The sequence below is a fragment of the Cavia porcellus genome, unplaced genomic scaffold (genome assembly GCF_034190915.1).
Source record: "Cavia porcellus strain 051 isolate PalLab524CR breed Dunkin Hartley unplaced genomic scaffold, mCavPor4.1 scaffold_1, whole genome shotgun sequence".
NCBI lineage: Eukaryota > Metazoa > Chordata > Mammalia > Rodentia > Caviidae > Cavia > Cavia porcellus.
The window spans coordinates 176,861,221-177,005,399 of record NW_026947484.1 but is presented as its reverse complement, the minus strand read 5'-3'; the positions used below and the strand labels follow the sequence as shown (position 1 = coordinate 177,005,399).

The 144,179-nt window shown below is 36.0% G+C and overlaps 3 protein-coding genes and 1 pseudogene across 3 annotated transcripts in view; 3 read left to right on the top strand and 1 right to left on the bottom strand.

Moving 5' to 3' along the window:
* Dnajc25 (DnaJ heat shock protein family (Hsp40) member C25) overlaps nt 1-19,723 on the top strand; it is a 20,155-nt gene extending 432 nt beyond the window's left edge. The window contains exons 1-4 of the mRNA XM_003463787.5: nt 1-8; nt 14,127-14,279; nt 16,019-16,489; nt 18,512-19,723. The exon at nt 1-8 is cut by the window's left edge and continues 432 nt beyond it. Of these exons, the coding sequence (XP_003463835.1) occupies nt 1-8; nt 14,127-14,279; nt 16,019-16,489; nt 18,512-18,634 (755 nt within the window). The 3' untranslated portion in view covers nt 18,635-19,723. The remainder of the gene's footprint in view (nt 9-14,126; nt 14,280-16,018; nt 16,490-18,511) is intronic.
* Nucleotides 19,724-26,315: 6,592 nt separating this feature from the next.
* On the top strand, nt 26,316-32,905 carry Gng10 (G protein subunit gamma 10). Its single transcript, XM_063260846.1, has 3 exons — nt 26,316-26,473; nt 30,732-30,862; nt 31,954-32,905. Exons 1-2 carry the CDS (start codon nt 26,393-26,395, stop codon nt 30,855-30,857), a joined length of 207 nt encoding a protein of 68 aa, XP_063116916.1. The 5' UTR covers nt 26,316-26,392; the 3' UTR covers nt 30,858-30,862; nt 31,954-32,905.
* A 6,996-nt stretch (nt 32,906-39,901) lies between these two features.
* Nucleotides 39,902-124,954, bottom strand: Shoc1 (shortage in chiasmata 1). Its single transcript, XM_063254241.1, has 27 exons — nt 124,910-124,954; nt 120,938-121,058; nt 111,639-111,730; nt 106,700-106,877; nt 103,636-103,768; nt 103,299-103,515; nt 101,782-101,905; nt 92,176-92,277; nt 90,231-90,282; nt 85,848-85,942; nt 81,580-81,822; nt 77,592-78,008; nt 73,745-73,858; nt 72,659-72,835; nt 72,459-72,563; nt 68,208-68,386; nt 67,001-67,073; nt 63,204-63,273; nt 62,432-62,610; nt 61,374-61,491; nt 60,176-60,287; nt 58,651-58,772; nt 52,710-52,803; nt 49,617-49,748; nt 48,965-49,114; nt 44,138-45,098; nt 39,902-40,057 (listed from the first exon to the last, which is right to left on the bottom strand). The coding sequence occupies exons 1-27, from the start codon at nt 124,952-124,954 to the stop codon at nt 39,957-39,959; spliced, it is 4,506 nt and encodes a 1,501-aa protein (XP_063110311.1). The 3' UTR covers nt 39,902-39,956.
* LOC100716423 (eukaryotic initiation factor 4A-I-like) lies at nt 116,044-120,635 on the top strand (annotated as a pseudogene).
* Nucleotides 124,955-144,179: the final 19,225 nt, after the last annotated feature.

Sequence of the window (144,179 nt, the reverse complement as noted above, 5' to 3'; positions counted from 1 at the left end):
CACTCAAGGTATGGGCTGCGGGGAGGAGCCACCGCGGGAAGCGGGTGGCGTGGCGCCTGGGACCTGGCCCGCGCCGCTAGGGCGTCTGGGACCCGGGTAGTGCGGCCGTCGCCTTGACCTGTGGGAACCTCTCCCGCGTGGCCCTGTGACCAGGGTGGGAAATGAGAACCTTTTTGGTACTTGGGGCAGGGGGACTGCAAGCCCCCTCCTCTTTTCTCGATAGTCATTGTGTTTGTAACGCTTTGGGTATTTTATGATTTTGTGAAAGCATTCTGATAACGTGTCGTTCACATTCGGAAAGCGGGCTAATTGTTATTTATTATTAGGATCTTGGGCAGAACCCAGAAAAGATCTCGAATATTGAGCAAATGTCCATTTGACGTAACAGAAATTTGGATTCTAGGGAGAGTTTTAACAAAGACACTTAGATTAGGTTTTGAGGAATTGTCGTTAGACCCCACGTTTGCCTATTGGCTCTGACACTCTCTAGTGACCTTGGATACTGTTTCTTCATATGTATAATTAAGAAAGTGATACCTCCTCACAACGTCATTATGAGGATTTAATGATAACAGTAAGAAACTATATAAAACCCGTAATTAATATTAGACTTGGGGAACGAGACTCTTGAGAATTTCTGATACAAAATATTTTTCGGTCATATGTTTAATCATTTGTCAGATAGTTTTATTGTGGTCTGTGGGGTCGAAGATGGAGACATGGAGCATGATGCTATTTTTGATTACTGCAAAAATTGAACCATATAAGAACTCACCAAATATGAGTCCTGCCTAGACGTATTACTGCTTCAAGGGACTCAGCATGGTAATGCAGCAGCTGTTGTAGTTGTAGGGTATTTCTTTACTAGTCTTTTTTTCAACCCCCGAGGTAAAGTTTTTCATGTAGCTATACCCTATAACCTGCTTTTAATGACTTTGTGTGGATGTACTATAATTTAAGTATGTATGGGTTGTTGCTCCAGATTGGTTTAGTGGAGCTGAAAATGCTGCATGTTGCACCAAAGAGTTAGAGATTCTTAATGGTTTTTAGAGCAGTTTACGTAATTTGGAGTCATAAAATGAGTGTTGTTGGTTCGCTAAATTCTCACCAGCTTTAGTAAGATTGTAATTGTTATTGGCAGTTAGCTGAGGTTTAGGGAAGGAGCTGGCAAAGTGCTGAGCCTAGGGAGAGCTCAGTTGCCCATTGCTCTTGGTGGAGGGATGAGAACAGACTTGTGAAAAACAGAAAGAACTCTCTCCAGCTAGGATTGTCCAGAGTGTGAAGCCCAGTCTGTTGTTGTGCAGAGCAAAACAGGGTCTAGGCTATTGGTTTTTCTCACAGTAGCTTGCTCTGGTCCTGTAGAGAGTACTTATTTTCCTATTTTTACTTGGCCTAAATGCACTCTGCAGAGCCTGTTTCTTTCCCTATTTGGGCCAAACTTACTCAGCAGAACCTATTTCTTTTCCTACCCTTGAATAAATGTGAAATCCTCCTGGCAGTTTTTTGGTTTTGTTTTTTTAAAGGTAGGGTCCAGGCAGGTAGTGCTCCAAAGCCCTGGTGCTACAAAAGGGAGCTCTGGACAGGCAGAATTTCCACAAGGCAGGGCAGCAGAAATGCTGGCCTGTTACCTTTTTCTGGGTTCTGCTAATAGAGGATAGAGGCAGGTTTGGGATGAGAATGGTGAGCATCTTAGTAAGAACTTTGAAAATATGGTCTATAGTTACAGATTAGAAATTCTTCCTGGGAGACCTCCTGGGACTCTGGACATCTTAGGACTGATCTGGTGGATCTGTGTGGTAGCCTCTAATGGTTTCTGCCCCACTGATTGATTATTGACTTGTCTATCGGTTAATACAAAGCTAGTTTGTACACTGAAAAGGAAGGAACTTTTAGGTAGTTAAAAACTTGGATGTTGGTAGAAAGTAATTGTTTTACTGAATTCTGACATGATGTTTATAGTAGCTACAAATACTTCCAAATAGAGAACTAAAAATGGAGATGAACTAATAAAGGAGGGAGCCTAGGGAATGGTTTGTAGCTCCTCAGCCTACCCCAGGAGGATGGAAATTATGTATGAGACAAAAGAGATATTTGGAGATAGTTTGAACCTTTGCAAATCAGACCTAGCAGAATTCTGTAAAAATTGCTGTGTAAATTAAGGCAATGCAGCTGTAGTTAGCATATTTGATTACTGGGGATTCAAGAAATTCATGGACTTTGGAAGTCAGTAAACAGACTCTCACTGGTTATATCAACATTGGATCTGATGAGGTGGAACACTCTGGTCCTGCTTAGGTTTTCATACGTGGCTATAGCACTTATCACACTGCCCTGTAAGTATTGAGCAGCCCTTCCTCTTTCTCCAAACCATGCTCCTTATTTTTTGTGTGTATATTCATAGCACCTAGCACAGTGTCTGGTACATCAGATAATGAATGTTATTTAAACTCACATTGGAGACAGATTCAAGTAGCATGGAAATTGAATTTCTGGTGTTTTACATTGTTACATGGAGCATATTTTTCTATTTTACCCAAATTAATTGTAATTTTAAAGAGTAGTGTAGATATATAAATTGGGTGGTTGTGAATGAAAACTTTTGCATGAGAAAAACTTCTTTTAATGTTCTGGGTTTTAAAAAAGTGATAATTTTTGAATAGATAAAAATTGAATGAAATATGAGAAATGATATAGAAATAAAACTATGATTGGTAGGAAATGGGAAAGTAGTAGGATTTGACAACATTTTACAAGATCGCAAGAGAAGAACATAGGGAGTATTGGTGGTGTGGAGATTATCTGGTAAGTTGAAAGGATGTGTAAAGCATGAACTTTCTACATTTTCTCAATATATTCTTCTACTTAACCTTTCCTCAACTGGTGCTAGGGAGGAGACCATGACAATGGACTTTAAGCTTTTAATATAACGAGGGAGACAGGAACTTATTATTTAGTTATTGTTTACTTATGTTATCTGGTAAAACATGGGAGACATACTTATTTGGTTATTATTTATGTTGCATAATAAAAGTTTATACTGTAGCATGGAGAGGGAAGTAATTATTCCTCTTGGGAGATTAGAGAAGACTGTCTTCTTCAAGGTAGATGTGAAAAAAAGTCACTCAGTAGTGAAATGATATTTCTTTTTTTTTGGTCTTTTTATCGGTACCGGGGCTCGAACTCATGACTGCCTGCTTGTAAGGCAGGCGCTTATGCCACTGAGCTAAATCCCCAGCCCCGAAATGACATTTCTGGTGGATGGAAAACTTAATTAAACTTAACAGAAATACAGAGTCATGAGTATTCAACACTTATTTTAGGACTGAGACATACATAATTTGGGAGGTGTAGCTATAAATATTTACATAGACTACCCAAAATATTCCATCAAAAGACTAGAACTGTAACAAATTCAGCAAGGTAGCAGAATACAAATCAACACACAAGAATCAATAACATTCTGTACACCAATAATCTTTTTTCGTTTCGTTTTTATCGGTACCAGGGATCGAACTCATGACTGCCTGCTTGCAAGGCAGGCGCTTATGCCACTGAGCTAAATCCCCAGCCCCTGTACACCAATAATCCATCAAGAAAGAATTTAGGAAATTAATATCATTCACAGTAACTTCAAGAAAAATTAAATAGTTAGGAATTAACCTCTATGATGAAATCTAGTGCTCTGACAAAGATCAAAGAGGACATCAGAAAGTTGAGATCTTCCACTTTGTGGTTAGGCAGAACGAATACCGTGACAGTGGCCGTACTTCCAAAACTGATGTACAGATTTAATGTAATCCCAGTCAGAATTACCTAAAGCATTCCTCACAGAATTAGAGAAAACAGTCCTAAAATTCATATGGAACCTGAAGAGATCCAGTATAGCAAAAGCAATTCTGGGCATGAAAATTTCAGATTTCAAGTTATATTATAAAGATACAGTGATTAAAAACAGCATGGTAGAGGGGACCACAAACATATGTTGGAGCAGAGATAGGCTTTTTAACAAAAGTGCTAGAAAACTGGCCATGCACATGTAGAAGACTGAATCTTAGACCCATATCTCCCAGTGTACTAAACTAAAACCAAAATGGTTCACAGATTCTTTTTTTTTTTTTAAAGGCAAGGTCTTGCTATGTAAGTGAGGCCAGACTTGAACTCACTCTGTAGCCCAGGCTGTCCTGAAACAGTCGTTGATGATCCCCTTGCCTCAGCTTCCTGAGTGCTAGGATTACAGGCATGCACCATTACACCTGGCTAAAGATATTAAGATAGAAACAATCTTCAAGGTAAAACTCTTGAAGACATAGATTTAGGGTAGGGACTGTCAGAACTCCATTTGCATGAGAAATAACATCAGGAATCAACAAATGAGATATTAAATAAAAAGCTTCTTCATAGCAAAGAAAACAAATATCAGAGTGAAGAGAACCTACAGAATGGGTAAAAACTTCTTGCCAGTTTTTCTGTCTTAATTACTTTCCCTTTGCTGGGACAAAATACTGACAAGTTAACCGAGGATTTGATTTTGGCTCACAGTCTGTGGAGGTTTCAGCCTGTACTTGGCTGGTTCCCATGCAGGCAGCGGGGCATGGCAGAGGAGAAGTAGCTCCATGGCAGGGCAGGCAGGAGACAGCTAAGCAGCCAGCTTAGCTTCCCTTCCCTTTTATTCCATCCAGGCTATAAGCCTTTGGAGTGTTGCCTCCCACACCCAGTGAGTGGTAAACCAGTGAGTGGACTAATTTAGTTATTATACACCCATAATCCATAGTCACAGACCCTAAATCCAGCAACCCCTGGAAATCCCCACCTATGAGCACATGCGACTTTGAGGGGTCACCTAGATAAACATCCTTTGATGAAAGACTCATACACAGAGAACTCAAAAAATTAGATTTCCAAATATAAAAGACATAATGGAAAAACTGGCCAACTGGAGAAGCACAAATGGCCAATAAGTATGTGAAAGTGTTTTAACACCTCTGGCTATTAGAGAGATGCAAATTAAAACCACACTGATATTCCATCTTACTCCAGAAAGAATGACTGCCATCAAAAAGACAAATAATAACAAATGTCATCAGACTAGGAAACAAAGAAACCTTTTCTGCCTTTTCAGTGGGAATGTAAACTAGTAGGACTGTGGAAATCAGTATGGAAGTTTCTCAAGAAACTAAAACTAGAAATTCCATTTGACCCAGCTGTTCCTCCCTTAGGTATCTTCCCAAAAGAGTTGAAGATACCATACCACAGTAATACATACATACCCACGTTTATAGCAGCACAACTCATAGTAGCTGTATCTTGAAAGTGGCCTGTAATGCCCACCAACATATAATGGTATTTATACACAAATGTAATATTACTCTGCTGTAAAGAATAAATTTGAGTTATTTGTAGGAAACTGGTTGCACCTTAAGCATAATTTTAAGTGAAATAAATCAGACACACAAGCTTACCCATCGCATGGTTTCTCTTACATAAGAAGTCCAAAGTATAAATAAAGAGCAAAATAAAAGGTACACAGTAGGAAATAGTAAGAAAGTGTTTTACAATTGAGAAAGGAACTGAGAGATGGAGGGGAGAGGAAGGGCACAGAAAAAAATTAACATATGTTCTGTGTACATACCAGCTTCCCACAATGTACAGGGAATTATTATGTGCTGCAGACATGCACTAATAAAAAGTATATATAAGGGAGAATGTGATTAGGTTACATACAAAAATTATGCTATTTTATATGAGGGACTTGAGCATCTGAGAATTAAGTCTCTACAGTGATCCTGGAACTCATCTCCCATGAATACTGAAGAGTGACTGTATTTGTGAAGTATTATATTAAAGTTCTATTACAGTTATGATTCCAGTAAACAACCAAATTAAGTAAATATATAGATTATAGACCACAGATAATTTTCATTTCACATGCCTACTCTGATTGGTCCTGATCACCTAGAATACTTTTACGGGTTTTAAGATCTTTCTGTGGTTCAGTAGGAAGGAGTGCCACATTTGATAGTGATTCCTTCCATGAGCCTATAAAGGGTATCGTGATATATGTGCCATGTTTATTGTTTATGCTCTGAAACCGTATTACTTATTTTATACCGATTCTTTTTTGAGACAGGGTCTCGCTATGCAGTGATTCAGGCTGGTCTTGCACTCACTTTGTAGCCCAGGCTGGTCTCGAACTCGCAGTGACCCTCCCACCTCAGCCTCCTGAGTGCTGGGATTACAGGTGTGAGCCACCACGCCCAGCTATACTGATTCTTTAATTTCAACCCTTTCCCTCTACTTATGGTGGAGGTTGATTATATACCAGACATGTTTAATTCTGGTGCTTGATTACCTGACACATGGTGTCATCAGCAGCCTATCAGAGTTCTTGATCAACCCCAAAACTATTGAGTTGATATAATTCAAGCCAGAAACCAGCAGTCAACATTTTTATTTAGCTTTGTGCAGATTTACATAGGTAAATGGAGTATTCTGAAATAAACACAAAGACTTTTCTTATGTTTTCTATAGACTTCATAGATCTGCACTTCTAGGTTGGAAGCCTGTGAAATACATGGAAGGGAGAACAGAGTTTTGAATACTTACCAGAAGTTTTTGAAGTAGAGGAACAAGAACATCTGCTTGCTTCTGGAAGAAAACTCTGGGAGCAGATATTAAGAATGAGTTGGGGAGTGCAAGATACTCTTGACTGAACTCATTTTCAGAGTCATTTTTTGTGATCTCATCATTCCTCTTGTAACTTGAGACTCTGTTGGTTAATTTCTTGCTCCCTTGGCTTCATTGTGCTTCCTTTAAAGCTTACATTTTCTTCACTGTTTCCTATATGTGCTTCCTTTTCTCTATCATCTGAAGCTACTATAGACTGATGTGTGAACCTACATGTGCACAGAACTGTCCTGGTTAATAGTGAACGGTGGTACTTACCCACTGCCAAATCTGGTGGTTCTTCCTTTCTTTTCTTACTGGAACTCGCATTTGGAACTGTTGGCCATTACATTCTTCAAAGAATCTTGCTTTGACTTCCTTGATGTACTTCATTCCTGTTTTTCCTATTCTTCTAGCTATTTCTTTTCAGTGTTTACTTATGTTTTAATTTATTAGTTTTTTTCAAGGTGCCAAGGATTACACGGAGGGCCTTGGTCATGCAAAGCAAGCACTGTACCACTGAGCTAACCCTCCTGCCCTCTTTTCAGTCTTCAGAGTCTTCCTTTCTTCTTCATATGCCTTAAACATTGCTTTTTCTTACAGTTCTGTCTTTTTTGTCTTTTCTGTTTTCTAAGCACTTACTGACAAAACTGTATCTCTGACTTTTGCCACTGCTTTTAAGCTGACAACTCTAGAATCTGTATGCTTCACAGGTTCATGTTTTCAACTGTTTCATATGTAGCACTGGAATCCACAGTTAAACATGTCTGAAGTCATTATCATTTTAATTTTTTTTCAATGCTAGGCATGAAATCCAGCGCCATGTTCATGTTAGGCAAATAATCCCACTTAGCTATATCCACAGCTCAATCTTTCTTTGTTAATTCATAAATTTTAAAAGAGAAATATAGTCATGCTTACACAAATTTGAGATGAACATGAATGCATCAGAGACTTTCTCTAACTTACTCATTAGTGACGGAAACAGTAAATACAAAGTTAGTACAGAAGAAAAATATCATGTTGGTAGAGAAGGAATACAAAAATATCAGTAAAAGCCAGTGAACCAGATAAGCTGGGGACATTCATAATCCTAACTGCTGAGGTAAGTCAGTGACTTCAGGTCAACTTGGGCAACATAGCAAGATTGTATCTGAAAAATAAATTTAAAAGTATCAATTAATTAATTAATTTAAAGGGCTGGTGTTGTAGCCCAGTAGTAGAGTGCTTGTCTAGCATGTTCAACACCCTAAGATCGATCCCCAGGACTGGGTAGGGGAAATAAACCTAATAGTTACAAGGCAGTCATCAGTTGCATTGCACTGAATACAGTTTGCCTTTCTGTGAACAGAAATTTTTTGCATTATTTCCAGTTTTCTACAATTTGCTTCTGTCTTAATTAATGTAGATTAGTCAAAGACAAAGAAGGGTGTACTTCCATAGAAACAGGTAATTCCTAGAGGCCCCAGAGCTTGAAAAGGTATCTAGTAGTTTTTTTTTTTTTTTTGTCTTTTTCCTTTTTATCGGTACCGGGGATCAAACTCACGACTGCCTGCCTTCAAGGCAGGCGCTTATGCCGCTGAGCTAAATCCCCAGCCCCCGGTATCTAGTAGTTTTTATATTCTCCCACTTCAAAATCCTACATAGTTTCCCCTTGTGTATTCTCTACACGTGCTGTCCTCTTCTTCCATCCTTGACGTTAGTGAATAACATGGTTCACATGGTACCTATTAAAGATCAGTGTCATGCTTAACATCTCTGATCAGTGTGTGGCCCTTTAACTATCAAGTCTTGTTCTATTTGTTAGACACTAAAATTGCTTTTCCTCATCCTATTTTTAATACTATAGTTTTTAAAAAATGTATTATTTATATTCATACATTATGAGTATAATGCAAATGTTTTCATATTTTTAAACATTTCATCTTAAAAAATCACAATACCGTTACTCTGTGGCATAGTTTATTAAGTTTCTCCACGGTTTTTATTCAGACTTACCTTCCTGGATTTGTTTTTGTTTTTTTGTTGTTTTAAAAACAGGGTCTTGTTATATGATTAGTTATATGATTCAGACCAGCCTTGAACTCACTATGTAACCAAGGCAGGCCTGAAACTTCTGGCACTCTTCCTGCCTCAGCCTCTTAGAGTTGGGATCACCAAGTTTACTGGCTTGTTTTTGTTTTGTTGTTGTTGTTACTGTTTTTGTTTTTTTCCTAGGTGTATTTATTGCTCCTTTGTAAATTCCCCCAATGCTCAAGCTTCACTAAATCAATTGTTCTTTGATGCTTCTCTATCTTATACAGTACTTGCTATTTCCTTAGCTTGGTTTCACCACACATTTCCTTGCTTTAAAAGATACATTTCTCTTTTCATCTCTCTGAGTCCCATTGCCAGTGGTCTCAGGTAGTTAGTCCTTTGCTCCTTTGCACATCAAATTATGCTTTTATTGCTTGCCAGATTCTTTCCCTAGAAAGGGAGGGTTCTTGAGGCTCCTTTGTATTTAACACAAGGCTGCTGTGGGTCATTACTTGCTGAATCTGAAGTAGTAAAGTTTTTTTAAAGTTCAAGTGATCAAGTAGATGGTGTTGGTATTAACTGAGACACAGATAATTTTGGTTTTGAGTCTATTGAAATGGAGATATTAATGTTACATTTAGAAAATGTTTAAGACATAGTTGAAAGTAGGAGAAAGCAGGAAAAACAGATTTGTCACCAATAGATGACAGCCCAAATCATAGTTTTTGAAATGACATGTAAAATGAAAAGATAGTTGTACCTAGTAACTGGCAGATGGGGAACAACAAAAGAGATGAAAATGAGAGTAATTTTTTTTTTCTTCTTCTTATGGCCTGGAAAAAAATTTAAGGGGACAGAAGCTACATTTTTCCCCCAGAAGTTATATTTTGAAGCATTGTATGAGTGTGATTCCTTTTAAAATATGATTGTATTTTCATATACTATCGATTCCTGGCCTTTTACCCTCTAAAAGTGGCTTCTACATTTTGTGCAGTAGGAAGTTTTAATGAAAACTGGCTGCAATATTACATTATTGCAATTTATGGTTATTGTTATCAGATAATTCATTATTACTTTCAAGGGGTAAGAACATTATGTTTTTTGCCTCCGGGGAGGGGGAATGATCATTTTCTTAAGAGAAGGAAGAATTCAGTGCTTTCTTTGCTTGTGGGTTTCCTCTTGTTTACTTTTGATCTAGATATTGGTGGTTATGTTCCAGTCCTCCTGCATATGCCCAAGAGGATTGGGAATGGATGGACAACAGCAGAAGCACCATTTATTCCTGTAGAGATTAGAAACAAGTTTATTGCCCTGCTTGTCAAGGCTCAGGACAGAGAGGAGGAAGATACAAGTAAAAAGGTTTTGGTTTTGGAAAGAAGTTGGAATCTCCTGACCCTGGGACATTAAGATCCACAAAATTGCTGAAAGAAAAAAGTACTACCTTATTGAAAGGTAAGATATTAAACTGTTTAAAGGTTTAAGCTATTTTAGCCACATAAGCATATTTTCAAACTGAATTCAGTCTTTTCTGCCAGCCCCAAATTTTTATGACATAATCACCAATCCAGCCTTGCTGGTGAAAAAGAGACCTATGTGGCTGGAGTGCTGTGTATAGTGAGGGAAAGCTTTACATGTCACTCAGTTGAAATGACATTTACTGAATACCAGGCACTGTGCTAGGCTTTCGATATGAAGAGATGAATGTGTTACCCTGTGTACCTTCTAGAAATGCTCCTTTAAGAAAAAAACTGATGATCACAATGTGATAAGTGCTATAATAATAGATGTTAAGCATAATGAGTGGGCCGGGGTCTGAGGTGGAGCTCAGTGGTAGAGTGTTTACCTAGCTTGTGTGAGGCTCTGGGCTAGATTCCCCAGCACCCAAAACAAACAGATGAACAGACAAACACACAGAAATGAGTAGTCCAACTCTGTCTGAGGCCGTAACACCCTTACCTTTAGAAGTCCATGAGGTTGGAAGAAAGGGAAGGACTTCAATTTGGGAGAATAACACATCCAAAGACACAGGTGTGAGAAAGTGTGATGTATTGGAAGGGTTCCTCAAAGGCATGATTTGTTATCCAAATGCTTGTGGTGGTAGAAGGAGGAAGTGTGGTATGAGTTGTTGTTAGGTAGCTGGGCTGGGCCAGTATGGACTTTGGTGTATGCCTAAGAAATTTTAATTTTGGCCTTGGGGAAACGTTGAAGATAAAAACAGGAACTGTGGGACTGCCTTAGTTCTGAGAAGGGTAGGAGAAAAGGCAGATATGGTGTTAGTGTACAGATAACCTTTTTTCTCTGATAGGGTCTCAAAAAAATAGTCCTCCTTATTCTTTTTTGCTCATATTTCTGGTATCCTTATGTTCTAAATATTGTAGGGTACTAAAGAGTAGAATTTTGACATAGAATGTTGAAAACTCCTAACTTTTACTAATTTTGCACCAACTTGGAATACTTTCTGAATTATAAGCACACCTCAGCCTAAACATCTTTTCTTCATTCTGAATAGAAAACTGTAAGGCCTACAGTGAAAATTGGTCAAATTAAATACTACAAGAGGAATTCATCAGCATTCTAGTATCTAATAATTACCACAACAGGATCATAAATTTATGGTGACCTTAGGAAAATAAGCTGCGAAGACAAGTCTGGCTTGACCCTGAGGCCTTTTGTAGGAAGAGCTTTTGTACTTTGAGAACTCATTAGGGCACCTTGAATAGAGCCCCACAGTTCTGCCTGCAGTAGAGAACACACACAAGGGATGGATTCTGGAGCTGGTGGTGGAGGAGCATTAGCTTACTATTCTGTTAGAGGAGTTCAGTGAAGTCACGAATCAAGAAACAGTGGGAAGATGATGAGCCTGGGGGTGAAATGCTTAAGGAGGATGATACTCCTCTTCTATGGAAAGAAGAAAGGATGGCCGTGGGGCACATGGTGTCCACATACCAGGTTTCAGTGGATGCAAAGGCCTAACTGCTCTTCACTGGGAAGGTGCAGCCAGCCAAGATGGGCAAAGGGCTGTGCAGCAGGGATCTAATCTCAGTGTGGCATTTAGTTTCAAAATGACATGTAATCTAGTTGGAGCAAGACTAAGTAGCATTTAGTTTCAAAATTATATATAATTTAGTTGAGCAACAACTGTATTTCAGAAAACATCTGCCAAGATTGGAAGGCTGAGTTAAGAATCAGTGGTTTCGGACCAAAAGCAGGGTATTTATATGTAATGAAACCCCAGAAAAGCAAAAAAAAAAAAAAAAAAAAAAAGAGAGAGAGAGAAAATAGAATCATGCTGAAGAGACAGCCTGAAATATTCAAAATGAGACACACGAAGAGATGTGGACGCTCGCCCTCAGGACTATCTGTTGTGACCTTACCCGTCTAGGCTAGAAGCTCTGGAATACAGTGTCGCTTTAATGAAGGAATGGATTGATAGTTGAGGCATATGGCAAAGGTTACAGGAAAATCCTTCCTAGTGGAAGAGAACATACAAAGGGTGAATTGGAAAACAGTATCAATCTGAACTGCTTCTCACACTACAGCCAGACAGCAGGCAGTTTGTCCTCAGTATAGTGTCATAACATGATATATATATATGTTTTTTTTTAATTTTATTTTTTTGTGGTACTTAGGAATTGAACCCAGAGCCCTTGCACTAAGTTATATCCCCATCCACATTTGTGTTTTTTTATTTTGAGAACATGCTCTTGCCATGTGCAAAGTTCCTAGGCTGGGCTTGAACTTCTAGTTCTCTTGGCTTAGCCTCCCAGAACACTGGGATTATAGGTATGAGCCTGTAAGTCCACCTAAATTCAGAAATTTTAATAGAAAATACATGATAACTTTAATTAGCACAGGGAAGATTTTGTCACTTACTTTAAATCTGTGAAACTACATATTGAAGGACTAAGAAGTCTCTGAATAGACTCTAGAGCTCCTGTGTGCATGAGAAGGTCCTTGGTTTGAAGTGCTCTTAGCGTAGAACATACTTTGTGAATACTGAGTGGTTTAACCTAGAAGGAAATTCTCTAGATAAAAAAAAAATTTTTGCATGATAAATGTTACTATTATATACTGAAAACATGCAAAAAGTTTTTGTTCTGTGAGAGTTTCTACTGCACTCACAGATAAAGAATGCATTTTGTTTTAGTCTTTAACTTTAAACAGGGTCTCATGTAGTTTAGGCTGGCCTTGAATTCACTATGTAGTTTAGGCTGACCTCAAACTCATGGTGATCCTCAGCCTCCCAAGTACTGGATTATAGGTGTTTACCACCACAGCTGGTGTTGTCTTGAATGAAAAATAGATTTCCTGTAGGAGAAGAAATAAATTGTAATCTAGATTGCTAGTTCCTCAACCTAGGTAACTCAATAAAACATTGCATTTATTGACTAAAAATTGATAAGAATTAGAGAAGATTTTAAGGAAAACTTTGTGACTATTCAGAGCAGGGTGTCAGAATGCTGTAATTTTTTCAATGAATTTATATGCTTAAAGGTCAGTTATTTGTAGACTGGGCTGTGCAATGTACGATGCTTCATATTTGTACTACTTATTTGTAACATGGTTTTTTTTGTGTGTGTGGTACTGGGGATCAAACTCAGGGCCTTGTGCATGAAAGCAAGAGCTCTACCACTGGGCCACACCCTCAGCCCCTGTAACAGGCTTTTATACAATGAATGTTATTGAATATTCAAAACAAAGTTTAAGATGTTAGGATAGGGAGTACTATCTCTTTTTAAAAATGAAGAAGAGTGAAGCTTATAGAAGTTCAGTATTTTGTTGAGGTCACAGAATTATTAGACTTTGCCCATTATACTGTGCTGATGTCACAGTTTCTGTGGAATTATCATAATTCAGTTTGAAGGCACAGACTGGTTTCAGATTCCACTTTCAATAGAAAAATTTCTACACAAAGTTGAAATATAATGTATATATATGTATGAGATAAACATTTTTTTTAATCAACAGTTCTTGAGTAGGTATTATCTTTGTTTTAAGTTATAGGAATGTGGTACTGTTATTCGCACCAAAACATTTGCTAAAAAGGCATGGTTAATTGTTAAAAGAATTATATTTTTCCATGAAGATCAATAATAAGAATTTGGGGAATGTTTTTATTATGCCTTTATAATGAATATGAAATTTCTAGAAGTGGGGCTGGGTATTTAGCTCAGCGGCATAAGCGCCTCCCTTGCAAGCAGGCAGTCGTGAGTTCGATCCCTGGTACCGATAAAAAGGAAAAAGACAAAAAAAAAAAAAAAAGAAAGAAATTTCTAGAAGTAAATTTGTATATGGATACCTTTGATTAATGGGAAATATTTTTAACAATTTTTAAAAGTCAGAATAATCTTAAATGATTATAAAATTATAGATTTAACTGTACCAGTTATAAACTAAGACTATTTAACAAACTGTCCTTTAAAATTGGCTGCCTTGTCATTTAACAGGATGAAGAAACTCGGAAAGATTATGACTATATGCTGGATCATCCAGAAGAGTACTACAGCCATTACTACCACTACTACAGCAGGCGTCTAGCTCCTAAAGTGGATGTTAAGGTAGTGATCTTGGTCAGCGTGTGTGCCATTTCAGTGTTTCAGGTGTGTATCAATTTATATGTGTATTTTTGTATGCCTGTGAACGAGTGTGTCACTTACTGCCAGTCACCAGAACTGCATTCAAAATACCTTTATGTAAAATTTTGCTTTCAACTGAGATTAATTTTTTATACTAGAAAATTACTCATTTATTTTAGCAACTGAGGGTGTTGTGATTTCTGTCAATTATGTAAACTACATCCTCCCCGCTCCCACCACTGCAAAAACCAGGTCTTTTCTCATGCTTCCTGCAGAGTATCTTGTATTATGGCCAAATCATGTCGTTTAATTTTATAGGACTTTTCAGTGATTTCTCATACACTTGGGAAAAGTAAGAAATCCTTAATGGGTGCCTAACATGTCCTGGCTCCCATCCGCAATGCCAGAGTCCTTGTCCTCCCTGTAGCCATCAGAAGTGCCCCGCACTTTTCCACATGCCTCCCAAAGTGCGAGTCCTCTGGCTGAAAACCACTGAACCAGATGAAGGGAAATACAATAACCTTTTATGTTGTTTTAAACTATCTCAAAATTTAAGTTTTTCCATCCATCATGTGCTTCTTTTGAGGAAAAGAACAAATCAGGTGACTAGACTAAAACAACTTACTGGTCTGAAAATTACTTCTCCAGGTTAATTTCCAGAAATGATAGTCAATTTACATAATAAAACATTCCTATAAAGAGTAAGGTGGAATATTTTAAATGTGTCTGCTTTTCTGGAAGTATTACCCTTTCAAAGGGGATAAACAAGGATAATTTTCCTTTTTTTAAGAAGATAAAACCCTTTGTGATTTAATATTTATGAAGTAATAATTTCCTCTCCCAGTGAACAGTTCAAACATATTTGAATTTTGCAGTTCATAATAGGATGTATGTTACTGTAGTATCTGTAGATGACTTAGGAAAGAGATAGAAGTAATACAGTTGCCGTAATCTCTACCAGTGATGGCAGACCTTTTAGAGACCGAGTGCCCAAACTGCAGCCCCAAACGCACTTATGTATTGCAGAGTGCCAACATTGCAGTTAAACTTGGATATCCAGTACTTGGCTGCTGGGAAGATGCTGCTCTGCGTGCCTGCTGTAGCACGTGTGCCATAGGTTTGCCACCACTGATGTATACCCTGTGAATTTTTACAATAAATTTCCTACCAGCTAGCTTTTGTTATTTAACTCTTCTTTTAGTAAGTAGATTACAGTTAAGGAAAAGGAAACAGTTTTTAATAGTGATCTAAGGAAGAGGCAATATGGTAGGGTGGTGAGATGACAGGTTTAGTGTGATTCCATTGATCTGTCCTCTGATCTGGGCTGTTCACTGTCTGAATCAATGACGTTTTGGTTCAGTTGAGTTAATCCTACTTATTCAGCCTTGAGATCCCACATACCTAAATAGCTTTGTTCAGGTGTATTATTTACTTTCAAGATCTTTGAGGTCCATATAGATGTACTTTATTGGTTTTTGTTTTGTTTTCTTTTTTCTATTTTAGATAGGATCTCACTTTGTAGCTCACACTGGCTGTGAACTTGCTTTGTAGCCCACTCAGTCTTTGAACTCACAGTGATCTTCCTGCCTCAGTTTCCCAAGTGGTGGGATTATAGGCATGTGCCACTACACCCATCTGAGATCCCATTATTTTTAAATGAGTTTCTTAGGTGATGATTTTTAGACATGACCCTTTACTGTTGATTTATTTTAGATGAATTGTGGGAATGAAAGTGACTCATCTTTCTTTGTTAAATATTCTAGTTTTTCAGCTGGTGGAATAGCTACAATAAGGCAATTAGCTACCTAGCCACAGTGCCCAAGTACCGTATCCAAGCAACAGAGATTGCCATACAGCAGGGACTGCTCAAGAAAGCCAAAGAAAAAGGCAGAAACAAAAAGTTCAAAGAAGAAATTCGTGACAAGGAAGAGAACATCATAAAGAACATTATAAAAAGTAAAATAGACATAAAGGGAGGCTACCAGAAACCTCAAATCCGTGATCTTCTCCTGTTCCAAATTCTCTTGGCTCCTTTTCACCTGTGCTCATATATACTGTGGTATTGCCGCTGGATTTACAATTTTAACATCAAAGGCAAAGAATATGGGGAAGAAGAGAGACTCTATCTCATACGTAAATCTATGAAGATGTCAAAGTCTCAGTTTGATAGTCTAGAAGATCATCAGAAAGAAACTTTCCTTAAACGTGAGCTCTGGATAAAGGAGAATTATGAGGTGAGTAGCAGCTCCACTCCGATTTTAACATCATCCCGCCTACCAGCTCACTCTTTCCTGTATGAGAAGGGACCAATGAAATGTGCTTAAGTTTCCAAAATCTGAGGTTAAATCATGAATGATATCTTACTTATACTGAAAGTGTGACTATTATTTTGTAATAGGGGGACTGGGTTTTTAATCTGTAATTTATCTTTTTAAAAGTATACTAAATTCAGGTACTTTAATCAGATAATTGTGAAAAAAATTTTAAAATGATCTAATATGTTAAACTGCACTGGAATGATGTATGTATTTGCAAGGATGTTACAACAATTTTCTGTTAATTTTGTTAATTACAAATTAGTCTTTCCCAAGCTTTCTTCTCATCATTAAAACCTAACCACAGAGATTTTTTTAAAAGCATAACAGAGTGAGAAAGAGAGAGAGCAAACAAGCTAGCAAGAGAGATTGGGAGAGAATGAATTAGAAATAAAAGTTTTGTTGAAAGAACAGTTTCAAAATAATTGAGCACAGAATCTTCTGCCTAATAATATATATGGAAAATTTTATTTTACTTTCAAGCATTTTTTATTAGCACCTTTTTAAAGCTAGTACATGTTTTAGTACATAATCATTACATCCATTAGGGGAGTCAGTTGTTCTGACGTCCCCTTCCTCCACCTCCCTGTTCCCTTCCTCCATCTAGTGGTCTTCACATTTGCAAAAGATGTATCTCCCTTTTCCCCATTATTTACCTTTTACTTTGTTCTTTTTTTTTTTTTTTTTATCAGTACTGGGGATCGAACTCATGACCGCCTGCTAGCAAGGCAGGTGCTTATGCTGCTAAGCTAAGTTCTCAGCCCCTTTACTTTGTTCTTTATATTTTAGTTTTAAATTAAAATCAACCTACTGTCATACCTTTAGATTTTGGGCCTTTTGGACGGGGGATATAGCTTAGTGGTAGATAGAGTGCCTAGCATGGTGAAGCCTTAGGTTCAATCCCTGGTAGTGTACTTTTGGGCCTTTTATTAAATATTTTTAAGTAATTTTTTAAAAAATAATTGTCAGCCATAAAAATTACTTTGAGGGATCAGTTGTTTGCCTACAGTGTTAAAGAGACTTGTGGTTTCATTAACAACTTACTGTAAGTTGGTGGGTGTTTTGGTGGGTAAATACATTCAGTCTGTTAACATAATAATAGAAATTAACATATTTTTTAGCTGTTAACTATTTGAGAAATTTCTCTCTTAGACAAAAAACTGTCTTAGATGATCATACTAGGCTGAAGTATCATAGATTATTATATGAGGTTATCCTAGTCATTACTTCCTAGTATTTGGAAGTAATATTTCTTTCTAAAATTTGATAATGGATATGAAACTGTTTATAGCATGACATCTTTTCCATTTAGTTTCAGTTGATGTCCACTAAAAGTTAAAAACAGATGTACTTCTTTCTTAACCTATGTAGCTTATCTAACACTTCGTGGACTTAATAAAAGTTATTTTTGAAAATTCAATCTTCAGTTCAGTTGGAAAATAGACATCTGTTTAAGGTCATTTTGTTCCTTGATTAAAATGAACAAATATGAAAGTTAAATTTTCAGTTGGGAGATCTGTTTAAGGTCATTTTGTTCCTTGATTAAAATTAACAAATATGAAAGTTAAAATTTTCAGTGTACCATGTTTAAAAAAATAAAGCATTGTTTCTTTAATATTGGATGTTAGTTGTATAGGGAAAATATTAAGCTGTTTAAACTCAATTTATGTAGGATTTCAACGAGTAAAAAATGCATTCTTAAGTTGCAGAATTTGTGATAAAAAACGTTATCACTAGTTCTTTTACAAGATTTGCTTCACACCAAATGTTCAAATGGTTACTTATCGTGTATTTTTAGACGAATAGTCTTCATAAGACAAATCAACATATTCACTGAAACTTATCTAAACTTATATTTGAAAAATACACAAATACCATAAAGTTAACAGCTAATGTTTCTCTTTTCTTTGTAAAGTTATTTAGTATTATTTATACCTACAGGTTTACAAACAAGAACAAGAGGAAGAATTAAAGAAAAAATTGGCAAATGACCCTAGATGGAAGAGATACAGGAGATGGATGAAGAATGAGGGGCCTGGACGGTTAACATTTGTGGATGATTGAAGATTGATGGAATGCTACTGTGCCAAACCTTGATTTGATACTGTTTTTCATAACTGAATTGTTTTAGAAATGTATGAACTACTTCTCTGCAGTAACTTAAAATTCCAGAAGTATTCGATTAAAGAGAATAATGTAGAAATTTCAACTTTCCCTTAAAACTTTATACACAAAACATTTATGATTTTTCAATTTTTATAATCTATTTGTGGGTTTTGTTAAAAGATTTAACATGAAAATTTAGTTGTCATTTAAAAATTTTATAGTTCGCTTACAAAATTTGACATGAAAATTTATACCACTTGAAATTTTGGTGTGTTAAGTTTTGTTCTTCAAGAGTGTTTCCTTGTTCTTTATCATAGTGCTACATTTTTCTGCTTTCATGGCCTATATATTTTCACATACTGTAAGAAAATGTTAACATTTGATTATATTATTGTGTCTTTCTGGACACAAATTTCTTCAGCAAAATGATTCAATTATCAGGTTGTCTTCATTGTAGCCATAAGATTGAAATATGTTCAAAATAATCTCTCTAGGAGAGTCTTCTAGAATGTCTTTAATCCTCACTCTTCTTCATTATAATACTCTTAATAAGATCAGAAACTCTCCAAGAGAGTGTGGGTCTATCCTCATGTCCTTGTAGGATGGTCTTGATTACAGTCTCATTATAGGACTATAACTGTGTTCTCAAACAGTTCTGCAGAAGAGGACTTCGTAAAAGGATCTTTTTTACATTAGTACTTTTTCAGTGGGGGAGGGGTCCTCTCCAATTAAAGAAAATGGCAAGAAAGAGTGCTGAAAAATTGTTTCTATATATAAAGTCCTTGAGTGGTGAAAAATCCATTGTACATGAGAGTACTTACATGCATTTAAACAAGAAAGAAAATATGCATGGTTGTGTACTGTTCTTTCAGCTACTGAAACATAAGTGTTTTTATATATGTGGAAATGAAAGTAAGTGACACATAATTTGAGTAAATTAAAAGCATGACACTACACCAAAGTACCAGTACACATTCATGGCAGTGAATCAGTACCCTGTAAAGGATTTATCGTATTGCTTCCTATTAATAAAATAATTACAACATATCATGTTTGTTGGTATGACATTTTAAACTAAAGATTATATTGCTTTTTATATGACATTTTTAAAAATTAGTGTAGCATAGTAGATACACAAAATCTCTTTAATCCTAAAGTCCTTTTATAAAGTCACAACATATAAAGGGTTCTGTCCTCGCTAATTTACAGAAAGATTTGAGGCCAGTTACATAATCTGTGAATGATTGCTTCAGTTGCCTCAGTTACAAGTTTGGGAAAGAATTTGACTAGACTATTTTTAGGGCTCTTTTGTAGCTCTAAAATTATATAGTTATCTTTTTATAAAATTTTATTAAAAATTACACAGTTACCTTTTTATAAACTCTAGCTAAAAGTATCTTATGGATCCATTCACTTTTGGAAGCATGAATAAGGTATAGAGGAAGATTATAGTAGCTATATTGTGGACCTGTGCCCAGTTCTTAACCAGAGATGCCTTTCAAAGGTGTGCTGGTTGTCTGTGGAATCAGTGGTCCTGTCTTAGCAAACACATTATCATTCAGCTATAACCCACTGGCATCAACCATGTCCGAACAGAAGTATGTGCTGTATATTATGGAGGCTAAAAAGTATAGGTATTTATTTTCATAATTTTCAAAGAAATTTATGATTGTATTTTTTATCTTATGGTAAGGAAAGAAAGTGAGTAAGAGACAGTAGCATTCATAATGATTGATGTAGACAGTGTATCTTTATGGACATATTGTCTGCAAGATCACTGTATTTCTTCCAGTCTTTCCAGAAATCTCATTTCTAAAATTATCCCCAGGATCCTGCACACTAGGTAATGCTTGATCTGTCCTTTAGAGCCATAGTCATGTGGATTAAGATGAATGAACTGTTGTTAACAGGACTGTTAGTGCTTTAAAATCCTAGAGTGAAGGAAGAGTCATTAGTTATCACAGATGTCATTTAAATACTCAGTGTTTTTACTGTCACCATATTTTGCCCTCAAAAAAAAAAGAGAAGCCTCTCCATTTGGAAAACTTGTGGAGAAGAACTCTCTTTAGAGAACCCCACAGGTCCCCTAGTTGTGGGTTTCCTGTAGAAATGTAGCTGCTGCTGTACATTTTAAGATACCCTTTCCTTTTCAGTCGGAATTCAGGAGCTGACACAGCATAGTTGTCCTTTGCTACCTGTTCATTCATTGCCATATAGTTGAGGTCTGTAGAAGTTATGCTTGAACTTACTTTCATGTCTAATAGCTCCATAACAAGGTTCTAGTACTAACCCAGTCTTTTTTCTTAATTCTTCAAGTTTTACAAATCATAGGTTGCAGTTTCATAACTATCTTCTATTAGATACCATATCTGGAGTCTTAAACACTATAGTTGGTATATGGGATTTCAAGAATGCACATCTGTAATCCCAGAACTCTGGGAGCCCGAGGCTGGAGGATTGTAAATTCAAGCCCGGTGTGGGCAACTTAATGAATTAGTGAGGCTCTGTCTCAAAAGACCTGTAGATGTAAACCAGTGGGGGAGGCTCTGAGTTCCATCCCTCATTCTGCCAAGAAGAAGTTACATGAAAAAATATTTAGAGCATAAACTAGTACTATTGGGTTTATGTTTAGAAAGCCTTGCTTCCTTTAACAGTGGAAAGGAGTGAAAAGAAGGCACTAAACACTTAACAACATCCAAACTTGGTAGGTGGAAGCCAAAATGTCTTAATACTCAGCTAGTTTTATGAGCCAGATTTCTGGCCACAAAGTTCTGTGGAAGTTAGAAATGGCTCTTATTAGATATTGGCTACTGTATTTATGTAGTGAAATCAAACATCATCTCATAATTGCATGTTGAGGTAGATAAATGTTGGTATATTGATATAAACCAGTTATACTTGAATGAACTACCATTGATCTTACAATGTGTTACATTGAAATATGGGCTAAATCTAGAACCTAATAATAACAATCTTTTCAGTTTTCTTGTCTGAAATGAGATATTTAGGTATTCAGAATTTGGAAGTCTGTAAACCTGTGACATTTGCATAGGCCTGATGTAGCTAGATTGCCTAAAATTGACAAATTCTATGTTTTAAAAGCCTATGTAATTAGTTACAAACTTTATAATCAATTTAATGTTTAAGAAGCATAGGCTGTCTTCACCAATTGTGTATGAATCACGTGGTTTTAGGTCAGTGGCACATGAGTGTCTTACAGGTTCCTTTTCCCTGTTTGATCAGAAAATACTAACGTCCCGTCTTTCAGGAGGTCTCGTAACCTTAACGAGAGTGAGCAGTAAATCGCAGTGGGATGATTCTGGCTTTGTAACCAGACAGCACGAGGTCTACTTTGAATGGGTTTCTCTGACTTGTCAGCCTTGTTTTCTTCAGTATGTTGGTACTTACTACACAGCTTTCCCGCCCTGGTACTGAGAATTGAACCCAGTTCCTTTGCACTGGACTACAGGGAATTAAACAGCAACAAGAGGAAAGTGCCTGACTTATATTAAGTGCTTAATAAATGAGTTCCTAAACAGGGAAGAAGTTGTTAAAATTTACAGTAACAAGAGTGCTTTAGTGATGACTGCAAGCCCATTTCCTTTAGTAGGTATGTGAATCCCTTGCCTTGCACAAGGTGCGGTACTACAGTGGAAAAGCGATGCTCCTCAGGGCTGGAATTGTGTTTTAAAAGCAGTCGCCTGCTCTGGTTGCTGTTGGATTGTGGGGTGAGGCAGCTGAGATGGCAACTCAGGAAAGGAGGGAAATTTTTGAACGACACATTGAGTTTACTGAATTTACCTAAATATACTGAAGGTGGAGAGAGAGTAGCACACATACGTGTGGAACAGTTGCTCAGAAAAAGACAGCTAGCAATACTTGGTGCTACCAGGGCTGGGGATTTAGCCCAGCAGCATAAGCGCCTGCCTTGCAAGCAGGCAGTCGTGAGTTCTATCCCGGTACTGAGAAAAAGGAAAAAGACAAAAAAACAAAAAACATACTTGGTGCTACCACTTCTTGAGTGTGAAAACTGCCTGTGGACATCTCTCTGTTAAATGCTGTAAAGGTAAAAGAAAGTGAAAGTTTTACTGGTCCTGTGTCACAGGTTATATTTTATTATTTTGGTTTGGGGAGGATTTGTTTTTGAGATGAGGTCTATGTTATTAACACTGACTTTGGACTTCTGGGCCCAAGTGATCCTCCTGATTCAGCCTTCTACATAGCTGAGATCACAGGTGTGTACTGCGGTACTCAGCTCAATATAGTTGTTAATGTCGCATTTCCTAATCATTTTAGAACGCTACAGGAAGTATTACTGTCATGATACAGCACTGACAGAAAGCGGTACCTCTTTGTTGTATTATTTTAGTGGAGATGAGTGATGCATAGCTCCCTTTCTGGGAAAATAGGCCACTCTTGGGGAAAAGGTGCCAGAATACAAGTCAGGAGTGAAATACTGTCGTACAGAGCATAATTGGGAACAAATGAAACATTTGCTTTATCGGGATATTGACATGTCTGAGGTGTACTGAAGTTTTTGAAATGGGACTGAAAGGTTTTTAGCTTAACCAAGGGAAAATGAGTAATAAAATTCTAAAAATAATGTAATGGTGAGCTTCGCATTTGGGCCACCATGAAGTGTTTCCCAAGGCCTCACCTTTCAGAGCTCTGGAAATCATGCCCTCCACGTTCAGAAGAGTGATGACTTTCCTTGAAGAGGAATTTTCTTGTTCTCAGTCCCACTGGGTCACTTTGCTTTCCCTAATGAGTATCACTTTCCTTATCCCTAAACTAGGCAATGGACCACATTATCTGATGGTACCTTTTGACTCTGAACTGATGCAAACCGTCAAAGATGGTTGGCCTTCCTCAAGTAGAGATGACACCCAGGCTGCATGTCCTTGAGCCACTGCAGGGGCTGTATGCCCCTGACAGAAAAACAGGTGGACCATGGGCAGTGGATAGGTGTGGACATGAAGGAGACAGCCCCCAACACCCAGCACTTTTTGCTGCCTCATGGCTGACACACAAGTCACATTATGTGTCTGTTGTAGTCAGGGCTTGCAAGGGAATAGATTTAATACCAGAGACAGTTACAGAATTATTTGATAATATTCACTCAGAAAGTCAAATGTAGAAGCGAGCAAGAGCTCTGTCTATGTACTAGAGACCTAAAGGATCCAGCTCAGGGTCTGGATCCCATGGCAATGTCCTAGCTGAGAGCAGGCTGAAGGATCTGTATTGGAGCCAGGAAGCAACTCTCACAGCAAGGACCAGAACTCCCCCGAAAAGAGCCACAGTCATCCCCAGCAACCTGGAGGACCGAGCTCCTCTGATGACAGCTGAGTTCTCCTGTCAGGAAACTAGCATGACAAGCTCTCCAGGATAATCAACAGCACACTGTCTTCCCCTCCAGTTCTTTTACACTGTTGGCGACAGTCCTCAGGTGGGCCAGAATCACGCTGATTCAGTTCAGCTGGGTGTTACAAGTTGCTGCCCTTCCCTTTAGTTAATCCAGTACACTGTCCCTTTGGGCAGCTCTAAAGCTCTATTTCTGTTTATTTTGAGATAATCTCATTACTATATTTGTCATTGATGTGCGGTAGTTTCTAACATTAACATCTTGGTTTCTACACATTTTCAGGACTCTTAGCCAGGCTGGCCTCAAACTTCTGCTCCTGCCTCAGCTTCTAGTATTTTTTTTTTTTAAACACACAACCATTCTGTCCCATTCAGTGATCCAGTAATGTTTCCAACATACCTTTTTAACCCTCTAATGTGTAGTTTCATCTTTTTACTGGAATAGTTGTTAAATTCTTTGCGGTGAGAAACTTGTTACTAGAGTGGGCTTTCAAATACGCAAAACTGCTCCTGTCAGTAGGTAGGGTTTAATCATTCCAAAGATTATGAACACATAGTTCACAAAATGAATTAGAGCAAATTTTCAACCTCAATAGTTAAGGCATTTAACTATATACCATGTCTGGGAAATAGGGGGAAGACGTCCTTTTTTTTTTTAAAGACAGGGTCTCTCTATGTAGCCCAGGCTGGCCTGGAAGTTGCAGGTCTCCCGCTTCAGCCCTCCCACGTGCTGGGATTACAGCTGTGCCCACAATGTCAGGTGCAGGAAAAAAGATTTAAATACTGATATTCTTTGACTCATCAGCTCTACACTCAGCCAAGAATCCTAAGGGAATATAACACATTCAGAAAACTTTATGGAGGTCACTGTGTTAAATAATAGGGAAGTAAGAGATTATGATCCAATGGTACAGGGGAAATCCATGCGTTTCCTTTTCTGTTGTCAGTATCCTGATGGTCCTTTTGGACCCTCCACCCCCATCCAGTCCAGCTGTCTGGATGTCTTAGTTTGGGTTCCTCAAAGAAACAGACCCTGAGGTGAAGATTTCTTGCTGACACTTTACAGGGAATTATCCTTAAAATCACTATGTGCTCGGAGTCCAGGAAGTGGGCACTGAGCAGAGGAAGAGGCTGACTAGTGATGTGGTTGCTGTGAAGAATTCAGTGATCCCAGCAGGAGCTCCAGAGTTGGAATGATTAAAACTTTCTGCCTCAACATGAGGCCAGGGTTGGGGTCCAATACACAGCGGTCATTAGATGAAGGCTGACACTGGGCAGGCAGTGACTGTGGTAAGGGTGGCTCTCTGGCTAAGTGCACTTCACAGGGACCCCTCGGGGCCGAGCGTGATGAGTGCCACACTCCCACCAGGAAGCAGGGTTCAAGGGTAAAACTCGGACAAGCCAGTGAGATCCATTATGGAGATTTTGGGTGGAGCAGTTAAGAAAAGAAATACTCTCTTGACTGCGTTTGGGAGGCCAGGACAGTGAGCTGTCTGCCACAGCACCGAGTCTGTCTGCTCCCGAGGAAAAGGCCGATGTCCAGAGAAAGCAGAGTGGAGCGGCGAGCAGGCGGGCCATGCAGGCAAACCTATCATTAGAGTCCTGGACTTTTCATTTACACAGCCAGGATCCTACCTCTGCATTATTCAATCTACGTGGGTCTGACATACACCAAGGCGTCCGAGAATGGGACGTACGTATTCATGATACATTACAGGGAGCCCCCACAAATGTTGACATAAAGACCCCAGGTTCCTAAAGCATGCGCACGATGGGAGAAGCCATGATCGTAGTTAAATGGTGAGATGCGGAGGGCTGTTGCATTCTATTCTATGCTTCACACAGACCTTAGGCTCCGGGATTTTAATCTCATTTACCCTTCCCTAGTCCACCAACTGGTGGGATGTGCACGAAACAGTGAAGGCTGTGAGGAGCCTCACCGTTTCACGGAAATCCTACCGATCTGCTCCACGCCCCTCGGGCTGCAGTCCTCGCGTGGCCCATTTCTGCAGCTCGTGCACACCTTGGCTCCAGCCTCGGGAATCGTCGTCCTCTGGTTTAACCCGGGGCGCATCCGCTGCTGCCCAGGCCACTGCTCCCCGCGCAGCCGGCCCTCGCCCGGCCTCGTGCCTCCGGAGAGGGGCGCCGCGCCCCGGTTCCACCGCAGACAGCGCCGAGGCCTGGCGGGGCAGCGCGGACCCCGACGGCCCCGGACTCGCGGGGCGGCCGCAGAGGGCGAGGCCGGGCGCAGGGCGGGGCGCACGCAGCTGCTTCCCCGCCCCGGGGCGGCGCCGGCCCTGCCCGGCCGCGCAGCCCACCCCGGCCCAGCAGCCCGGAGCCGCGGCCGCCGTCGCCATGTCTTCCGGGGCCAGCGTGAGCGCCCTGCAGCGCCTGGTGGAGCAGCTCAAGCTCGAGGCCAGCGTGGAGAGGATCAAGGTGAGGCTCGCGGCCCCGGCCCCGGCGGAACCGCGGCGACCCGGGGCCCAGGCGGGCCGGGCCGGGCGGCGGGAGGCCCCCGGAGCGCGCGCGGGACGGAACCGGGCCCGGGCGTCCGAGGACCAGGCCGGCCCCGCCGGTCCCGCGACGTGGCCTGGTCCCACCCGGCCGCCACCTCCCAGAGACTCCCCTGGTGGTGGCTGTGTGGACAGTGACGCGCAGGGGACCAGTGATGCAAGCGACACGCTGGCGGCCTGGGCGCCACTGATGCAGGAGGACGGAGTCCAGGGATGGAGGAGCCGTCGACGGGCAGGACCTGGCGGTGGACGAGTAGGAAGGAGAGAGAGGGAGGAGGAAGGATGCTCAGGTTTCTGGTGCATGCGGTGGCAGGGTGGTTGGATGGATTGCAGGGGACGGGCCTGGAGGACACGAGCCCGTTTTGCATCCACACCCAGAAGATAGTCTGCTGCGTGGACCAAAGCGCAGGGCACAGGGCTGCACAAGGAAAGGTTTGGCAGTAACAGTGTTATAGGAAGAGCAGAGACGAGAGCCTGTGACAGGGACCAGTCAAAGCGATCACCCGGAGAAGAGGAAGCAAGAGAAGGCAAGGAAGGGGAACTCTCAGCTATCTGGGGCTGGTCAGCAAGTCTGCCGTTCGTCTGATGGCTAAGAAGGGCCGGTTGTGTAAGTGATTTGGTAACCTGAGTGGAGGCCTGCTAGCGGCCAGCCTTGTGCTAGACCCCGGAATCCTTACACCTCGCACTGGTGTAGGCAGTAGGGTGATTCCGATGGGGGAAGAGAAACAATAAAAAGTTCACCAATAAATAAAATGACTCCCCATAATACAGGAAGATTATGAAACAAGATACAGGGCTGGGGATAGAGCACAGAGAGGCTGTAGTGATGTGTAGAAGTGAAAGCAAAGTCTGGATTGTAGTAAGACAGCAGACTTTGTTGTAAAGATACCAATTTGAGGCTTTCTTTCTGACCTTTCTGCTTTTGAACCAGAGTCTCACTTTGTGGTCTGGGCGGGCCTGAAATTTGCTATGTAGCCTAGGGTGGGCACAAATTCCTAGGTATGGGGATTGCCGGTGTGCTATTATACCTGGCTCAGAAATCTAGTTTTAAAGAGAAAATACCTTTTAAAAAACTTGGGAAAGGAAGCCTGTATTTTGAGATTGAGGGAAAGAAACATACTGTATTTTTAGGTCAATGTGTCAAAACAGGCAGAGAAGGAGAATGGAGTGCTTGGAGGATCCTTTTCTGAGTCGGGAAGGCAACTGTGTAAAAACAGATGTTTCTAGACAGGGACTAAAGAACTTGCATGATGACATTTTTCTGTGTGACATAAGAAGCCAAGTTTTCTTCTGGGGGAGGGGAAGGGAACTGGCCGGGAATCCCAGAGTGCAGGAGCATCCCGGGCTGTAAACTTCTGGGAGAGGGCCGCATGCAGGTCACGCTGTGGCCCTGGGCACTGAGGATAAGGTTGTTTGAGGAGAGGAAATCGAAAACCGAAACTTGTTGAAAAAAGTTCAAGATCTGAAATGGAAAGGAAAACTGTGACAAATGCCTTCTCCCCCTGTGAAATGCGAGGGAAGATAACCCAGGTTGACATTTTAAAAAATAATCATAAGTGATGATGGAACAGACTCGGAGAACTGGAGTGAGTCAGTACCAGCAATAAGATAAAAAGTGTCCTTAAGGGTGTGCTTGTGCCAGCCTAGTCTGACCGTGTGCACTTGGCTGGGCTTCTGTCAGGCAGCACCTTGGGGAGGTGACAGTGTTTATCCCAGAGTCCAGGCAGCCTCATTTCTAGGGTCAGTGTTGAATTCTTAGCTCGCCCAGGCATGTCTTCTGTTTGGCAAACTAGCTCTCTGACAAACAAATGAGGCACCGCTTCCCTATCGTATAAGGAGCAACAGCTTCCTAGTGACTAGAATCCTTGCTGTCCCTCTGAGGACCCCTCCTTTGGAGTAGTCTCTTAGGAGGTGCTGGGTGAGCCTGGCCTAAGCCAAAGAGAGTCCCATAATCACCCAGTGGGACCTCTCATCTCCATGGCAGGACAGCTTGTAGACGTCTGGACTTGCCTTCCTTGTCCACAGCCTCTCCCCTTGCTGCTAGAGACACTGACCACTCTTACCCTCCTTGGGTTTCCTGTCATGTTCTCTAGGCTGGAATCCAGTTAATTCTGTTTCTCCCAGGTTCCAGGCAACAGCCTTCTTCCTGTTCTGTGCAGAGCTTACCCGTTCCCTGATACAAATCGTCAACATGGGCATAATTAAATTGCTACAGCACTTCAGGAACGAAGTAGTAACTATAACAGAGATGGTTGTATTAGTCTGTTTTCTGTTGCTGATAATGGAATGCATCCCACACACTGGGTAAACTGCCAGGAAAAGTTTCTTGTTGCTCAAGGTTCTCTGTGTCCAAGGTTGAGGGGCCGCATCTGTTGATAGCTGTCCTGCTGGCGGCTCCCAAGGCAGCACCGGAAGTCACACAGCAAGCGGCAGGGAGTGTGTGTTGCATGTGTCTTTCTTCTGGTCTCTCTCCCTTCTTAGGAAGGCCCCAGTAGTTCAGTCTTGGGGGACCTTCGCTGATGGCTTTATCTAATCCTAACCAGCTGCCACAGGCCCCACCTGGAAATACCATAGTCAGATTCTGTTTCTGCCCTCCATATATATCACAGTGAGAATTCGATTTCCATCCTGGGGGACACATTCAAACCGTATCTAAACCGTAGCTGCAATAAATTAATCCAAGCTAATAGGAATGCCTGAACAGGAGTTAGGACCATTTTTATACAGTATGAGTAAGTTTTCACGGGAAATCTCTTTTTACTATCAAGAAAAATACGAAGTGAGAAAAATTTCCAAGGAGAAATATACATCAAATGGAGAATAAGAAGAAAAGTCATGATACTATGTCAGTTTTTGGTGCCTCATAAACTACAGAAAAACCTAGTGGCTTAAAACATTTAACTCGGGGGGGGGGGGAGCCTGGGGATTTAGCTCAGCGGCATAAGCACCTGCCTTGCAAGCAGGCAGTCGTGAGTTCGATTCCCGAGTACCGATAAAAATGAAAAAGACAAAAAAAAAAAACAAAAAAAAAAAAAAAACATTTAACTCACAGTTCTTAGGGTGACAGTTGGAGCCAAGGTCGGCAGAACTGTCCTCCTCACCTTGCTGGGCTCTCCAAGGTTGCTGTCAGATGGAGGCTTAGCTCATTCATGTGTCCAGAGGTTGGCAGCTGCCTGCCAGCTGGTCGGTACAGTAGGCTTGGGTTCCAGCTGCCACAAGTAAGGTAACTGCAAAGATTCCCAGAGTCTTGACTTGGAATGTGCCCACTATACCTGCCATATTTTATGAACCAGATTTATCAGGTGGGTAAGTAGATGCTATCTCTTGATGGCAAGAACTGCGAAGTATTGTGATTGTGATTGCCGTTTGCTGCAAATTATTGTAATTATGCGTTGGTGCTGTGCTAAGTGCTTCATGTGTGTTAATTCAATCCTCACATCAACAGTTAAGTGAGGTACTGTTACTTGGTACACTTTACAGAAGAGAAAATAGACACTGGGAAGTTAAGGAATTTGCCCCAAAGTCACTTGGATAGGGATGGAGCTGAATTTGGGTCCAGGTAGCACCTTTATGGAACTACACTTTTTTTTTGGTCTTTTTGACACAGTTTCACTATGCAGTTCAGGCTGGCCTCAAACCCACAGTATGTATTCCTCCTGACTCAGCCTCCCCCAAGTGCTGGAATTGCAGGCGTGTGCCACCACGCCTGGCTAGAACTACATCTTTATTATTATTGTTTTTACTACTGGGGACGGAACCAGGACCCAAGTCCCAACCTTAAAAACAAAAAGGCAGTTTGCTCACATGGCAAACCTGACTTTTAATAAACATGACTTTTATCAGTACACGTTTTACATAATGAAAATTTGTACAGGGAACACCGGCCTGAGATACTTCCTTACCCATGAAGTCTCACAAGTAGGATCTAAATGAGTCAAACATGCAGCTTTTTTTGACTTCTGTTGACTAAGTGACTAAGCCAAAAACACCCTAAATTGAAGCTCACAGAAACTGTAATCTTTCCTCTGGAATTCAGTTACTAGAATCAGCAGAAGAGACTTGGAGGTTGCAGAAAGCGTGACCTCTGTCGGGTCGCATGGTCGTTTTCAGGGTATCAGATGTCTGCCGCTGGGTGGATCTGGCTGTGAGCCGCTCGGCGTGTGGCTGCGTCTTTGTTTCAGGTTTCCCAGGCGGCCGCGGAGCTGCAGCAGTACTGCATCCAGAACGCCTGCAAGGACGCCCTGCTGGTTGGTGTTCCGGCTGGCAGCAACCCCTTCCGGGAGCCCAGGTCCTGTGCTTTACTCTGAAGACGGTGAGTATCGATACCCTGTGCATCCTGGGGCCAAGGCATTGTCACAGAGCTCCCAAAGGCTTTGGGGAACTGAGGTGAGAATATCTGCGAATCTTGGGGGAATTAAGATAAAAACCAGCAAAATGCACACCTTTCCCCGAGGGGCTGCTCTAGTGTGTAGCGACCCAGCCTGTAGCATACACCTAATTAGAAGAGTCTCAGCTCTCTTTGGTGCTAAGTCATAAGATACTAGTATTTTAATGTAGTTGAGCCTTTTACGTGGGTTGACTGGTAGTAATTTCTTGACGTTAATCTTACCTTGGAAGAAGTAATGTAGCTACAGTACTTGGGGAATGTGTGAATAAGATTAGAAGAACTTTAAAAACTGGTAACAAATGAAAATACCTCTCACGTGGCATATTAGAAATTCCGTAAGTTTCAGTATTTTGTCTTGAAATGTTACTCACATTTTCACTATTATTTTTCAAGAGGAAAAGGGCATAGATTATTTGTTTTTCAGAACCAGTGTATTTCAAATTGTGTGCTCTAAGTGGTGGTTAAACAGGAAGTAATCTGTTTAGGTTCTTTTTCACATACTTACAAAAAGAAATTGTTCCTATTTAAAGGAAAAGAAGTAGCCGGTTGTGGTGGCACACTTGAGAGGCTGAGGCAGGAAGATTGCTACGAGTTTAAGGCCAATTTGGACAACATGGTGAATTCAAAACCAGACTGTCGGGCCAGAGATGTAGCTCAGCAGCACAATGTCTGCCTGGCAAAACCAGCCTAAACTATATAGTGAGACCCTGCCTCAGAAAATCAAAATTTAAAAAAAAGAAAAAAAGTAACTCTACTATTAGGTACAATAGTACCTATTAATGAAAAAAATGTACATTTAGGATATTAAAGTAATTGTTTTATGTTAGCATAGTGATTTTCTTTTTACAAAGGATTTCCAAGGGTGTGGTGTACATCCAGTGGTGAAGCTTGGATGTTTTATTGAATTAAACTTCTTAATTTCTACTCTGTGAACACTAAAATGCCCGTGAAATGACGACTAGTTAATTTTATGAATAACTTTTATAAGATGAAAACCAACCAAACTCTCTTTCCAGTAAGGAAGAAGTTCGTTGTGGAATCCCTTCAAGCACAGAGTGATGAATGAGTCCCTCCAAGCCTCAAGAGAACGCTTTTCTTTCGCCAAAAGACTTTTAAACATTTCACACCTCTCCCGTGGCCAGGTCCTATAGCCAAATGTCTGCAAAAATTAGTGGTTTTCTACTCAAATAAGGAAAACGAGTGAGGAATCGAGTTTTAAGTACTAGTGGCCTGGTTCTTCTACCGAAGTGCTTTATTTTAGGATAAACAAAAACCTTAGCAGTAACACAGCTCTTTCATAAGTGAACTATTGATGTTGTTATTTCTGGAACACCATGCATGTTTTATTTACTGAATGTTTACATTTTAGGAAGCAAAGTATTTTTGTCTATTAAAAAACTGTAATTTGTTGTTCCTAAGGTTTTTATACTGTAATAAAATTTGTTCTTTTCTCATGAATTTACTATTACCAAATAAATGAAGATTAAAAATGCTAACTGGGAGAAAAATAGACCTTTACTCGTCAAATGGTGTCTTGATTTTTTGAGATTGGAAGATTTATATTTAACACTAACCTAGGAGATGTTCATTCCTTAGCCAACTTGTTTGGAAAGATTAATGTTAATGTTGTGTATTAAGTTGCCCCCTCTTGTGTATTAAGCACATTTGATCCTTTCTTCTTAAATTTTTCTACTTTATAGTTGTAGTTGCACTTTTAAAGAATATATCATTTCATGTCTTTAAACATCGTTTAAAATGCAGATGACATATAGAAGAGTACAAATAGTTCAAACTAATATGAAAATATTATAACCTAAAGAATCGATGTCACAAGTGTTTTATTTGGATGGTGTGCCTTTGGTTTTATTTGAGACACTTTTAGAGAGACATTTTATTTGTCTTTGTAATAATCTTTGAGGAGCTTGGGAATAAAGTCTCTGCTTAATTCATCATTTTCTATGACAGTAACTTTTGTGTCTGATTTGGTTATTTAAGGTGTCATGGATTTCTGTTCACTTGTGAGGTTGAGTGCTGGAAGTAGGAGGTGAAATTTTAGTTAAGTCCTTGTAGAATTTTATTAAATGTCATGCAAAGTAGATACATGTATAACTTGAAAATATCTCAATTGCTGGCAACATTTGAAGTAGAAAACCCTATATAAACAGATAGAAATATCTTTGAGTATGCACAGTATTATAACGGAAAAAAGAAGCAATTAGAATTTCTAGCCACTAAACTTCCAGATCTAAGTGATCTAGAAGCCTTTCATTGGATCATAATTTATGTATCACTTTTATAACTTTTCCATTCTGTAGATATTTTGTCTTCTTTTTCTTTCTCTTTTTTTTTTTTATCGGCACCGAGGATCGAACTCACGTGCCTGCTTGCAAGGCAGGCGCTTATGCCACTGAGCTAAATCCCCAGCCCCTTTGTCTTCTTTATAATTTTTCCCATCAGTTATCCTTTTTCTCATTTATCTTCATCTAGTTTGTCTTTTCTTTCAGTATTTAAACAATTCGATTCTCCATCTTAACAATAAGCATTTTTCAAAATCCCCATTAAAAACAAAACTTCCCATTGATGCTACTTTGTCTTTCCACAAAAATCTGATCAGATGGTTCAGGAAGACAATCTGCCTTATGATTATAGATGTAAATATCCTAAATAGAAGCAAATTGAATTCAGTAGTATATTTAGAAAAATAGCGCTCAGCCCAGCTCCTTTAACATAAGGAATCTTTCAGTGTAATTTATTATAGAAATAGTGTAAAGAAAGGAATCTGTGCCAGAAAGTTTATCTGATAAAAATTCAGTATCTATTCTGAGTAAAAATTAAGAAATTAGTGAAACAATTAAAAAAAAACTAGAAGTGATAAAGACGATTCATCAAAATCAACAGACTTACTACGCAGTGAAATGTTGCAGCATTCCGCATTATCAGGCACAAAGGCACAAGGCAGGAACATCTTTAATTACCACTGGTGGTCACCATGGCTTTCCACGACTTCTCAAGGTAAAAATGAAAAGATGGAGTGGTTTAAGCTTTTTTTTTTTTTTTGGACACAAATTCTTGTTATAGTTACCCAAATTGGCCTCAATGTGTGGTCCTCCTGCCTCAGCCTCTGGAGTAGCTGGGATTATGGATGTGTGTCACCACACCTGGTTTGGTGTAATCATTTTAGAGGAAATGATATCTGTACTGTGTAAGTACACTTTAGAAACTCATGAGACTCAAGTAGAAAGAACACATGAATTTGTATACAGTTTGGGAGGCTGACTGGATAAAAATACATACAAAAAGTAAAAAACATTCTCTCTACTAGCAGTAATTATTTAAAAATGAAAATGGAAACTACACTGCCTTTCCACTTTCATGATGGGACTGTAACAATACTTGGAATAATTTTAGGAAAAGCCCAAAAGTCAGGGGAAAAAAAGGTTTTGGTCCAAGACAGTGCCCGCCTGTGGTTCCAGCTACTTGGGAGCTATGGGAGACACAGGCCGAGAGGTCCCTTGGGCCCAGGGGTAGGAGGCCAGTGTGGGCAGCTTAGCAAGTCTCAGGGTGGGGGGCAGAAGGAGCGCTTTCCTACTGTGCATGGAACAGAGTCTAAATTAACGGATACATCAAACTGCAGCGCTTTAAGCCATTTCATTTAAATATATAAGCTTAGTGCCAGTCCTATCTTAGTTTTTGAAAGAAACTAGTTAAAATATCTTCATGTTCACAGGGAAAATGAACTGTCCAAGAATAGTTTTTTAACACCCCCCCCCCCACCATGTGTGTGTGTAAAAACAGGAGGATGAAGCTTGCCTCCTTGGATATTAAAACTTTGGAGCTAACAAATGAAAACAATATGATTTTAAACAAAAATTTAAAAACAAAAAACCTAATGTAAAGTGTGTGATTGTGGTGTAGGAATAGGCAAATGATAGAATCATGACACTTCAGAAATAGACTCTCCTTCTCTTCTATTCAGTGGGAAGCAGTGCTTTTTAATAAATGGTGTTGACATTGGCATTCCATTTGGAAGAAATAGAAGTTTTATCCTCTATAAAAATTTACACAAGAAGAGGAACTGAGTTCGGTAAGCAGCCAGCAGTCCCTGACTCATGGGCTTGTTGGTTCAGCCTCAGCTGTTGGGTCTGTGTTCCTTCCCTTCCCTTACTGGACTTCCCTACTTAGAATACTGGCTTATCATTTTCATTTTGATTTGGTTCAGTCTTAACTTGAGGATTTTTGACTTGCTTAACTTGCTTTCATACTGTATGGATCTAATCTTGGCCACTAATCAATTACATTCAGAGAAAAGCAGAGTTGTTTCTGAGCTAAAATCTTAGAGATAATCAAGTCTGGCAATCATTTTACACTAGACATGATTCTCTCCAAAAGCAATTGATGTTTACTTATAAATGGAAATAAAATGTGAACATTCCCTCCCATTACAAATGGATTAAAGAAAGATTAAAGCATTAAAAAGAGAATAGTATATATAACTTTAGGGTAAAAAGAAGCTTCCTAAAGACAGCAGAAGTCAAAGAAGAAATATATACATACTCAACTATATTATTTGTACTAGTATTTAAAAAGCAATTAAATGCTTTTATAATGATCATTACAAATCAAGTAAGAAAGCAAAACACAGAAACAAACATGACGTATGCATGAGTGATAAGGGCTGACATCCCGAAGACACCAAGTGCAGTGACTGAGGCATGGGACGCTAGAAACAACCCGGAACCTGTCACATTACTGAGATGATCTGAGAAGTAATGGCCTCTAACTGTCCAAGCTGGACAAACCTCACCTCTGGCCCCTAATCTTGAGTAGCAGGAAGCAGGGTGGTCTCCGTGACCTGCTGCGGTGTGTGTTTCTCCTCTCTGATGAGAGTTGTTCTGTCACAGGACAGGAGCCTGACCTTGTCCTGCAGAAAATCTGGCTGGGGGTTCACTGAAGCCCCACAATAGGAAATGCATTCAGCACTTCTTATCAATGGATCTTGGAGAGAGCAGGCACTGGTCCAGAGAGGACAGAAGGAGAGGAGGGGAGAGACAGAGAGAGGAGGGGAGAGGAGAAGAGGGGAAGGCAATGGGAGGAAAGGGGAGGGGGAGGGAAGGAAAGTGCTAGTGCAAGGGAGCTGGTAACCACTGGCTACAGCCAGGTGTGAGAGATCCTTGAATGTTCTCCTGTTTCTGGCGCCTAAGCAGCAACCCCGTCACTGAAGGCCACCGTGGTAGGGAGAAACTCAACACGGAATTCAGGTTCGGCCTCAGAGGCTTAAGCATGGTTTACAGAAAGTGGTGCAGAAGGCTGTGTGCATAGCTCAGCTGACCACAGCGTGTGCCTTGTGTCCCATTCACCATCCTTAACCGGTTAGCATTCACTCCCTGCCCAGCTCACTTTTGCTTCCAGACCCCTGTTGGCTGAGCCACACCCTCTTAAATGCGGATCTGCCTAATGTTCTCTTCCTTTTCCCTGGGAGCCCTGCTTTCTATTTGCGACTTTTTTTCCCCTTAGTGTTGGAAATTGAACTCAGGGCCTTGTGCATGCTGGACAAATACTCTGCACGGTGCCCCAGCCTCATCTGTGACCTCACTAAATGTCATGGTCCCTAACTTTAGAGGACGCTTAATAAGGCAAACATGTACTCTGTGTCCCAGATCCACTGCCTGCACCTCTTAGGTGACTATTTCCTAACTCCTTTCTCCTCAGAGCACAATGCCTGCTCCTCCGTGCTCAGCCTTGGCTTCCGCACTAACGAGACACCGACATGGGTTCTGTGTTTTCCTTGTGAGTTCTGGTTCATGTTGGCAAGTTTCCATCTATCCTGTTCTTCCTCATTTTGCTTCTGTGTTTCCTTTCTGCTGACCTAAAGTGATTGCAGATTCAACACCAGATACAAAGCTAACAGTCCTCCATAGAATTTTTAACCAGTTCTCACAATTTAATAAATCCTTTACTTTTTACCAAATGCTGACTGATACAGAAAATAGAAAAATTCAGAGGAAGAAACAAGTGCAATCAGAAGAGACTGTCCGTGATCTCCGACCACATCTGCCTCTTTCTTTCTTTTCCCTCTTTCTCTCACCTCCATCAGCTTTTCTCCCTCAACTGGATTTTCCCTGTCAGCCTGCACAAGTGGGTAAGAACCCCTATCGTAAAAATTGCCTCTGTTGACTTCTTCCTCTAGCTATATTTCATCACTTTTCTACAGACAACAAAAGCTCTGTAAGAGTTGTCTATTCTCACCTGGTTTTTGTGTTTTTTTAATCAGTACCAGGGGTCAAACTCATCAGTACCAGGGGTCAAACTCATGACTGCGCGCTTGCAAGGCAGGCGCTTATGCCACTGAGCTAAATCCCCAGCCCTCTCACCTCCTGTTTTCTGCTTCCCTATTTCTTCCTCCCTCCCTCCCTCTCTCCCTCCCTCCCTCCCTTCCTTCCTTCCTTCTCTCTCTCTCTCTGTCTCTCTCTCTGTGTCTCTCACCATATTTGGGATGGAACTCAGGGATGCTCTCCAGGTGAGCTGCATCACCAACCTTTTTTTACTTTGAGACAGAGTCTTGCCAGTTTGCCCAGGCTGGCCTCACACTTGTGATCCTCCTGCCTCAGCCTGCTGAGTTCCTGGATTGTGGACATGTACTCCCATTCCAGATTTGCTGGGCTTTCTTGAATCTATAAGACTTTCACTCACTATTCTTTCAAACACTGCTTTGCTCAGGATCACCAAGGAGCTCCACTTGGATTCTAATGGCTTATTCTTTTTGCTTCTCTCATGTGATCTTCAGTAGCTGTTGACACAGTTGATCTCTCCTGGAGACATCTTCATCTGGCTTCCGTGACCATCACATTCTCCTACCCCACCACTTGCTCCTTCTGTCTTTCCTTTTTCCAACACATCCTAGTGTTGTCTCAGATCTTAGTGTTTGAATTTTGTCTTTATTTTTAAGATCCATATTTACTACCTTGTAATCTTTTTTTCTTTTTGGGACAAGGTTTCACTATGCAGTTCAGGTTGGCCTAGAATACACTGCATAGCCCAGGCTGCCTCAAACTTGCATCAACCCACCTGCTTCAGCCTCCCAAATTATGGGATTATAGGTGTGCACCACCACACCCAGCCTATTTTGGTAATTTTACATAGTTTCATGGCTTTCAATACCACCTATGTAGAAGGTCCCTGAAATTTGTTTTTCCCAATTTTTACATTTCATTGAACTTGAGTTGTAATACAAATACCCACTTGGTATCTCCACTTAGAGGTCCAGCGGGAATTTCAGACTTAGCTACAATCAGCTCCTGGTCCCCTCTCTGAAGTCTGCTCACAGTCTCCCCAGATCTGTAAAATGCTGCATCATTCTAGCTTCTCAGACCAGAAGCCTTGATGTCATCCCCGAGACCACCTCTTCTTCTGTCCAACACCTAAACTATGTCTGTACCTTCCCAGTACTGTACATCTGTGAGTGTGATGGGTGACAACCTTTGCGTCTGTCCTCATCCTAACTCCCACTGTCCGTTTGCTGGGCTCAGCTCTGCAAATGGCCAGCCTGCTTCACTCCTGTGCATACAATCCTTTCTGCTCAAGGAAAAGAACAAAACAGAGAAAAGAAGAGACTAAAGAGAGGGACACAGTACAGAACTGAGAGGAAAGGAAGGCAATGTAAGAAAGGACAGGCTGCAAAACTTCTCAGCCAAGTTGGGACTCGTTACTGTCGGGGTGGAAGGAGTCAGAGAAACTGCGAGGCCACTTCCCTTAGAAGACAGAAAGGCGGGTAGTGGTACACCGAGTGTGGCTCGGCCACCCTATGAGGTGCGCTGCGCATGTTTTGTGGATTTCTACCCAGTGTCTTTAGCTGGATACACTCTTTGAATTCCCTTAGTGTTTGTGAACAAAATCATACACTAGAAAATGTGAGATTCAAGTATGTTCGAATTGTTCCCTAATATACCTATCATTTTGGAACCAATTTGAATTTTCAAAGGTGTCTTTAAAAATGACATCATGCAATATTCTTTATATAGTATCCCCCCCCCCCCACTATGTTATGGGCATCTTGTTAGAACATACAGATTTACTTTCTTCATAATGCTTTCATGGTCTTCTGTAGTCTAAATTTCTTACCTATTCCCCCACCTAACAGCATTTTGATTTATAATTTTTACCTATTACAAATTACATTAATAACATTTTATTTTGTAGTTAGATATTTAATGCAGAATCCTAAACATATAATTTCTGAGTCAAAATCTAGGTAGATTTTTCATCTTAGATGTTTTACAAACTGTACTCCAAAAAGTTTATACTAACAATATAAGAAATTATTCTTTTCTCCCATATGCTGCTCCGGAATAGTTAGAATTCTAAAAATTTTGCCAGGATGACAAGAGGAAAAAACAGTCACTGTTTTAATTTGTGTTTGCCTAATAAGTAATGAAGATGGATACTGCTTCAAATGTTTTTGGGCTCTTTTTGTTTCCTCTGAGAAATAGGTACTCAAATATTTTGTCCATTCTTCTATGACGCTGTCATCATTTTATAGGAACTTTTTGTATATTAAGAATGTAAACTTTCCCCCTATAATTTTAGGTTGCAAATATTTCCTTAGTCATTTGTTTCTAAATTTTGTTTTTGGAAAACTGCTAAAAATTGGAAGTTCTGTAATTTCTGTAATTGTAAGTTCTGTAATTTTGGTGTTGGAATATTGACTCTCTTTTTTTTTAATGCCTGGGATCAAACTCAGGACATCATGCTTGCCAGGCAAGGGCTTATGCAGCTGAGCTAAACCCCTAGCCCTGGAAGACATTTTGAATCTGATAATTAAGCTAACTGATAAAATCAAAATATTTCATTTACAAAGATTCATGCTATAGCACAGAATATATATCATCAAAATTTAATACAGAAATACTGAGAACATGTGAAAATGATTGCATTTTCTTTAATGTGTAAGAAAATCCAATTTTGTTACTGGATTATTGTGAAAAGCAGTGAATATGGCATAAAATGTTATTCTTTCCCTCTTTCAAACAAATCTTAGCCGAGTTTGTCCATCAGCTCTTCCAGGGACTTTTTCATACATTAGACGTCGTTTTTTGAGTTGTGGTAGTTGTGAGCACATTGCGCCTGTTAAAAGAGAAAGAGGAAAACCATTTGTTACATACGCTACTAAAGTAGCTACTGTTTTGCAGCTACTCAAAAGGGCCCTGTCTCAACATAACCTATTGAAAGGTAGAAATTCCAAACTGAGGTAAATAACAATGATTTTTAGAATTTTATTATTTTAAAATAACAATGATTAAAAATTACATTTTAACATAAATACAGCCATACCTAATGGCCCAGTATTAAAAATTAGTATACATATGCTTTGTGCAAATAGTAAATCTCCCTGGATTTCAACTTCCTCTTCTGTAAAATTATACTCGTATATGATCTCTAAGTGAAAGGTGCTTGCCCTGGTATAAATTACTGTGCAGTTATGGTGGTGGTCTGACATGGTGGAAGGCCAAAGCAGAACGCCTGCCACTTTGTCCTTCTTCAGCCCTAATTGCAACTCTTCTTCCTGTTTGCACGATAAGAAAATTCCAATCGGTTCCTCACACATCATCAGTGTCTGCCCATGTGCCACTTCTGATCAGAGGTCATACAACCCTCTGCCTCTCTGTGTCCAGTCAAAGGAGACAGCTCAACACCATGGGCTGTGTGCTCCTTTCCCCATCCTCAATAAACCTGTTCTTTTCTTTTTGTACTTTTTGCTTCTCTGTTTCATCAGAAAACTCTAAGATCACTTAGCGTTCTAATATTTTTAAGTAAAACCATCTGAAATGGTTTGAGGAGTTTAGGCAGAGCTTTCTGATTCTTCAAGGTTTCCTGTATATCTTCATTAACTGAATAAAAGTTAGCGGCCCACCCACATTGATTTAAAACCTCAAACAATGACATACCCCCTGGTCTCTGCCTTCTGAGTACATCTGCATGATGAGAGCACATGGAATTCCATGTTTCTCTTCCTTTGCACTTCCCATCCCCACTCTTTTTTCCTAGTCCTGGGACTGAATGCAGAGCACTAGGAATTCCATGAGCATATGGAATTCCATGTTTCTTTCTTTTCCTTTGCACTTGCCCATGCTGGACAGGCACTCACCACCGAACTACTCCCCAGGAGCCCCCTTTTCCATTCTGTTTCACTTCAGCTGGTCTTCTCACCAACAGCCTCTAATCTGTGAAGATCATATTCACTGAAGACATAATTCCAGAAATGTGTTCTGAAATCAGTCTGTAAATCCGTGTGTGGAAAAGAGATTTTTTTTTAAGATGTAGTATTTTGTTTTATTTTATTTTATTTTTTCCTTTTGGTACTGGGGATCAAACTCACAACCACGCGCTCGCAAGGCAGGTGCTTATGCTGCTGAGCTATATCCCCAGCCCCTGGAAAAGAGGTTTTAAAATCTAATTAAGGAGTATATTTACACACATGAATAATGACCAGGAATGTTAATGACAATAGGGTACTGGTCCCTCACTGTGAAGCTATGGGACAGCCTGGGCTGGCACTGACCAACAACCAGCTTTCAGGGTGGTGTGGGGTGAGAGGTAAAAGCTTGATCTGTAGTGGTTGTCAATTTTTGTAGTATACAGACTTTCAGCATGGTTAATTTCTTTTTTTTTTTTTTTTTTTGTAGTTTTTGTTTTTATCGGTACCAGGGATCAAACTCACAACTGCCTGCTTGCAAGGTAGGCGCTTATGCCGCTGAGCTAAATCCCCAGCCCCTTCAGCATGGTTAATTTCAAGCTACTAACTTGATAGGACCTGTGTTGTTTTCTAGATATCAGTCTTCCACGGTGACTTCTAAAATTTCTAGAACCATTTTAATTTCTTTTTCTATATTTTCCCGGAAGCTTTCCCATCAAGGGAATTTATCTTAATTCCTATTTATTGTATATTTATACATCGTTTATATGGGTATCCATATATTATTACCCATATAATTCAGTTTATAAAACATCCACAAATCCCAAGTTAACTAATACAAAATATCCCAAATAAGTTCATAGATGAAAATATTTAAGAGTGTAACAAAATTCACAACATTTTTGCTAAGGCAGACAGAGTCATCATGGATAAATGGAAGGAATAAATGATAAATTGACCAAGATGCAGTTAAATTAAAATAACAATAGTTTTTTTAAAAAAAATCAACATTAAAGAATCCTATTGGCATAAGTAAAATAACAGTTTAATTCGAAAAAACCTTAGAATATGTTGTTAAAAATCATAAATATAAGTATCCATATTTATAAAGCACTGATATGCATGTGTGAAATCTATTACCTTGTATAAATAATATGATTATAATTTTTTGAAAAATAATTAGCTTTATTTAAAAAGGTAATGATTATTTAATATTAGTAAACCAATAAAGTATAAAACTTGACATCAATAGGTCAATGGAGAAGGCATATTTGATTTTCCCCCATGAATACTAAAAGGAAGTTTAGATATAATTCACCTTTCACCTCATAAAGTTCTCACAAAACTAGGGATAGAACATCTCCCACTAATATCAGTAATTACAGCTATTAAATGGGAAAAGTCCAAGTTTGTGAGTCCAGGGGCTCATACAGCTTGAGAAGCCCTCTTCTAATGAAACAAAGAATACAAGATTTCCCCAGCCCCTCCGCTCTTAGAAGAGTCCTGTGTGGAACAGAAGATTTAAAGCTCAATCTTCTGTCCCCTCCCCACTTCCTCCATGATGCAAAGACCACACTGTGTGGCCATGAGAACTTAATGTTTTGTTTTAGTTTCTTGGGCCAATGCAGTAAGAAACGACATAGAAAAGACAGAATTCCTAGAGATGAGAGTATAAAATTTCCCTTTTAGAAGCTGATATGATAAAATGTTCAGACTTCAGAGTGAAAACATCCATCAAAGTGTAGTCATGGTAGTGACATAGGACCGCCAAATGATACAAAGGAAATATTCTAACTCCCACCCTGCTCGATGTCAGATACACCGAGTTTGGGTTCCCAAAATCAAAGAATGAGTTCCGAGGAACAAGGGAGGTTAAGTGTAGGAAGCTTTATTATTGAGGGAGAGACAGCTCCTGAGAGACAGGAGGGGGCCCTAGGTTGCCAAGGAGCTCACTTTCCAGAGGAAGTTTTATAGAACAAAATCATGAGGTGGGTGCAAAATCACAAGGTAGGGACAAAACTACAATCAAGCAATATGATTACAAGCATAGCTGCTTAGGTAACATTGATCCAATGGGGAGGCTAGTCAGGTAGCAAGTGTGCCTGGAAGGAACAGGGTCCTGTTTTGGAAGAGATGAGCCAGTAGGGCCTGGTCACCCACCTGGGGCTGATGTCTAGCTGTATTTTATTGGACCAGGCGATATCAATTATAGCATACTGCTTACCCCTTGGGGAGACATGTAGGCCCAGTCATTCCATCTTTATCTTGAGGCCTGGCCTTCAATGAATGCACCTCCAGCCACAGCTGTAATGTGTTCTCTGCACTGACTCCCTCAAAGGCTGTCACTGACTGCCTACAATATTTCTACCTAACATAGTGGTTTATAATCGTAGTGCCTATTTAATAGAATTGTTAAATTACTGAGCTACATAAAGGGTTTAGAATTGTGCCTAGCACAAAATAAGCTCTTAAATGTTGACCAATTAAATATATATATACTCTACAAAGAGGTTATATAACTCACTGTTTTGTCTGATTTATGCTGACTTAGTTTTCTGCTTTATTTAGATTTGTTCTGCTTTTATTTTAAACTTCTTGTTTCCTCCTGTACTGGGACTTGAACTGAGGGCCTCTGCACTGAGCTATATTCCCAACTCTTTATTTTTTAAAAAATATTTTGAGACAGGTTCCCTAAATTTCTAAACTTCCCAGGCTAAGCTCTAATTTGCAGTCCTCCTGTCAGCCTCCCAGGGTGCTAGGATCACAGGTGTCCACCACTATGCCCAGATATTTTTAACAACTTCTTAAACGGAATGTTTAGTTCACTTAGAATTATAAGAATATGATGTATATTTTTTGAATTTATTTTCTTAGACCAGAAAGTTTTCATTGTTCTCTTTGATGCAAAAGTTATTGCAGACTTAAGAATAGTAATCAAAATAAACTATTTTGGAGATGTTCTGTTTTTTAAAATAAAACCGAAAGCTTGATCAACCATTAGGCAGTGTTACCTGTTAATGGTTCGTTGTCTCCCGAGTTGGATGCAGATTCAGGGTGCCTCTTCTGTCCTAAACATTTTTCAGCTCTTTGGTAGAAATAAAAGCTGTCTAATTCTTTTTTATTTGCATCACAATCAGAAGCACAGAATAAATCCAAACTGGGAGCAGATGGTAGTTCTCCCCAGACAGTCTTTTTAGTCTTATCATTTGAACTTTCATTCGTGAAGCCTTCTAATTCACGTGATGAATATGTTTGCTGATTAGTGAACAAACTATCTGTCTGAGAGTACCATTTGTCATTGGTAGTCTGCTCCACTCCATATTTTAAGTTGAGTGAGTGATTCTGTTTTCCACATACATTTTCCGTAAAGTTCCAATAAATAGGCGATTGAGAACCTTCTAGTGAAAAAACAGGAGCAGATACTTGTTTATTTGTAATTCTTTTTGCTTCATGTGCTCCCTTTTTCTGGTAATTTATAAAATTTGGGCCAGTTCTTCTCTGAGTGTCAGCTGGTGATCTTATGGTTTCACAATTTATTTGTGCTAGGCCCAAAGAAAAAACATCTGACTCTGAATCATTCTGGCTTGGAAAAGAGTTACAAGCTGCTTTCTTTGATTTCATATTAATTAAAAAAGGACTGTTCTGCGCTATGTTAGGGCTACAATAGGAGTCTTTCTGATAGTTGGTCTGATTGTAAGAAGACATAGATGGTAACATGCTCTGCATTTTTCCTAGTTCCATGAAAGAAGAGTTATAATTTGCAGTGGTGTTTGTGTTTTCCTGTTCTGTTTCTCCTATGTCTGAGTATGAGTAATAGTCATTATTTTCTTGAATGACAGAGTCTGAAGAGCCAAAACTCTGAGAAATAAAGGTATGAGTCTGATTCTTTTCTTCCCGAGGTGATAAAATTTGAGGTGATTTTGTGATGGAGGAAGAACTAATCTTGAATAAAGAAGTGATGCTACAAAAATGCTAAAAAATTTAAAAATTAATCAATACAACATAATATGAACAACAGCCTAGTAAATATAAACAATGATGCTTATCTGTATGAAAAGAAGTCAACTATAAGTAGTCTGTGTATAGACTACAGTGATTCATATTAATGACATAAAATTATTAGGTTCCATTAAAGAAAAACTTAATATAATTTGTATCTATTTCCTAATCACTTATAATAGAACTTTTAAACTTCATTCTTTAGAGCAGTGTTAAATTCACAGCAAATACAACAGTTTTGGTTACATGTGAATTGTATTTCCTTGATAAGTATTTAAAAACATTACCCAAGAAGGCTAAGGTTCTCTTTATTGCTATAATGAAGGATATCAGGCATTTTGGATTACATTTTTTTTGATACCAGAGATTGAACTCACAACCTTGTGCCTGACAGGCAAGTGCTGTGCCACTGAGCTATATCCCCAGCCCTAGGCATTTTGAAAAAGAACATTTAAATAAATATGAATATGATATGTAATTTAATATTTATAGATATAATACTATTTAAAAATGATTTAAAATATGATAAACTGTACTGAATTATCTATATAAAGGTTAAAAAATGTGTAATATGATTGACAGGTAACAAGAAACCTACACGAAATTTAATTCAAGTAAATTATGTCCAAAACAAAATTGGATACTTTTATTTTGAAAGTCTTGTGTTAAAAATATCTACTCAGAGGTTCAACATATGCAAATCAATTAATGTAATACACCATATTAACAGAACCAAAGACACAAATCACATGATCATCTCAATAGATGCAGAAAAAGCATCTGACAAAGTCCAACACCCACTCACGATAAAAACCCTACCAAAAATGGGAAATAGATGGTCTTTGTAATGGTTTGTGTCTAGGTGGCCCCCCAAACCTCATATAGTCATGGAGGCAGGTGAATCTAGTGTTTGTGATTGGTTCATTGTCTAGTGCTGTGCCCGCCCAGGGGTAGAGCTGGCACACAATATAAGAGAGGAAAGAAGGCGTGGTTTTTTCACTCTTGCCCTATTCGTTGCTCTTGCTGTTTGTTGTCGCCATGAATGCCTGCCATACTTAGCCAACTAAGTATGGACTGAAACCTCAAAAAACAAACAAACAAAACAAAAAACAAAAAACAAAAAAAAACCCTGTGAGATAAATGAACTTTTCCTTCCCTAATTTTGGGTGTAAGGTATTTTTGTCTCACCAAGAGAAAAATAACCAAGACAGTCCTTATCACAATCTTGCAATTTTCTGTTTTTGTTTGTTTGTTTGTTTTTAGTGCCAGGAATCAAACTCAAGATTTTGTGCTTGCCAGGTAGGTGCTTGTGCCACTGAGCTATATCCCTGGCCTGCTTATCTCAATCTTATGAAAGCCATCTATGACAAACCAACAGCCAGCATCATATTAAATGGTCAAAAACTGAAAGCTTTTACTATAAAATCAGGAATAAGACAAGGCTGTGCACTATAATCACTCCTATTCAATATTTGCCAGAGCAACTAGACAAGAAAGAGCAATAAAAGGAATAAGGATAGGAAAGGAGGTTAAACTATCATTTGCATGTGACAGGATACTCTACATAGAAGACCCCCAAAACTCCATTGAAAGACTTCTAGATATAAAAACCAAATTCAGTAATGTAGCTGGATACAAAGTCAACTCTCAGAAATCAATAGCATTCCTCTACACAAACAACAAACTCACTGAGAGAGAAATAAAAGAAACCACCTCCTTCACAATAGCATCCAAAAAATGAAATACTTAGGAATCAATCTAACAAAAGAAGCTAAGATCTATTCAGTGCAAATTACAGTACTCTGAAGAAAGAAACTGAAAATGCTCTCAGAAAAAGAAAAGACATTCCTTGTTCATGGATAGGAAGAAAAAACATTGTGAAAATGGCCATTCTCCCAAAATTATTATAGAGGTTTATTGCAATTCCAGTAAAAAAAAACCATTAGTATATCTCACATTAGTAGAAATGCAATTCCAATAAAAAAACTAGTGATTTTCTGATTTTCTGATCTAGTGAAATCATTGCTAAAATTCATCTGGAACCAGAAGAGACCTAGAATAGCAAAAGAAATTCTAGGTAATGAAGGCAAATCAAAGGGCATCATAATCCCTGACCTGAAATTATACTACAAAGCTAATGTGATAAACTCAGCATAGTATTGGCAAAAAATAGGTCTGAGGATCAGTGGAATAGAATAGAAGATGCACAACCAAATCCAAACACACTCAGCTACCTTGTCTGTGATAAAGGTATCAAATATGTTCCCTGGAAAAAAGATAGTCTCTTAAATAAATGGTGCTGGAAACACTGGCTTTCCATATGCCAGAGATTAAAACTAGACCCATGTCTATCACCATGCACAAAAATGCAGTCAAAATGGATCAAAGATCTAAATATTAAAACAGAAAGACTAAACTTACTGGAAGAGAAAATAAGTGAAATCTTGAAGACACAGGTAGGTAGAGACTTCAGGAAAATAACCCAGACTGCAAGGGGAATACTACAGAGAATCAACAAATGGGATTTCACCTTATTAAAAAGCTTTTGCACAACAAAAGAAGTCGCCAAGAGAGTGAAAATACAATCCACAGAACGGTAAAAAATTATAGCTAGTTGTCCCAAAGACAAAGGACTTACATCTAGAACATATAAAGAATTGAAAAAAAATCAGACCCTCCCACAAATTCAAAGACTTAATCCAAAATTGGGCATCTGAGTTGAATATACACTTCTCAGCTGAAGACAAACAAATGGAAAACAAATATATGAAAAATGTTCAATATCATCGGTCATTCAAGAGATGCAAATTAAACAACACTGAGATTCCTTCTCACTCCAAAAAGAATGTATCATCAAGAAGTCAACCAATAACAAATGCTGGAGGAGCTGTGGGGAAAACAGAACCCTTTTCCACTGTTGATGGGAGTGTAGAATCATGCAACCTCTGTGGAAGTCAGTGTGGAGATTCCTTTAAAAGATAGGATCACAGATCCCATTAAAACCACCTATTCACCTGCTGGGTATCTTCCCAGAAGAATAAAAACATCATATCAAAGTGATATATGTGCACCCATGTTTATAGCAGCACAACCTGTAATATCTAAATATTGGAAACAGCCCAAATGCCCATCAACCGCAGAATGGTTAAAAAATATCTGTGGGTTTTAAAAAAATATAACAGAGTACTACTCAGCCATAAATAAGGATACACTGCAGACTTTTGTAGGTAAATGGATGCAACTCAAGACCACACACATAAGTGAAATAAATCAGATCCGTAGGTGTAAGTATTGTATTGTTGCACGACTGTGAGAAATTGAATAAGATTCAAAATGTGCAAGAGGTATTGTGAATTGGGGAGAAACTGTTAAAAAAAAAGACAAATTATGATGGGGGAAGGAGAAAGGAGAAAAGAGAAAAACAGAAAATATGTGTACACACAAGATAGTTAAGATACAGCTAGTTTCTCTTAGTTCACTGAAAAGAAAGACTTGCACGAAGGATAAAGCTCAGTGGCACCTACCTGGCAAGTATGAGGTTGTGAGTTTGATTCTCAATGTAAGAAAAGAAAGAAAGAAAGAAAGAAAGAAAGAAAGAAAGAAAGCAAGCAGAAAGAGAGAGAGAGAGAGAAATCTTGTGCTAATTTAATATGGACAAGATATGCTTGGTCTTGTACTCTGAATAATTACTAAGAAGACAACAATACACAATGTATTAATTGTAACTGTCATACTAACCTGTTCTGAAATTATATTTCATTGATTTTTTTATCTTTAAAAAATATATACTCAAATGGAAAGAAAATAAACATTAATAGTACTGAATTCAAATAACCAACCTTCAATACTTTTTCTGGAACTTCAGGTAAGAGTTCCTGAAGTTGACAGGAAGTTGCTAATAACAGCTGATTCAAAGAAAGTCCTTTATTTAACATGAGCTGAGCCACCAATGGGTTAATACATGGAAAATCAAGTAAGTACATTTCTTCCTAGAAAAGAATTTAAGAAATAATCAGCCAGTAGATTTTGAAAGTGACCCATTTTTTTCTACTTACTCCAGCAGATTTAAATGTTTGTCATTAAACCTACCACTTAGGGGCTGGGGATTTAGCTCAGTGGCATAAGCACCTGCCTTGCAAGCAGGCGGTCATGAGTTTGATCCCCGGTACCGATAAAAATGAAAAAGACAAAATAACGAACAAACAAACAAACAAACAAACAAAAAAAACCCCTACCACTTAATTTGGAACACCTGGAAAAAATGCACTGTCAGGAAATTCAAATATTAGCATTCATATTTGCTTCATAAGTAACTAATTTACAGCCAGGCATGGTGGCACATGCCCATAATCCAAGCACCTGGGAGGCTGAGGCAGGAAGATCACCTCAAGTTCCAGGCCAGCTTGGGCTACAAAGTGAATTCAAAGCTAGTCTGAACTACATAGTGAAACCCTGTCTCCAAAAAAAAAAAATACACTTAGAAAAATAAACCTTTGAGAGTGAAATGTCAAGCCAGGATTTATCCAACCATTCATGAGGGTCTCTCTTTGAGGTCATTAAATTATGGTCAGCAATTTGTCGAATTAGCAGTACAGTCTCTTCCACTCCTGAGGCGATCATAAGCTAAAAAAAGTTCCATATATTAGACTGTAAAACATATGAGGTAGCAAAACACAACACAAAATAGTTTGTAATTAAAAGAGAAAATTTTAGAACAGTGGATTATCAGTAGCATTATTTTGAATATATTTTAGTAATGTACTTACTGAAATCCAAAATATTTCATTTGTGAGGATAATCAATTTTTTTCTCTTTAAACATGGTATCTTGGTATTTTCTAATCTTTTAAACTAATTTTTCCACTTTTATTTGGCATCCATTAATACAGTCCTTAAAATATGTTTGGTATCATGCTTTGTCTATATTAAAAGAAGTACTAATTTGAATATCAATAGTAATACTTGATATTTTGCATTTCCTAGTAGTTATCAACTAAACCTAATAGTTATCAACTAAAAATAAGAATTCGAAGAGTATAGTATTTTTCTAAAACATTAAAAAATAAAAGATACTTATAAATGAATTACAAATGAATTTGATGTTATAATAAAAACAACAAAAACTTTGACTTAGAGTTGTCATTCCCAGTTTATGCCACTTTAGCATATTTGATTATGATACCCTTGCTAAAGCACTGTGTGTATTAAACTTTATAAAACAGTTTCTTAATGTTCTTCACTTCCTGTGTGTCATTGTTTTCTCTGTCCCCTACTTTCTTCAGAAATGTCAATTTTTTCTGCTTTCACTTGTATCTTTGTCTTCCTTACCTTTTAGATTTAACTGAAGCTATGACAGTTTGTAGATTAGCGGTAATATGCACAGAAAATATGTTCTAAATAATGATATCTTAGAAATACAAGACTTTTGCACTGTGGTGCAAACATAAGGAATAGGACAAGGTCTGGGGCAGAGAGCCTGCCTAGTGTGCGCAGGCCCTGAGTCCGATCCCTAGCACTGCAAACGAACAAGCAAGCAAACTCACACACAACAATTACGACCATAATTTCCTCTCAAAAACAACAAACGCAAAACTGCTAGTACACATGGGCAGTACATGTATTTAAAAAGGGATTTTGAAAATTGTGCAAAGTATATAAAGTACACAGGAATATACTGTTCAAACCCAAACTTATTTTATTGTTAGTTTTGGATTTTTCTTTTTTTTTTTTTGTACCAGGGATCAAACTCATGACATTGTGCTTGCTAGGTGGGTGCTTATGCCGCTGAGCTAAATCCCACCCCTTAATTTTAGATATTTCAAGAAAATATGATACTTTGATTTAGATTTTTTTTTTTTTTTTTTTTTTTTTTTGAGGCAGGGACTCTATATAATCAGAACAGGCTGACCTTGAACTCACTGTGTAACCAGGCTGGCCTTGAACTTGCAATGATCCTCCTTCCTCAGCCTCCTGAATTCTGGGATTACAGGCATGCAGCAGCACGCCCAGCTTGATACTTTCATTTAAATGTAAACTCAATTTTAAAGAGCACAATGGTGGTAAAGAGTGTTATTTTGGGCTCATGCTTGGATTCAGGAATTCTCCTTAACTATTTGTTAAGAACTCTCTTAAACTGTATATATTTATGCAGTTTTCTACAAAGAGAATTCATAAAACATTTACAGAAAAAATAGAATGACATCACTATCAGTGTTTTCTTTTTATTTGTGAAAATGTACTCAGGCTTCCTGGTGACGTATCACTGGGAAGAGAGATTGCTCCTGAGAGAGTGTAACTGGGGCAAGTTTCTGTAAGGACGCAGTGTTGGAGCTGGACAGTGATAGAACTGTGACAGCACAGGGAGCGGTATTGCTGGGGAAGTCAGGCCAGAATGACCACCTTGTGCAGTGGCTGCGGGGTGACAGTGTGGGCATATGCAGGAAAGACAGAGTAAGATAATGTTAAAGGGCCAGGGCCAAATTTTGGAGAAGTTTCAATCTAATATGGAAGGTTTTTGAACAAGAAAATTCAGTTCAACAGCATACTCATCAAGAGCCTCCTATATTCCTGGCTTGTGCTAGGTACCAGGGATAAAAAAATGGATACACATGTTGCATATCTTCAGAAGCTTGCAGTTCAGGGAGTAAAACTTTTGCAACTGTGTTTCAGAAACGTAATCGGGGGCTGGGAATTTAGCTCACTGGTGCAGCACCTGCCCGGCAAACTCAAGGTCCTGTGTTTGAGTCCCAGTACCAAAAGAGAAAAAGTGTAATTAATGTCTATAGATGATGGATTGGGGAAACTGTACAAAAAGGGGGATTAGTTAGGGAGGTACTGTACTTTAAAAATCTAAGTGAGGGATGAGCAAGACCTGAATTTAGGGACACAGAGTAGTAGAAAATGTATATTGTGGAGACACTGCAGAGTTAAAAAGAGGACTCCTCTACTGCTTAGACTGTCATAGTGATGTCACAAACTAAGTTTGGGGATGGATGAGAACTTGTATTTTGAAGAGTTTGAGGTGTTCATTGAGGTGTTCATTCATGAGACAATGCCCAGTGAAATGCAGACCTTAAAACATGTCAGGAAAAATTTAAGAACTGTACTCAAAAAAGAAAGCTATCTCTATGGAGATGTTTGAGTTCTTAAAGAAAAGGAAGGATACTGCACCCTGAAGTTGGACAAATATATAAGTTTCAGAGTAGGACAGTGAAAACCAGAACCAAGAAAGCATATTAATTAGAGGTCAGAAATATATTATGCTACTCATATGTCATAAGATTTCCATTATGAACTAGAGTACATTTTCATAAGAAATTTTTCTGACAAGAGGTATTTATTTTTCTTCACATTCTGTTACGTTTAAAATCTACATAGAAATTAAGACATAAAATGTGATTTAAAATTCACTAAACTAAAAGCTTTTAAAGCAGAAGTTTATGTGGTAAGAATATTTATTAATTTGAAGCTGTTTTTTGGCTTTTAAGCAATTTTTAATTTTCCCATTTACTATTTTTCTCATTGGCCACAAGTTCTAGCACACTTTTGGTTTATGAAAAGTGCTGGACAAACATAAAGGAAATACCTTGACATCGAGTTCTTCAGATTTAATCCCAGAGGAGACCAAAGCCGCATATATCAGCGCTAGGTGATGAAGTGTCTTTTCTGTAAGAGGGTACCTAGAAAGAATCATATTACTGTAATTCTATTCATCTGACACCTATCTGTACTGATTAAAAATTTGTTTCTGCATTTCATCATGTTAGTAGAGTAACCTGGCAAAGACAATACTAGCATGGCAGCTCATGTTGCTTTTTGTCTACTGTTCACTCTTTTGAGAAAAACACTTCTACGTAGCATTAACAAATACTGTTAAATCTAAAGGGATCCTGAAGATGTGTGTGTAGGGAGGTGTAGGTGGAGAGGAGGAATTTAACTCATCTCCTTATTGGCCCCCAGATGATTACATGACCAATGTCTAAGCAACTGGAATATTTCATTCTCTTGGTCAAAATAACAGATATGAACACATGATAAGAAACAGGGTATCTAGAATCTTTCCTGGGTCTTTTTCCTGAACTGTTGTGTTAGATAAAACAACCTTTTTAAAATGGCTATTAAACAGGTCTGATGTGAATGTTGAGTGGATGTATCTCTACTACCTTTATTCTGTGTCATATCTTTTACGTACTCTAAGCAATAATGGCTCACTTTACTAGGAAGTCAGAGGGAAGGTATTTTTGGACGCAGGGGCTCAATGTCATCAAGATAATGTTATCTTTATTTTTTGGCTCTTCCTTCCTCTCTGTTGGCTTCTTTCTCAAGCAAGCTGTTTCCATAAAAGTAACAGTTTGGTAAGGGTGGCTCACTGTGCCCAAACTGTTTGCACAAATAATGTAGTTTTTGTTGAACATGTTTCTTTCTTTGAGCCTGGGATTTTGATATGTGCTTGGCAGAAGGTGTGTACATGATCATCCTCAATAAAATTCCTGGGCATTGTGTCCCTAATGAGCCACCATATTAGAAAAAAAGTTTGTAAATGTTATAGCTTGTATCTAGATGCCCCCCAAAGCCTCATGTGGTCATATGTGGAGCTTTTCAGAGGTGGCTGGATCTAGGGTGTGTGATGCTGAGATTGAGTGTGGGATACTAGGATTAAGGTATGTGATTACTGAATTAGTTCACTATAGGTCTGGCATAGTTCTGGCTGTGGATATGGAAAGGTAAGCACCTTTCCATATAAAAGATGGACTATAAAAGGGAGAGGCAGGCTGCTGCTGGGGCTTTTCTTGCTACTTTGCTGTTTTTCCGCCTTCTTTCCTTCTGCCTACCATGAATTGTTTCTCCTATACAATACTCCTCTCCTATACCATGGCTGTAGAGCCAGGCAACTATAAACTGAAACCTCTACAAATTGTGAACCCAAAGTAAACCTTTCCTGACAGGCACGATGGTACACACCTATATCCCAGCACTTGGGAAGCTGAGGCAAGAGGGTCACTGTAAGTTTGAAGCCAGCTGGGCCACACAGTGTGTTTAAGGACAGTCTGGACTATATAATGAGACCCTGTCTTAAAAACCCAAAAATAAAATAATAAAAACCTTTTCTCCTTTAATTTTAGGTGTTGAGTATATATATTGTCTCAGCAATGAGAAAAGTAACTAGGACAGTAAGTAAGGTCACAATTTTAAGTACATCATGTGTGAAAGAGAACTCTTGAAAGTTTTCTCCTGGTTTACTCTGAACTTGGCCCCTGAACTTCCTTTGCTAAATTTGCATTATAAATCCTTACAACTTTGTTTTTTTGTTTTGTTTTGTTTTCTTTTTTTGTCTTTTTCAGTACCAGGGATCGAACTCACGACTGCCTGCTTACAAGGCAGGCGCTTATGCCACTGAGCTAAATCCCCAGCCCTTACAACTTTGTATTATAATCAATAACTATCAAACCTCAGGATGGTATTAAGAACCCTTGGCATTCACCTTCAGACAGGTGTGAATTACCAAGGTAATTCAAATCATTTTTTTGTAGCTTTAATTTCCTTTACTTGGTAATTTAAGATACTTTCTAAATGTTCCAATCATCTAAAAATATACGACTGAGATAGTTAGAAGTTTGAAAATCATTAGATTTTATAATAATAAATTGTGATTAAATTATAACTCTTTATATCCTGAATACAAGGCTACCTCAAAATGTATATTTTTTCATGAAAACCTGGGCTATATATGGATAGTAATCTGAAAACAACTTTAGAAACTTCCATATCAGTTATTTAACCAGCACTCAGGTTCCAAGTTCTGAATAAAGTTTAAAATGTTTTACAAACAAGAGCCATCTTTAAAATGCTTTCTAGACTTTATTACCCTTCCAAATGAAGATTTTAGACTTGAATTATCAATAAATTTTTAGTTCTAATAGAAAAAACTACTGTTTTATGACTTCCACAAGTTACCTGTTAGCAGAAAAAGTAAATATCCAGTAGACAGTACAAATGGGGCTGTAGAAGCACTGCCTCCACTAATGTGAAGATGGACAATACCCCAGGGCTAACCTTCTGAGCTCTGACCTTTGTCCTAAAGCCCAGTATCTGGAGGCAGAGATAAGAAAGATCTCTGGACCTGCCTTGAGAGATTCCAAAGATCTAAACCATGACACATATACACCGGACCTGTCCGCATGGCATACAGTAACTTCTTCGCTGGGAGCTCACTGCTGGTTCACACATATGGACTACATCACATATATCCAATTGTGACAGTGAGTTATGGGAAAGGACATGTATAGTAGACACAGCTGACATGACAGCACCCTGTCAATCACATTGTCAATCGTTCTCTTTAAGACCCAATGGGAGGCACCACAGACCTGTTGCAACACTTTAAGTTATTAAACTGAACATATTCAGTGCATGCACCATTTTCCTTCCCACTGGTGTGAGCCTTCTCACTCTGAGAATATTGTTGCCTAATTAAACTTCACTAAACTTTGCTGCTTTTTTGTTACTACTGTATGTCATATCAAACTCTTTTTTCATTGTGTGTAAGAACCTAGAAACCTGCCTGGGATCCCATCACCAACAGCAACAGAAAGAGTAAGAACAAAGGTGTTTAAAGTCTTATACTTACTACCATGTGATAATAATAAATATGAAGAGTTTGGTAACAGTAACAAAAATAAGGTAAAATAAACTCAATAAAAAATCACACAGGTGAAGTCAATAAGGCATTTATATCTTTCCTAATAATTAAAGGATATATTAAAAACTTCTAACACGAGTTATGTAGTTATATAGGGATAAAAAATAAGTAAGATTAGTTTGTAATTTGGTAGGAAAATTGTTCAGTCAGTCAAAGAATGTCTATCAAGCATATATCATATGAAAGCAATGATGTGTTACGTGCTATAAAACAAGTGCTCCAAAAAGATAACATAAAACATACCAAATATGTGGGAAAAAGCAAAGAGCTAAGCAGCTCAAAGGATGGAAAGTATATTTGAGTATTTGTGTGCAATGGTGGGTTCTGTGGAAAGATCAAACAGAAGAAGTGGTGTTTGAGATAGCTCCTGAAAAATAATCACGGTGTCATCAGTGTATTCAACAGGTAATGAGGGAGGCAGTAAAGACATATAAGAATAAAATAATGAGAGCCTGATTTTAGGAACACCAATTGTGTATAAGACACATCATGTAGAAGAATACTGAGTTGCATCGGGAGATGGGAATGTCCTAGATAGCTAACTTATTTAAAACTATTGTAGACAATCAGACAAGGCTGAGTTCTGGAAAGATCAATGCAGAAAACAGCAGTGGCTGGAGGTGCATTCACTGAAGGCCAGGCTTCAGGAAAAGATTACCAACCACATCATCTACTTCCCCTAGGAATGAACAGCAGTGATTGACACTCTAAATAGACATCAGTCACCTTGGGGTGGAGGACAAAACTCCCTTAACCCACCTCTTCCAGGAGAGTCCTTGTCCATCTCCTGAGTACTTGGTACAATACTTGCTTCCCAACTTGATCCTCATTTATCAGTATTACCTGAGCAACTCTGTTTGTTGTAATCTTATTGGTTCCCCAATGTTTTGTCCCACCTTACACACACCTTATGACTTTCCACTCAATCAGTATTACCTAAGTCACTATACTTGTATTCTTATTAGTTGACTATAGTTTTGTCCCACCTTGAAACCCACTTTACCTCAAGGTTTTGCTCAATAAAACATTCTTGAAAAGTATGGTTGGAGGGTAAACCATTTTCTGGGCCCCTTATATCTCTCTTAGACAGAAATTTTTCTTTCTTTCAATACATTCTTCCTGCTCTTAACCTCCATTATTCCTAGAATTCATTCCTTGATTTTAGAGAACAGAAACTTTAAACATCTAGCAGGTTGGAGTTTCTTTTTCCCTACATCAGGAAGACAGTTGGAAATCTGTCATAATAGCCCACTTAAAATAATGAGAATCTGAACTAAGACACTGGTAATATAATGGAGGGAGGGTATTATAGTTTGTGTCTAGATGTCCTCCCAAAGCCTCACACGGTCACAGGATTTTTTCAGAGTTGGTCATATCTAGAGTTTGTGATTGATTCATAGTCCATGCTGGGATTAAGCAAGTGCTACACTTGAACTAGGGCAGGTAGTCTGCATATAATATAAGGAACAGAAAGAGGTCTTTCTCTCTATCTATCTATCTCTGTCTGTCTGTCTGCTTTTGCTGTCTTCCATTGCCATGAACTGTTGCCCCTCTGCCATGTGCCATCCTGCCTTGAAGCACAGATGATTATGACTAAAACCTCTACAAACTGTGAGCTAAATAAAACTTTCCTCCTTTAACACTGGGTATTATGTATTTTTGTCTCTGCAATGAGAAAAGACATTAAGGGGATAAATGAAAAGTCCAGTTGTTAAACTAAAAGATCTGTTTTCCAGTTTTGGTGACTTAAAGAAGTTATACCAAAAAATAAACCCAACATCCCTCTGCCCACTGGTCATTCCAAAAGGTGCTGTTTAGGCTGCCTTGTAGGCATTCAGGTAGACCCTTTGTCACATATCAACAGGGTCTGGGAGGGTATTGCATACAACTGTCCCAACAAACATGGACAGAAATCAACTCAAAAGGCAAGGAATATCCCAGGCATTCAGGAGAAGAGTAACTCAAAGCATTTTAGTGAGACCTAGTCTCAACAAAACAAAATAAAAAGGACTGGAAATGTATCTGAGTGGTAGAGCATGAAGCCCTGGATTCAGTCTCCAGTACTGAAACAATTTTGTTTCTCAATAGATAGAATAAAGAGAGAGAGAGAAAAAGAACTCATTACTAACATACTTAGAGACTAGAACAAAAAAGAAAAGATAAAAACAGGAAAAACTAGTTAGAGAGTAGGAGATCAAAGATACTGAAGTATTACAGTCTTGAAGAGTTTTGAGAAAGAAAGCACTGATAACAAATATTTTGGAGTGGAGAAAGATAAAAAATTTTGGAGATGATCATAAGAAAGTCATGAGTGACCTTTGAGGGACAAAAATCAGTATGGAGGTAGAAAAAAAAGGAGAAAGTAGAAGTGATATGTTTAAATATTTAGAGGAAAAAAGGAGAAACAACTTGAGCCAGTGTCTTGACATGGAATTTTCGATTTTTCAGTTAAGCACATCAGTGAAAGAAAGTATAACAACATCTATAAAATTACAAAGTATATATTTAAAAATTGATATATTTAAAAAGATTTTAGAAGGAATTGATCTTCTAGCAGACAAGCTCAGAATTATAAAGTTATAAAACACTAAAAGAACCAATTCACAGTGAACTTGGGGAAGGAAAGAATGATTTTCACAGACTGTCCCACAGAACATGTATCACTGCCAAAATTCTGGTTTGTTTTGCTATGATCATGCCTCTGTCTTGAGAATCCTTAAATAAAGCCAACTAGAGCAGCAAGCAAAACTTTTCATATCTATTCAAAGAGCAAGACTGAATAACAAGAAGTGTGAATATGACTTAAGATGAAGAAATATTTACATACACTGAATTCAATGTTTCTTTGGCGTATAATATCATCCAACAATGGCTGTACTGGAATGATAATGCCATCAGTCTCATAACTATATTGTCTGATGCTTTCTCACAATTCAATTCTTCTAGGTCCTATCAGAAAACAAAATAAAAGATTCATTAAGTTGAACAATTGTTTGAAATTGTTGTTATATTTCAAGAATCAAAGATACATAAATGTTAGCTTGAGAACAGGCATAAGCATGATCTCCCTTTTCAAGGAAAAATGAAGATCACTCTGGAAATAGTAGCCAAAAAGCCACTACGGATGTGAAACAACTAATGATAGCTTCAGCAAAAAGGCCCATCAAGTTCTCAATGTCCTAGCTATGAAGAAAGCAGCCTAGAGAGTGCCTCTGACTGGGCAGTGTGCTCTGTGGACCAGACCTGGCTACTCCAAAGGCAACCAAAAGTGTTTCAAACCCCACGGAATAAACTGTATGATTTCTTGTTCAAGGGAGATGAGAAAGCAGCAATGGCTGGAATTCCTAGGCTACCTAGTAGCCTGGGTCAGTTTTTCCTTTAACATAAGTAATTTTTGTTTGTTGTTATGCCACTCAGGTGGGTCTTGGACTCACTATGTAAGCCAGGCTGGCCTTGAACTCACAGCAAGCCTCTTGCCTCAGCCTTCTGAGTGCTGGGATTACAGGCATGTGCCACCATGTCTAGCTAACACAAGTGATTTTTGATACAGTGATAATTTAGAAAATGTCCTTCTAACAATAGATAACTAGATTTAAAAATTTTGCCAAATGGAAAAATAAATGTTTAAGAATTTTAAGTATGTTGGGCACAATAATTCTTTGTCTAACAGAGTTGTATTTCTCTATCATCTAATTTTTTCCCACAGTACTGGGGAATGAAGCCGGGGCCTTTGCACGGCACTATGTACCCAGCACCTTTACACATTCTTTTTTTTTTTTTTTTTGAGGCAGGGTCTCATTAAGTCACTAAACGGATCAGGTTGGGCTCAAACTTGCAATCCTCAGCTCCCATGGCACTAGGATTGCAGTAGACACACTACACCAAGCTCACATAATTCTTACATTGCAGGCTTTCTCATCAGAGCAGACTGTATCTTTCCATTTTGCTAATAATTTATACTCTGTGCCATCACACATGGTTTTTCCTTCTCACTCTTAACCCATTAAATTAATATCTTTGCAACTGGTACTCTAATCAAGCAAATGTAAGGAACATTCAGCTAAGAATTTATACACTATAATTATCCTATGAATGTACTTAAAGTAGGTCCATATACAATATTAAAGATTCTGTATTTACTTTGTCTTCTTAAGGTATGTTAAAGATTATAAAGCATCAAAGAACTTTGTCAATAGTCACTTTCCAGCGATAACCTTAGTACTTGTGGCCCATTTGCAAAAGGTGCAAGAAATCACTAATAGGTTATAAACTCTCTATGGAAAAGATAGTGACAAATTACAGTTATATGTATTTTAATGTATTTGAGTTTATATTTTTTTGCTAGTTTTTACCTGCAAAATTACAGTAGTGCATTCATCAATTGTCAGCACTACGTAGTACTCCGTACTTCCAAAGAGTTTCAGTGAGTGGCTGCAGCATCTCTCCACGAGTGTGATGTTATAGCTGTGAAATGCAGTATTGGGGAAGAAAAACTGAAATGGCTAAGAAAAATTATATGGGGAAAGATGCATTTCCCTCCTATATTTAATTAAATTACTGTACTTTTCACACATCAATTTATTCTATTTTATAAATTTTAAGAAGGAAATTATTTATTTAGTACATATAGCAACTCAGTTGAGGTGTGTGCTGTCCTAAGTATTGTGATAAGTATTATTATATCTAACACCATTACAAATGTCTTGACAAATTTATTCTAGCTCTTTAAGTAAAATAATTCACAAACTCAAAATACTGTTAGGACACCAGACCATTCTCCATTCATCAGAATTTTCTTTTTCCTTAAAATTGGCTGCTTTTTTTCTTGTGAGAGGACGTGGGGGACTGAACCGAGGTCCTCATACTTGCTAACTGCATCTCTATTACTGAGCTATATCACCCATTACTGGCCTACACTTTAGCCATCTTTTCTAAGTTCCTAGTTTCCTATGAGTGGCCCACAGACTTAAAATATCAAAACAAAAGTATGGGACACTGATGTGCGTTTTAACTGTCATAGGTCAACTATCCCGTCCAAGGATCAGTAGTCCCATAATGACTCGTGAGTATGATTAAGTGGTTTCTGATTTTAAAACAATGTTGGTATGACCTTATAACTGAAGATCTGAAAATGTGAGCATTCATTTAGAACTCTGTAATATTGTTTCCAGTACTGTTTAAAGTTTCCTAAACAAGAATATTCATTCTCAGTGTTATAGATCACTCTAAGACATGAATATACAGTTACATGAAATAACGGAATGTTTGTATTTCTGGTAACAAAAGAAACATAAATAAAATATAGATGTAAAAAACTAATTTATTTTTTTCTCCAGAAAATTGATAAATATTACCAAAAACATTATAGTCAATAATTAAGAGAGTGTTGCTGGGGGATAAAAATATAAATTGACACAGACTCCAGGTTTCTTGGATCAGAGAAACAACAGTGTTACATATACAGTGTAACATTTATCTTATTGGTATATATACCAATAGGCATATATATAGCAAAATATGTTTGCTAAAGTTACAAAATCAATAACTTACTTAGATTCTAGCAGCTTAAGTATTTCTGGAGTATTAAGAAGTCCTTCAGATGCAAAAAACACATACGGAATCTGGATTTCCAAAAGAAAACCACCAAATCTATCCAGCGAGATGCTTCCTAAATAAAGAGAATATTGATAAACATTTATCTTTTTTCTCATACCTTAGCTCTTTCTCTCTTTTATTTTAACTAAACAAGAAATTAATAGGTGTATGCTCAAGGAGTTTTAAAACAATGATTTTCACTGTTAAAAAATAAGAAATCTGAATAAAGGAAGGACAGAATAAGAACATAAAATAGCTAGATATGATGGCATATTCCTGTAAATGTAGCTACTTAGAAGGCTGAGGTAGGAGGATTATGAGTCTGAAGTCAGCCTGAGTGATTAAGAACTTGTCTCAAATTAGAATTGATATGGATATAGCTCAGTGGTAGAGCACTTGCCCTAGCACGTGTAAGGTTGTAGATTCAACCCTCAGTATCTCAAAATAAAGAAACAAAGAAATCATGTTATTGTCCTACCTAGAAATAAAGTACTTAATTACTACTAAAATTTACTAATTGAAACTACTACTAAAAGCTTACTAAACTACTAACACTACTATATACTCAAAAATATATAATATAAAATTTTCTGTACATTTTTCTACCTATGTTCAACTATACTTTAAAAAAGGGGGGAAAAGTAAGATCATTCTCTACCTAAACACATATACTTACATATACATATACACATATACTTACATATACTTAAGTTTGTATTGGAGATTTGCTATGTAAATATAACTGATTCATATGAAAATTTTAAATTATGTACAGCAATTCATGGGAAATATATTTTATAGATCAATAGGAAAAGAATAAACATCTAAGTAATTTATAAAAGAATGTTTATTCAAGGTCAATTCATGTATGAAAGGCATGGCTAATCAAAAATAAAGAAATTAAAAATTATAAAATATTTTCTACCACACACTATTTTCTTTCCATAGATCACAAATACAAAGCAGAAAATGTTCATCTAATGCAAAAAAAGGATTCTGCTTTATATCCTTACTTTTTAAAACTGAGTCTGGAAGAGTCACTTTAAGGGCCATGTAAGGAATATTCAATTTTTCGCAGTGTTTAGTCCAACAAGAGTGTTCTACATAATTGTATTCCACCACAAATGAAAAAGTACTCCAGGGAAACTCTGCTCCAATATTTTGATTATGTACAATAACACAGGAACTGGTACTAAAGACAGAAGAAACCCAAGAAAATGGAATTATATTTGTGTCATTATTTAATTAGAATGCTAAGATATGACTGCTTTTGGCTATTCTCCATGTCTATCAATTTGGAAAGGCACTGGTGCATTTTTCTGTTGATTTCTTCTCCAACTGTAGTAATCTGTTTATTTTTTTTGTGATGATCATACTTTTAAAATACCAGGATATACAAAATTATAGACTATATCATTACCTCAAATATGCTTCCGATTTTTTTTAACCTATGTAGCACTATCAATAACAGAAATCCACATAAGAAATCAATCTCATTTTACAAACAGGATCTTTCTTTCTTTCTTTCTTTTCTTCTTTCTTTTTTTCTTCCTCTTTCTTTCTTTGACACAGGGTCTTACTATGTAGTTGAGACTGGTTTTGAACTCACTATAGCCCAAACTTGTAGCTATACTCCTGCCTCAGCCTGCTGAGTGCTGAGATTATAGGTGTGTGTCACCATGCCAGGCTAGATTTTATTAAACTTTTAAAGTTAAATTCTAGGAAAAATTTGCCTTTCCTATGGAACTAAGGTTTGTTCCTCAAAGATAAAGAATACATTTTTACCCATTTAAAACACCTTTAGGTTCCAGAAAATCTTTTCTTTTACTTGAATGAAAGACTGTCAGGGTTAAACCTGTGGGAAAAAAGAATTTTTTTCAACAAGAGTGTTTTCCAGAATTTTGTTCATAAACATATTTTTAGTGTCATTTATTTCATTCCAACAAAGACTGTCAGGGTTAAACCTGTTGGAAAAAAGAATTTTTTTTCAACAAGAGTGTTTTTCAGAATTTTGTTCATAAACATATTTTTAGTGTCATTTATTTCATTCCAACAAAGACAAACTAACATTCTGTGAACAACAAAATCACTTCAAATATAATATCCTGGATTTTTTATATCTAACATATCAGAAAGTCTAAACCATAAACAAAAAAAATCTAAATTTTCCATGTGCCATAAAATGGATAAAAATTTATTTTAAAGTAACTGTGTATTCATTACATTAATTGTGTATTCAATTTTATTTTGACTTTTTATATTTTTCTCTAGTTGAAGATTTAACAAAGTAACAAGAGACTGTATTATCTGTTAATGGAATATAAATGCTTACCCATTTTCTTCTTTCTGTTGGCTACATAATAAGCAGAAGACTTACTGGGCATCATCCATTTCTTAGAGTTATTCTTGCCTCTTAATTATAATTTAAATTTCTTATTTTAGTAATGTTTAAACAAAATGTAAATTTCAAAAATTTCTGTACCCTCATATTCAGCTTAATTTTCATAAGACACAGTTGATTCCAGAATAGCTGAAAAGGGGCCAGGGATATAGCTCAGCAGCACAACACCTGCCTGTCAAGCACAAGGTCCTGAGTCTGATTCTCAGTATCAAAAAAAATTGCTAAATTTAGTCTAAATTAATTCTCTGCTAGTACACTTTTTCAGACATAAAATTCACAATTCATGCATTAATGATGGAGTATGGTTAACAATTAACTGTACTTGACATAATAGATTTGGCACTTGACATGACAATAGACTGGTAGCAAGAGAAATGAATGTTATTACTCTTATGATTTATAAAATGATTCATATTATTTAAAACTTAATCTGCTATGACCCTAAAACAGACTGCCCAGTAGACAACTAGATCTTGAAGATACATGAAAAATGAATTTTATAACACTAGACAGAAAAAATACCTGGCTCCAAGAAACCAAGGGTATTTGTCAGTGTGAAAGAGAGAAACATCTTCCAGTTTACAGAGTCAAGACTTTTGTGTCAGTAAACATTGCTGAAATTAAGATAGCAAGAGTGACGATGTATTTCCACATGCCAAAGAAACAGAGTTTTTAGTATGAAGCCTAGTTAAGAAGAGACACAAAGCAATAAACTGCAAATATTCCAGGCAATTATGACATTTTTTGCCACACAGCTGTTCACTATTGCTCTAGTGTTCTGGTACTAAGAATCTTATGAATGTAGTGAATAAGAACTCATTTTCCCAAGGTTCAAAAACTAAACAAAATAATGAATAAACTCCAAGTTGTAAATCTGGAACATAGACATATGATTCACTAAGAAACAGTTCTTTATAAGGCTCAGACAAATGAACCTTCCATTCTCACATTACTATAATTTAAAATGTTAGTTAACTGGCGAGAAGTTTTCTGTTGTTATATTTGTATGTGAATTCATTTGTTTCTACTAGTGTCCGTGTACACAGAGATATTCATTGGCACATTCAATGAACTCTTGAGGAGTGCCTTCTACACTATGCATTCCCTTGGGTGCTGGATCACAAATTTGTTCACAATCCATATTCGCCAGAAACTGGCATTTTAGTGAAGTAAGCAGCAAAGAGAATCAGCCTAAGCTGGTAAGGGGCTGATTCTGGAAGAAAGAGAAAGAGTAACCAAAAGCTTACACAGGTTGAGATGGAATTTTATTTTTAATACTAGAGGGCTCATATAATAAGAAAAAGAGCCTTTAGAGAATAAGGTGGGACTAGGAAAAAACTGATGAACTGAAGTGTGAAAGACCCACAGGAACAGACCAAATCCAAAGTACAAGCAGACGAGGGGGGTTCATGTCTCTGGGGAAAAAATAAAATAAGAAAGATAAATTTGTATATGGTAGAGAAGGAAACTGAGGAAGATTCTCATCTAATAAATGGAAATTAAAGGGCATAAGTCTCCTCTAAAAATAAGAGGATAGGTGGCATGGTATGGGTTTGTAGTTAGCCATGAGCAATGCAAATATGAAGTAAGAATAGTGAATATAAAAGATTGATAAGAGGTATTTAAAGCCAAGGTAAATTCAGAGTAGATGGGTTTGCAGTGGCACCAATCTACATGGCTATGTGAATTTTTCCAATAGTTCTAGGCAGCTCAGGTGTAGGAATGGAGAATTTAAATGTATTGATTGATTCAGGATTAACATTTAAATAGAAAGTACAATAAAAAGTGAAGATCGATTGAAGTGATGAATCAAAAATATAGTGTGGAAAGAAAAGAGAATGAAGCAAAAAGGATTTGACATGCTACTGTCCTAAGATACACGTTATAGAACAGATAAAAATAGGTGTGAACAATGAGGGATGCATCAGAGTTTACAGCTCACAAGTAACAGTTCTTCACAAAGCCCATGGTGTAGCCAATGAGTGAACTAAAGATGAATATAATTGTTATGGAGGTCAGTGAAAATACAAAGCTCGGGTGTTGGGTAAATTGTTCACATGAGAGACATTAAAACACTCAGGAGGGGCCAGGGATATAGCTCAGTGGTACAGCGCCTTCCTGGCAAGTGCAAGGTCCTGGGGCTGGGGATTTAGCTCAGCGGCATAAGCGCCTGCCTTGAGAGCAGGCAGTCATGAGTTCGATCCCTGGTACCGATAAAAACTGAAAAAGACCAAAAAAAAAAAAAAAAAGTGCAAGGTCCTGAGTTTTATTCTCGGTACCTCCTCCCCCCACCAAAAAAATAAACAAACCCCGGATAGCACTGGGATGTAGCTTAGTGGCAGAGCACTTGCCTGGCATGTATGTAATCCTGGATTGGATCCCCAGCACCACAGAACAAATAAACACTACAAAACCACCTAGGATAAATGGCAGGATTAGGAGTCTAGAGCACAGAGAATTCTAAGACCCAGTTATACTACTTTCTATGGGGAATAGGGAATGATTAGGAGGTTTAGTATATGGTGCTAATTTAGAGTGGCAGAAAAGTATATGGCAATATCTCAGTTTCAAAAGGTGGAAGAATAATGTGTTGAAAGTGATTACAGAAAAAAAGAAATAGCCACCTCATTCCCACAGAGCATAAGGAAGATGATAAGCTTCTCTTGATAAAGCCCAGGGGAAACAGTATTATGTGGGGAAAGTGGGGTTTCAGTGAGGAGTCTCCATGTTAAGCAATGGGTTCCACAGCACAAAGTATACTGTTGAAAGGGTTGACAGAGGGAGCAGTAGTGGGTAAAATGTTATAACAACACTGAAACTAGAAAGAACTAGGTTGAAGTCCTGATTTCCTCATTTACTGCCTATGGGATTTGACATGCTACCTCCCCTTTATGAATATGCTTTATTTGTAAAACTTAGTCAAAACTATTTACAGAGTTGTTGTAAGTATCCATTGTTACAACTAGTAATCAATAAAAGATGTAAATTATTAATAACTTTATAGTATATTGCAGCCTTATAATCTATGTGAATATAATAATGGGTTAGATCCCACAGAGTTGTAAACTCAGCAAATTTTATGATATACTAATTATAGTTGAATTTTAAAAGCTGGTTACGTCAATATTTTTATATGTTCAAGCATTTGTTATCTAATGAAACATAATTTAGAAATCCCTACCTTCTATTTTCTTAAGAGTTTTAATGAGTAAATGTTTTTCACCATCTGACTCCATTCTTATTATAACCAGCACCTAGTCAAAAATAAGAATTTCATGTATATCTCTGAATTATTATACTTTTTCACAGTTTTGTTATAGTAACAAAATAATAAATGTTACTGGTCACAGGGAACTGATGACAATGATATTATAAAGCAAATATTTGTTTTGCAATAGATGTCAGTGCTTAAAAACAAATAAATTATAACATGAAATGGCATTGAGGAAAATATTTGAGAATATTCTTAGCATATTTCGAGTATTCCCACATATATGATTACCAATGTATAAGTTGTCTTTGCTTATTTTATTAAATTTAACCCAGTCAAGTTTGAATTTGTTGGATAAAACCAATGATTTGTTGCTGTATTTTCCTACATATTCATTCATTAATTCTTTCTTTCTTTCTTTCTCCTTCCTTCCTTCCTTCTGTTCTTCCTTCCCTCTTTCCTTCCTTTTTTTTTTTTTTGTGGAGGAGGTGCAGCAAATAAGTTTCAATTTTAAATTTGTCACTTATTGATTTAATTTATTTAAATGGCATAAGAAAGCTACACAAGAAACTATAAAGTTAAAGATATAAATGGAACAAACAGGAAAAAGCCCCTAAAAATCTGTATCCAGATTCATACAATCTGAAGAGAAATCAGAGTATTGTATCCATTCTTAGTATCAGCCAATTGAAATGTTTGATAAGATTTAAAAAGCCATTTTGTCTTGTCTTCATTAATGCAATCGTCATATGTTTGATGTAAAGCAAGCCAATAATTTCCAGTGTAAGTCAAGTCATAAACTAAGTGCTTTTATGTACAATCATGTCAGATGAGATTCTGGCTTAATTGCTAAAAATAAATGGTTATAGTTCTATTATTACATAAATGTTCAAGGGCTTAAGTATCAGACAAAAAGTTTTGGCAGCTGGAGAACCCACCCACAGGCAACTGTTTACAATAAAATTTAAAGTATTTAAAATTTGAAAATATGTGTGCAATCATGCAAATCATCTTTCCTCAGTCTGATTTTGTTTTGTTACTTACTGAAGGAGAAAACTGTCAAGGAGTCAAATAGTACAGACTATTTTATAATTTCAAAGTTAAGTACAAAAACTTGTTCAACATCTGGTTCTTATTTAAACTGATTATTTTTATTTGCTTTATTCTAATATTTAACCTTAATTTGCTCTTGACTTTGCATCCAACTTAGTATCTGATGTTGCAATTCTTGTATTTTATGATTGGTTTCAGGTTGTTTTCTCTTAATAAACTGTACAATCGTCAGCTGTCTCCAAATGTCATCCAAATAGGAGCCTAAAATGCCTCTGTAGACATCTTTTGCACTTGACAAATATCCTATTAGAGTAAAATTAGAAAAAAAAATTGCATTAAGTTTTTTTGTTCTTTTTTTTTTTTTCCTACCTTCACTTCAGAAGTTTTTTTGTTCTTTAAGACATTCCGTGACAAAAAAGTTGAGGGAAAATGATTCATAAAAGTAACAGTTAAAATTTCATTTAATCCTATTCTGAGTTTGATTAAAACTTTTTAAAGACGTAATTTATTTTTTAAACTAGTACATACAAATTATACATACTACTGCAGTACCACCTAACATTTTCTACAATGTTTAAAACAATTTAAATATATCTACCTCCTCAAACATTTATTATTTCCTTAAAACTGAGTGAAAGTGAAAAATATCTACTACTCTCTTTTTAAATTATGTAACACAAATACACTGGATTCATTCAACCTATTCCCTGAATATATTCTAACTTACCTTGCCTTCTAACTTGTTGACTATTATTCCACTTTCCTAAATCCTAGAGTTTTTTTTAATAGCATCTTGATATGCAGTTCAAGCTGCCTTGGACTCACTATGTAGCCCAGGCTGGCCTTGAACTTGCAGCAGTTCTAAGGCCTCAGCTCCTACGTGCTGGGATTACAGGTATGCACCACCGCATCCAGCGTGCAAGTCTTCTCGAAATGGCAACTTACTGGAATTTTTGTAGCATTTTTTCTATACAACTCTGTACTTCATTTCTGGTTATTTATGTACATGGTAACTGTATTAGCACATAAATTCTTTCACAGTAGGCAATTAGGTAAGACAGAAAAATATGTATTTAAAGTTTAAAAACTTATGACTGTAAAGGACATGTCATTAACTCCCCATTTCAAAAGCACTTATTCCATCATTGTTGCCATTTTCTTTTCATTGTTTAACAGTCTTATGAGGAGTAATTGATATACTATAAATTTCATACCACACATAATTTAATTAATGTTATCACATATACATGATCATGAAACCATTACCACAATCAGGATAGTGAATATATCTATCAATCACCCCCAACATTCCCTTCTGCCCCTCTGTAATAACCCCTTTCTGAGCAGCCATCCTCACGCATGTCCTCAGGCAACCATGGGCTTGTTTTGGTCACTGTCGATTAGTTTGAATTTTGTGGAAGGTTATATAAATGCAATCATATAGTATGTACTGCTTTGTCTGGCTTCTTTTGCAGCACAGAGATTCAGCTATGTTGGCTGGTGTTTCAATAGTTCTGCTAATACTGAGTAGTATTCCACTGTATGTATGTACCCCAATTTGTGTATAATCTATTGATTGTTATTTGGGTTGTTTCTAAAAAGTTGGAGTGTACTATGTACACTCACATGAAATTCTTTATATATACTCTTTTTTCCTCATGAGTAAATATCAAAAGAGTTGAATAGTTGGGTTGTATGATAGGTATGTTCCACCTTAAAGAAACTGCCGAACTATCTTCCAGAGTTCTACCATTTGACCTTCTATTGGCAGGGGAAGAGAGCTCCTCTTTCTTCACACCCCCATAAGCACTCCGTATGATCACAGCCCCCCTCCTTCTCACTATGGGGAGACCAAAAGCCATGGAGCAAAGCCTGTGGACATGGGGAGCAGTGAGGACTACAGCTATCTTACAATATATCTTACGTCCTTACTTTATATCTTACAATAAGACCTCCCTTATGAAGTTCTTGGGCATCCTTTTATGCCAAAATTTAAAATGAATGTGACATCAGTACAGATAAAAAGCATTCAGTATTTTTAAATGAACTACGTCACACATACAAATAAATTTGTGTAGTATAAATGGAGAGTATAAAGAATGAAATTCTTGTCTCTACCATGCATGGTAAAAATGGAATTGGACCAGTACATTTAAAACTCCCTGTGCACCCACCCTGACCTAGCAATGAATTCATCCTGAACTGTACAGCAGCTTCCTGATTAATCTCCAGTCCTGCTTCCTCCAGTCAGCTCTACCCATGCAGCTAGCATGATCACTAAAAACAAAAATTGAACCACATCATTCGTCTGCTTAAAAACAGTTCACTTATTCCCACCAGCCTCTGGATAACATCCAAATTTATTACTAAAGTAAGTCCTTCACCAAGGATCTTCTTTATACTTCCTGTCTCACTTTGTGTTATCCATCCCTCCAAGTTCCATGCTATTTTTTAAAAAACATATCACTGCATTTTGGCCAGAGAAAATGGCTTTGGTAAGCCCTTGTACTTCCTCAATATGTATCACTATTATTACTGGCTGTTTACTTGTGTATTTCCACTACTTGACCATAAGGGCGATGAGACAGAGACTTCATTTGACTCTTCTGCAGCTACTCCTGGAAGCCAAACAGCAACCAGCACCATGTATGCTCAGTAGTGGTTGAATAAAGGAAAAAGTGAATGAATGAATGAATGAATCTTAGGTTCTTAGATAAAAGTTCCACAAAAGTTCCTAGTCTAGCCAGGTATAGTGGTACATGCTTGTAATCCCACTTTTAGGAGGCTGAACCAGAAGGATTGCAAGATTGAGCCCAGTCTGGGCAACTTAACAACTTAGTGAGACTCTAAAAATAAAAAGGGCTTAAGTATATTAAAATGTGAAGTCTCTAGGTTCAACCCTTAGTACCAGACACACAGAAGTTCTTAATTTATGTGAATAATACACAGTTATTCCTCAAATCCATAAAGGATTGGTTCCAAGATCCTAGCAGATATTAAAATCTGCGGGTACTCAAGTCCCTTATTAAAAAATGGTATGCTATTTACATATAACCTACATCGGTCTCCATGTACTTTAAACAATCTCTGGATTATTTACGATACCTAACATAATATAAATTTGTATAAACAACTGCTATATTATTTAGGAAATAATAACAAGAAAAAATTGTATATGTTAAGCATAGACAAATTTTTCTGAATATTTCAATACACAGATTTGGAACCTGTGGATACAGAGAGCCGACTATAAGCAAATGAATTAATTTCTGCTAAATCAACAGCAAGGGTGGCAAGGGTGGCAGATGTGAGCTGGCTTCTAAGTGCCACTAGAGGGCTCTATGGAAATAATTTAGATTCTTCTAAAACATGTTATTCTAGTTACTTCTAATGAAAATGTGATTTTAAGTTTTTGTTGTTGTTTAGTGTTGTGTTTTAATAAGCTTTTTATTGGGTTACTGGGTTATCTGAGTCACTTATGAGTTGGAAGGATGCATTTCTTTGAGGAGCAAAAAAGAATTCCTCCCAGCTTGATAGCTCACAATGGTCTCATTAATCTTAGAGTAAATTGCAGAATATTCAAAGATGAATATCCTTTGGGCAATTCTCCATAAATATCATTTCTTTAATCAAAGGTTATGTATTAAACATGCTGTACTTGGCCACAGTATATAGCCTGTCAAGTATTATAACTAAGTTATAGCTACTTTTGTAGACCCCAAAACGATACTTTTATCTTCTTCAATTAAACCTCAAGTGTTGATAATAGACCAACTTGTCCAAAATCTCTAGTAGGAATTGGAGCCTTCATTTATAGTACTTGGAATAATTATAAGGTGTAGCATCACATGCCCTTCTACTCTTCATCCATCTTCATTATATTTTTCAGCTTCCACAACAGTGTCAATTCTACCAACAGCTAGACTATCTGACATCAATAAGACTCTAGACAACTTGAGATGCAGTGCTGTAGAAGGACTCTAACTATGCTTCATTATGGCTCAATGCTCACAAAAACTTTGGAATAGAGAAATATTGAACATAATAGAGAATTAATGAACATAATCAAATTTCAAAGGAATGTTCTGGAATGGAGGTGTGGCTCAGTGGTAAAGCTCTGGCCTAGCATGTAAGAAGCCCTGGGTTTGATCCACAATACTGCCCAAACAAAACACACAAATATATATATTTTCTTTTTTCATATATATATACATACATACACATGTATATTCCATTATAATTATGTCACACAATGTGTATGTGCTTAGTGTAATAGAAGTAAAAGAAGGATACTTAATTTCTTAAGAGATGTTTCTTTCTGAAAAGTAAATTATTTCAGTAACAAAAAACAAGATATAAAATTTTCTCGACTAACCCAACGCTGTGTCTAAGTTGCATGTTACGAGAACATCTCTAATCGTTACTAGAAGGTGTAAAAGGCCAGCATACTTGAATGTCATTTCTTTTTCATTATTTATACCTAAATAAGCAAAAACATAGAAAACATATTAGAATTTTATAATATGTACCAAAATATACACAATAGTAATAACTAACATGTATTATCATATTCACCTTGGTGAATAGCATCATTGATTAATTTTTCTTGTTCCTTTAAGAAAAATCTCGTTTGGTCAAAAGTAACAGTGGCAAATTTCCAATTAGCAGCAGGCAGAGTACAGAGGCATACAAGCTTCTTTAAGACAGGAGCAGCTGATGCTCCTAGGAAACAGTATGCTTGGCACTGACTATCTGTAAAAATAAAAGCATTAAACATAATGTTTTTATAAGGATGATATGTTGTTTTTGATAACAAACTGAACATGTTACGTCATGGAAACCTGAACTTGAACCCAAATTATTTTATGAGTTAAAAACCATAGCTTATATACAGGCTTATATACAGATATTTATTCTATGAACTAGTAAAAACATCTTTATATAATTATGTAATTGTCTATGTGTCTTACTTATTAGAAAAGATTTATTTGATAACTCATTTAGCGGGCAAGTATGAAGAACCTTACAAAGAAAATTTCTTTTCCCCTGACATTGTTACAAATTTAAGCCAAATTTCTAACAATGATAAATGTTTCTAGTTGTCACTGGATGTCCATTAAAGACTTGCATTATATAAAGATATCTAAAATTATATAATATGTAACATTTCATCAAAAGAATGGAAAGATATTTGAGAACTACTATCATATTTCTTTCTGATTTTAATAATTCAAATGACATTCCTAAGCAGGACGTACTTAGGAATCAAAGAATATTCTTTGCAACTTAACAAAAATTTTAATTGTTACAGGAACCAAGAGTAACTTATTTATACCACCCTGATAGTGGGTAGAACGAAAAGAGCAACCGTTAGCAGTTCATTTTCCAGACTTGGCAATGTTTTTCTATGAGGAATGTAGGGAGGCAGCAGCAGTTTTAATAAAGAAAGAAAGAACAAATAGTGGACTAGAGTAAAGGGGAGGGAGGGGCAGAGACAATGAACAGGACATTCCAATTCTGGAAATAATTTGAAAGAAGAGGAACGAAAAAATTTCAGAAACAAGTGAAGAATAATAAGGAAAGTAAGGTATGTCCTAGATATCCAAGAAAAAGCTTTCAAATTAAGTAAATTTGAAAGTGTTTTAAAAGCATATAGCATACCTGTTGCTTGAATTTCAGTGATGTTATCTGCTCCCCTTTCTTGATTCGTTTTCTCTGGAGTTTTGTTAGTAAAAACAACAGGACTTTCTTCTTTATGAGTCAATTCTTCTTGATCTTGAAATTCTAAAAAAAAAATTAATTTGTATTTTTCAGGAGCAATGTAGTGTTGCTTTATTTTCATGCTTCTATAACCCTTGTTCAATTTCTTCATTGTAATACATCAGTATTAAATAGAACTATTCAGATCAGTAGACCTACCATTGTGCCAGGCAGGAAGATGAATGATAAAAACAGAAAGAACTTTGGTAGCAGATCAGTGTTTTATGTTGGTTCTGACACTATTCTGAGGATCTTATATATGAAGTATGAGTAAATATACTCACTTGAAATACTGTTATGGGGGTAAACATCATGTACAGTTCCTGACACATTAAAAGACCCAAAACATTTCACCTCATTTCTCTGTGACTTTCCACAGGCCATTTCTTCCGCAACCCATGCTCCCCCTTTCCCCAAGTCTTCCCTGTCTCCATTTCTCAAGCAGGCGAGTTCTTCCTGCTCAGCCTTCAGCTCTCAGGCACCCTGTATGTGAAGTCCTAGGTAACTGCCCACCTTAATCCCACCTCTGGGTCAGCAAGTGTCTCCAGTTTTTTATTTCTTCAGCCTTCTGTGAATAGAGTTGAAATATGTTGGCCTATTGTATTACACTATGAGCATCTCAAGGTCAGCAACAGCATTGCATTTAGTTCTAAAATAGTGTCTGGCACGGAATATTCAATAAATCTTCCCTTCCTTTTCCTTCTTTCTTTCTTAGGCATTTGAAATGGAAAATATATTAGATATATGTCTAATATATATCAGATAGTAATATATACATCAATAATGTGATCTCACAAAATAATTTTATAAATACAATACCATATTGACACATTTTGATATGTGATATTTAAGTAGCTGACTAAGTGTATAATAATGGAGTATATCCTACACTTGACTGTATTATTTTTTCAAGTAATAGTTTCAATTAACTATAAATAGTTTGAGTCAGTATTACTTACTGAAATCCTTAAGGAGGTCGAATGAGGTATAATATTTCTTCCCCTGAATCAACCATAAAGACAAAATAAAATATAACCTCTGTTACTAACTGTGACTGTTAGTTGTGATATGTCAGTTTGACTGGCTTAAGAAATGCCTAGAGTGCCAAGGATATAGCTCAGCACCACAAGCATCTGCCTGGCAAGCGCAAGGTCCTGAGTTCAATTCCCAGTACCAAAAAAAAAAAAAAAAAAAAAAGTTAGATTAGTGAGCACACTTCTGGTTGTGTCTCAATGTATTATGGAGTTGTGACCCTGGCATCTATATCTGGTCACCTCTCCTTCCTCTCTGGTGCTATTTCCCTATTCTATTTCTTAGGTACCATAAACTAAGCAGCTTTCTTACTTATTTTTATGGTGCTTTTGTTTATTTGTTATTTAGACAGAGTCTTGCTGTATGGTCCAGGATGGCCCTGAAATCACTATATAGCCGAGACTAGCCTTGAACTCATGGAGATTACGCCATGCACCACCACATCTGGCTTTTCTTTGCTATTTTTTTAAGCAGCTTTCTTATGCCATGCTCTTCCACCATGATGTTCTTGCCTCACTGTTAACCAAAGAGGGACTGAATTCTTTAAGCTGTGGATGTCAGGCAATTTGTCCCATCAATGGAAAGTTCACTAACAAAAGATAAGTTGGAGGACTGGGCTTAATTTGAGAGACAAATAGCTTGCTAATTAAACACCAGTTTTGGGCAGAGTTGCCCTTCTAGCCTAGGATATGGTAGACTGGAAGAGAATTCACTATTGGGAAAAGAGAAGTTGAGGATACTTCTTTCTCCTGAAAGTTTATCCCTCCAAGTTTATGCCCCACTTATATTTTTCAAATTTATACTTTAGACAATTCCTTCCATCCTCACTGGTGAAAAGGTATAAAGGAACAAAGAAGCTGAGAGCATAATACCAATTGAGGGAACCTAAAGAGTACAGAAGCATTTCCATCCAACATTAATATGCCTTTATTTTCTTAGTAAACCAATGGCTTATTTTTATTCAAAACATTCTTTTTTATCTTTTTTCACCTTTCTTGCTACTTTTTCTCATTTTATGTTGCTAATCTATCTTTTTTTTTCTTTTTTTATACTGGGAATCAAACTCAGGACCTTGCTCTTGCCAGGCAGGCATGGCGCTGCTGAGCTGTATCCCCGGCCTACTAGATATCCTATACTTAGCTAGTATCACAAGTACAGCAGCTGGAGAAAGATGTCAGTGTTAATTTTGCATTGGACTCCTTTTTGAATCTAAATATAAATTTACTTTGAAAATCTTAACAAATCAGAAAATAACAAATCTTTAAAAATTTCAACTTTTATAAGTATATATATATAATCTTTATATTTTGTTCATTCTTTTATGCAAAACTATGCTTGAATTATAGTACAAATATTAGTTATAGTGATCTCAGTTGCATATAGAATTATCACCTAATAAAGTAAGTTATAAGGTGGTTATACTACTGTATAGAAACTTTAATTCTGGAATTTAAAAATACCGTTCTAGTTTCAGAGTCTTGACTTTGTACTTACATAATGTAAGTTTGTACTCACTTGCATAATGTCAGAGACCAATAAAAGAGTACTTTGCAAGATATGTTGCAAATTGTTCCTGGTCAGGAGAATTAGGAATTTGGGAGTTTTCTTTATGTGGGTTAGGGGAAAGGAAGGAAAGAATTGACACGAAAATTTATTTTTGGGTAGGGGATATAGCTCAGTGGCACAAGCACCTGCCTGGCAAGCACAAGGTCTGAGTTCAATTCCTGGTACCAAAAAACTTATTTTTAAGGAGACTAAAACCTGGGCAGTTTTACTTCATAGCTCAGGATACTGGCTAAAATAATTTAAAAGAAGGTAGTGGACAGACTGAACTTAATGACTACAAAGAATAGGTTTGAAAAACCTTTTTAATACAATTTAATAAAAATACTGTTCTGCACGTCTACCAAAATGTTCACTATGAAAAACTCACTGAATGACAAAGTATTATAACATTAAGTAAACCTATAAAAGTCTGTCACGTCTTTAGGAAAAGTATATGCAACCATATCACACAATAAACTGAGACCATTCACAGGACACATGGGACAGTAAGACCTACCTATGCTCTAAATCATGTAAGCATTTGTGCATTTATTTATCAGAGTAAAGTCCATCAAAATTATTCTTGAATGTCTATTTTTTTCTACCAGAAATGAAAGGTTATAACACATTGTACTATCTTTAATGTGAGTAGAAGCAGGAAACACGATCATTACAACTCAAGCAGAAATGCTTTTGTAACATTAGAAAGAGTAATAAGCACAAGCAATTAAATGAATAAAGAAAGTCCTCAAATCAGTTAAATATAAGTTAAAATATTACTATAAGACTTTCAGCTAAAAGAGGAAAAAGAATGGCAGAATGATCAATAAAAATTAGAAATGTGTGAATTTGTATGGCCACACTGTAGAAAGCAAATTGTGTAAATAATGGGTCTTGTAACAAATTCAAATGCACTTTTTAATTTTTTGGAAAACATGTATCTATATCTATATCTATCTATATCTATATCTATATCCACCTAAATCTTTGTCTATACACCTACATTCATCCCCACATGCAAGGAGTACTGTAAGTCAATGGCATTCCCTTTGACTATAATAAATAATATAGCTTTATCCAAAAGACTTTATTTCTTTGTTTTATATAATAAATTATGCACTTAGTTCTCAAACCTATCGTATCAATGCCAAAATATTACTAAATTACCCACCATCTCTTTTATCTTGGGCTGTAACTTCAGTCTCTGAAGCGCAAGTCTTATATTTATTTCGCAGCATAATGAAGTCACTCAAAAGATCTAAATCATTCTCCTGTTTTTTACTATGTTTGAAACATGTTTTTTTAATTCCTGAAGAGGGAGATGATTCAATAAATGATACTGTGTAATCAAGTTCAAAGTGATCTTTAGTTTCTTCCTTTAGGTTTATTTTATCAACTATTTCTTGATCATTCTTTAGTTTTTCTTCATTTTTTGGTCTTTCAGCAGAAACACATTCATCAGATAAACACGTATCTGCTACTTCTTCTGCCACTGGCGGACTCCCTTGTGGAACTGGTACATGATCATGTGTGGATTTCTCATTAATAAGTACGACAGATGAAGAACAACTTTTATGTTCTAGACAAGCTGAAAAAACCAAAATTAAAAAATACTGAAATTACTTCCATGCCTAAAAGAGTGTTCTTTTAGGGTATTAGTACCACATTTATTTGCAGCTTCTTATTAACCATAACCTGATTATGAGGAATAGTTTATTGTTTAGGAAATAAATTTTTGGTCTAAGTAAAATAACATTTTAAAAATATAAAAACTTAAGTAATAAGTTTATAATGGGTCATAGTCTTAAAATTAATGATTACTGAAAACTTAGGTACCAGGTAAGCCTTATGCATCAAGAATAAAATACTTGATCTACATATAGCAGACTAAAGTCTGCACCTAAAATATATAAAGACACTTTTATAATTCAATAATTAAAAGAACCCAATTAAAAATTGGCAAAATATTTGAATAATACTTCATACAATATATATACAACATTGATGAATCTTGAAAACATGCCAAGGGAAAATGCTAGTGACAAAACACCACACTCCATAAGAAGCAAATCCATAGTGACAGGAAATGGATTAATAATGGTCCAGAGCTGGGCACTATGGAGAGCGGTGGCTAAGAGATAGGAGGTTTCTTTGTGGTGTGATAGAAGAGTTCTCAGGCCAGGGATTTAGCTCAGTGGCTGACATGCTTGCCTACTAAGTGTGAGGTGCTGAGTTTGATCCCTGGTATCCAAAAAACTCAAACAAATAAAACTAACAAACAAAAAAACAATGAATAGCATACTTTAAATGGATTGAATGTACAATATGTGAGTTCTTTTACAATGAAGCTGTTATATGTTTTTAAAAAGAAGAACTATAAAAGGCCAGTAAGCATGTAACAAGATGTTCACCGTAACTAGTCATCATGGAAATACAAATTAAAAACAATGAAACACAACATTACCACTAGAATAGCTACTATCAAGATTGACCAGGTATAGATTAAATGAAATTCACATATTCCTGGTGAGAACATACAATGGTAAAAAATACTGGAAAGCAATTTAGTAGTTTCTTGGTATACATAGGTATATGTTTCTTGGTATACATAGGTATATGTATAAAGTTATATATATACCTATCATAAAATTCAACAATTCTACTTTTAGGATTTCAAGAAAAATGGAAATATGCCCAAAAAGACTTATACAAGAATATTCATAAAAATTTTATTCACAATAATAAAAAAAGTTGGGAAAGAAACTCTAGGAAGTGATAAGCTCTGGTAAATCCATTCAATGGAAAATTTCTCAGCATTAAAAAGAAACAAAATAGTGATACGCTCATTATGGATAAATCTCAAAAATTTCATGCTGAATAGAAAAATTCAGACACAAATGAATTCACACTATCAAATTCTATAAATGAAATATTAGAATAGGGAAATCAATATATAGTAACAGAAGTAGACCAGGGGTTCCCAAGAGGCAGAGGTGAAGACTGATGGGAGAGAAAGGGAGGACGGAGTGAGAATGACTGCAAGGGGGCACAAGGGAGCCCTTGGTGATGAAAACATTCTACTGCATCTTAATTGTGGTGCTAGTTTCACAGACTTCATATTTATATATGCATAATTTGTTAAGCTGTATCAAATTGTACAAAGCGAGTGCAGTTTATTACGCACAAAGCATTCCTTATAAAGTGATTTCAAAAAACCCCTTAAATGCTTATTGTGTCAACTAAGTAACTTAAATGAGTGAAGTATATGGCTACTCCTTAAATCATAATCTTTGGAAGACAAATTTTATCTTCTTGTCCTCCAACACACATGGTCTATGATTTTTTATTTTTTCTTGCATTAGAGATATTGACATAAGAAAAATTTAATTTCCTCATAATTGTATTAAATGTAAAATAAAAATTCAAGAGTAATATAAATGCTAATTAATGCCTGGCTTCAATTAGTGAGTACTGAGATCTACAGTGAGCTGGAAAGTATGTGGTGAATAAAGTGCTGAGTTAAAGTGATTTAAGTGATTAAATCACTTTAACTGATTAAAGTGGTGAGTCACTAAGGGCTCTTGCTCATTATTGCCAGACGACAATTTGAGTCTAGTTTTTGAAAATTTCAAGACAAATCTGTTTTTCTTTTTGTATTTGTTTTGTTTGAGAAAGGGTCTTCAGTTTTCAAGCTGTCCTCAAACTCACAAGGTAACCTAGACTTACTTCAAAATCACAGCAATCCTCCTGATTCAGCCTACCAAATGCTGGGATTACAGGCATGTGCCACCATGCCTGACCAAATCCCTCAAATTGTAAATCTCGTTAAACAGTTAAAACGCTATGTAGGTCAGTAATACATGGGCCAAATATGACCTGAGTGCTTATTAATTTGCAACCTCTGAGAGACTTCTTGAGAAAATCTGGTTATCAGAGCAGTAGGAATTACTATTTTGTCTTCCTAACGATTTTCAGTTACTATTACGTCTACTGTGACAATTTGGCTATGGGGTCCAGAAACAGTTATTGTTTCTTAAGCCTCAGAATTATAGTATAAAATACTATCATAATTCTATTGGATATCAAAGGGAGTATTCTTTATTTTAACCTCAAAGTAGCTACATAATACTTTACATACTTCAACAGATATACCAACGTAGATGTCTGAAGACCCCATAAAACCTTCTTCCTTTTCTTTGTCTAGCAACCTGACCAAATTATTTTAAAAATTCTTATTCTTTTTCAGATCCATAACTGAATATTGCCTGTTGAGCTCTTAAATTCTTGGCACTTGAAAAAAAAACAAATTAAAATACTTTACAGTGTTAAAGAAATGAAAAACACTGTGGGAACCCACAAACCTAAAGGCCTGGGATGGACTGATTGCTTTTGCTTGGTACTTTGCACCTCTGTCTTTAAAACACACTCCTCTAATGAGAATTTTTACGCCCATTCCTTACACAGATAATTATTTTTACAAATCACTTTTAAATGTAATTATTATGCTGTAATACATTAAGTAAAAACTTTCCCACATCCTTCAAGATTAAAAATTACTAGTTATTGCACAAACTAATCTTAAAACAACTTGCATATATAATGCAGGCAAAATATATGGCATTTGTTATAATGAAATTTATAGCAAACAAAATAACACATGTAAACACTCAAAAGATATTCCTGCCTACTTAAATTATATAGTAAAAGCTAAAACAGTAAACATTTTAGTAGTGAAAGAGGAGTTTTGAATTTTTGGAGAGAGATTATTAGATTGTATTGAATGCCAAAGTTTAGCTGTCAGGTCAAAAAATAAGTTGCAGAAAAGTGGTGACTTGTGCGTAGATACAAGAATTATACGAGCATTAATCATTTGTAAAGGAAAATTAAGTCACTTTAATTGAAAATGGCTAAAAACTTAAACTAAGACTATGGATTTTGGGGACAGAATAGAACTTTAACATTAGTTAGTCAAAATTCTCTTTTTTGAGGAAAAAATGGAGCCTCAAGAAGCCCAAATTCATACGTTCTGGCAGAACAGAACTAATATTGAGTGCTAGAAATTAATTCTATTTCCCCAATCACCGAGAAGAAATCCAGTACCTAACATTTTCTCATTCTAAAAGTGTTGATACAAGTTATGGTTACTATTACGTACTTACATTCCAACTGAAGTACTTTTGTAGGCAAAAGCATCTCCATTTTAGTATCATTAGAAGATAGATGATCATGACATAAAGATGTATTTAGGCATCCTGAAGTTTCTCTTGTTACTGGATTTAGTCCTGCTTTTTCGCACCACTTTGCGTTTACAGAATTAAGCACAAACCTTTTTTCTTGAACACAAAGTATCTTCTTCAGATCTGTAGCTGAACACTGGCTATTGAGCTCTTGAATTCTTGTCACTTAGGAAAAACAACAACAATAAGCAAATAGAAATAGTTTACAGGGTAAAAGAAATGTAAAGCACAATAAGCAGAACTACAATAGAATTTCTTTTTGAAATATATTTTCACACTTTAGAAAAAAGTGATACTTGAAGTTATACCTGGTATTGTTTTCAAGACACTAATATCTGTAAATATCCAAGTTACTATAACAACAGAAGTCAAGTTTTGGAAACATCAAGAAGTTAAAATTATATTTAGCAACAGAGGAAACCATATTCTTTTTATCACTGTCAATTACTAAATTAATATATTGGATATTATTTTGAAGAATGTAAGATTAATGCACCAGGTTTGATGGTGCATACCTATAATTCTAGCACTCTGGGAGCTTGAGGTAGTAGGATCACAAGTTTGACCCCAGCGTGGCACCCCAGCAAGACCCTCCCTGTGTCAAAATAAAGAAAAATAAAGGAGCTGTGGATGTAGCTCAGTGAGAAGGCCCTGAGTTTAATCCCAAGAACAGAAGAAAAATATTAAATCAAAAATTCTAATTATTATTAGCCTAAACAAGATATATCTTATTTAGATCTTTTAATGAGTATCATTTTAACTACTGTGGCACAGAGCTTACTGCGTCATTACTTCTTAGCCTAACTAAGAAAAACTCTAACATAGAGTCTTATTCTATAAAGTAGCACAAGTACTGAAACTACTATCTGCGTGGTAAACACACACCTAAAATTAAGAACATAAATTTTGAAATTCTGTTTTTGAAATGGTGCTGTTTATAATAATCGAAATAAGCATAATATAAAACTGATGATATAGGTACTAATATTAATAATGGTAACTACTAGTTAGTAAAAATATCTGTTTGTGCCAAGTGATTTATGTGCATTATTTTTGAGTAATTCTTAAAATAATCCTATGAAGTACATATTTTATTACTTTAAAGAGGTATAACTGATATGCAATCAACTACATATACGTAGGGTAAAAAGTTAAATAAATTTTGATCTATGTATATGCTCATGAACTCATTACCACAATCAAGATAATGAACATATTTATAACTCTCCAAAGATCCTCCTGTATCCTTGTAATACCAACCTTCTAACTCTCCTCATTCCTTTACTCCGTACCACTGCCTTGCTTTGTGCAACTGTAGATAAACTAACATTTCCAGAATTTTATATGAAACAAGTAATAGCACATGAACTCTCTTTGTCTGGTTTCTTTCATTCATCACAACCACTTTGAGAGTCATTTATGTTAAAATGTGAATTAATAGTTCCTTTCTTTCTGATGGAAATAATTTAGATTCATATGCAGTTATAAGAAATAATACACTTTTTCTTACACATTTTGCCTGCTTTCCTCTCACAGTGACATTTGGGAAAACTATAGTATAATATTATATAGTATATAGTATAGCATAGCATATCTAGGAGATTGACAGTAATGATTCACCAATCTTAGTCAGATTGTCTTAGTTTTACCTATTTGCACTGTGCACACACACACACACACACACACGAACTAGTTATAATTTGCTTCATTTTATCACCTATGTAGATTCTGCAATCCTCACCACACTATTTTAAATAGCTCCAATACTATAGGATATTTCTCTTTGCCTCTATATACCTACAATCATTTTCTTCCTGAACTTATCCTCCTGTCACTTGTTCCTAGGACTTGCTAATCTGTTTACCATTTCTAAAATGAAGATGTTATGTAAACATCTTACATAAAGATGTTATGTAAACAGTTCATTTCTTTTGATTACTGAGTAATGTTTCATTATGTAGATATACCACAATTTGTTCACCCAATCACTTGCTCATGGACATGTAATTTGTTCCCACTTTTGTCTCTCATAAATACAGCTGCTACAGGCATACATGTATATTAGCCTTAGAGCAGATACATGCTCTTATGAAACATTATTTTTCCATTCTTAAAGAAATAACCTCAGAGGGCTAAATTACTTATATATCTAGGTAATGGTAGAGTTAGAATTTAAACTTACCAATTTTTTTTTCATTTCTGTGTCGTGAAACACACTATTTTACATACAAAAGAATATATGGAAAATGAAATAAAAACTGCACTCATCACCTAGCAAAGAAAAATTACCCTTCTCTAAAATACTATGGGAATTTTATGAGGTCATAGTTTATGAAGATTTCATATTTCCTTTCTAACCTAGCACTTTTATTCTTTTTTTTTTTTTGGTCTTTTTCCTTTTTATCGGTACCAGGGATCGAACTCACGACTGCCTGCTTGCAAGGCAGGCGCTTATGCCGCTGAGCTAAATCCCCAGCCCCTAGCACTTTTATTCTTAAAAACCATTACAGTACTGTTATTAAAGTATTGTCAGTACATTTATCATATGTTCAAGTATCTTTTCTCATCATTACTCTGTAGGTTTCAGGCTTTCCATCAGGGATCACTTTCCTTCTGCTTGACTAGCATGCTTTAAAGCTTCTTTTATGAAAGTCTGATGTTTCATTTTTTTTAAGTATCTTCTTTTAGATTCCTATTGAATTACAGTTTTTGCAGTGTATAGGATTACAGGCAGTGTATTCATAGCATATTAAAGATACTACTTCACTGTTTTCTGCTTTTCCATTAGTGTCACTGAGAAGTCACTTTTCATTCTTACTCACCTCATGCCTTTGGTGAGGTGTAGAGATGCTACAACTGACTCAGGGATCTTTTTCCATTTGGCATGGAAATCACTGAGTGTGGTGGATCAATGAATGGACATCCATCAACAATTCTAGAAAATTTTAGCCATCATGTCTCCCAAAAGGTGACCTCCTTCTTATTTTTTGTAATCTCTACCTGAATCTCTGATTAGACACATGTTCCATCTCATCAATCCTTTTATGTCTTTGAACCAGTCATATCTTTCATCTCTGTTTCTCTGTGCTGGATTCTGGATAATTTCCTCAAGTCTATCTTTCAGTTCATTAATATTCTTTCCAACTCTGCATAATATACTACTGAATCGATCAAGTGTTCTTACTTGTTTTATTTATTTCTGAAATTTACATGGCTCTGATGCAAATGGGATCACTTTTCATATGATCCTTGTTCATATTTCTTTTCTCCTTCCCATTCCCAGTCCCCTCACCTCTTTGCCTTAAATACATACTGCACTATCTGTCTGATAATTCCAATACATACATCTGATTTGATGTCCATTGTTTCTAATGACTCTTACTAGTGATGCCCATATATTTTGTGATTTTTGTATTATTCTCTTTGAACTTTGTGAAAGTCTTTTTGAAGCATGGACTAATGTGTATTCCTCCAGGAAGGATTTCTAATACTTTAGACAGGATTTATTCAAGGATTGCCTAGTAGTCACTACATATAGGATATTTTTTGACCCCATACTCCATGCAAACATCAGAAGCTCCCAGTAGTTAGGGTTTAACAGAGATCACTGGAATAAAAGTCAGTTTTAATGCTTCCTTACTTCCCAGTGTTCTTGCTTAAGAGAGTGTTGTATTAGGAGCTCTATTTCCATAATAGAAAAATTCAGATATGGAAAACAGTTTAGCTTACTTACATACATTTTAAAATATACACATTACCTTTATGCTTAACTCAAAACTATTTTGTTAACTTATAAATAAACTTTGTTAACATGTTTTTAAGTATCCTTTTTGGAAAACTTGAGAATCTAAAAGTTTTAAACATTGTCTTTCACATCAGTTATATAGAAATTTTAAACAAATAACTCATTGACTTGGAAATATATACTATACTAAAGTATGAATATAGAACTGCTTTGTGTACTATTTGTATTTTTCCTTTTTGTCCAAGAATAGGTATTTTAACCAGAAAAATCAGCAAGATCAAAATTTTGACATACACTCTAGCATTTAGCATAATGAACCTTTTGGTGGATTTCTGGATATGTGAGTTTTGTGATGTTATAGAAATTTTGTATTTAGAAATGGTCAGAGAGTACAATATCTCACATTTCTACTCATTGTATATTTTCATCTATACTTGCTATTTACCTGAGAGCAAAAGTAAGTTCAAGGAACTTCTGCAGCTTTCTAACTGCCACATCACACAGTATTTATTAGCTGATTCTTCAGCAGTAAGCAAGCTACTGAAAAAGAAGATTAAAGTTTAATACACTAACATTAGTTCCTTTTATATAAGGTTTTAAGTATTTTACTAAGTAACTTTCATACTTAAATGAAAAGTTAACTGTTTTATAAACATGTAAACAGAAATAGAGATCCACAGATCAAATTTCAATACTCATTTCTTTCTCCTCTAGGAAGATTTGGTCATTTTTAAACTCTTAATTACTCCTACTTTCCTATAAGTTACTCTTACTTTTATTTCCTTCAATGTACTCTGGAGCGAGAGAGCATTTACATGGAAGAGATTTAGCAAGGCCTTCCATAAGCTATGAAAATACTAACCCTATAAGCCACCAAAAATAAAACACAATCTTACTAAAATTGCTATCTTACCACACAAACAGTAGCTTCAAAATTTTTTAGAAATTTATAAGCTTCAAGTCTATTCTCTTTAGAAATTCTGGATGCTCTATTGGTTAAGAATCAAAACTATGTAAAAGTCCTGTCTATTCTAACTTCTCTGGAAGGTTCTCATCCAAGGTTCTAGGTTAGTTCAAATCCTTCAACCTGGGTAGTGTGTCATGTGTGTGCATGTTGGTGTGCTTTGCAGTGACATGAGTGACAAGAAAAGATCAAATACGTATGGCATTTAGTGTAAATCAGTATTTTTGAAACAACTGCTTTGAAGATAATGATATACAGAGCAAAAAAAAAATCAGTATAAATCACAGCAGTCAGTGACTATGAAACCACTAGCCTGGAAAGGCACACTATTAATTCAAAAACCTTTTATGCTGCAAACCTCTTACTTCCCCTGACTGAGAATTAATTGTACTCTGTTTCTCTGTTCAAATAGGACATATACTGTATAATATGCTAATATAACTAGTTAAATTGACACCCTAGGATAGAATAATATTATATATTTATTCCTAAATTATCTAGTTTATCTACATAATTTAAAAATCTAGTCTTGTAGTAGAAAATTGATAATATCAATTATCAAACAAAGTTTGACTCTTACCAATGTTTCTTTGACAATTGAACACCTTTGATCACAATTATTATTTTTCTTTTTACAGACAATTATTTTTAAATGAAAAGAAGGGGAAATATTTAGGCCAGCCACATCCAACATGGACAAATATTTTGTGTTTGCTCGTACATTCCATAAACATGTCTGAATTTGATAAATTCTTTGATCATACAAATTTGTTCACAAGTCTGTAGTCAGTTAATATGGAAATAAAATCTTATGTCATACAGACTTTTCTTTTCAGCCCTCTGAAACCTAACATAGAGTCTTGCATATAACAGACACCAAAAGTATTTGTTAACTGGACATTATTTCCAGTCAAAATTCTGTGTTTTAAAATAAAAGTAACTGATTATACAGATAAATTAAAGACAATTATTATTTTTTTCTTCCTTTAAAATCTATACTCATCTATACTTGCTATTTACCTGAGAGCAAAAGTAAGTTCAAGGAACTTCTGCAGCTTTATAAATTTAACTCTTTTAATTTTTAGTTTTACAACTGAGTCCTTTTTCTGAAGTAAGAGTTTTACATTTTTATGATCACGAACCAATGGAAGTAATTCCTCTCTTGATGGGGAATGAAGTAGTGACAAGATAACTTTCAGTTGTTTCAAATGGCTCTTGATCCATTAGCTAATTTAAAAGCCACTTTTGTTCCAACTTTGCCAAATCATAATGCATTAGGTAAGACTTGCTTTATAAATTTCCATTAGCTACTTGAATTATAACAATAAATATGTGTGATTAAAATCTAGTTAAATAAATGCTTTTAATATAAAATTGAAATCAAGATTATACTAATTCTGCTTGTTTCTAATTGCCATTCTGCTATAACAGATGGATTAGATTAAGTGGAATAAATGAGAACAAAACAGCCTAAAAAAGACAGTTATATCCTGCAAGTGTCTTTTACCTTAACAAAGACACTAAAAATATTCTTAAAAATTATAGGTGCTTTTATTTTCTACTATTAATAAGATGATTTTAGGGTTCCTATGATATGTAAAATAACAGTTTATAATAAAATTCTGAATGGCACAAATTTATCCCACAAATACAAACTAATTCTTAAAAGAGAAGATGAAGATATACTTAGGGCCCTCAGTGCTGGCCCTTCCTGAAACTATTAAAGAATTCTAAGCAGCCTGTAATGAAGTCTAGAGCCTTGGCTCTATAGTTTCCTGTAGTAAGAGCATTCTTCTCTGACAGATGAGCCAATCATAACTAAATTCAAAACTCAGTGCACAGCTCCCATAATTTCCAGTCTTAGAATGTTTCATTGAGGAGTTATAGATTTTCCTGAAAGTGAGATATTTTAGGACACATTAAATTCCAAGTTTCCAGCGAGATAGTAGACAATACTAGCTATGTTTCCACTTTTGTAAATGGCAAAAGTAGCAGGACATGGGGTAAATTTATTCCAAGATAACAGCCTAACCTATCTTAGAAAATATTAACTTACATGTATACCACATCATATAAGATAACAACAAAAACTATCTCAGATTATGCTGAAGGTCAAATATACTGAGCTATAAAGCTATGCAATTTTTTTTCCTTAAAAAGGAAAAAACACAGAAAAAGAAAACAAAAATCAAGAGACAAGCAAATAACAACAAACCCAAAACAATAACAATATAGGTTTTGAAAACAAGATGGTAGAAATTTAACAGTGGTTGTTATATTGCATATTGTTATCTTCAAAAGAGTTGCTTAATTACCAGATACAGACATGCAAGACTGATCTAATCAAATGAATATTAACTGTTCTTTTCCAAGAACTAGTAGAATTGGTAGTATAGTCATCTTAGCTATCTTATGTATATATATACACAAATTTATATCTTTTTCCTTTTCTTCTCTTCCTTCCTTCCTCCTTTCCCCTATGCCAGTTACTTTTCCCTTTTGAGCTTTTGAGTTTCTTACTCTTATACAATATTTATTATAGATTTCCTATCTTATTTATTCTTTCAGTTTCTTACACTAGGGAAACAATACAGTAAGCAATTTTGGCTCAAACTAAAGTACAATGATCTAGTCCCGTAATATCAGTTCTAGGATTATAGATCACTCTGTACAGTAATGGTGGGGTATTGAACAGACTTATGGAATAGACTTTGGTTCAACATGTCTGGCTTTCCCAGCACTGAGAGTATATCAGGTTAGAGGATGTCCTCTGTTAGAAATAAGATATAACCCCTGGTACTCCTAGAGGAAGGTAAGTTGATGGCAAAATTTACTGGTCACTCATTGTGCACGTTATTCTGTGATCTTTAGCTGTTCCTGTTCAAGGATTTATGAAAAATATTTTTAAAGACCTTGTAAGAACCCTGTGAAGTAGACACAATTATTATCCAGTGTCACAGATTTAAAATCTGAAGCAGAGTAATTTATGCTCACAAAGTTAGTAAGTGATACAGACATATTGCCTGGTTCTAGTTCAGAACTTTAAACTACTTACTCTGGGCTGAATTTCCCTGTTTCAAATGTTTATGATGAAGCTCTAATCTGAGGTACCTCAGAATGTAACTATATTTGAAGACAGAGTTTATCAAGAGGTAATTAGTTTAAATGGGATCATTAAGGTATACCTAATCCTACACAACTGTTGTCTTTCTAAGAAATAATTAGGACATTCTTCCTTATTAATACAAGGAAGAAAATGGCCATTTTTAAGCTGAGGAGAGAAGCCTTAGAATGAAACCAGTTCTGTGGGCACTTTGTTTTTGAATGTCTGCTCTTCAGAACTGAAGAAATAACTTTCTGTTGTTTGTACCACCCAGTTTGTAGTATTTGTTATGGTAACCCTAGGAAACTAATCCACCAAACTGTCTTTCATAGCACCGAGGGCCAATAGAGGCCTCCCAATTGCCAAGCACCCAATGGCAAGGTACTAAACATAGTAATTCAATGTCAGGATCTTAAAATTTTCGAATTATTTATTTTTAATGGTAACATTTTAATATTCAAAACTCTAAATTCATGAAAGACTATGCTGTGAAAATTTTCCTATCCATATTGCTAAGTTACTCAGTTGCCTTCTGGACACAACTAGTGTTATTTTTCATGTCCCTTTCTAAAGAAACTTTATCCATAAAACCAGATATGTATACATATTTTCATATATTACCTCCAGTAGCTTACAATACACACTATTTCTTATATTTTTCTCATGCAAGTATCATGGAAATTGCCTTTATGTAGAGACATTATAGTAAAAATAGCTTGCTTTGAATTGCAATTGGGGTTCTAGAAATAATCCTTACTTACATTTTACAAACAGAAGAAAATGGAAATGTCTGAAGTCTTTTATACAGAAAAACTGGAGAAAATGAAAATGTCTGAAGTCCTGGACATAATGAATTCACTAAAGAACACGGGCTTTTTTGCTGTAGATGAGTTAGTGCTTTTTCTGATTCTCCTGGAATATTTGAATATTTAAAAATTTCTTAACATGAAATAAAGTAAAATTCAGAATTTTTTCTAAGCAATTATTATGTTTGATCATTTTGTTACAACAAAAATATTTCAATAAAAAGAAATTTGGGTTATTTAGATATAAAAATTCCTAAATTTTCATCTATATAATAAGAATTACATATATGGAGTCTGCCAAAAAAACTGTATCTATACTTCAGCCATTTGCCATATTAATAAATATTTGGAAGCTAATGGTCAACACTTTGAGCTCCTCTTGTAACTGCAGAGGCCAAAGGTCACTTCAATTAATCTCATGATGTTACAATAAATTTAGTATTAAAATATTTATATAAGTTTTTCTTTTCCTGATGTATACATTTTTTTTTGGCAGACTGTATATCACATAGTAACTCTAATAGTAGTGATTTTTTTCAATACTGGAGATTGAACCCAGGGCCTTGCACATGCTAAAAAAGCACTATAGTACTGAGCTATATCACCAGCTTTTTTTATTTTTTATTTTGAGACAGATCTTACTAAACTTCCCAGGCTGGCATCAAATTTGTGATCCTCCTGTCTGTTTCACAACTGGTTGGGATTAAAGATGTCCACCACTGAACCTGGCAAAAGTGGTGATTTTTAAAAATACACTGATGGGGCCTGGGGATTTAGCTCAGTGGCATAAGCGCCTGCCTTGCAAGCGCATGGTTGTGAGTTCGATCCCCGGTACCGATATAAATAAATAAATAAATAAATAAATAAATAAATAAATAAAAATACACTAATGGCTAAATTTTACTGCTTTACTTATTCAAGGCAAACTGTGAGAATTTGACATATAATAATAGCTTTAATTCTGACAGCTTATATTATCAGTACTTGTGAGATAGTACCACTTTTATTTCCATACTAAATATTGGTGATATGAAGCTATTATGAAGTATAATTATGAAGTACCATTATGAAGAATAATTCTTCACCTTAATGAGTCTTTACTCAGATGGCCTCACAAAGAACTATAAATTTATAGGATGGGCTTAAAAACTGAAACCTCATTTATTGTTAAATAGTATAGTTTTATCATTTTCATAAATAAAAGCAATAAACTTCCAAATAGATTAATATGATCCAATTATAGATGTGACTAAGTAACAATATCATCAGTACACTTAAGAAACAACACAGCTTGGCACTACACTGAAACAAAAAATGATTCTGTGTTTTCAAATTTTGTAAGATAGTAATACAATAATGACAGCATGGCATGATGCAGTTTCAAATTTTGTAAAATAATATAATGATGACAGAGCAGGGCATGATAGGAGTCCTTTGGGGGATTAAACATTTAAACTTTTAAAAAGTATAACAATGATCAGCAGTATTATTGTTATTTACTGAGATATATATATCTTGCCATGTAGCTCGGGCTGTCCTTAAGTGAGCTTTGTAGCCCAGGCTGGTCTTGAACTCACAGCAATCCTCCTACCTCAGCCTCCTAAGTATTGGGATTACAGGTGTGCATCACCATGCCTGGCTTACAATAGCATATTAAAATTTTTATTTTTAACATTAATGCTATTTCCTCCATTTTTCTTCTCCAATCTACTCTAAATATTGTTCACTTTGAAGTTGACAGGATTCTGATAATAGCAAATATAAAGAAGCTAATAAAAGTAAAAAAATAACTAGCATTATAATCATAAAATTTTAAATAGGAAAACTGATTCACACAATCAGCTATTATGAATATGTAGGTAATCTTTGATAAGTTTAATGATTTATTCAAAATTTCTACCTGGTTCACTGCATTCTGGTTTACTCTGGCTTTGAATAGTTAAAATCTCAGTGGAGCTGCATTTTATATACTCAATAGCAATTCCATGCTCGAGAGGAAGATCTGAAAAGAAAAAAAACCCACTATCAACAAAAACACTATTAAAATAATTTTTAGTAACACTGTTCCATGGCATTTTCCTTTTAAAGTACCCTCATTGCTTTATTGTAGATCAATTTTCCTTTTACAGGGAAGAGTAATGTATCAGTTATTTTCTTGTCAATGAGAAAAAATACCCGACATGCCCAACTTAAAGGACGGTTTATTCTCGTTTATGTTTCAGATGAGTTAGTTCATGTTTGGTTGTTCTCAGAAGAACCAAGAACCAAGAATTGCATGGTAGAATGGCACGGAAGATGACAGGTGCTCCCAAGGCATCCAGGAAGGACAAAGAGATGTCGGTAGGGAAAGAAATATAACTTTGAAAGGCACATCCCCAGTGACACATCTCTTACAATCAGTTCCCACCACAGTACTGTCAGCCATGAGCTAGCTCATCAGTGGAGTTAATCCCCATAATCCAATCATCTCCAAAGCCCCACTTCTGAACATGTGAGCCTTTTAGACCTAAGCCATAACAAGGACATTTTGATTTATGAAGAGATGTTGACCTAATAGGTGAGAAACTATTCCTCTCTGCAATCCCCTTTTCCTCTCAACTGTCTATCAAAATTATCAGTGGAAAAATGGGAAAATTTACAAAATCATTGGAAGCTAAAATAAAGAAGATAATAAATTACAAACTTCAAAGAATGAGATCACTTTGAAGGATTTAATCTTCATCCATATATGATAATTTTCTAGGACCTATTTAGCTGCAATTCTATTTGCATCATGTTAGATAGGTATTCTACCACTGAGCTACACCACTGGCTCTTGTGTACATTAATACTGCCATTGTGAGTTTTTTCCTTTTTTGTGTTTTAAATTGTCTGATACATTTTGCATACTGCTTTATCTTTTAACTCTCTCTCTCTCTCTCTCTCTCTCTCTCTCTCTCTCTCTCTCTCTGTACTGGGGCTCAAACTCATGACCTTGCACTTGCCAGTCAGGCAACCTGTGTTGTTAAACTAAATTCCTGGTCCTTTTAGCTCTCTAATGCAAAACTCTTATACAGCATACACAGTAATTTCTTGATTATAAGTGTTGTATCTTTTCATATTTTGAAGTTTATGAAAGTGTGATTCATTTTATAATCAGTATATTCACTTAGAATGTTTCTTTTCTCCCTAAATATTTTTATTAAATTGACAATATATCTTGAGTAGGTAGAATCTCACAACCACAGAAATATGGTAATTAGATTTTTAAAAAATTTAATCCAAGAATTGACCTCCCTTTTATTGAAAAAGTCTAACCCATTTATGTTTATTCAGACGAAGATAGTCTTTCATGATTTTACTTTATGCTTCCAATTTTGGTTGCTTTGTTTCCCAAATGAACCCAGAGACATTTTGTGAAGTAAGGGAGACCCAGAAAGACAAATCCTTTCTCATCTCATTTGTATATAGAATCTAAGAAAACTGTTGAACTCATAAAAACAGAGAGCAGGAAGTTAGTTGGCTACCAGAAGGTGGCAGTGGGGGGGGGGGGATGCAGGATGTGGGATAATACCACTGAAAGGATATAGACTTTTAGTTATAAAGGTAAATAATATTTGGAGATTTAATGCACACCATGGTACTTATAATTAATAATAATGTATTGCATAACAGAAATTTGCTGAAAGAGTAGATTGTTAGTTTTTTTGTGGTAATCATTTCACAAAGTATACATAATCAAAACGTCATGTTGTATACCAAGTATACATATATCAAAACATCATGTTGTATACCTTAAAGAAATATAATTTTGCCTTTTAAATTTTCTTAAAAAATTCAAGTAGCCTGAAAGGCAGAGAAGAAAAAAATTAGAAACAAAAACAAATGGGAGGAGAAAAAAAATGGTGGCTTGCTAGGAAGCTGGATAGAGAACTCTCCGGGGAAAACAGCCCAGATGCTAGAATCTGACAACAATGGAGAGGGCCAGATGATTTGAGAATGATTCTCACTAACCCAGAAAGAAACCAAAAGAAAAATAAAATTAGGAGGAGGAAGGAAAAGTGCGCGTGGAGGGCTGAAGCCCGACACACTCACTGAGACCCATTCCGCGCTGTGCTGGGTGCGCTGTGGAGACAGACGACTCAAGGTCGCACTGAAGCCATGGCTGCTGATAACAGAAGCTGGTGAGTCCCAGGCCCTTGGCAAGAGGACCCGGCGCAGTGTGGAGTGGAGCCAAGACTGAGAGCTTTATTGGCTCTCAGTGAGTGCTGGAGATTGGGTCCCACGGTGTAGGAGGCTGACTGGAAGACATCTTGGAGTAGGGCAGAGCCCAGCTCCGTGGTGGCATCAGTCAGCTGCCCCTGCCCAGAGAGGACTGGTGGGAGCAGCTTGGGCTGAACCAGCCGCTGGTCAGGAACCAATAGCCAGGAACAAAATTGTTCCAACCCTGTGATGTCTGCCACAGCACAGCATAAAGTGCTGAAGGCAGTCACAGGTTGGCTGCCTCAGAGGGGAGGGGCCAACCCGCAGCATCCCTGTGCGGCACCTCAGATATCAGCAAAGTGGAGAGAACAGCAAGCCCCCAGCCAGCATGCTTTAGAAAAACTGTAAGGAATACAGAGATGGCCTGAGACCTTCTCCACACACCTGTCTGAAAGAAACCAGAAACATGACAAGAGCAAAAGATAAGACCAAACCTCCAGCCACTGACCCTGGGAAAATAAGCCCAGGGGAGGTAAATACAGAAGAGAACCAGCCCAGCTATCATGCAGTGTTAGCCACAACATCAGAAGACATAAAGAAATACATTCGTGACTTCATAGATGAACTTAAAACTGAAATTCTAACCCAAGTGAGACAAGAAATAAAAAGGTTAAAGAAATGCTAAGCCCCTCTCAAGAAAGCACAGACAGAAGAAGGGAGGAACCCAGAAAAGGAAGAGAAACCTTTGGTGAAGAATATAAACAAAATCTAGAATACATGAAACAGATCCAAAGAGACTACCAGGAAACAAAAAACTCCATTGAAAGCGGACAAAATGCCTTGACAGAAACAAAAGTTAGCCTTTTGAAACTTAAAGAGAGATTTATAATGTGTGATTGTGAAAGAAAAGATCTATTAAAAATAACAAGGACTAAGAAATTCAAAGGCTAGAAGACGACAAGAGGATTTGTAACTTAAGAATAAAAACGTAAGTGAAGAAGCAGAAATAACCACAAATGAATTACAAAGACTATTTACAGAAATAATTAAGGAAAACTTCCCAATCATAGGAAAAAGAAATGATTATCCAGATAAATGAGGCATACAGAACTCTAGCCAAATACAACCAAAACAGATCTACACCCAGACATATAATAATCAAGATTCCAGAAATCCACCACAAGAACAGAATATTAAAAGCAGCCAGAGAAAAGAAGCAGACCACCTATAAAGGACAAATCATCCAAATAATGACAGACTTATCAGCACAAACTATTAAATCAAGAAAAGCCTGGGGGAAAACAGTCCAAGCCCTGAATGAAAATAACCTCCAACCAAGATTAATGTACCCTGAAAATCTCTCTCACAAAATTAATAGAGAAACAAGATGTTTCCAAGACAAAGAGGAACTGTGGGAGTTCATGGCCACTTACCCAACCCTACAGAAAATACTGAAGGATATTTTAGAGAGACACAGAGAAAAAAAATACCAGGATTCCAGCAACAGTGGTAGAGAGGCCTCAATGAACAAGGACAGTGGAATGAAGGAGAAAAATGGACAAATAATAGCAGAAAAATAGAATAGCAGAGAAGGTGGGCTATATTTTTTAACATAGCCTAGATACACTAACAAAAAGAAAAAGGCAGATTAGGAGGCAGGATCCATCGAGATGCTCTGAATAGGAAATATATTCAACCTGAAAGAAGGTTAATAAACTGAAAGTCAACGATGAGAAAAAGAAGCTCTAAGTGACAGGGAACCACAGAGAAATAGGGACAACTTGTCCAGCAGCCACAGATAGGTTGGAAAGTTATATGACACTTTTGTGCAATGTAGAGCTACAAAGCTAGAAGGAAGGAAAACCTTGTGGCTTTAGTAAGTAAAGGAGTACAGCTCAAGATCAAGCTCAGGGGTAAAAAGATTCAGCACCACTCAGATAGATAATGGGTTGCCCTCTTAATCTAAAAACTAAAGGAGTTAGTGGAACCCAAAATATACAAAGCATCCTGAGAAAGGCAAAGTGAGGAATTGCCTAAAAAAGGAAGGCACAGGACATTGTTAATAGTGTATCAGAATAGTGTTTCACCACCAGATAATCCTAACCTAAAAGTAGTTACCATATTGTCTCTTTCTTTGAAATCCTTGAGTACAACTTCGTATACTGTAGCATTAAGTATATCAAAACAATGTAAAACCATTCAAGAGAATGACTATTCTGCTTAAATGGTTATGTTTTGATCTGCGCTGTTTCGTTGTTATGCCCTCTTTTATCTCAATCTCCACTCCATTATTTACTTTTTTATCTTTATCCTTTTAATTAAAGGAAAAAAATAGCAGGATATATTATAGTAACCCACTTTAACTTTTCATTACCTTGATTTAAAGCCCTGTATTACTCTCACCATCTGGTTTTTAACTGATGTTCCCCTATTCTGTTTTGTTGGATAGTATCAGGTTCGAAAGTTTAGGCATCAGCTGTAAAGATAATGAGATTCATTATGACGCCCATTCTTGTTGACTTTTATCTACTTTTGAAGACCTACAATGTCTCCAATGTTTTGGTTTTGTCGGTTTTATTCTTTACTGTTTTGTTCAATTGTATTATAACTAACGATATAGGCAATTCTATTAGAGATAGCGGGAGGCATTATGGTAACCATTGTTGATCACCTTGTATTATGTTTTTACATTATCTATTATGTCCACCCTTTTGACTTGACCGATTCTGTTCTGTTATGTCACATTTGGTTTTACTCTCTTCCAAAAAAGTAATAAGAACTGTGGGAGCAATGAAACCCAAAATGTGTAATAGTCATGGTACAAAAGAGAGGAAAAGAAAGTGCTCCAAACTATATAACTGCATGTATATTTAAGTGTATAAGATAGAAAATGATATCACAGAGTTTTATTGGATCAATGAACAGAACTGTTTGCAGTATCATTGATGGAATGTCCACTTTACAAGCTTTAATTTTGTGACTTGAACAATTATTTCTAAGATGACAAGATGTAATCCATTAACTAGTGATTTCCTACTGTTCATTTTTTTTCTGTAAATCTGTATAACTTGTACCCTTTCCCTGCTTTTTTTTCTTTTCTCCTTAAATAAAATTAAAAAAAAATAGTGTATCAGGATTTAAAGGTCACAGTAATCTTATCACTCTACTTAGTTTTATTTTATTTTGTTCAGGTCAGTCTACTCATACTAGATTTGAGGGCATCAATAGCTATCCCCAAAATAGTAAGCTATCCCATGGTAACTATCCTTAGTTTCCTATTAACTTAAACTGAAGCCCTGAATTGCTTACATTGTCTTACTATGACTGATCTTATTTGAAGCTGGTTTGTTAAACTGCTGTTTTGCCTTGACTGATCTTATTCGAATTTGGTATGCTTGATAATACTGAGTCTAAATGTAGAGGCAACCACTCTGAAGATGACAAGATGTAATAACATACCCATTCCGGTTTGATTATTAACTGCTTTTGAAGTCCTACAATGTCTCCAAAGTTGTGTTTTCATTAAAATAGCTATGTAATGCTATGTTCAATTATTATATGTCTGATGATGTGTATGACTCTATTGAAAATAACAAGAGAAAGCATAGTAACTTCTGTAGATCACCTAATAATGAGGTTTTATATGTCTTTTTCATTTCATGTTTTTCTAAGAATTTGGTTTTTTGTCTTGTTATGATCTGTTTTTCCTTATAATACAGAAAAGATAGATATAAATGTAGAGATTCACACATGGAGAGAATTTCTAAACAGTTTACAGAAACAGATTATATAAAGCACAATGTAACGAACAGATACTCTGAAGAAGAGACACTAAGAAACCCAGTGCTAATTCTGTAACATTATGATACAGCAAAACTGTTATTCGCTGTTCAGAGTGATATTAGTCTAGTCTCTTATGTTCAATTTCAGCATATGTAGAGATAAGGATAGCTACTTTGAAGAGAATGAGGGACATTATGGCAGTTACTATTGACTTCCCCAATGTCAGGTCTTGAAGACCTAAAAAGCCTACATCACCCTGTTATGATCAGATTAGTTCTATAATGTTCAGTATGTATTCACTGTGTATGAAGATGGGGACAACTATTTGGAAGAAAACTAGACACAATAAGACAAGACAGTGAAGATCTCCAGTGGACTTGCTTTGAAATCAGTGTTTCTTAAAATTGTTTCCTTATGATCTCTTTTGTTCTGTTTTAGTATGTTTAATCTTACCCTCTTTAAGATATGGGCAGTTTTTTTGAAGATAGCAAGAGGCATTACAGTAGCCATTGTTGATCACTTTGTATTTTGTTTTTACATCATATACTACGACTATTCTTGTTTTAACTGACTCCACTTTGCTTTGTCACATTTGGTTTTATTCTCTTCAAACAAAGTAATAAGAACTATAGGAGTAATAAAACCTAAAATGTGTAATTGTTATTATAAAAAAGAAAGGAAAAAAGTTCACTAAAATGTGTAATTGTTATTATAAAAAAGAAAGGAAAAAAGTTCACTAAAGGATATAACTGCATGTATTTTTAAATGTGTAAAACAGGTAACCCTATTACTAAGCTTTTGTTGGATCATTGAACAGAACTATTTGCAATCTCATTGTTTAAATGTCCACTTTGTACGCTTTAATTTTGTAACTTGAACAGCGACTTCTAAGATGACAATATGTAATCTATCAACTAGTGATTTCTTACTGTTTTTTGAAATTCTTTTTTCTGTTTTGCTTTTTTTTCTCTTTAAATAAAATCCTTTATAAAAAAACAAGTGGGACAAACTTACAATGCAATAATAAAAAGAAACTAGCCCAATTAAAAATGGGTGAAGGATCTAAACACATTGCTCCAAATAAGGTATACAAATGACCGGCAATTACATGAAAAATGCACATCATTTGCCATTTGGGAAATGCAAAGCAAAACCACAGTAAAACAGCACATCACAGCTGCCAGGGTGGCTATTTTAAAAGCCAGCTAATAGCCAGGGATTTAGCTCAGTGGCGTAAGTGCCTGCCTGGCAAGCCCAAGGTTGTGAGTTCAATCCCTGGTACAAAAAAAAAGTCAGATAATAATTAGTTTTGAAGACGAGGCAGCCAAGTGGAACCCTTATAGATTCCAGTAGGAATGAAAAATTTTTCAGCCATTTTGAAAACCATCTGGAAGTCTCTCCAAAAGTTAAAGATTGAGTTCATACAATCCATTCCTAGTACACTCAGAAATAAAAAAAAAAATATGCACAAAAATGTACACATGGATGTTCATAGAAAGACTATTTATAATACCTAAAGAGGAGAAACAACTCAAATGTCCATCAAGAGATGCATGGAAAGGAGTCATCAGTAACTGTGGGCCAGGAAGAGAAACAAGAATTACCCTTCCTGTGAGCCAGTGGTAGCTATGGGCCAGAATGAGAAATAGGAAACCAATTCACCCTTTCCATGAGCCAGCCAGTACACAGGATAGAAGGCAAGAAGAGCCAAACCTCCCTGCCTCCATTCCTGTAAGCAACAGCTGATTCAGAGAAACAGAGACTGAGTTGATAGCAACTGAGGTACAAAAATGACTTAATGCTTGAATTGTTTGATTGATGTTGAAGGCCTAACACTGGTAGTCTGAGCATCTAGTTAGAGAATAACAATATGCAATATAGAAACTACGAGGGATTTTCTTCTGTCTTATTTTTGAAATCCAATATTATTCTCATTGCTCTCATGTTTTCCTCCATTTTATTTATTTTTTTTGTTTCATTCAGTGTTTTGTTTTGATTGGATTTATTCTTTTCTGTTTTGCTTGATATTATTATGTCTGATGGGATAGGCAGCAATTCTGAAGATAACAAGAGGTATTATGGTAACCATTGTTGATTTCCTATTTTGAAGTCCTTTATCACTTTCACTGTTTTGTTTTGATTGGCTTTATTCTGATTTGTTTTGTTTGGCTTTATTTTCTTTAAAACAAAAAAGAGAGATGTATAAAAAACAAAATGTGATATATACATACAATTGGATATCATCTGGCTATAAAAAGAATTAAGTACTGATACATGCTATGAAATTAATAAACTTAAAAATATTATGCTAAGTGAAAGAAGTCAGTTAAAAGATACCACATAGTATCTGATTCTGTTTTAAGTGCCCAAGGCAAACTGACAGATAATTTTATTTACCATTTGATCATAAAAATAGGAAGGGAGATACTCTTGCAGTAAATAACTGCACTGCTGTACTAAGCAGGTTATTGTTATTGTTACAACCAGAGATACCTAGGACACTGCCCAAACCTAGTTCTTTCAATAATTTTCTTTGTTCGAATTTCTCTAAGGCAATTATTCTGTTACCATTAGTACAGCATCTGAGCCAAGTGAAGGCTGGGAATGTAACAGTATAATCAACATAGTTACTTGCCTTACTATTAGCACTTACAGAGTTCAGATTTATGTTCTGCTGAAAAGCATATGGTCCACTGTAGTTTTGAACTCTTAATTACTTTCTCATACTGGTGCAGATTTGATGCATTTTCTCAATTGGCTTTTCATTCGTTTGCTTTGACTTGTAGACTGATCAGTAACTCCCTTGATTTAGTCTTATTTGTAACAATTCTATCAAGTCTGTGTTCTGTTAGTTACTGTTAGTAAGTACAGTATCCCTGTTCTCAAAGGCTCTTACAGATTCCCTTTTCATTCTTCCCTGATGCAATATAACTTGTGATCATTTCAAATGAAATCCACGAGAGGGCAATTAAATATTTGTGCTTGAATTGTAATTAAAAATAACTCAGTAATATTTACTGAGATTAACTGAAATGAAATCACCTAAACTCTAGGCTATGACTCTCCCAGTATCTGATTCTATGAATCCTGAGTGCCTAAACTGTGCATCACTCCAAGTTAAAATCAGTACAGAAGTTAATAGTGCTTTCATTGTATAAATGCAAACTCTTTATAAAATCAGTATCCTCATAGGTATTTTAAAAGTTTAATGTTTATTTATCTTGAAATAGATTAATTTCAGAGATATTTTAAGCCCAGAAGGAATACAAAGAAAGTGTTTGGGCTAGGAGTGTAGTTCCAGTGGTAGAGTGCCTAACTGTCATGACACAGGCCTATATATTCAATTCCCAGCACCACGGAGAAAAGAAAACACATGACAGTAAGGAAAGAGTCTTATCATTAATAATCCTGAGATTTCAACATGTAACCTGTAAAACATTTTTACAAAATTTAGAGGTTAAAAATGTTTTATTAAATAAGGAGCAGGGTAATAAACATTATTAAGTAGTTTTATAATAAATACTTAAAAAGTAATTCTCACCTCCTTTGAAAATATTTTCATTTTCATCTACACAATTTATTTCTGGAATTAAGTTTAATGATTCCTTTGGTTCTTGTTTGAGGTTTGTAGGTATTAATTCAAACTCAGAAGGAAAAGTTGATGGCTGAAATAATATATAGTTTTAAAAAAGGTTTTAGGGAGATTTTCCAAGTAAATATTTAGAAATTCATAAATGGATGTATCTGCTTCAATGGTGTGGTAAATTTTAACTCAAAGCCACACTCAATTTTTAAGCATTATACATGTCTTGTAAAAATAGAAGGGCAGCATCCAACAATCTGTTCTGTTACAAGTAATACACTCTCTGAGTAGTATCTTTTATGTTAACTCATTATATGAGTGATGTACTGTATCCCTAGATGCACAAGTATCTTCTTGTTGACTAGTAGCAAAATTTTAAAATGAGAAATTAAAAATAATTTTTGCAGCAAATAAGAGATGGTGACTAGAGAAGTGAAAATATATGATGGCATAGAATGAACCTTTACTGTACCCCCAAGGAATGTTTCTCTTTTATACCTACAAAACTGGATTCTTCAACAAGTGAAACTCATTACATGCTCAATTCTCAGAATTAATTGGGGAGGAAAAGATGGACAAGATGAAAGGGACCAACAGATGAATTAATAATTTTACCATCATGTTACATTTTTAACTGTAAGAAAACTCTTTAAGTGCTTTAACTGTACAGCGTGTCCATTATTTGACTATATTAAGGAATGTCCCTAATTTAAAAGACTTTCAGTTGCCCTTGAAAAATTTTTAATTAATTTAGTGAATGTATCTAATCTATATGGACCTAAATTTTTACAAAGAATTATTTGCAGTCCCAACTGCTAATATTCTTTATATGGTAATATAACAACAATTTTGTGAGCTATTGGAATTGTATGCTAAAAACAAAAGGTTTTCTTTGAGAATTTGGTTTTTAATATGCAAGGATGCTGTCTTCCTTATACATATGAGACAATCCATATTCTTATTCCCTCAATGAGATCACTTTTTTATAGCTCAAATACCATTTGTTTTGTGCATAACTCACAAACCAACATTTCTAGCTCTTATTCGTTTTTAAGTTGCACATGACTGTGTAATATCTGTACTAGGTATATTGATTAAAATCATTGAGAATGGTTTTAAAAATCTATAAAAATAGGTCATACACAAAATCCATTAAATCAGAATATATCTGGATGGAATTCAGACTTCAACTTTTTTTTTTTTTTTTTTTTTTTTTTTGGTACTGGGGATCGAACTCACAGCCACGCACTTGCAAGGCAGGCACTTACGCTGCTAAGCTAAATCCCCAGCACCTGACTTCAACTTTTTAAAAAATCTCAGGTAATTCCAACGTACAGCTAAGGCTGAGAACCACTACTCAGAAATCTATTTGATCCCTTAATTGATATACATTCAACCTATTAACAAAGTTTTAAAATATAGCATTGTAAAATGTCATGTATATTACTAAAATTTATAAAAGTGTGCTCCCTTACTTTTATAAAGCTATTATTGAAAGCAAATGTTACAACCTCACTCAAACCTACTGGGTCTTCCAGTTTCTCCTGATAAATATTCTCTTTATCCATATAAAAATCTTCTTTCACAGAAATTTCTAAATCTTCTTGAAAAGAGAAACATTTCCTTAAAACAAAACCCAAACAATTAATATTTATTAAATAGCAACTTATATAACAGTCAATAAAAACATAACAATGATTAAAATGAAAGTTGAAATAAAGCAAGGGCAAATATCACTGATAACATTGAAAAGTTTTCATACAAAGAATATTTCCTCTTCAAAAGTATTTATAGCACTGGATGCTGAAATACCTGGGAAAATTAGCTTCTTTGCAGTCTAAAAGGGGGTCCTTTATCAAAACTGGAGTGTTTAAAATTGGTAGTTGACTTTTATCAGTCATCAAATCATTTGCAAAAGTTACTTCTTCATTATCAATATATAAATCTGAAAAGAAAGTTAAAAATCTAAAAGTTATACAAAGGGATGTAGATCGCTACTATAATTAACCATTAGATACAATTTGGTTTTTAAAAACATATCTTGAAACCTTTACTTCTTCATTGTACTATGCGTATGAGAATATATAACACAGTACTAGAACACACAGAAAATCTCCATAAATTTTAATATTATTTGGTACACTGAAGAGTAACCAAATGTTCCAAAATAGTTGTATTATAATGAATTATATTTTATCAATAAAAATTTATTTAATCGATGGAGGTGCTCCAAAATATCCAGCAAAAGTTAAAGAAATAAAATCTTTTGACTTAGTTTGACCCTAGTCTTCTCTTCCTTCTATCTTTTAAACTCATAAATCTCCCAGTTTATCACTGTAGACAGATTTTTAGGGAACAGAAATGGTCTACAAAGCCTACAAGTGAAACCAACTCTGATTCTATCATCCTAAAAGTATTTACACATCGTTGCTTTATATGGTTGCTATAAAGTTAATTACAATGAAAATTATATAGCAACAGTATTTGAGAAGTGTTATATATTCAATATTGAGTAACAGTACTTCTAATAATTACTGGGGAAATTTTTTCCTATCGCCACCTTGTTATATTTGGGTTACTTTAAAATCCTAAGTATTTGAGAGCCTTAATTGATTTGTACAATGCGACAGGGCATAAAGCCTTCCTTCATAAGTTGCTAAGTGGAAAAAGAAAAAGCAAATGAAGAAGAAAAATGTATGCTCAGATAAGGAAATCTTCAGAATGTCAAACTCCACCATGAAGGGCACCACATGAAGGAAGGAGAAGTGGACTCTGTTTCCAGGCAGAGGCCTTCAATGAAGTGATGGCAGAATGTAATGAGAGAGGAATTAGTATGAGGTTTTGAGGTGGTGATGTCTCTTATGGCCAACCACAGAAGTGGTATGCATGTGTCTAATAAACAGGTTGTGTAAGGGAAACAGCCGGTGACATTCATTTGTCTGGAGTTAAACAGACATTCCAAAAGAGAACCTACAGTAGAAATCAGCGTTCTAAGAGACTGCTTATCTGAACCTGTTAAATTCCTGATGCACTCATGAACAAAAGCTTTTCATAACAGGATAAGGAAGCTAGACAATCAATTCCATGTTTAAAGAGGCTTATTCGAGAAGTTAAAGATGGTTTATTTATGTAATTCATTCTGCAAATATTAATGAGGTCATAATAACAGTAGCCATCTTCTTAATCTGTAGCCATATTTTAATATTTCTAGGAGTGCATGGGAACATCTGTGTAAAAAGATCTTGTTTGCCAACTACCCTTTTTTGATGGAGCCACTGGAGGGCAGCATCTCACCACAACCAAAGGTTTTTGTTTTGTTTTGTTTAAATAATGATAAAAAGACTGTTTATGATAGGTGCTGCATCCTTATATTCTTATGGCTATATAGCATTCCATAGAGTACTTACTTCATAACAACCACTATATGTGCTCCACAGATACACAGACTGTTTGCATGTATTATAGAGGAATGTTAAACTGTCACCAGGAAACAATTTTTTGCCAGTTAGCTATGAAAGAAAGAAGAAGGAGGAGGAGGGAAAGGAGGAGGAGAAGGATGAGAGGCAGAAGGAGCAGGAGGAGAAGGAGAAGGAGAAAAGGAGAAGAAAAAAAAAGAAGCCTGTTGGTAGGAAAGAAGATAAGTTGATTCTCTACAGAAGATACATTTGCCTAGCTAGAAAACCCAAGATAGGTGAAAGAAAACAACTAAAAGAGTTCACTAAAGTGCCTGATAAAATCATTAATTGCTTTCTAACAGATATACTTTATTGAGAAATAAATGTATTTTGTAACTATATATTAGTTAATACCATATGATATTGTTGCAATAATAAGCAAAACAATAGGACATAATAGAAATAAACTTTAATGTAAGAATGTACTGAATGATATAAGCAGCATTTTTAATCAGTAGGAAAGGAAGGCTTTTTCCATGAATGATACTGGGACAAGTGCCAAAACACTTAGAAGTAATATTTTTCCTGCTTTTAAATACCAAAATGTACAAAAAGATTATATAAAATCTGAACTAAATGTAAGTAGTTATTTAATTATGGAAGAATTTTCTAAGTATAAAAGAAATGAAAGAAAACTTAAGTAAAAGGAAACATTAACAGAACTGGTTAGGTTTTAATGCATTTGTAGTTACTGATGTCTTTATATATACAGACAATATATATAAATAGAAATATATACAAAGGAAAGAATCATTTTACAGGAGAAAAGGAGCAGATGGCCAGTAAATACCTGTAATTTTAAAAACACAATTCAAAATGTATTTTTGTCTACTGGTTTAAATTTATTACAACATCATCAATAATATACTAATAATGATAAATAAAGCTGGTATTAACAACATATTCTGATACTACGCTAGTGGACATATTGCTAAAAGAAATACCAAATAATTCCATGTTTAGGAATATAATTTAATGAAATACTTGGAAATGAGAACATACGTTTTTGCTCTTAAACTGGGAAATGTGATACATACAAAGATTTAAAATTAGATGAGATTTTAAAATCACAGCATGTTTTGAGATATGTATAACCATAACTTTGTAATCCAGTATTTTAATGTTACACTAGATTGCTGTGTTATGATATTCATACATAGATACCAAAGTCATTACAACAATATATTATGAGCATGCTATGTAAATTATTTTGAGGCTTAGCAAATTTAACTTCCCCATTAAAATTCCAATTCACAAAAATTAATATAAAAGAGGAAAACTATTTTCTTAACATGGCAAGGCTTGGACTAAAGTAGGAAGACATCTTTAATAATATTAAGAATCCAATTTAAAAACTCACTGAAGTAAAAAATATACTAGTAAGAAATATTTCATGACAATTGAAATAACAAATGCCGTACCTTGGTTCTGCGCCTGAAGTGCTGGACAGTCTTCCAAGTAATTGTCAACTGTAAAGACTTCACTGTAGTCCTTGTGAATATATAAGCCTTCCTCTACTTCAGTTTGGGAGTTTGGGTTTGAACTTGGGACAATTTCTTCAAACTCACCATTAACCTGAATCTCCATTCCTGTAATTGTCTTTCTAGAACATTATAAAATCAAAGATTTTATCTACATCATATTATAAACTATTTTTAGTAATATAAAGTAATATATTTTAGTAATATAAAGTAATATATTTTTAGTATATGTTCATTGTGGTAAAAATTAATCTAATTCCAACAAACGCATAGCCTTTCCACTTGAGGTCAACACAAAAATTATACAAATTTCTCAATTATTTTTACATATTTAAAAACTAAAGTGGACTCACAGATATGGTAGTCTGTAACCTGCTCTTTTCTGCTGAACAATAAAGCATGGGCATGTTTATATATCATTGGAATGGATGAGCAGGATCCCTCCCTATTAATGCAGAAGGATGCACCTTTCCTTTGGATCCCAGTTTGGAACTTTTTTTTTTTTCCTTTTTGCTCTCTTAAACTTATCTATACTTACTTGTTTTCTGATTGATATAGGTATATCTGTCATTGTCTATATTATTATGGTATTGACATTACAAGAGATCTTCTAACAGATAAACACTTTTTATAATTTAGCTACACATTCTAATACAGCTTTTTGCTGATACCCTAAAATAGTTTAGCCCTAATAATTTCCTTGTGCAGATTGAAAGAACAAAAATTAATATAACTCACCGATACACATGGAGAAAAATATGAATATGCTGCATCTTAAACTCGTACATAGAAAAGTTTCTAAAAATTTTCATTCATTCTTAAAGCAATACAGGTATAAGAAGGAATTTTCTAACTCTCCCATTTCATGTTGTTCCTTAAGAGCACTGATTCATATGTGGATCTTTATAGATTTCAGAATTTAGTGCTTATAATATCTACTGTCTTTTAAGCAAATGTTTCTGACACAGTCAGCATTTTGTAATAATATTTATTACTATTACTCGGAGAAAAGATTCTGTTTCCTTCGAATGATCTAAAAAAGTCAGTGTTTTTGACTCTCTTTTTATCTCCCTTTCTAATGTTATTCATTCTCTTTTCATTGGTGCCTCCTCCTTTGCTAAACCCATAAATATGGTATTTCTGAAGTTTCAAAGTCTAGATAACCCTCACTTTCTTTCGCTATCATTTTTTATGGGCAGTTTCACCCACTGCCATTTGTTAACTCCATAAGAAAACTATTTATTTACTATCTACAGTGTGTTGATACTATTCTAGGTGCTGAAAATGGACTGGTATAGAAAACAAAGTTCATGCTCTAACAAACATGTTAGAGTTTTACCTGTTAAAGAGAGGCTAGAATAAAGAAATAACCACATAAGATTGAAAAACTGTTAATTATGAAATGAAACAAAATATTTGGATATCAAGTAAGGGCCAGATAGTTGGTAGGAGGTAGGCTGATTCATTTACTTATCTATTTTACAGTACTGGTGATCAAACCCAGGGCTTTTGCACTGAGCTATAGTCCAAGCTTTTTTTTTTTTCTTTTCCTGAGACAAGGTTTCATAAAGGTGTTAAGTTGTCTAGGCTGGGGGGCTGGGGATTTAGCTCAGCGGCATAAGCTCCTGCCTTGCAAGCAGGCAGTCGTGAGTTCGATCCCTGGTACCGATAAAAACGAAAAAAGACAAAAAAAAAAAAAAAAAAAAAAAAGTTGTCTAGGCTGGGCTTGAACATGTGATCCTCTTACCTCAGCCTCCCAGAGTGCTGTGATTATAGGCAGGTACCCACACGTTTGGCTTACGTGGGTATTTTGGAAAGTGTAGTAAAGAGTCGATACTTCTGTAGCTACCTGAATAATGGTTGGAAGTGAACTACACAAGCCTTAAAAGAGAAAATAAGCTTTTCATACTCTTAAGAAAAACAAAGTTCAGGGTAAGAAGAACAAAGGAAGTTTAGATAGGTCAGTAGAGAACAAATCATTGTAGACCTTGTAAGCCTTGTTAAGCACTTCAGCTTTTACTGTTCATGCACTGAGACGTTGTTGGTGGGTTATAAAAAGCATTTCATGATCTGATTCATTCTTTAGAAGAGCCATAGGCAAACAAATGAGCCAGTTTATCTGACTCCAGAGTTTAAAAAATAAGTCACAGGCAAACTCTTGGAAGAAAATAAAGGACTAATTCATTGTGACTTTGGGTTATGTAAAGAGTTCTTAGAAATGACACTAAAAGCATAAGTAACAAAAGTAAAAATAGATAAACTGAATTATATCAAACTTTAAACAAAATTACATTTCAAAGGATACTATCAAAAAGGTAAAAAGAAGCCAGGTATGGTGGCATTTAAGAGGTTGAGGCAGGAAGATCACTGAGAATTCAAGGCCAGCCTCAACTACATAGCAAGACTCAGTCTGAATGACAAAAGAAGAGTAAAAAGATAATCCACTGGAGAAAATATCTGCAATATATCTAATTTCCATGTATCTAATAAAGCCTTATATTGGGCATATATAAGATATGTATGCATGTATGCATGTATATATCTATGTATTTATTGAAAAGATCTCACTGTGTAGTTCATGCTTGCCTCAAACTATCTGTAATCCTTCTGTAGGCCTTCTGAGTTCTGGGATTACAGGTATGTGCCACGATATCTGGCAAAGAACACTTAAAATCCTAACAACAAGATAGTTTAAAAAATGAGCAAAGATTTACATAGCCATTTCTCCAAAGATTTACTAGTAGTCCATAAGTGCATGAAAATGCTCAAAATGATTAGCCATCAGGGAGATGAAAATCAAAACTACAATGAGAGGGCTGGGGATTTAGCTCAGCGACATTAGAGCCTGCCTCGCAAGCGCAAGGTCGAGTTCAATCCCTGTACTACAAAAAAAAAAAAAAAACTACAATGAGATAAACTGAGGCACTAACTTAGACAGCCATTACTAAAAAAAAACTAAGTGATAATTATTTAAAGAATACAAATAAGTTGTAACCTTTACACCCTGCTAACGGGAATGAAAATGTATAGCAATGCCTCAAACAGTTAAACAGAGTTGCTATATGACCCAGTAATTCCAATTCTAGATGGGTAACTGCTTACACAAAAACTCGACACAGACATTCACAGCAGCATTATTAGCCTTTCACAGATCACTCTTTGGTTTGAGCCATACATATCATAGCAAACCTTTACTGCATGCTAACTGTATGTTCCTACTTCTAGCCCTTTAGGAAATTTTTTCTGCCCTAAATACTTATTCTTAAGTTAGTTTCTCCTCCAGAGCTCAACCCAAGCTCCATTCTACTTTTTATGAAGATGGTCTCTTCTACTTATAAATACACAGCCCTACCAATCAAACTCATATGGTAGACAGAGACCTTAGAAATCATCTTATATTTGGATCAGCAGCATTGGTAGTACTTATGAGTACATTAAAAATGCAGACTCTAAGACCCCAAAACAGACTGACTGAATCAGAATCTGTATTTTAATTAGACTCTCAGCTGATTCATGTATACAGTAAAGTTTAAGAAGCACTGGTCCATGATCGTACCAACAGAGTCAGAGAATAAAGCGACTAGTCAAGTAATTAGCAATTGACTTTTTAAAATCGAGTTGAAATCCACATCTTTTAATTCATAATGCAAAGTACTTTTCACTAAACCATTCCTCACTTTTCAAGAGTTTAATCAGGAATAGATTTTTTTTTTTTTACATATCTTGCCATGTTGCCCAGATTGGTCATGAAATCACAATCCTCCCACCTCAACCTCCCTAGTACCTGAGGTCACAGCTATACTCCACACCACCTAGCTGACAGATCATCTTATTGGTCTTATGTCTTATAATAGATCTTATGTTGGTCATCTTATACTCTTCTAATTTCTACATTGTTATTTTTTCTATGTCTATTTATTATCTTTCTAACCCAACTTGTATATTTCTAGATGAGAGAAACTATATATTGGGCTTTATTGTTTACAGAGTCTAAACACATTTCAAAATTTTTTAAAAATTTCAAACAAGGAAAACTTAAATTACTAAAACTTGAAAATATATCTGCTTTTTTTTTGTACTGGGACTCAAACTCACAAAAACTGTGCTTGCAAGGCAGGTGCTGTGCTGCTGAATTACATCCCTGGCCCAAAAAATGTGAATAATAATGAAATTTTTACTGGATGGATTAACACTCTGCAAGAAGTACAGCAATAAATTATTTATATTTGCCCTGAAATCTCTAATTTATTCCTACATTAACAATGTCACACAAGTTAGATGTGCTTCCTCATATCGTATGTTCTGTATGCTTATTATTGCCATTGTATTCTGCATATCATTTTATAATTATTTATTAATGAATTACTCTTCTGTTTTCTTGTGTGTTTGATGGCAAAGTCTCTGTCATATTTGATTTTGTATCCTATATATAAAACATAAATATGCAAATATTTGAATAATGACTAAACTAACAATAAAATTTTCACAAAATACACTAGAAAATAGCTTTAAATCTGCATTTATACTATAGAAAAAAGACTGATATTAAAATATTTTTGATAAGCACTCCCTATTGTTTTATTTATTGATTAAAAGTATAATAATGTATTTGTTCTATTTCAGAACAAATAATAACATATTTTGCCCTATCACAAATGCACAGGGAATAAAATCTGATAAATGAGAGAAAAATCCAGAGAGGATATAAATTACTTCTAATTAATCTCTCCTTTGTGGTTCAAATTAGGCCTTTTATTTTCAGGCAAAAGAAGGAAATGCATAAGAAGATAAAGGAAGGGATTTTTCTCTTTTCAGGTGCCTGTGGTACTTACTGTTTATTTCCTTCTAGACATAAAGGAAAATCTGAGGTTAAGGATACATCCTTCTCAAGGAAATCCTCCACAAAGGAAGTTGCTTTCAACTGATCTGATACTAGGGTATCTGTCATTCGTGGAACAGAAACAGCTGAGGCTGGAAAGGAGAATGACAAACATTAGCTCTAAATGCTCTTTTGCTAGGCTTGGTGGCACATGACTGTAATACCGGCACGGAAGCAAGAGGATTGTTACAGGTTGAGGCCCACCTGACCTTCATAGTGAATTCAAGGCCAACCTGCACTATGTACTAGGACCTTGTCTCAAAAAAAGAACATCAGCAAAAAAAAAAAAAAAAGTTTTTTGTCCTTTTGAGACAAGTTCTTCCTATGCAGCTCAGGCTGGCCTTAAGCTTACTTTATAACCCAAACTGGTCTTGAACTCCCAAGGATCCTCCTGCCACAGCCTTCCAAGTACTGGCATTATAGCATGCACCACCATGCCCACCTCCTCCAAATTTTTAAAAATAAATAAAAATTTCTTTTATACTTAATAGAAAGAAGCTGAACTTTCACCTTTCACTTTTGTGTGCTAACTTTATCACAAATAAAGATGTGACCAAAATCCAGTGAATATTTACATTTAAAAATATTCATTACAGTAAATGACACATTGCCAATTAATTACCCTTAAAATATTTCCCTTCATTTTAAACACATTTGATCCATCATTCTTGTTATCTTCTAAAGCAGTTCTAGAAGTCCTCTTTAGTGAGCAGCTTCAGTTGTGCTGTTGTGGTTGCCTCAGTGTCATGAAATGATTCCAAATGCTTACCTTTTATGGTAATTTTGACTTTAAATAACAGCCAGAAATCACAGGCTGCAGCTGCCCCAGGGGAAGAACCACCAGCATCTCCTGAGACCTGCACCATGTTGGAACTTAGGGCACTGGGAAACCAAGCAACCAGCTCACCTCCCTGGTAAGCAGCTGTGATGTGGCAGGCTGCAGCCTCTCCAAGGGGAGAACCACCAGTGTCTCCTGAGATCTGTGCCACGTTGGAACTTATGGCGCTAGGAAACCAAGCAACCAGCCTGCCTCCCTGTTAAGCAATAGTGAGCCTAGGTACACAGGCTGAAAGTAAAACATCCCACTTCCCCTGTCCCCCATTAGCAAATGGGAACCAGAGATCTCTTGGGAGGTTGACCATATGCAATATAGCAAATAAGGGAGATTTCCTTTTTCCATCTCTTTGAAGGCAAATATTTTTACTACTATTTTGCTTTATTCTGATTAATGGTACTGCTCTATTCAATATTCTGCTTTGATAAGTTCTATAATGTTCTGTATTTCATTTTATTTTGCTATACATGATTGAAAGAACAACTATTGTGAAGATAACAAGATATACTGTGATACCTATTTCTGTTATCCCAGTAACCTGCTGTGAAGCTCTGTACCAATTTCACTATACTGTGTCAATTGGCTTTGTTCTGTTGTATTTTACTACCTTCAAAATAGTAAAAAAAGATTTAAAAAAGAGCCAGAAATCACATAATGTCAGATTCTATCAATAATGCATATGAAGACACGTGATGTTTTTCTTTTTTCTCCCAAATTATTTATTTTTTAAAATTTTAGTTTATTAATACACATATATAGTACATAACCCTTACATTCTATGTGGAAAGTTGGTACATGTACATATCTTAATTTCTTTCTTTATCCCTTTTTATTCATTCCCTCTCCCCTCCACTCATCCCTTGATCCCCCCTTTTTTTGTTCTGTGAATGTTTGCAATGTTTTTCATTGGATGGCACTAGGGAGCACCATTTGCCATATTTTGAGTATATCTCTTAAAGATACCCATGAAAGAAGACTTCTACAATGACTTCAGAAACTGCCAAGAATGCTAGCCTAAGTGTGTTTAAAGTAAGATGGAATGTTCTGAAAGGGACTGATGTCAATATGTCATTTATTTTTAATACTTCTTAAAAATTTAAATATTCAGCATGTACTTTGAAAACATCTTCTAATTTTTCCAAAGTGATACCTAATTCCAAATACCTAATTCCATCATTATCATTTTTATAACCTGCTACCAACAAAACTTTATAGTCAGGACATTTCCTGAAACATACTCTCTTTTCTTTTCTGAATTCTGTTTTGCTTAGCTGGCACTATCATCCCATGGACCATTTTCTTAAAGGTCTATGATACTGTCTATAGCACTCTCTAATTTAGTCATATACACATCTATATTTAAATTTGTATGCATCTATAGCTTGCCTCCCAAATTAGACCACTGGTTCTTTAAAGAGATCAATCATGTCAAATACTAGTGTTAGCATATGCAACTGAGTATTCTATTACCTATATTCTACTATTAATATTATTGCTTACTAGTTTTGTTGTGTTAAATCAATCTCTTAACATCAGTCTGTGCCTCACTGAAAAAATATAGAAGTTTAGTAGTTAAGAATACAGGTTCTGGAATCACTCTGCCTAGATTTTAATTCTTGTAGTACTGCTTATTAACTTCATGATCTCAGGTAAATCTCACAATCTCTTTGTACGTTGTGTACAAATTAGGAATGAAGATGGCTATTTGACACTCTTATAGTAAAGATTATGTTATAAGACATATAAATTATTTAGAGCAGTTGCTGACATATTGTAAATTCTCAGTAAGTTTTGGCTATCATTATTATTTTTAAAAAGAAATAAAAGAAGAAACGATAAACCCTTTTCCACTCTGTACTTTTAAAGCAACAGTATGATAAACACTATTCTGTATTTTTAAGCTGATACCTAATATCCATCAACTCTTCAGTTTTCATAACATTTGTCACTCTATCTCATGTTAACACATCCTTTCGTATACAGTGTAGGCTCCATAAAGTCTCATAATTACAGTCTCACAAAAACTCTTGCTTCTCTTGCTGCTCTTACCCTTATATTAATTTATGGAAACCCCTACTCAACTTTCTGTGTATGTACTTTGTAACAGCTGAATATTATTGAAAAATTATTCTATTATGCTGCAGGAATTAACTTCAGATTATAATCACAAATTCCAAATGGATATTGGATATTCCAAATATCCAATACCAACAGATGAAATAGTACATCTTACAATAAGAGTGGCTTTCTTGCTCTTTAAGATAGCTATTTTGCAATTTCTCCTCCAATTCTTAATATTTATTTCTCCTGTCCCCTTTCTATGACTTTGCTTTCACATGCAAAATTGATACAAATAAAGAAGAACTACTTCATTTTCTACCATCAATTTTACCAACCTACTGGCATAAGTACCTACAAACTCAATCCTCCCATGTATACAAGAGAAGCAACGTTCTGGTGCCTATTAAATACCAGCTTACCTAGCTATATTGTTGCTCCTATCTTTTTTTACTTCCTGCTTCATCACATTCTTTTTTCAAGTTTATTTCCACTGGCAAAAGTAAAATAAAATAACAAACTCACTATGTATTTCATGATGGCCTTAAACTTACTTTGTAACCCAGGCTGGCCTCAAACTCGAGATAATCCTCCTACCTCAGTCTCCTGAGTGCTGGGATTACAGGCATATACTACCACACAGCTAAAAAATTTTAGTTTCTTGTCGTATTTTTTAAAAAACAATGTTTAAAACAAAAACCAAACATAACTCTCTTCACCTCATTCTCCCCTTAGCCAGTGTTTTGTTTAAAAATTTTCCCTCACTAAAAAAATTTCTTGTGGCCATGGATGTAGCTCAGCAGCACAAGTGCCTGCCTGGAAAGCACAAGGTTGTAAATTGAGGTTGTGAGTTCAATCCCTGGTACCAATAAATAAATGCATAAAATAAAATAAAATAATATCTTTGTTATCCAAGCTCATCATCTTACTTTCCCACTTCTCAAACTTTTCTGAACATACTCCAGTCATATTTCAGTATACTCCAATCCCAATCCAATCATGTCCTAATCATATTAATAACCATTATTTCAGGGAAATAACTCTTGTCAAGGTTACTGATGATTTACTTTAGCAAAGTTAATGGTCAACTTACTATTCTCATCTTACTTGATCTTTCAGTAGGAGCCAAGATTTTTATTTCTTCCTTCTTTTGAAGCACTTTCTCCTTTAGAATTTTACACCACCACTCTCATCTGGTTTTCCTATGTTACTTCTTAATTGATTCCCTTCTACATGAAATTTCTAACTACTGGAGTGATCCAGGGGTCTGTCTTATTCTCTGTGCTCTATCTATACTCTATAAAACTACACTATGCTATTGGTGACGTCCCTCAGTTTCATGAGGAAATCTATATACTGTGAATTCTCTGTATGGAGAATTCCAATTTGAAACTTTAGCTTGTGAAACAGATTGATTGTACAACGTTACCAACAGAGTGTGGTGAGATCTCCACACAAGTTACATGAAGTGAACTTATTGTACTTAAAATAAATGAAAAAAAAAAAACCCAGATGATAAAGGACAACAGCAGTCTAGAATTCAATGTAGTCTCCCAAGGCTCAGGAAAGTTGCTCGAGGATGGACAGAATCTTGGAATCATCATGTGTTCCACTTGCACAGCACCTGAGGAACCTCAGAAAAACAGCCTATCCTGGGTTTTAAAAACTCAAGTTAGAACTTGCTAGGAAAAAGCATAGAAACACATTCTATCTTGGGTGGGATTGGAACAGAGCCTGGACTGTTACAGCAGTTCCCTATTTATTACAGGATGTTACATTTCCCAGCACATTTTAGCTATTCTGAACTACAAGTGAGAAAGAAAGCAAACTGGATTGGGCAAAGAACTATTATGCACAGCTGCGCTGAAGATTAACCTAATCACTTCTCTTCTTAAAGCCTTCATTTAGATGCCTAATAAGTGAGGCAAGCCAGAGCTATTGACTCAGGACAAAAACTGGCTTCTCCAAGAGCCTTTACCTATCTTAGGAAATGAAACCTTTATCTACTTGGTAAGATGAGTCAAAAATATAGAATAAATTATTTATGTTTTTAAACTCCCTTGCTTCTAAAATAATCTCAATTTTAAGTACTTCTCGCAGCTCTAGTACTATAACTCTAGGGGAAGTTAGAGTTTTTTGTCTAGTGACTACATTCATTCTGTAGTCTAGATTCTGGAGCACTATAATAGCTTCCTTATTGATTTTCCTGACTCTACTCTTGACTCCCACCCCCTCCTTTCCATCCCCCAGAAAATCAGATTTTTTTCTTTGTTTCCTCCCTAGTTCCTTTCTCTCTTTGCAGTACTAGGATTGAACCCAGAGCCTTAAATTGCATTACCTCCACAGCCCTGCCCCCTTTCTAAAAATTTTGAGACAGGGTCTAAATAAGTTGCCCAGACTGGGCTCAAATTTGCAATCTTTTTGCCTCAGCCTCCCAGGATGCTGGGATTACAGACATGCAGAACAATTCCTGGCTCCTCAACTATATTTTGAAAGTATGATGCATATTATGTTATTTCTTTCATAAAAGGGAGTGGCTTCTTAAAAGTGTCCAGTGTTTTCCCATATCAACAACTGTCTTAGTCATTTTTAATTACTATATCAATATGCCATAGACTTAAGTGACTCAAAACAAATAAATAAATAATTATTTTTCTTAGCTCTGGAGGCTGAGAAGTCTAAGATAAGGTACCAACGGATCCAGTGTCTAGTTGAGTATGCCCTCCCGAGTTCACAGGTGACCATCTTCTCTTTGTGTTCTCAAATAGTGGAAAGGACAGTGAAGATTCTGTGGGTCTCTTGAGTAATGGCATTAATCTCCCATGACCTAATGACTTTCCAAATGTTTCACCTCACAATGCCATTACATAGGAGATTAGGTTTCCAACATATGAATGAGCTTTTTTTTTTTTACAACACTCAATCTATTGTAGCCATAATACAAATAAGCAAGTAAATTTCATATTATGGTAGAATTATAGCTTCATATGTTTTAAAAACTGCTTACATCTAGGATCTCCCTTTGCCAGTTACAATAGCTTAGTTTTCTGGTCCTTGAACATATCAAGCTCATTACTGAGTCAGGCATTCTGCATTTGCTTGAAAGGAATTTCCTCTGTATTTTTGCATAGTTATTGCTTCTTAAAACTCGAGTCTCAACTCAAATGTCTACTTCACAGAATAGCTTCTCTAACTATCTTAGGAGGTAGCAGTCCTTATTCCTGAAATTTCATATCATATTATATTATTGTGTTCTCCATGGTTGTAAATATGAGATATTAGTTTACATTTAAAATATAGTTTATATTTAATAGTTTTATTGCTATGTCTTCTTTACTAATCTGAGAAACCACTGAGGGTGGGGAGCTGTTTCTTTCTTATTAGTAATTCTGTCCTTACTACCTATAACAGTATTTGTTACATAATATATATCAAATAAATATTAATAAACGTCATAGCCCTTCCAAGGAGATTACTCTTTCCTAGTCTACCTCTACAAACAAAAATGATATTTTATACAAACATACTTAAAAGTAATTTTATATTCAGTATATTACAACTTTAAGCAGCTCTCAGATAGATGAAAATATTATGATAAATGTTTATAATGTTAGCACATTTTTAAGACTTCATAATCTTTTCATTTTTTGTGTGTCTAGATCTAGTGTGAACTTTCCAATCCTTTAGTCACCTAAATTCTGCAATAAAAATACCAATTTGTAAATTTCTTAGAATTGTGGTATGAATAAATGCAATAAGTCTTTAATTTAAAAAGCACTGTATTGGACTTCTGGGAGAACATGGCAGACAGATAACAGCAGCTATGGAGGCTCTCTGAGATACCCAGGTTAAAATCCAAGAATGGTGTGGTGTGAGGAGTCCTAAGCAAGAGGAGATAGATATACCCTGTTGACTCAGGAACAAACTAAGCTGAGAGAAACCAACTGGAAATGCAATCCTGGTGCTATAACAGGAACAGATAAAACCTCAGTGTGGAAGATGGAACCCGCGCCACTGGAACCTGCAATTTGAATTTCCTGCCGCCACTGCTGCATCTGAATTGGCACAGCAGGGAGAAAGACGCGCAAAAGCTCTGAGAGCAGCAACTGGCGAATGGAATTGAGAGCAGGACTGGCGGGGAGCCCTGCATCGACCTGTGGTGAGTGAGAGGAAGGGGACTGTTTCATAGACTAGGAGGCTCCAACAGAGGACATTCTGGGACTGGGTAGACTAGCTGGAACAGGACGCTCCAGTGACTTTAGTCGCATATTCCCTTCTCAAGCGGGATTGGTGGGGAGCGCTTGGCCTGGGTGATGCCACAGACTAAGATCCAGTAGGCTAGCTCAAACCAGGTCCTAGCACCTGGAGGTGCACCCTAGCAGTGAAGCCTTCAGTAGGTTGACCTGGAGGGGCGGGCCCAGCAGAGGCTGCCCAGGTCTGTGTCTCCCTAGTACACTGCAGTGGGTGTACACCCAGGCATATAATAATCAAAATTCCAGAAATCCAATATAAGTGGCAGATTCAAACAAACTGTAACCGACAAAGGAAAAAAAAAAACTGGGCCTCCTATATACACTTGTATGGAAAAAACAAAAAGTATGGGAAGAGGGAGCAACAAGAAAGGGTCCTCAATCCCCAATCCTGAGAACACTGATCCAGGAAAGGGAAACACAAAGGAGAATGAGGACCAAAAACATGCAATATCAGGCACGGCATCAATAGACATAAAGAGATATCTCCAGAGCCTCATAGATGAGTTCAAAAGTGAAGTATTTAACGAAATAAAGCAAGATATAAGTAGAATAGATTGGTGGGGAGTGCCTGGCCTACGTGACGGCGCTGAGGATAGATTATCTGAATTGGAGGGCAGACTTGTAATATGGGAGCATGAAATGAAACACTTCTTAAAAATAACAAGAAAACAAACAGCAATAATACAAAGGCTAGAAGATGATAAGAGGATCTATAACCTAAGAATTAAGAACATAAGTGACGAAGTAGGGACACAAACAAATGGACTACAAAAGCTATTCACAGAAATAATCCAAGAGAATTTCCCTAATTTAGCAAAAGGTAAAGATACCTAACCAGGCATGATGGTGCATGCCTGTAATCCCAGCACTTGGGAGGCTGAGGCAGGAGGATCACTGTAAATTCTAGGCCAGTCTGGACTATCTACTGAGCTCAAAGCCAGCCTAAACTATAAAGCAAGACTCTGTCACAAACAAAAGAAAGCAAACAAACAAAAAAGAATCAGAGAGTTGTGTGGTCAGAGTTGGTAAATGAGTACTTTTTTCTAAGCTCAGATAGAAAAGGTGATCATGGCATTAGATTACTTGGGTGCCTTGTGTCATGCTTATGTTGGAGTCACTAATATGCATGCTGAGGTACAGAAGTAGCAGATGGAAGCTCCCCACCTCATCATGGGTACTGGGATGTTTGATATGCTTAACTTGATATACTTGTCTCCCAAATACATCAAGATGTGTGTGTTAGACAAAGCTTATGAAATGCTGAGCCATAGATTAAAGGACCAGATTCTCAACATATTCCAAAAGCTCAACAGCAAGACACAGATGGTTTTGTTATTAGCTACAATGCCTTCTGGTGTGTTAAAGGTAACCAGGAAATGTGTAAGGGATTCCTTTTGGATTCTTGTCAAGAAGGAAGAGTTGAGCCTCAAGGGTATGCACCAATCTACATTAACGGGGAATGACAGGGAATGTGTAAGGGATTCCTTTTGGATTCTTGTCAAGAAGGAAGAGTTGAGCCTCAAGGGTATGCACCAATCTACATTAACGGGGAATGACAGGAATGAAAGCTGGACATACTGTACAACTTGTGTGAAATCTTGACCATCATCCAGGCAGTCATCTTCATTGACAGCCCAAGTAAGGCTTATTGGATCACTAAGAAGATGCACGCCAGAGGCTTCACTGTCCCTGCCATGCATGGAGACGCAGACTAAATTGCATGAGATGGGATCATGAGGAAGTTCTTGTCTGGTTCCAGCAAAGTATTTATTACCACTGGCTAGAGATACTGCTGTGTGGCAGGTTTCTTTAATCATCAGTTCTGACCTTCCCACAAACAGGGAAAACTGAACATGGATAAACAGTTGGTCATGATGTACCTTTTGGGCATAAGGCTACTAACAAGGTGACAAAAGAAGACATGAGGACTCTTCGAGACATCGAGACTTTAACACCTCTACATTGAGACGCTCCTCAATGACATTGATCTCATCTGAGAGGGTGTGTCCTGCTGCCTAGCCCCACCAGAGTTTAATTTGGGGGGATAAGGAGGAGGATAAACATCTTTTTCTTCTTTGAATAAATGTCACTTTTTGAAGCAAAAAAATCCCAAACCCAGACACGTATTTTTGAGAAATAAAAACAAAACGTACCTTTTGTCTGTGACCTTCTACATTTATTGTCAGTAACTCCTGTATAATTTTCATCTTCATAGAAACATGAAGGCATTCGAAGCAATAATGCATCTTGGTAAAACTTTTTTCTAACTACATTCTGTATGAGAAAGTAAGATTATAGAGTCTTTTAGCATATATTGTTTATTGATTTCCAGAACATTAAAAATCTCTATTTTTTGAAATTACAGAATTTTTCTTTGAAAGCAGTAGATGCTTGTTACAAAACATCTAAGACAAACATATATAATTGAGAAAATCATGTTTCCTAGCAATTATTAGTAATAGTTTGATATATTATTCTACAGATTTTTCTCTAAATTATATTTAAATATGTGTGTTCAGCCAAAAACAAAAACAAAAAACAAACAAACAAAAATGAGATTACATCATTAACATATTGCTATGGTTTGTGTGTAGATGTCTCGCCAAAGTCTCAGGGATTTAATGGGGCTTTTCAGAGATGGCTGGATCGAGAGTGTGTGATACTGAGATTAAGAATGCGTGATGACTAAATTGGGTTAGTATAATTCTCAGTGTGATGGAAGGCCCCCCCTAGGTGTGAGTGACACCACCCCGAAGACTTGTAGTATAGATAAATAAAAGGGAAAGGGAAGCTGTCTACTGTCTCCTGCCTGCCCTGCCATGGACAGTTCCTACCCTGTAATGCCCCTCTGGCATACCACTATGCCTTAGAACCAGATGACTATGGACTGAAACCTCTACAAACTGTGAATTGAAATAAACCTTTCCTTCTTTAACTTGTGGGTGTCAGGCATTTTGTCTCAGCAAAAAGAAAAGTAACTAAGACATGTATCATTTAACACTGTGGTTTTTCCACTAACCAGTATATTATGGTTTATGTCCAGATGTCCCCCAAAGCCTCATGTAATCACAGAGTTTTTTGGAGGTGGCTGAATCTAGAGGGTATGTTCGACTCATAGTACATTGCTGGGACTAAGGGTGCTGGGACTAAGGGTGCTGGGATTAAGGTGATTGTTGAATCAGTCCATTGTTTAGATGGCCACCACTCTAATCCAATAGACTGGATGCAATATAAGAGACAGAAAGGGACCTTGCCTTGAGCTTTCTCATTGCTTTTGCTGTCTTCCTCTGTCATGAACTTTGCCCCTCTATGTGCTCCTCTGCTTTGGAGCCAGTGATTATGGACTGAAACCTTTACAAACTATGAACTAAAAACCTTTCCTCCTTTGACTTTGGGTGTTGAGTTTTTTGTTAATTTTTGTTTTCTATTCCTTTCCACTATTTTACTTGCTACAACCAGAAAATATGTTTCTAATTTTTAAAAAATATATCTAATGAAGAAAACTGTTTCTTTAAAGTTATGGAAAATCAGTTAAATAAATTAGTGAAAGTTGTAATTTAGCTTCCCTTTTACTTTCTAACATTAACTTCCATTACTTTACCTTTTTTTATTCCCTAAGTAGACAAATCCCTTCTCAACTCCCCAATTCCTAAACATTTAGTGGTCATTCCTTTATCAACAGCACTATCTACAGTGTTTCTCTAAAAATGCCCTTTTTTTCTCTAGCTCTCAAAATTCTACTCATCTTTCAAGCAAGCACATCTTACACAGAACCTCCTCTAGCCTTCCCCTAGTGACTCTAACTTTTCACAGAGTTCATTGTTTTACATATTTGGGCAAATGCCAGTTGCTTGAATTTTTTCTCAAGTGTTTTATGTTCCTTGAAATTTTATAACATATTAATTAAGACAAAATCATTATCCAAGAATAAGTGCAAGAAGACTAAGATAATTTACATAAAATGAGGAGCAAAGATTCATAGGAAATAAGAAAGAAAGCTTGATTAGCATTTTAACTAAAAAATAATAAAATTATAAAAGATGAGTTTTGGGTTTTTTATTTGTTGTTTGGTTTGTTTTGGTGTTTTGTTTTGTTTTGTAGTTCTAACTGGCCTTGAACTCACTATGTATCCCAGGCTGGCCTCAAACTTGAGGCAATCCTCCTACCTCAGCCTCCTGAGTGCTAGGATTTACAGGCATGCACCACCATGCCAGCAAGATAAGCTTTTTATCAAATAAAAATGTTATAATTAGCTTATAATTATAACTGATTTTTTGTCATAATTTTTACAAAACTGTATGATATGATAATATATATCTTAGTCAGTACTCGACCTTTGATCAAAAGATTTTTAGAAAATAGTTGAGGAGTTAAGATGTCTCTGATTGCTTTCTATGTTCAAACTGTTCCCTTCCCCTTGTTTGTTAATTGATCTAATTTTGTAAAATCTCCATTTAATAATAGCCTGATTTCTTATCTGTATGATTCAATACTGTTTTCATAGTTTACAAAGTGCTGCATCTTTTGCAAGATTTGCCATTGGATCACAGAAGAAATCAGGAAAAAAATTTTAAAAGTTTCTAGCATCAAATGGCAATGGAAATACACCTGCAAAAATCAACTGGACACAAAAAAACCGGTCTGAGAAGGAAGCTTATAGCTATAAATCTACACAAAAAGAGTAGAGTGATCCCAAATAAATAACCTAATAATGCAGCTCAAGGTCCTAGAAAAACATGAACATTCCAAATCTGAAACTAAGAAAAGGAAAGAAATCATAAAGTTTGGAGTAGAAATTAATGAAACTAAGACTTTAAAGAACTATAAAGGATCAATAAATCAAAGACTTGATTCTTCAAAAGAATGAGAAACTCAAAAATTAACTTGTCAAGGTCATATGAGGATGGAGGTAGAGGAGAGGTAGTACAGAGGAAGGAGAAGTAAAAAGGATCAAGATGTAATATGTTTGTATACCAATGCCCCATGATGAATGCACTTACTATGTATTACAAATATGTACTAATAAAAGTGAAAATAAAGATTTTCTGTTGTTTAGTATCATATTTCATTATATCATGGAATATAGTACACCAGTAAGAAACTAAAATACCATGGGCAAGGATAAAAGTTTCATGAGACATAAATATACTGTGCTTTGCCAAGTGATCAAAATATTCATAAATGTATCATAATAACTTCTTATTCCTTAACAGCAATACTTTACCACATATAGTCTATTGCATATCTTATACATTTGCCTCCCTTGATTATGAGGGAATAATAAAACCTAAAGGTGCCTGTCTTCCTTATTTCTTATAAAATGTTTTTTGTTTGTTTTTCTGAACAGAGTCTCACTATGTAGTCCAGGCTGGCCTTGAACACACTATCAGCTCAGGCTGGTCTTGAATTCATAGCCTCCTTCTGTCTCAGTCTCTTGAGTGCTGGGATTATTGGTAGGTGTGTGTTTGTGACCATGCCCAGCCATTTCCTGTAAAATGTAATGCAGTTTTAGTTTTACTAAAGTAGATTTTTGTCCTGTAGATGTGGTCAATGTTACAAAGATAATGGAAAATTAACTTGCCAAGATCATAAGCAATGAACTCCTGCATGACAACTATTTCAGTACATTTCTCAACAATGTGCTTAGGTTTGAATATAACCTCCAATATATGTACAAGCTCTTTAACTTCTATGAAAAGTTACTTACTAACCTGTAAAACTGGAAAATCTGTAGATTAATAATCCATCAGAACAAAGTATCTGACCCAACATAAATGGCCAATACGTGTTTTTACTGTTATAATGAAGTTAAAGATTACTTTTCCCCAATTCCTTTCAAGAAAGATTTTTTTTTAGTGTTAATAAAAAACTTGAAACTTATCAAGTTTTATGTTTTTTCTTCTGATAGCTTTACATTCATTTTCACTGTTTAATTATTATAATAATTTCCTTCCAAAAGTAGAATTTTTAAGGTAAATTAAAAATGGAAAGTAATTTTAAATTAATCTGAAAGTAATTACAGTGAAAATTAACCTAAAGATTACTGCAAATTATCATATACCATATGCAAATAATACTTAGAATATAATAATTAGTAAGTACATAGTAGGTCGATCATAGTGTACCTCATACAAATAGTCTTTTGCACAGTATTTGAATGCTGAAAACATCTTACTTCTTTGAAAGTGGTACAAATTTCAACACCTGAAAACGTAAGAATTAAATGTTGGTAAAATAGCAAAACCAAGAGTATAAAATCTCTCATAATCACAAAACTTCTGTTCACTCATTTTTTTATAAAGGTTCTAAATATTAAAAGTTACATATACAGTAACATTTATTGCGGTGATTTTCAAATCTAATTGAGGATGAGTATTGTTATAAAATTGTACATTTTTCTATTGTTTAATCAGTATAAATGTTAGTTGGTAGTTTGAAATATATTTAATGTGATCACTTTGTGGCAAAATATCCAAAGAGTTTCAAAGAGGGCAATGATTTTCTCCAGTGGTCTTGAAGTTACATAACCGAGGGTAGACTTCTGCTGAAGCAGTAGAGTCAGATTTGGAAGATTATTTCCATTCTCTTATGTAGAAAATAACAAGCTTTAAGTTAAAATGAACTAATATAATACCTTGCTTATTAGGAATAAAGCAATTATGGTGTATGGTAAAACAACTAAATCAAAATGCCATTACTGATATATGAAAAAAATCCGTTGAATGAAACAAGAAGTAAAATTTAGAATATTGAATTAGTCCAAGCAGGTTTTCATTTATATGAGAACTCAAGAAATTACAGCTTAAAAATTACTTCAGGATAGAGTCCAGTTTATCAAAGTTATTATGTAAAATTATCTCAAGAATGCAAAATGTAAGTCAGATGTTTCTATATAGTAGTTTATTAGTAAGATTTTATTCAATGAAATACGCACTTTTAATCCAAATGATATTGCCCTATTTTTATTATTATTTTAAATTTGTCTGAAGTTTATCTATTTCCTTATCTGTGGTAAAGGTACTGAACCAAAAGACCAGAACACATCATTTATATTAAAGGGCTACAAACTACTTCTATCTTCAGTTAACAATCTTAGGATTTTAAAACGAAGAAAAAAACTTCTAAAATAATTTTGAACATACTTATTTGATTGATGACTCAAAGGAATGTTTGGATATTATAATAATTTTTTCAATTAAATTCATCCCAGTAAGTTATATAAACTTTAATATTATCAGATTCTGTGGTACCATCAAGTATAGTGCCAATACACAGCGTTGCTACTCTCTTAATTAAACAATGCTAACATAGTATTTTTTACTGGTAATTACTTTTTAAAAAATATTTCCAATCATTACATCTTTAGGTCTTTTTTCTTCTAGTTTATCGCTGATCTTTGAAGCAAATATTTATTCTGAAATTTCCATTTTTTGTTATTACATTTTCCCGAAAATGTGACTGTCTCACTCTAGAAGTCATTTCAAAACATTAGCAAGCAGAACTCTACTAGGTTACCCATTCAGTTTATGGTCAATACTTATTTTAAATTTTCCTTTCGTATGAAACCTAAGCTTCAGATTCATCAGTCATCAATAACCTTTAAAAAGTCACTTTTATATTGAAGTCAATCATTGAAATTGAGGCTAAATATGTAGTACTTAAGATACCATGTCATGTTCATTCTTAGAATTTCATTTTTGAAGTTTATTTCATTCAATTACAGATATCTGAACCCACTTATAGGAGTGGGTGCATGGGAAGAAATATAAATTGGCCTTATTTCTAAAGTCAGACACATGGGAGAAACAAGCAAAATCATGCTTCAAGGGAAGGCATTTTTTATACGATGAAGTTTTGAATTGCCGCACTCCCCATTAACTATCTGCAAGATTTTATTTCCCTTGGGGCACGTCTCTACTAGGCCAAAGTGGAAATTCATGCAATAATTTGGACAGTCTCTTAAGCACAGTGCTAGAAAAGTGAGCTTCCTTGTTATGATTTGAGAACACACAGGGGCGAGTACAAATCTTCGGACTAGCTTCTCAAATCCTCTAAGGCATCCAAAGTTTTTTTCCCTTTCCTCACTCCTTCGCATAAAAATCACATTTTAATAATGTGAAATTGCAGAGGAGGCGAAGTTCATTGACTTTTCTCATGCAGGTTAATCCACCAACTTCCAGCTTGTGGGATGAATCCACGGGCCTTTTCTGTGCCCTTCACATCCCTAATTCTCGCCTCGGTGAGATGAACGCTGGTTCTGGGTCTTACACGACCGCATTAGCTACACTTCACAAATCCATTTTCCAGGAATGGCCAAGGTGCCATACTCTAGGCCCTTCTATATCTTTTCTTACCCTTAGCTGAAGAATACCTTGCCTCTCTGCTCTCACCAACATGCTAGGAATTTTTCCTGAGGTTAAAAACAAAAAATCTTCTATGGCCTTTTCTGGAGAAAAGACCCCACCCTCTGGTTGCGTAACCTCACGCTGACCTTGAACTCAGCATTTTCATTGGCCACAACTAAGCACCGCCCCCTAAGTTCCGGACCACAGTCTAGAGCACGTTTGCCTGTTTGACCAAGGGATGCAACCTGGTTGGCGCTGAGGTCCTCAAAGGTGAATAAAACCCTTAACAGCACTAGGCGAAGTGTAATACTGGAGAAGGATGTGGGAAGCTGGAAGGAGCCAGGTGTGAAGGATTGAAAAAAACTGACAAAATGCTACGCTATAGCTAATGCCAACTAAATGCGATAGGACCAGAGGGAGGATAAGAGCAAACGCTCTCCAGAGATGACACTGAGAGGATTTAGCAATCAAAGGGATTCACGGAAAGAGGAAAGCAAAAGGGAGGAGGAGGTAAGCATGACAAGAAAGCATTTGAGAAAACCAGGAAGTTAAATTTGAATTGGGACACATGGATTTCATACCTTGAATGACAGTGACAGCCTACTATTCAAGAGATACTAGACCTACCTCATGAGGAAGAACTGTCCTTTTCTCTGTATTTCATAACTCTTGGCTTCATTATTACAGTTTGGCAATGAACTCTTTCCTGGCACTGAACTCCTTCCAAAAGATTGCAAAAAGCAGCATACAATATTTATTTTACTAACACATGCCTGTCTTCCTGGTGATTATTGAAATACTAGGTGTGAAAGGCCAGTTTCTAGATTTTTACCTTGATAGATGGCACAGTAAGATTCTTGGACATAAGCTCTTGAATATGACTCAAGTTGTAAGCGCATTTTAAGATTTAATGACTATTTCAATTTACCTACCAGAAATAGATAGCAATTTGTATTAACAGTGCCAAGAAGGATCATTTTCTTGAATACACAGCAGTACTGGATATATTACTCCAGAAATTTTTACCAGTCTGATGTATGAAATATACTGTCTCTTTTTAATTTTAAACTCTGATTCTTGCTGCGATTAAACACATTTTAGATGTTTAGAATCATTTAGATTTCTTTTATGAATTGTCTAATTGTATATATGCATATGAATATTGGTGTGTGTATATCACACATCTTTTCTAGTAGGTACATTGTTTTGAAGATCTTAACAGTCACAACAGTTAAAATCAGATTTGGCTTAATAAATGCTGTCATTCTAAAATACTATAAAATTTATTTCTTTTTCATGTGTTTGAAGTCCAGAGGTTAGAATCTGAGGACTGATATAGTAGCTTTGCCACCACAAAGTCCTCAGGGACTTACCTTCCTTCTAGCTCCTTACTCTACTGTTTCTAATGTGATCCTTGTTTTCATAGTTTTTGGGGGCAAGCAGTACTGTATTTATATTTCAAACAGCAGTACTGAAGAAAAGAGAAGGTAAAGAATTCATATTTCTTAGTTGGAAGATAAAATATAGTGTTTATGTAGAAAACTGCATAAAGTGATGTACTGTTTTAACCTTTGTTGTAGAAACATCCATAGAACCTCCACTCCAGTGAAGAAATAGAACATTGCAAGAAATTCAAAAACCTGTACTTCCTTTTCTAATCACAACTTTCCCTAGAGGAAGTCTCTCTCTAGCTCTGGAGATTACTATAATTCTGACTTTATAGTAATCATTGCCTTACTTTTCTTTAAAGTGTTCCACCCAAGTGTGCATTTCTAAATGACATAGTTTGCCTGGTTTTTAATCTATATTTATATTATTTTGGTTTTTGTGTCTATTCAGTGAATGGTGATAGGTAGATAGAAATATGTTAACTGGATTTTATTGTTAAATAATATTCTATTTATATAAATATAGCTCAAATTATGTATCCATTTGCAGTTGATGAGTGCTATAGTTTGGATCTGAAACGTTTCCCAAAGGCCATGTATTAAAGGTTTGGTCCCCAGCCCTAGCCACTTTTGGGAGGTAATGGAACTGTTAGAGATGGGGGCTGAAGGACGTAAGTTAGTTAGTGGGAGCATGCGCTTCAAGTTAAGTTTAGGACTTTCCTCTTCCTTATATTCCCCAGCCATGAGAGGATGAGCTTTGTTTCACTGTGTTCTCTCTACTGTTATGGGCTGTTTTACCACAGGCCCAAAAATAAGTGAGCTAATCAACCATGGACTGAAGCCTCCGAGGCTGTCCAAAATATACCTTTCTTCTTTTTAAGTTGATTATCTCTTATATTTTATTTTAGTAACAGAAAGCTGATATAATAAACCTTTGAGTTATTACAGTTTTTGACTGTTGAAGATAATGCTTCTATATCCTTATACAAGTATCCTGTATACATATACATGTCTCTGCAATATAAATTTAAGGAAAATTTCTAGATTGTTGAATATACATATCTTCCATATTTATTCAATAAATGCCAAACTGTTTTCCAAGATGATTGTATGCATTTATATTCCCCACACCATTGTTTGCGAGTTCCCATTGTTATGTATCTTCACAAACCCTTACTAATTTCATACTTTTAAATTTTGAATATTTAGTAATTATCCAGTTATCATTTAAGGAAAGTTTTGTTTTGTTTTGAGAAAGAAGATTGCTGTGCAATTCAAGCTGTCCTTGAACTCAGGCTGGTCTTGAACTCACAACAATCCTCCTGCCTCAGCCTCCCGAGTGCTGGGATTACAGGTGTAGCCATGCCCAGCAGGAAAGTTTTTATAAGCTACCAAATGAGACTTCTGCTTATTTCTCATTGTCCAGGCATTAGTCATATGGCTGCAATAAAGAATTGAGGATGCACTATTTATTTTGGATTGCTGTGTGCATAGTTACAGTTTGAAATATAAGGATGGAATGGATGTTGGATAATAATACAGTAATCTCTGCCACATTAAGGATAACTTTTTAAAAGCTAAACTTTATCTAGCACTTAACTGTGCAAATCACTATATAAAGCACTTTGCAACAACTTACATACTAACTAAATTTATAGATATTACAAGCCCTGGTTTACAGATGAGAAAACTGGGGCACTGAGAATTTAAGTATCTTGCCCTGGATTGGCTGGAAAGTATGAGACAGAATCATAAAGTATGAGACAGAATCTCAAAGTATGAGACAGCCAGTGTGACCTCAGAGCTCAAGCTCTTTACCAGGCCTTATACTCTAAAAGAAATATTTGGCATATGGTTTGCAAATATCTTCTCCCTATTGATAATTGTGAAATTCTAAAGATAGTTTTCCTTAATTCTGTAGAAGGAATTTTACCATATTCAAATTATTCCTGTTTTTGTCTGTTTCTGCATCATTTCTAAAATTTTATATATGAAGATAATCTTAGAATCGTCACTTTTCCCCTAGTTTTAATTTGCCATTATTTGCACCATTGTTATTTTGAATCTAAATAGAGATAAAATGAATGTAGACACATCCTTGACTATAATCTAATCTGAAGATCCATAATGGAAGGGGGTATTCTCCAATGTCCAGATCAGTTCTATACACTTGTGGAAATCTCTTTTATAACAATGGATTCATTATTGTATCCACATGCTGTGCTGTTGAGGCCATAGTAAAAATGGTTAGTGTTTATTGAAAACATATTTTGTGCCAGGAGCAATACTTGACCCTGAGGATCAGGTTCAAAAATTAGAAAAATAAATCCTTGCCTTAAAGAAGCTCACAAATAGGTGTCTAAAATTGTTTTCATCTCTTCATACAATTCTAAACATTGTTGCCAGTATATTTTAAAACAGCTAACAGGAAACATCACTATTCTGCTCAGACTCTTTCAGCTGTCAATAAATCATAGCATGAAATCTGGAATCTTTGACATAAAAGCTGGAATCCCATTTCCTGTGGAACCCTTGACCCTTAGCCATTCTCTGAATACTATTTCTCAGATTCTTCTACTCCCAGTCCTTTGTTCCTGCTATTTTATCTTGTACTCTGGCCACATATTGAAATTTTATTTAATCTAAGATTCAGTTGAAATTTTCCTCCTCCCACTGATACTCTTGGCAAGAATTAGTTGTTACTGTTTATCACCCCTACAGTTTTTGTCAGTATACCACTATGGGCAGTTTTCTTGCTTTACATAATCATTTTGTTCCCTGCCTCACCACTACAATCTTGAGATCATGGGCCATTAATCATCTTCAGAACTGTGGTTATTATCCTAGTACTTTTAAAAATATATCTGATTTAAAACAATATAAGAACTTGCTGTAGACTGAAATCCATTGTGATACTCTGACCAAAGAAAAAGAAAGGCACATATCTTGGATGACAAATACCACTACATAATGAGTGGCCTTTCTGGCATGATCATCCTTTCTCTCCCTATAAAAACCCTTTGGGTCCCTGAACATCCCTACCCTAAAAGGGTTTTGTGACAAGTCCTCCTTGTTTCTTGTTGATCTAGTTTAAAAAAAAAAAGCAAAGAAAACAAAGAAAAAAACCTTTGCATTAACACCTACCTCTTGATTTAATTGGCCTGTAGTGAGCAGCCGGACTGGGCCAGAAACAACCAGAACATGCAGAAGATCTGGATGTATGGAATGACAAGTGTGTTGCACAAATGTATTGCATAAGTAATTTATTGTTTCGTGGATGCTAATTTATGGGTGTAGTCTTCTGTACTATCTTTTGATCATTAAGGGACTGTTTTGCATCACTAGATCAAGAACAAAAATTTTAGCACAATATATTCAAGCTATTTAAACTGGATAATCACTGCTAAAAGACAGCTGTGATAGTGAGATAAAGACTACCAGAGGAACAAAGGACAAGGGCACTTCTGGATCTTACCTCAGGACCTGACATTCATTGAAAGTATCATATGTTTTCTTCCCTTACCTCCTAACCCTCCCAAACAAGCTTACTGACTTCAGAAACCAGATGCATCTTTCAAATCAGGATACTTTCACCACAGAATCTCCCTATTGAACAATATGAGAATATAAAATTATTGGGCATCATCACAGAGGAACAGAGGACTGACAAATTTCTGAGTCTTCAGTCTGTCACACAGCATGATCTGTGTTTCTTCTGAGACAATCAGGGATTTAAAAGCTTCTTTTGCAAAAAACAAAAAACAGTGATTCTTCACTTGGGCCTACTGAGGGCCAATGGATAACTTATCAAGCTTGACATCTTTGCCTTCATTTTGCATCTGTATCCTTTATTACCTTAAAACTTAAGGCCAAATCCTGCTCAGCTCTGCCTATAGACATGTAAATCTTCTAAGGAGTGTCTGTCTAAAAACTGGTAATACAAGGTTGATTAACCACAGTTTTACATAATCTATTTCACTCCTCTTCAAGACGAGGACACCTTTTACCTCCTAAAATGGATGCCTAGACATCTCTGTTCATTTTCCTGAAACTGCAATTACCTTAAATTTCAGCAGAGCCTCCTTTAAACTGAAACTGCCCCCAGACAGGAGCAGTCATCTCGTGGAGAGGGATTGCCCCCTCATATAATAAATAAGACTTCCCTGAGGCCACTTGCAAAGCCAGAACTAAGATAATGATCAGCCAGACCCTCACTCTCCCCAGCAACCCAGGAAAGCTTTCTCCTTCCCTTGGTGGACAGACCAGTCTGCTTTTCTCCATCAGAGATGTACTGACTTCAGCTCCTCACCCTAACCCAATTTGCTGTGCTTTCTCATTTTGCCTAGCAAATCAACCTCTGCCTCTAACTGATATATTCTGAAATTCTTTTCTTTCTTTTTTTTTTTTTTTCTTTTGTCTTTTTCATTTTTATCGGTACCGGGGATTGAACTCATGACTGCCTGCTTGCAAGGGAGGTGCTTATGCCACTGAGCTAATGCCCAGCCCCTCTGAAATTCTTTTCTGCAAAAATACATAAAGGACTTGCACAGGCTAAACTGAGGTCCACTATCTCGTTAGAGGAACCTCAAATCTCAGCCAGTGATTAGCAGCATCAGTGTGTAAGGAAATTATGTAAATACAGAATACTAACATTTTCTATTTATGTAGTTTACCTTTTTTCAAATACATGAACACAATATTATTGTAGATCATTTTATATAAAATTTGTCTCTGTAAATACATATTCTCTCCATGTTCAACCCCTCAATATTTTTCAGACACGACAATAGATCTTTTACACATATTGAAAAATTCACATAGGCTAAGATTCTTATCAAGTTAAAAAGACACATAAGATTTTACTAAGTTAAAATTTTACTCATTTGGACTTGACTCTATAATATAGAAAATCTACTTGCTAGAATAACCAAGTCATTTTTTTTTTGAGGAAAATGAAAAGGCTAACTCTACATTTAAAAATGTCCTTAAGTCTTTCATATTAAACCCTAAAGCCTTTCATATTTTACAGTCCAGGGAAGTGAAGTGATTTGTCCAAATTTACATAAATAGGTCTAGCACTCAGGTCTTCGGACTTCTACCCAATGATTTCAAACTTCTATCCATTCATTCATTCATCAATTATTTTTAAGCATGTATTATATACTAGTTAAGGAGAACAAATGGATACTACTCTGAATGTGTTAGAAAAAGTGAAAAATTTCCATAAATAAGTTCTTGAGAGAATTAATGTCAAAAGAGTATATGAATATGAAAAAAGAAATTATTGGGGCCTGACCTAGGTCTCCAATCTCCCAAATGAGTATACGGTGAAGGTTTAAATAAAATGAGACAAGTGGTATGATTTTAGGGCTCTAGGAGGGTCAAAATCTTTAGCTGAGCTTGAAACTCTAAGGGCTAAGACAAAGACTTCTCTAGACAGCCCATTTTTATTAGGTCCAACAACAAAGGCAGGGAAACTGAGAAAAGGGCAGGCAATGAGCAGGACCTTGGGAGTCCCTCCAAGGACATCTCCAGTAATGAATCATTTCAGTTTAGTAGCACTGTCTTATCATGAAGACATGGTAAGGGTGAGACTGTAAGAGTAATTCCTGCACCTGCAGTCTCTGTCTACTTCATTTAGCCAAGTGTCCTGAACTGTGGCCTTATCTTGCCCTTTGACGTATTTCTGGCCTCACAGGCCACTACAGGCCTCAACCAGGACCAGATAAAGGAAAAATTGTTATTTTTCCTTTTCTTAATGTTGTTTGAGATACTTTTGATTTCCGTTATGTCTTAACATTGTAAAAATGGAGATAAGGCATTGAGCTAAATTTGGGAAGAAGGATATCACAATAACTCCATATGCAGAAAAGTAATTTTTTGGAAAGCTTCAGATAGGTTTTCCCATAAATCAAAGTATTTTGTGAAAGAGCAATTTCCATAATTTTATGTTTTTAATTTAGGTCCAGTCTTATACCTAAGATTATAAATTAATTTAAGAAATAATTGCTGAAAACGTACTACATAATCAGTGTATACAATTTGTCTCTTACAGGAGAAAAAGCAGAGAGTGGGACAGAGATAGAAAACATTTACATGTAACCCTGTTAGCCAACTTCATTAAATAGTCTGCTCCCTCCATTGGTATCTGGCTTTCTGGGTTTTTTTTTTTTTTCACCTGTTCTGTACTTGTACTCCCCATCACTTTCAGAGAAAATGGCAAAACTACAAAATTAAGCATAGTTGTTTCATTACAAATACTTGCAATTCTAGGTAGGCCCTCAGTGCCAATTGTTGACTATTATTTCCATTTATCCACTATAAAGGGAAAAGGAAGTCATTATGTACCAGCCATGTTCTAGGTGTGAGAAATAGTTTCAATCAAAACAGTGTATCTTTATAAATGTCCCCTTAAAGTTCAACATCATCTAGACTATTGCATCTCATTTAGAGGTGATTTTACAATACAGATCAGTAGTTCTCAACTGTACATTGTTTTGTCTTCCCACAAGACAATTTAGATATTTAGACATTTCTGAAGACACTTTTGCTTGCCCAAACTGGGATGCTACTGGAAACTTACAGGTAGATGCCAGAAGTGCTGTTAACCATTCAGCACAAATAGGACAGGCCTTGCCCCTGTTGCCTCCCCACAAAAATGATCTGTCCAGAATAACAGTGATAGGATTGAGAATCTTGTGTTGTACTCAGGGATTTGAAAAGAGACACTAAAAACCTAGCGAATCCAGCGAAGGGCCTGGATCCCATGGCAATATCCCACATGAGTTCAGCGAAAGACCTGGAGCTCATGAGGATACCTCCTACAAGTCCAACTGGAGGCCTAGAGTCCAGGACTATGACTTATACAAGTTGTTTCACGGATATGCGCTGAGAAGGCCCCAAAGTCAATGGTAGGAGCTAGAAAGTCTGTGCCATGGGGGTGAAGGATCTGTGCCAGTAGGTTGAGGGTTCTGCACTGGAGGCAGGAAGAAATATTCAAAGTAAAAACCAGAGTTGTGACAATGAGGTCCCGAGCTCCCCCAGCAATGAGAGCAGCTGAGTTCAGATCAGGAAGCCAGCATGACAAGCTTCTTTTGGAGACTGAAGAGCACACATCTTCCCCTCCAGAGCCAGGAAGTGATACTCAAAATAAGGACCAGAGCTCCCTCAAGGTGAACCGCAGCCATTCTCAGTGACAAGGTCCCAAAATCCTCTGATGATGAGACCAGCCAAGTTCATATCAGGAAAGGAGCTCAGCAGGCTTCTCCAACAGAACCTATGGCAACGAAAAACCCCCCAGCACCAATCAACACTCACTAAACTCTTCCTCACCAGATCTCCTTTTTATGCTGACAACAAACTTCAGGTGGGCGATACACACTCAACACCACATGGATTGGGTATTACAAGTTGACCACCAGTTATCAATCCACTACATCTTGATTCAAACTATGCCCAAAATGGATTTGGAAATGCATACATACATAAAATAAAATTCAAAAATAAAAATAAAACCTAACTATTCCCATATTATTCTAGTCATGTAAATCTACCCATTTCATACAGATGACTTCATAATCTACTTGAATGAGAAATTAAGTTTATTCATGTTTTTCTTCTCAAAATGTTCAGCAGCCTCATTTAGCGTTTTCTTACTCTATTCTTTCTGTGGATAAATATGCTCTTTTTTCTAAGACCATTATTTTTTAATGCTTGCACTCTCTCTGTTCCTCCAATTATTTATATGACCAATAAAAATGCATTCTGTATTTTAGGATAAATGAAAGATTAGGCAGAGTACTATTCCTTTTGGATTAATTGTCTTAATGCCACCCAACTCTTTCAGAATTTAGTTTATAGGTTTTTCTTCCATGAACACTTTCATTCTGTCTCATATAAAGAAATTGCTTTTCTGTGTCTGAAAAGTGCTTCATAATATTTTATGCTAATATATTATTTTGATCCTTCTACTTTCTAACTTCTGTATTCCCTGTTAATCTACTAACTCTTGCCTGAGCTGTTTGTTTAGCCTCAAATTTAGTTTACATAGTGCTTAAGCTTTAGAATATGCCCAAACCTCTTGTGAGAATCAATATTTAACCAATGCCTGTACACAATAACTATGACATATTAAATATCTTCAGTATACAAGGTATTCAACCTGGTACTTAAGTTAGAATTAGCATGCTACTATACAGAAGGATTAAATAATTTGAAAATAATAGCCAAGAAGGAGCCACAATACAAACCCAAGTCAATCTTGTACTGAAGAATAGACATCTGTGTATTTTATGTAACTCTTCATTCCCAAAGTCAGTTTCTCAGCCTGGCCTTCAAACCTGTAATCTGGCTCCAAACCTTTCCAATTTTTGCCCAATTCACTCATTTGTCATATTATTATTATTATTTGCTTACATTCTCTTTGCTTTCTTTTCCTCCACTTTCCCTGATGTACTACCCTCTGTCTCCATGATGCTTCTCACATATCTCTATAAGTTTATCTTCCAAAACCCCATGGAAGTTTCCCAGCTGAATTTTCTGATGACTGATCCCTTCATTTTTATTTTTTGGTAGAGGTTTTTTTTCACTTTCAAAAATACATATGCTCTTTTTGCCCTTCCTCTACCCTTCTTTCAGAGCAGTAAATTTGTTTACTGCTACACAATAACAGCATTACTGTACAACTTTGGTTTGGTTTGGTTTTTGAGACAGGATCTCCCTATGTAGCTCAGGCTGGCTTTGAACTCACTCTGCAGTTCAGGCTGGCCTTGAACTTGCTGTGATCCTCCTGCCTGTGCTAGGATTACAGGTGTAGAACACCATACTGGGTATTATGTAGCATTTTATAAGAACTCTTGTATTTTAGCCTGGCAAAGAGCAGGCACTCAATAAATATTTGTTTGCTTATTTCATTCTAACCTTCATAACAACTCTCCAAGGAATTAGTATTTCATTAACAGCTAGGGAAGCTGAGTCTCAGAGAAGTTAAATGGTCTCGCCAAGGACACAAATCTTCAGGATGATTCAAGCTCCAACCTGCAGAATTTTGTCTCCCCTACCCCATATAACCTAGCTTTATACCTTGATTTTAGTAGTTATTGAGTAAATGTTGAACCAATGAGTAAGTGTATGTTAACAACATATTCTTTCAGGTTGCGAATCACGAGTGATCTAATTGTCAGATCTAGGGTGTGACTCACCCTCACACAGTATTCATTGCTCCTTAGGGAGAAAGAAAACAAACATTTTAATAAAACATCTTATGCAACATTACCTTAAGGCCTGTTGTCTCAAATAAAGAGCATAGCTATAACAAACAATGTTTATGTTATTTAAAATCAGTAGAGAATAAGAAAATTGAGGAAATAATTTTTTATTTTTACATAGCCAAATTGATTGTTTGCCTTTTTATTTCTGCTTTTAGGTCCATGTTTTAAGAAGCTACCTTCATCCCTAAGACTGTATAAATATTTGAATGTATTTCTTCTGTTTTTATTATATCATCTTTTATATTTAGAAGCTCTAGGATTGTGTGAGGTGGGGCATGAAATGTGTTTATAACTTAATGTTATATTAGTTTAGTGGTTTAGTGATTTAAGTGGTTTAGGAGTATAATTTTTCCTTCTGATTTTAAATTACATCTTTATCATATATTAAATTCACATATTTTTTTAAAAAAATTATTCTATTGATGGTTTACTCCTGAGCTAATACCACTTGTTTAATTATTAAAACATTAGCTTCTAGTGTGGCAAGCTCATTGGGGGCTGAAGAATTTTTTTAATTTCCTGCACTTTCTCCTTCTTTCTCTCTCTCTCTCTTTCTCTTTCTCTCTCTCTCTCTCTTCCTCTCTCTTTTTTTTCTTCTCTCTCTTTCTCTCTTTGTTTTTCTTCTTTCTTTCTTTCTAGACCAGGGTCTCACTATATAGTTTCAGAGCCCTGAAACCACTGTGTAGCCCAGGAAGGCCTTCAACTCACAGTGGTCCTCCTGCCTCAACCTTTCAAGTGCTGAAACCTCAGGCATGTGCCACCACACACAGCATTATTAAAAGAAACATAAGAAACATTTAGTCAAGACCCTGTAGTTGTTTTGCTGGAATTCTGATTGAAGAGGAATAAGAGAATTGTCACAGTTTGATATAGAAAGTGTGCAAAATCAGAGAACATGATATGATTTCTATTTAAGACTGCTCTCATTTCTCATAGTTTCACAGTTTTCTGTGTGTATATATGTGTGTATGTGCACACACACACTTTGCAGCACAGGTGTTAAACTACATTGGTTTCAAATAGCTTTGTTGTTTACTAGCTTTGTGACCTCATTCTTTGATCTTCGTGTTTCATTTTCACCTCCTATGAGAGACAATGGTACCAGTGTGAAGCTAGTGTGCCAGTGTGAAGATTAAATCAATTAATTTGTACATAGTTTTTAAAATAGTCTCTGGCACATAGAAAGTACCATACAAATACTACCTATTATACATGTATGGGTTCTATACACATTTGATGTTTCATATGATTTTGTTAAGTGTTTTACATTCTGTTTTAGTAAGTGAAAAATTTTTTTTCTATTTTTACTGTCATCACAGTATTAATTGTGATTATGGAGTACAGCCTCAGGAAACCTTAAACTTTAAAGTTTGAACCTCCAGTAGATTCCTCGTTTTTGTGAATTACTGCCACTTTCCACGGATAGCTAAGAATTTTGTGTTCTTTACAGCAGAATAATGAAACCAAAATGAGTGTTTGATACTGTTGAAAGATAAAGTAAAATGAATAAAATCAACTTTTGATCCACTGAAAATACTAACAGAACAAATACTCCTCTTGTAAAACTGTTGAAAACTGCAAAAAAAAATTAACGGAATTAGCAAAATGTAAACATCTAAAGGGAAACTAAAATTGTAAGAATGTTCAAAGTTTAACTTACTGATAAAGATTTTTATGAAATGCACTGCTCAGTGGCATAAACCTGGTAAGCACAAAGACATGAGTTTGATTACTGGTGGAAAAAAATTATAAAATAGAAATGGCAGAAAAGTGGAACTGATCAACAATATAGAAATGTGAAATTTTCTGAAGACATCAGGTCAAGATGTAGATTCTCTTAGAACTATTAGGCATAATGTTATTTACAGAACATTAAAATAATGGAAAATGGATGGTGGAACCTAGCCTGCTGAACAAGAAAGCAATTTGCCTGCCCTCTGGTAAGCACCCTGGCATGAGCCAGGAGGAGAACCAGTCAGTGTCTCCCAAGATCCGGCCATGGTGGAACTTAGGTAGCTGAACAAAAAGCAATTCACCTGCCTTCATGGTAAGTGACCCTGACACAAGCCAGGAATAGAACCAGTGAGTGTTTCCTGTGAGCCTACCAGTGTATGGACTGAGAATCAAACATTCCACTCCCTCCTTAGCAACTAGGGGCAGAGGTCTGAGCATCTCTTGGGGGGTTGACCGTATGCAATATAGCAAATATGGGGGATTTTCTTCTATCTTCTGTTTGAAGGCAAATATTGCTTTCACTGTTTTACTATGATGAATTGTTTTGCTTTATTCAGTATTCTCTTTCAGTTGCTTTTGTAGTGTTCTGTTTTTGGTTTGATTTCACTATAACTAATTGAATGGAAACTATTATGAAGATAACAAGATATACTATGGTACCTACTACTGTTATCCCGTATCCTGCTGTGAAGTTCCGTACCAATTTCACTGCATTGTCTTGATTGCCTTTGTTCTGCCTTGTTCTGTTGTATTTTTACTACCTTCAAAATAAAAATTAAAAAGGGGAAAAAAAGGATGGAAAATGTAACTCATTCTGGAAGGCTAACATAACCATGATACCAAATTAATGAAGAATAGAGCAAATCAAATATAAGCCCATCATAATAATGAAAATAAATACAAACATCCTAAATAAAATATTAGCAAACTGAATGTAACAGTGTTTTAAAGTTGAATATATAATCACCAGATAGATTTTATTCCAGAAATACAAAGATAATTCCATGTATTAGAGATAGACAAACCTCTTATGATTTGTAGCTGAACAATGTGTAGCTGAACAATTTGTAGCTGAACAAATCTTTAAACATGTTTTTCTTTTTCCTCCTGATGCAGTCTACTTGTGTGGCTCCTTTAATCATCTCTGCCTAGAATACTTTCTTACTTTCTTCATGCATCCAGCAAACTCCTTTTTAAAAGATCTAAACTAAATGTTTCTGAGTGATCAAATGTCACCTCTGGTTTCCTTCTCTGACCCTTCTCCGCCCAAGGCTAAGAAATTGCTACTCATGTGTTACTCCACAGTCACTTTTATCTACTTCTACTGTAATACTTACTACACTGTTTTGAAATTACTGGTAACTTGTTTGGCTCTTCTACCAAACTTGGAACTCTTTAAGATAGATTCAATTTGCATGTGTTTTCTGGATGTCTGGCACATAACAGTGAGTTCTCAAAAGGTGTCTAAGTGACTGAATGCATTAATGACCTTTGGTCTGGACAGTAACTGTGCTACTTGTACACTGTCCTCAGTCTTTTAAAGTAAAATTTAAACATGCCATTTTCTATGCATTAAATGTGAATAATTTTATAACACCTGGAAAGTTAAGGGTAAAAATGATTGCAAGGCATCAGGTAAATATTCTTAATGGATCAAGCCTCATGTATTCTGCAGACATGAATTTTATTGCTACAATATTTTTACCTCTTACTAACAGAATTAATTTGAATGAACTCAATTTTCTTTCTTTGATACTGGGTTTCGAACTCAGGGCCCTGTGCATGCAAGGCAAGCAGTTTTCTTCTGAGCTACATCCCCAACCCTGTATGAACTCAATTTTGAGTTTAGCCATACTGGTAAATTCATTAGATAATGACTTAAAAATATTTTCTAAAATCTGCAGAGCATCACTATTAATGTTTAAGACAACATGCCCTCTACCTTTTTGTTTAGTTTTTTAAATTAACATTTACAAAGGCAAAAAGTAGTAAAATTTAAAAATGCTAGCATGAGAAAAACATACCCAGTTACAGACATAAAGTTGTACATGGTGATTCTGTGTAGGTGCTTACCAGAAGCTAACACAGTAAGAATCACATTGGACCTTAAAAAGAAAGAATATCATGTCTCATGCTACAACATGGATGAAACTTATGCTAAAAAAATTAGCCACAAAAAGACAAATACTGTATGATTTTGTTTAAATGAGGTACCTAAAGTAATTAATTCATAGAAACGTAAAGTAGAATAGTTGATAATAATAGAGAGTGGGAGAAGGGAAACAGAAATTTGTTCAGATCTACATGATAGAAAAGTTCTGAATATTTGTTTTACGTCACTGTGAATATACTTAACACATCTGAATAGTACACTTGAAAATAGTTAAGATGGCAATATTATGTTGCATGTTTTTTCTTACTGTAAAATAAATCACACTTGAAAGGCAAAAAACATGAACGACATTGGAAATTATGACCTAGGTGACAATAAACTAAGAAGCATTTTGATTTAAAAAAACAAAAAATATTATTCCAAATAAGAAAAAGTTAATAACAGTATCATCAAAGTGCTTATGCATTGTATTGTGTGGAGTAAAGTCCAGTGTTCCTTTTTCCACACAGCTCTGTCAGCGTTTGTTATTACTTGTTTTCTTAATAATATTCATTCTTTCTGAAGTAAGATGGAATCTCAGCATTGTTTTAATTTGCATTTCTCAAGTGATCATTGATGCTGTACATTTTTTCATATATTTGTGTTGGGCGCAGGCACTCAACATACCATACCCCACCCAGGACTAAGGACCACACCAGCTTCCGCAATGCGCTACGTCCCTCTTTAAATTAGCCAACCCGTGCGCACTTCGTGCTCACTCCGTACTCTGTGGCAACTCCTGATTGGCCACAGCTGGATATAGTAGCCATAGCCTGCATCCCATTCCCGCCCTGCTTCCTCATGGCAGCCTGTGATTGGTCATGGCCAAATATATAAACCAGAGCCCACGTGAATAAAGCAGCAGTTAACTGTCGCCCACAAGAGCATCTCCTGTTTCATTGGAGCTGCGCCGGTCATATTTGTGTACTATTTGTATTTCTTTGTCTGAGAAGTGTCTATTCATCTCAAATGTCCATTTTTAGATTGGGTCTTTGAATTTTGATGGTCAGACATTTTTCAGCTCTTTATATGTTGTAGATATAGTCCTTCATCTGAAAGACAGTTGGGATAAATTTTTTCCCACTCTGCAGGTTGTCTTTTCACTCTGTTGGTGATTTCTTTTGCTGTACAAAAGCTTTTTAATAAGATGAGATACCAAATGCTGAAGTGGTTATTGGGCGAAAAAGAACACTTCTCCACTGTTGGTGGAGTGTAAGCTAGTGCAACCACTGGGGGGAACACCTCAAAAAACTATGATTAGCAGTCCCATACCTAGCTATTTCTTTTCTGAGTGTCGCCCAGAAAAGCATACCACAGTGGTATATGCACACCCACATTTATAGCAGCACGGTTTGTGTTAGCTAAATCTTAGAAGCAACCCAAATGACCATCAACTAATGAATGGATAAAAAAGATGTGTTTTTAAATGTAAAGGAACATTAGCCATAAAGAAAGATAAAATTGAGACATGTATTGCTAAATGTGTAAGTGGCACACACTAATCAAGTGTGCCACTGAAGCTCCGATTTATTGCTAGATGGATGGACCTTGAGACCATAATCCTAAGTGAAGTAAATTGAGCATACCTGTGTAAATATCTCATTATTCCTCTGGTGTGAGAAACTGAAAATGTAAATAAGAATATAAATGTACAATATATATTGCAAAATAGGAAGAAACTGTTCAAAAGGAAAAAGAAATAGGAGGAGAAAGAAAGAAAGGAAAAGAAAAGTTGAGAAAAACATAAAATGAAAACTGACCTTTGTAGACAGGGAGGGGAAGGTGGCTTGAAAAGAAGGGATGGAAATGGGAAAAAAGGAAGAGAAATCAAGATATATCATGTAGAGACACAAATTCCTATAATGAATGTGGTCATTATGTGTACCTAAATTTTACTAATAAAAAAAGCCCAGTGTTGGCAAAACATGGTATTAGATTCAATAGAACCTTGATGCCTTCTTAATCATCTCATGAGGCTATATACAAAGAGCAAAGTTCATTTGGGAGTGCTTTGAAAGCCGTCTTTAGTTCACTGACTAGAAAAAAGTAGAAAACATAAAAGCACAAATAAATTCACAACACAATGCAAGTAAGTGTTAACCTTTTTAATTTTAGCACTTATTTCAATAAAAATTTGAGTAAGCCCACAATCAAAATGCAAATTAAAGACTAAGTCTCTGTTAATTAAATGAGAACACATAATAAAGGTAGTTACCATAAATTTTTTTCTCTGTAATTTAGATGTCTAAGTACTAAAGGAAAATGCTGTCTTCTAAGTTAGGTAGCCATTCTGAGGAGTATGCTCTTACTCTAGTTTCATGTTTCCATATAAGACTTCAGCTAAAATAATAATTCTGGTATAATATTTTTGGCCCTTCTCTCCTTTTCTCCGTTACCTATGGGAGGAGTTCTTAACTAATTAGTACATTTAGGAGAAGAAATGGACAGTGCATAGCTATTTCTAAGCTCTCTGCAGAGAAGATTGATAGTAGTTTTCTTTTAAAAAA

Excerpts from the sequence above, each read along its gene's own strand:
- Shoc1 (XM_063254241.1), bottom strand. The coding sequence starts at position 124,954 with ATGTTTTCAGCATTCAAATACTGTGCAAAAGACTATTTGTATGAG. Across the intron at positions 72,564-72,658 it reads CAATGATGCTATTCACCAAG|GTATAAATAATGAAAAAGAA; the intron begins GTGAATATGATA and ends TTGCTTATTTAG. Across the intron at positions 67,074-68,207 it reads AAAGTCAAGAGCAAATTAAG|GTGCTGGTTATAATAAGAAT; the intron begins GTTAAATATTAG and ends ATTTTTGACTAG.
- Gng10 (XM_063260846.1), top strand. The coding sequence starts at position 26,393 with ATGTCTTCCGGGGCCAGCGTGAGCGCCCTGCAGCGCCTGGTGGAGCAG. Across the intron at positions 26,474-30,731 it reads CCAGCGTGGAGAGGATCAAG|GTTTCCCAGGCGGCCGCGGA; the intron begins GTGAGGCTCGCG and ends TCTTTGTTTCAG.